Below are 132960 nucleotides of genomic sequence, written 5' to 3' on the forward strand. Positions count from 1 at the left end.
CAGAGCCTATGGTGTGCAAAGTGAAGTGGAGCTATGTAGCCTATGTCAGAGAGGAGTATCTGAAGTTGTGCAGCCAAGCTTTCGTTTCATCAAATCATGTTTCTGCTTTCGAGTGGAAAGCTCCGTTCTAGAAGGCAGGCACCACTTTTAAATTGAAGATGGACTAAAATCTATAAGTGTTAAATATATGCGGCAGTTACTCGGCCCCACAGACAATATATCTTTTTTGAGTGATAAATAGAAAATTTACAGAAGCAAAAAAGCGGCATTTTCCCACGGGTCAGAAAGTGCTGCAATGATTTTCGCTGGGTTTATCATTTCTTTTTTCGGACTTGGGATTGAGGTAGAGAAATGTTATCAGATTTAACTCTTAAACTTTAAAAGTTCTGTCATTGCTAAAGAAATTGGAGCTTATCCTTTGCTCCTTTCTAGGTGGTGACGTTAGAAAGTTGGCCTACGGCAAAAAAAAAATCAACTTTTGAACTAAGACAGATAGAATTTTTTTCAACGGCAATCGATTGCTCTTGATGAGTTGATCAAAATATGTCATCCATTTTTTATACAAAAATTCCTTTATGAGAAATAGAATGAGAAATTTCATGAGAAATTTCTTTTTTCGGACTTGGGATTGAGGTAGAGAAATGTTATCAGATTTAACTCTTAAACTTTAAAAGTTCTGTCATTGCTAAAGAAATTGGAGCTTATCCTTTGCTCCTTTCTAGGTGGTGACGTTAGAAAGTTGGCCTACGGCAAAAAAAAAAAATCAACTTTTGAACTAAGACAGATAGAATTTTTTTCAACGGCAATCGATTGCTCTTGATGAGTTGATCAAAATATGTCATCCATTTTTTATACAAAAATTCCTTCATGAGATATACTAGTTCGAAAGTTTCAAGGGGTTGACAACTTCAGTAGTGGCTATCATCCTTTCATTACAGAAAACCGAGTTGATTTTATTTCAAATTCAATTTAATTCAATTTATTTTCAGGATCTTTTCAAAAATTTCGACAAATCTATTTTCGAGTTAAAATTTTACTATTAAGACTAACAAAAATAGCAATAATCATTCCTAAACAGCCAGAATGGAATTTTTTTTTTTTACTGGACAGCTATGTTTCAAAGTTTGTTTTAAACCGTTGGTTTATTTAGTCTTTGGGGCCCCGTTAATGTTTCAAAGTGTAATCAAACATTTCGTGGTAACGAACTGTAGTAAGGAGCAATCCTGCTCAATAGTAACCGAAACTCTAAAAGACGGAATCAATCAAAAGTTACAAGTCTAAGAAAATTTGCCTTTTTTCAAAAAAAGGGGAAATGCCCTTCAAAAGTCATAAAATTTTAATGAAAATCACAAGATCAGATACAGCATATTAGAGAACCCTACTGCAGAAGTTTGAAGCTTCTATCTGCAAAATTGTGAATTTTGTATTTTTTTGCCTGAAGAAAGATCGCGGATGTGTGTTTATTTCTTTTTTTCTCTGGGGTGATAGTATCAATCCAGTAATCGTAGAATGTCGCAAGATGGCTCATTCTAAGGGTGCTTAAAGTTCTAGGGCCGTTATTGAGTGACAAAAAATTGTAGGGCAACTAAGCCCCCCTGTCACGCTCATTTTTTCCCAAAGTCACCGGATCAAAATTTTGAGCTGGCCATTGTGTTCAACATAGTCGATACATCTAATAGCTATGTCTTTGAAGACGATTTAATCCCTGTCCTTGGGGAAAGGGTTGCAAGTTATGAGCTTAGCCGATTGTTTCTATGCAGTGTTGGTTATTGGGAAGTATACTGACGTTTTCAGGAGGAATTTCTTCTGGTGGTAGTTGAACAAAAATTATTTCGTATATGAAAGGGGTTGTCCCTCCTCAACACCTCGCTTTTTACACTAAAGTTTTTTATTGTTTTAGAAAGTAGTGTTGTGAAAAAGAGTCAAACTTTAGCGTAAAGAGTGGAGCCGTGAGGAGGTAACAGCCCTTTCATATAGGAAATAATTTCTGTTCGTTTAGGTTTTAATGTTGCTCCTTACTTTTAGTTAAAAAGCATGTTTTTATTTAATTTCTGAACGTTTTTGAATTAATGCAGGTTTTGATTTAGGCTCACCGTAAATGAATAATTAAAAGAATTTGCAGATTAATTTTACTTTTTTGGCTAAATGGCTTTCTCAAAGTTTGATCGGACGATTTTGAGAAAAAAGGGGCGGGAGAGGTGGCCTAGTTGCCCTCCAGTTTTTTGTTACTTAAAAAGGTCACTATTACTTTAATTCTATTTACGAACGTTTTTATTAGTAATAATTATACGTAACTAACATATTAACTTACGTAACGAACTTCTATATTCGTATATTTTTATTACATATACAAGGGGGTTGGCTCCCTCGTCAATACCTCGCTTTTTATACTAAAGTTCGAATTTTGTTTCAATTATTTAAGAATGAAACCTGAATCACAAAGGCCGTTTAATTAGAATAAATAGCTCTTTTGAAATTACAAAAATACTTTCAAACAGTTCGTGGTAGCGAACTGTAGTAAGGAGCGACCCGGCTCAATAGTAACAGAATCTCTAAGAAACGGAATTTTAATACCATTAGTTAAATCAAATGAATTGCATTTTTATACTGATTTTAAATATATAAGTTTCATCAAGTTTAGTCTCACCCATCGAAAGTTACGAGCCTGAGAAAATTTGCCTTATTTTAATAAATAGGGGGAAACACCCCCTAAAGCCATTGGATGTTAACGAAAATCACACCATCAAATTCAGCGTATCAAAGGACCCTTCTGTATTGGTTTCAACCTCCTATCTACAAAAATATGGAATTTTGTAATTTTTGCCAGAAGACAGATCACGGATGCATGTTTATTTGTTTTTTATTTGTTTTTTTTCCCCAGGGGTAATCGTATCGGCCCAGTTGTCCTACAATGTCGCGAGAGGATTCATTCTATCGGAAATTAAAAGTTCCAGTTTCCTTTTTAAGAGACCAAAAAAGTTGGAGGGCACCAGGCCCCTCCCACGCTCATTTTTTACCAAAGTCACCGGATCAAAATTCTGCGATAGCCATTTTGTTCAGCATAGTCGGATAACCTGATAAATATGTCTTTCAGGACGACTCAATCCCCCACAGTCCCTGGGGGAGGGGCTGCAAGTTACAAGCTTTGACTGTTGTTTACATATAGAAATGGTTATTGGGAAGTGTACAGACGTTTTCAGGGAGACCTTTTCGTGTTGAAGGGGTGGGCAGGGGTTATGTGGGAGAATCTTTCTATGGAGGAATTTATCATGAGGGAAGAGAACTTCCACGAAGGGGCTGCAGTTACGTGGGAGAATCTTTCTGTGGAGGAATTTATCATGAGGGAAGAGAACTTCAATGAAGGGGCTGGAGGATTTTCTAGCATTATTTAAGAAAAACAATGAGAAAAAAAAATCAGCTGGAAGTAAGGAGCAGGATTTACACCTAAAAAGAACAGAGATTACTACATAAATAAGGGGGTTCATCTCCTCCACAATACTTCGCGCTGAATTGTAAGTAAGAGACGACCGGCTCAATGGTAACCGAAGCTCTAAAAAACGGAAAAATCCATGTTCCATGCGAATTTTCTGACTAAGTTGTGGAGATTATAGGTCGGGACTCCAGAAAATAAACCCTTATGCTGATTAAAATTTTTCGTGAATAATTTAAATATAAATATTTGAACAATGTAGATTTTTAATAAATAAAAACAATATAAATATAATTTTACAACAATATAAATTTGTATAGAAAACACACATTTTCTGGAAGTATTTTTATTTATAGGTATATATTAACATGCCATTTATGCTTTAAGTACGCTTCTTATAGCTACTGCCCTCGTAAAATAAGTTTATTTTGGTAATTTTGCCACATTCCGAGAAAACACAAATAGAAAACGACTTAGGAGTTTGAGCGATTTTTTTTTTTACACAGCAATAGATACAACTAGAAACAAACCTGTTTATTACTTCTTGTTCTTTTTTATATTGTGTTATTTCGGATAGGAAACTAGGGCAGTTGACTTGACTAGAGACAAATCAACCGAAGTTTTAACAAGATCCAAATGTCGACAGTTTGATGCTTTGTCTGTGGGGTGAAACTTTTGTCAGTCACTTAGCTCGAATCCTTTTGATACACCCTACGACTAATTTTGTCCGAATCCAAAACTGAGGTTCGCAACGTCCTGAAGTGACTACGTGAAAATATTTAGAAAGATACTAAAAGCCTAAAAGGCATTCTTGTGACTAGAAATTCTACAGAAATTCAACTAGTCCGTTTATAATTACATCCTCAAAATTTACTAAAAATCACTGAGAAATCTTCCCGAAAGCTAAAAGATAAAACTAGTGGCAAATTCCTAAGGATAGTAATTACATTTTCCTTAGCTAAAAGTTAAGAAAATACTAGAAAGCAGAGTTGCCGGTCTGAAATTAGCCCTACTAATTACACACTTACATTGAACAAACAAAGAATAGTCACATTTCAGCATGTGCGTACACTTTTTTGAGGGGATATGGGGGATACGGACACAAAATATACAAAATCTGAAAAATATAATGAATTCTACTGACAATTTCGAGATTTTATGGAGTAAGAGGCGGATCCAAAACCGTCTCCAAGCATGCATAGATACTGCCATTTTAACACAATTAATATACATTGTGTGATCATAAGTTTCAAAACAGCCTAATATGTGACATGACAATGGCAAAGTTCGGGCTTTATAGAGCACCACCAAAATATCCAATACATCATCCTCTCCATCACCCTAGTCAGACACCTCTACAAGAAAAGGGCTCCAATGTTGTAACCCCCTACAAACTTTTCACATTATTGAGATTGCTCCTATGACTTGGAGGTTTTGTTGGGTTTTGAAAAGCTACCTATCCCACACATTTGTTTTTTTCTAAAGGAATTGTTTTAGGTACCCATTTGACTGGCCGAGAGTCAAGCAAAAGGTTGCACGAAAAGTGGTGGTTATATCCCGCTTTCTAGGGCTTATAATATAAAGCCCTTGACAATGGCATAATATATAAGTTTTCAATCAATTTTCTACATATTATAAGGCAAAAACTTTGTTTTTACAGCATTTTCTTACATTTTTTGCAAACAGTCTAGGGCCATATCTGACCCTATTAGAAAGGGGATGAAAACTGTCAGAGTAGAAACCATTAATCTAGAAAGAGCAATGATTGAAGAATTAAATAGTAATACTCTTTCGTTATTATTGTGTTTTGTTCAGAAAAGAGGATTGACAAGAATATTATCTTGAATTCTAAGCCAAGAGTTATCAAAAAGCACACTCAAACCAAAATAAAGAAAAATATTTTTTTCCAAGGTTAAGAAAGGTGGTTATATTTGGAGTATTTCTGTTACTTAGCTAGTTAGAACAAGAACACACCATAAGATGTATCTTTTTAAGCTCTTCCCTAATATACTAATTACTTTTTTGCAAGTTCAATTTTGAGCCCTTACAGAGACCCTTAAAATGACACCTTGCTTGTAAAATATTTTATTCATGAAAGTGTATTACTTCACCTTGTCTCTACCCCTTGATGGATAAATGTAGAATCTACACAACTTTATACATAACCTATATAAAATTTATATATTTTATATATTTATACATTAACCTATATATTCAAATTTAAGCACTTTTTGACCTAATGCAACCTGACCTAACTGTAAATAATTTTGACACTGAGACAATGTAGTATTATTTTCTCAAAGACAACCAAGAAAACAAGAATGAACTAGTGTTATTTTGTCAAAACAACCAATTACTCATAATTTAACTGAAAATTTGTTATTTTTAAGAGCTCAAAAAGTGCTCAAAATTTGAATTTGCAATAGAAGCCATCACTATATTTGTAAAGGGCATCAAGTGATATGTTCACTTTATTGGTAAGTCAATTACATGAACTGTGATACATTTACCTGGTTAGGTTACCTTAGGTTGGGTTAGGTCAAAAAGTGCTTAAATTTGAATTTGTGACAGAAGCAATTATTATATTCATAAAAAGCATCAACTTGTATGTTCACTTTACTGGTAAGTCAGTTATATGAAATGTGATATAATTAAAATATCTAACTGCTTTGTGTATAAACATCCTAAATACAGCAAACCAGTGGGCTATTGAAAAACAGTTTAAGTGTACACAAAAATGTAAAATAGGGCAAAATTCTTGTTAATTGACTTCTTGCTATCTCAGAAATGGTTTAGGTTAGGAAAATGAAACTTTCAGGGATGAATCTACAGATTAAAGTATGTCCCAGGAAGGTATTTTGAAGCAACTATCTCCACTCCTTCTCCCTCTAGAGGGCCCTGACCTTTAAAAATATGTGTGCTATAAAAGTGAAACCTTGCAAAATAGATCTTCTGCTGAATTGAAGTATAACAAAATTGTTTTCAGCTTCATAACTTTGCTCAATTCCATTTTATAAGGTTTTAAAGATATGCAAATACATTGCCTAAATTTTGAAAAAAAAAACATTGATATGGCTCAGAATTCTACTCAAATAACAGGAATTGCATTTTCAGAACTAAAGGCAGAGAAAAAGTAACTAGTAACAGAAAATTAAGGTAAAATGTTGTTTTGTCAAAATTTTATTAGGTATCAACCTGTCATGTAGGCAAATTTCAGGGCCCTCTAGAGGGAGAAGGGGTGGAGGTGGGTACTTTAAAATACCTTCCTGGGGCATACTTTAGCCTGTAGACCCATCCCTGAAAGTTTCATTGTCCTAACCTAAACTTTTCCGAGATAGCAAGAAGTCAATTAACTAGAATTTTACCATAAAATAGTAAATGAGTTGGCTACTAATTGAGTTTATGTATATACAAGAAAGGAAATTAGAAAAGTAGGATTGTGGCTAATTAGAGACTGTGACTATTACATAGACTATATTATGTGACTAATTAGAAAATGTGACTAATTGGCTAATTCAGGCAGAAGTGTATATATAGGTGAGATCTAATAGCTAACTGGTAGGCTAATCTAAGCACAAGAAAGTTTAGAAAAATTATTGATAACTGACAAGTTGGCTATTTTAAACTTAAGTTTATAATAATTGCCTAGATATGAATAGCCAATTAATTAGATAATTTAATAGTGTATAGCCTATATAATTCTACAATTAGCTGAGTAGTTGGCTAATTCATGTTAATTCATGTAAAATTCTATATATATAATGATTGGCTAGGGTTTTTCTCTATATATAAACTATAGTATTTAATATTAGTTGTATGGTATAGCCTATATCTCTAACCTTTCTAAAAAAAAAGCCTTTTCTAGCAAAAACAAAATTCTTCCTTTCTTAGGCTATGAACTCTTTAAAACCCATTCATGGACAACCTGTTTTTGATACACAATAACTCAAAGATGTAAAATTTACAGAAACTTTCAACTCAGTTACCTTTTTTTATCAATGAGTCTTTTTTAGCCTTTTATCAGAAAGATAAAAAAGATAGAAGCGACACCTGGATATTTTTAATTAGAATGCAATGTAAGTGAAGCCATGTCTAGATCCGTGACTCGAAGCGTAGGGCTGAGGTCCCACCCGGTATGGCATTGAAATATTATAATGGGTCAAGTGCTTCTGTCTGATTGGATAGTAAGGTAAATTTACATTCTACAGCATAATTTAGCAAGGATGAAATTAGAAATATCAAGTGATGTATTCATTTTCATGCTAACTAGATTATTTTACAAACAAAAAATGTACCGATAGTAAGATGTTAATGAAGAAAACAAATCTGCTGAAGTATTTAAGCCAAAAACACCTTTAACATAACATCAGTTTCGATGTGACATCATTTTTTAGGTATTTCGGGTTCTTCTAAAAATTTCTGTACATGTGTTTTCAAAATAACCTTCTACTATAGCGACTAAGAAAAAATAAAATTATCATTACTAGATTAGCTACGAATGGTGAATTTTTCTCAATAGAGAGTTGTGTTGCGAGAGCAACACGTTGGTTTTGTCCCGTATTTTTTTTTTCCTATGCCGCCGATGTCGGCTTATTCTTGGAAACTGGTAAGGGTCTAACCTGTGCGGTTTTTACGGGAAGTGTGGACCTCAGGCCAGATTGATGAATATGGCATTACGTTTTGGAAAGCTCAACAGAACTCTTGCCTGGGGCCAAAAAGGATGGTCTTTGCTTGTCCACGAGCCAGAGCCTATGATGTGCAAAGTGAAGTGGAGCTATGCAGCCTATGTCAGAGAGGAGTATCTGAAGTTGTGCAGCCAAGCTTTCGTTTCATCAAACCATGTTTCTGCTTTCGAGTGGAAAGCTCCGTTTTAGCAGGCAGGCACCACTTTCAAATTGAAGATGGACTAAAATCTATAAGTGTTAAATATATGCGGCAGTTACTCGGCCCCACAGACAATATATCTTTTTTGAGTGATAAATAGAAAATTTACAGAAGCAAAAAAGCGGGATTTTCCCACGGGTCCGAAAGTGCTGCCATGATTTTCGCTGGGTTTATCATTTGTTTTTTCGGACTTGGGATTGAGGTAGAGAAATTTTATCAGATTTACCTCTTAAACTTTAAAAGTTCTTTCATTGCTAAAGAAATTGGAGCTTATCCTTTGCTCATTTCAGCATGTGCGTACACTTTTTTGAGGGGATATGGGGGATACGGACACAAAATATATAAAATATGAAAAATATAATGAATTCTACTGACAATTTCCAGATTTTATGGAGTAAGAGGCGGACCCAAAACCCTCTCCAAGCATGCATAGATACGGCCATTTTAACACAATTAATATACATTGTGTGATCATAAGTTTCAAAACAGCCCAATATGTGATATGACAATGGCAAAGTTCGGGCTTTATAGAGCACCACCAAAATATCTAATACATCATCCTCCCCATCACCCTAGTCAGGCACCTCTACAAAAAAAGGGCTCCAATGTTGTAACCCCCTACGAAATTTTCACATTATTGAGATTGCTCCTATGATTTGGAGGTTTCGTTGGGTTTTGAAAAGCTACCTATCCCACAGATTTGTTTTTTTCTAAAGGAATTGTTTTAGGTACCCATTTGACTGACCGAGAGTGAAGCAAAAGGCTGCACGAAAAGTGGGGGTTATATCCCGCTTTCTAGGGCTTATAATATAAGAAAGGTTGAGATGGCTAGGACACATCTTACAGATTGCCAAAGATTGTTCTTTTAGACTAACTATCTAGCGTCAAACGAAAAGTAGGTCGCTTCCGAATGAGGTGGGAAGAGGTCATAAGAAAGAATTAAGAGGACACTGGAATTTATTGGGAGCAAGTAAAGAGTGAGGCTTTGAAAAAGTTGGAATGGAGAAGGAGCGCATACAGCTTTGTTGGCATCAGGTAGATTGGAGATGCAGTTAGTTGTTAGTAGTAGAAGTAGAAAAGCAATCCATAAATACACACTACCAGTATACCAGAATCAGGTTGAACTTAATATAACAAGCCTTCCTGATAAAAAAAAGAAAAGACTTTATGGCCTTGCCCAAGTGGATCCTTATCCGCTGGTTGCATTTACAGAGAACATTCTGCACCAATATCAGCAGCTCAGTGGGCAAGCGATAGAGGCACAAAAACAAGGTCCTTTGCACCAGACTTTCAAAACTAGACATTATGGACACCAATAGTCAACTGCAGTTTACCAATAGTTGTACGATTGATCTCAACTCAGATCTTTTGATTTTTCCTGCTGACGAGAAGGAAACAAGTGAGGATTGAACGCTCAGGATAATCTTGGTAGTAAAATTTTATTTTGAAAACAAACTTAGAAAATTTTCAAAAAGAGCTAGAATTTCCCCAAAACTACATGAGTTTTACCACGACGTCATTATCAATAGTTTTTAGGCTTTTTTTGACGATGAATACGAAATTCGATGACGTTTTTTCTAAATCGGTACTGAAAACTAGAAAATATTTCAAGCTCAAATCGCTGCCGAAAAGTTACGTACATCTGATCCTTCACTTCAGAAGAACGAAGGGCAGATCTTGACGAGTGGGGTAGCCACCATCCTCCTTTATTTCAGCCTCTTATCGTTCGACCATGATGGCTAATTATCATCTAAACAACTTAATTTTTATGTCAAATGAATATATTGTAGGGTTTTATTCAGCGGCGTAATTTCGTCAAAATACTGGGGAGAAGGGGCATAGCTGGAGCCAATTTTCCTAATTCAAGTGAAAATGACACTAAAAACTGTAAAATGAGCCATAGTCTGTCAATATGTCAAAACACAGGTCAATCTTCAGCTTTTTTATCTTTCATTATCAAAATTTGAAGTCTCCATTTATGATAATTTTCACTAATATTTTCTCAATTTTAATAAATTATTTCTGAGACCACACTAATCATGACAGAACGATAAAAAACCGTAAATAAGAGAAAACAAGGATAAAGCAGCCAGTGAAAAAAACCCACACAGATTACAAAGCAAATATTTCGGTCAGCACCTTCGCTTCGCCGTCCTCAGTGCAGAATAATAATAATAATAAAAAGAAACAATAAAAATCAAAAGGTAATATAAAAAAACAAACCTTACAACAAGCACACAAACTAAAATAGGACGAACGACCTAACGATAAGTCACCCTTTCACCGGTACTTCGAGAGGGTCGTCCTATTTAAGTTTGTGTGTTTGTTTTAAAAATTTTTTTTATATTACCTTTGAATTTTTATTGGTGTTTTTTTTTTTTTCTGCACTGAGTACGGTCAAGCGGAGGTATTGACGAAAATTTGCATTGTAATCTGCTTTTTTTTTTCACTGTCTATTTTTATCATCGTCTTCCCTTCTTTACGTTTTTTTTATCGTTTTGTCTCGATTTTAATTTTTTTTTTTTTAGTTGACGGTATTACTGCTCGTTAGAAGCGGTAATATTCGTAATGGCGATCCGAGTTGAGCATTGGTATTGTTTCTGTTTTTCAAAAGAAGGAACATAATACATAATAAGGTCCATCTGCTTTTGTCGGACGTGTTTCTATTCTGTTTTATTTAAGTTCTTTTTTCCATTTTTTTTTTACCTTTTTGATTTTTTTTTTCTGAGCGCTTGCGTCCGTGCTATTGTCTAACAAATAAAGGTCAGCGAACTTTTGTACAGCTATTTAGTGGCGAAAGGTCTGGATATCTGAAGAAGAAAACAAAAATAAGAGAGCAAAGAAAAAAACAAGTCAAATAGGGTCTAGTGAAGAAATAACAACGAATAAACGATCCAGAAAGATTGAGCGTAAGCTTGAATTTGTTTTGTTGTGAATAAACTCAGGTGACTAGAAAAGGTTAGCCATCCCAGGTTTGAAGTGAGTTGAACGTAAAACCTTAAAACTACCTTAGCACTCCCCTCCGAATGTGTTTTATCAGGTGATCGATGCATGAACAGCTATCTATAAGAAAAAAAATATCAATTTATACAGGCAATTTATGCAGTTTTGACACTCTTTTTTAATATTTTCTACTAAAAAAAACATGAAAACACAAGTCATTCCAAAAATCGATTTTATATATTCTATTTGTACCTGTTCATGCATCAATCACTCGGAAAAACACACACACAAAAAAAATAAAGCTATTACTGCATAAAAACTTTGCTAGATTCAGCTATATCCAGATATCTGACACCAACGGACTCTCAAAGAAAACTGGTCTTTTGTTTACCTTGCATGAACCGAAAAGCTCAATATTAAACAATTGCACATTTTTCTTGTTTACTTGTATTATAGTAAAAGGCGTCACTATTGTTTTTCTATGTAAGGAAAGAACGGAAATATAGCACTAAAATTGTCGCATTCCGCTTTTCAAATGACTAAAACCGAGTGTCAGCATGTCGCGAACTGGTTGAATGAATTATGAGTTTTTAGTTTATTCGAAGCAGTTGTACTTTTGTATTCGAAAAAAAGTTTGTTCCTTTTATTTCATACTCTGTCGTTCAACATCTTGTGGTGGCAAAAACAAAAATTGTGCTGTGCCCATGTCCTTTAACAGGTCTTAGAAACACCTGTGCAGTCGGAGTCACATCGTATGCGAATATGGTCAATTAAATAAGAGATGGATTAGTGGAGTTACGATGGTTTCATGGGGGTTTCTTTACGCTAGCTTGGGAATTGCAGCGTATAATTTCGCCCCGTATAGATGAGAGGGTGCGACACATCCTAATGTAAGAGGAAGATAGCAAAACAAATCGTCCCCTGAGAGCGGTTTTGTCGTATCTGCAACTTTTTCGGGAAGTGGAGTTAAGACTGCCATCTAATGTGAAATTTTTTGCTCTATCCGATTCCGTCGACCACTGTAACTCAACTAGAAGTGCCTCAACTTTAAATTTCTCGTTTATCGTATCTCACATTTGCCATTTTGTTAAGAGCGGTTTTGTCATATCTCATATGGGAAAATTACATGGGCATTTTTGTCGAAACTCCGTCGACGTGCCCTTTTGAAGAAGAAACAATTTGGTAAAAGTTTCACAATGAGTCACAAACGGACATTATTAACATCTGCGCAATATTTACAGGAATCCAGTTTCTTATTTTTGTGGAATTGACTAATATTTTGTTCCAAGAATATAATATATTTTTTATCTTATATTATATATATTATATTATATAGAGTATAATTTAATATTATCAAATACCAGATTTATTATGACTCTTGTTGCGTATCAGTGGTGAGAATAAATCTTGACTATGATCGTATTTTGGTAGTGCTTCCTTGTAACGCAGCAGCCTGTCGGTAAATTTTTCGCAGTTGGTATTATTGACTTACAAATAAAGTGAACATACACTCGATGTCTTTTTTATGTTCTTAACGAATTTAATATTCGCTTCTATCGCAAATTCAAATTTAAGCACTTTTTTGACCTCAACTAATTAACCCAACCCAACTTAACTATAAATAATTTTGGCGCTGAGAAAACGTAGTATTATTTTTTCAAAAACGACCGAAAACGCATACTTTAATTGAAAAATTGGCGTCAAGGAAGAAGAAAATGGCATAAACGGCAAAATAAAATTTATTTATCCAACTTAATCGTTGAAAATTGGTGCTTGTAAATTATATAATATCAAAAAAATGCATTCATAATGAAACAGTAAGTTTCTCAAACAGTCTGTAACAGTAAGAAAATCAATGAGGTATACTGTTGCATTTGGTCCGAGTCTGAGGCTGGACGTGGAGCAAACGAAATAGCTAGAGGACTATTGACCATACTAGAAAAAATTCTTGATGCTCACCCTGATATCTGTCATTTAATTACTTGGTCGGACTCCTGCGCGTCCCAGAACCGAAACTCAATTATAAGCTTCGCCATCCAAGATGTTCTAAGAACATTTCCACGCTTAGAAAAAGTAGTTATGAAGTATTGTGAACCAGGTCATTCGACTATACAGAGGTTGATTCTATACATAGAACTATTGAGTGGGGGCTAAAACACCTTGATTTGTTTTCTCCGAGAGATCTGGTGAGGAAGTTACTGAAATTAAGAAAGACATGTCCTTTCAATTTCCAGCAAGTGACCCAGTCAAAGTTCTTTGACTTTCAAAAGCCAGCAAAGCTGTACAAGTGCTCTTTTGTACCGTATTCAAAGGTAAAACAACTTGAGTTCCGTCAGAATAACGCTAAGAGAGTTTGGTGCAAAACTTCCTTCTCTGGAGACTTGCAAATGGCTGCTATATCACAAGAATGTACTTAGGCTAAAATTGTCCCAACACTTCGGCTGTTCGTGTTGTTGAACGTCTTGTTTTGCCCAAACTTTGTGGCGAAAATATTGATCTACCTGGTGCGAAAATCGAAGATGTCAAGTATCTCCTGAAGTTCATCCCCAACCAAGACCAGAAGTATTTTGAAACCAAGATTGAACAGTACTACAAGGCCAAGGGGGATACTGAATGTTTGGAAGCCTCTCCATCTGCACGAGACCATGTCCAGAAAAGGATTCCGTTGAAACAAAACGACGGCCAGCAAAGAAACTCAACAAAAAATGAATGTTTCTGAGTTTTTTTTTAAATTTTTATACTTTTTCAAATAGTATTGCTGCATCAGAACTCGTTTGTCGTATCTTCATGGTGAAAAGAAAAGGCAGCCCAAAACATTTTGTCGTATCTAAGTTTACTGAAATTTAGGTAAGGTCGGATTGTATCTGTATTTCATTTCAAGTTTTGACAATGAAAACTTCACCTTTTCCATCTCATATTCAGGAGACCCTCCTAGTTATTTTTTCTCTTTTTTATGTATTTGCGAAGAAAATCGGTTATACCGTGTAAGTTCCAGCAAAGGTGAAAAAAGTCGTTTTTCTCGGAATTTCGAAAATTAGTTACGACAAAACCGCTCTGAGGGGACGAAATATCAGCCTTTTTTTCAAAAAAAAGGACAGAAAGCAGAAACCGGTCACTTGTTTCTGTTTTCTGTATTTCTGAAAAACACAAATAGAGCCGATGCTTAATCTGAGTAGCAGCAGTAGTCGTTTTCACCAGCTTTACCAGCTTCCATCCACTCATTACTCCCCCTTTGCCCGATCACCATGTGCACTTTTTATTCAACAGATTATTATGACAAAGAAAAGCTCGTGTTTTTTCTGAGGGGAGGGGGAAGATTCTACGCAGACAAGTCGCCATAGAACTGATATCTTTATGTTAAATTGGTTAGAAAGATGTGGGTAATTAATTATATGCATTCAATTTCTTTGTCCCCACAGTTACTTCCTAATATTGCTCAGACGCGTGCAAGAAGTGCCGTAGCAAAGTATCATACTACTTGACAATTTTCACATTTGTTCGTAGATTTTGTCTGAAAATTCCATTTTTACATATTAAAATACTTTTTGCTCAAAGAAAAGCTGTCAAAACACAAATTGTGCTGCTAAAGCGTCGGCGGTTTTTAGAATTTTGTCAAGTTCTGCTATGAGTCTTGTTCCTCTGTGACAGACTCTCAGTCGGTCCCCCTGTATAGTTTTTGCTACATCATAAGTAGTTTGATTGTATTTATATTTACCCATTTGTAAAAAGCCATCCAAAAGTTTGGCAAGACCTTCATCTTTCTTTCTTTTTTTTTATGATGAAATAAAACTGTTCAGAATTTGTATATTTAAGTAAAACTGTTGAATCTTGTTCAGAAAAGGATTTGTAATTTGCTATTGAAAAAAAAGGCAAACTAGGAAACATTGTTGTTTGTTGTTCATGTTAGGCAAACGGGATCATCAGGGACAATCATTTATTTGAAGATGATGGACGTGCTATAACAGTGAATCGTGTACGAAACTAATGAAAGATATGGTTTAAGCCAAAAACTGAAGCATGTTCTCTGTGCAAATTTTATTCTGGATTGGTTTGGGACTTTAGTAGTTTTTTTCATACCTGAGTGCTCATTAATTGTAATTCTTTTTCTCTTTTAGAAATATGTCTCTGTCATTGATGGTGTCTAAATTACATATTGAGACAGCTATAGAGTTTAGTACGTTAAGGAAGGCTTTAGCCGCTTATTTAGTTGACTTACTTTTTGGTCCTCCCAAAATTACTTTGTAAGAAAAATGCTTATTCTTTTTCTGAATCATATTTCAGTTTCTTCTTTTTTTTGGAACTTTCTTTCATTCTAAAATGATCCTAAGGTATTTTTTACTTAATATGGTTGAAAAAAGATGAGTCATTATTTTTATCTATTTAATTAGTTTCTAAATTACAAAATAAACTACAAAACTACAAAAGCCTTATTTTCCTGAATTCAATTAGAGATTTCAGTTCAATTAAACCCTCTACTAAAGTTCAGTTTTATTGCAAAATATTGTAGTTGTAAATGAACAGAAATCAAAGAATGTTGACCGGAAAGAATATTTTAATATTTACGATATATTAAGTACTAATATGGGTTTAATATATTTATCATAAAAAGAGCCATTTTTACTTGAAGTTAAAAAAAAAACAACAAAAAAACACTCAGGAGTCCTTAAAACTTCGGGACATCTACTTCCCTTGAATCCTCATCATAACAGCATTGACAGTTGGCATTCAATTCACTGCAAGAAAGAAAAATCTGCATAATTATTTAGTATCTTGAGTTGAAGGGATAAAAGCAAGAAGTAGGCAGAGAAAGGGAGTGAATGAGTGGGGAGAGAGGGAGAGAGAGAGAGAGAGAGAGAGAGAGAGAGAGAGAGAGAGAAAGAAAGAGAAAGATAGAGAGCGAGAGAGGGAGGAAGAGAGAGAGAGAGGGAGGGAGGGAGGGAGAAATTTTAAGTTGGAACTATGCTGTCCCATAACTGTACATATTAATAGCTGATGGGTTTTGCATGGCCCCAAAAAAATTAAATTTAATAGCAAAAAGGATAGTACAACTAGGGGAAGACTGGTCTAGGAATAGTTGTATTTCTTATTTTATATATTTTTTTACTTTTGCCTTTTCTAATCAGATAGTGCACAAAAAGAGGAGCCAATATATAAATCCTCTTGAAAATATTAGCAAAAAAGTAAGTGAAAAAAGTCGTTGAAAAACACAAAATTCGTGTCTGTCAGCACAGTTAATTCAAATATTTGGATAATATATAAAAAAGGAAAAAATGCAGCACTAGACTCTTAAGTCCGAACTGGCGGTACTGATCTCCTTTTCGTGGCCTTTGGCCAGGAAGTACAATGGGACGTTGGGGGCTAGTCATCCTATGCTTTCGCACACCCTTCCTGTTTACCTTCACCAGATAGCTCCAGGGACTCATTTAGAGCTGTGTCGACTCTAGCTGAGCTTACAGAGTCACGCCACTGACACCTGTTCTAAACCAAATAATCAGCTACGCCAGGACTCAAAACCCTGTACTAACGGACACACAACGATTTCAAGTTTAGCGTGCCAACCAAGCGACTAGGTTCTTTAAAATAATATCTTCAAATAGAACATTCTTGATAATTTTAGTAGAAAATACTTTATGAGAAAACAAAAACTTGGAAAAGAATCCGGACAATTACCTAAGAATATATCGTGACTGATTTTCGATTATTGTTGCATTAACACATTGTTACGCTGCATTTTTATATTGTACCTTAAAAGAACTAACACCAGATGAAGAATATTACCTGTGGTTAAAAAAAGAGAACAATGGGTCTAGCGTTTGCCCCCAGTATAATTAACTCCCCTCATTGGAACTTTAAAACTTGAAGCAGCTTGCTGTTGAATCTGATAGGCAAGAGGATGGATCTTGAAGCCATACAGCCTGGAAAAAAAGAGGGAAACAAAGTTAGCTTTATACATTATGAAGGGATTTTGAAATTTGGCAGAAATTGCTGAAAGTCAAAATAATAGAGGAATTAATAATAAAAAAGGATGCCAAAATCTAAACAGCTTAGCTTCTTGATATTACAACACACTTACGATTTAACAAGGATGTGCCCTTACAGGCTTTTCTACCCTCAGATAAATTGCAAAAAACCAACACACCAACCACATAATAGCTGATATCAATCCATCTAACAAAATGAAAATAGCAGTAATAGGAGAACAAGTAAATAAATAGGCAAAACAATGGATGGAAACAATTGCTTAGGAAAACACTGCTTTAAGAGTAAATTTGCGGTCATTGAAAAGCAGTTTCAATTAACAGAAGTAACTCCAACCTTTAACCAATAAAACCTAGATTGACAGACGGGTATATAAAACTAAATATATTTCAAACATCACCATTGGACGTCTATTTTAAAGCAATAAATAAATTGAATTATGATGTCAATTACGTCGTCAATAAAATAGGTTGGAATTCGTAATTGGTCATTGAAGAGCCGTCATCATTTTCATCACTATCTTTTTCCCCTAAGATTATAACTTTTGGTAATCCTACCTAATATTCTTCTAATATGTTTCTCCGACGCTTAATTCTAATGAAATATGCCTAAATATGATAGAAAAATAATACTTTAGAAAAATATGGGCTATACATTTGCACATTAGGGGGGGGGGATGAAGTATAGCGGGTCTGCACGCCTAATGTGTTAGGTACAATTATTCTGCATATTATGAAGTAAGAATTGTTTTCTAACTTTACAGTGTCCAAATACTTTATCCCCCCCCCCATAATGTGCAAATATGTAGCCCAAATTATATATTTTAAATCTATTCTGTCACTTCCCTTTGTCTTGTCTCACGCTAAGCTTAAAGAAACTAACGAAAAAAAAGTTGTATAATGGGTCAATCCAACTTTTTTTTTTAGAACTTAATAATTAATTATCCGTGGCAGAGATGAATATTTGGGTGGACATGAATGTCATATTTTAACGATAATCACCCCATACGAGATGAAGTGGAAAAATCTTTGAAAAAGACTGCAATCTGCTTAGTCGTGCCATCAAGTAAGACTACCTTATACTTTTTTAAAGTTTTTTACTTTTAAAAAAATAGTGTTAAGATAAAGAGTCGAACTTTACAAGAACGGGGTGTTGAGGAGGAAAAGCACCTTTCATATACGGAGTAATTTCTGTTCGTTTTAAGTTTTAATGTTTCTGGTTACTTTCAGTTAAAAAAAACTTTTTTTTTATTTATTTAATATTTAGCAAAGAACCTCCTTAGTTAAATTCAATACATTAGTCAATGAACAATAAACAGACATTGAAACACACATTGAAAACACAAACAGTTTTTCTTTTTAATTTAATATTTAGCAAAGAACCTCCTTGGTTAAATTCAAAACATTATTCAATAAACAATAAACACACATTGAAAACACAAAACTGTATATTTTTTTTAATCTCCTTGGTTAAATTCAAAACATTACTCAATAAACAACAAAAACACATTGAAAACACAAACTGTTTTTTTTATTTAATATTTAGCATAGAACCTCCTTGGTTAAATTCAAAACATTATTCAATAAACAATAAACACACATTGAAAACACAAAACTGTTTTTTTTTTAATATTTACCAAAGAACCTCCTTGGTTAAATTCAAAACATTACTCAATAAACAACAAACACACATTGAAAACACAAACTGTTTTTTATTTAATATTTAGCAACGAACCTCCTTGGTTAAATTCAAAACATTACTCAACAAACAATAAACACGCATTGAAAACACAAACTGTTTTTTTTATTTAATATTTAGCAAAGAACCTCCTTGGTTAAATTCAAAACATCACTCAACAAACTATAAATACACATTGAAAACACAAACTGTTTTTTTTTTATTTAATATTTAGCAAAGAACCTCCTTGGTTAAATTCAAAACATTACTCAACAAACAATAAACACACATTGAAAACACAAACTGTTTTTTTTTTTTATTTAATATTTAGCAAAGAACCTCCTTGGTTAAATTCAAAACATTACTCAAAAAACAATAAACACACATTGAAAACACAAACTGCTTTTTTATTATTTAATATTTAGCAAAGAACCTCCTTGGTTAAATTCAAAACATTACTCAATAAACAACAAACACACATTAAAACACACATTGAAAACACAAACTGTTTTTTATTTATTTAATATTTAGCAAAGAACCTCCTTGGTTAAATTCAAAACATTACTCAACAAACAATAAACACACATTGAAAACACAAAATATTTTTTTTTAGAACCTCCTTGGTTAAATTCAAAACATTACTCGATAAACAATAAAACACACATTACACAACTCGACTTTCAATAAAATTTCAATAAAAATTTTTAGCAATGAGTTGCTGCAGTTACAACAGTAATGTAATGTTAACAAGCTTTTGGGTGGACGAAAGCGAACGGTGCATACATTCGTTTTTTTCATCCAGCTTCACCACTACCATTGCAGTACTTATTTTCTTCTTTTTCCCCAGCCCCCACGTCTAGCATAGGATGCTCAATCTCACAGTTGAACCAAGCACTATTCTAACAGCCCCGTGTATTGTGCTTTTCAGTTGCATGCAATTTCAAACATTTGAAAATCAAATTTTTTGTGCTAAATTTTGATATGCGTGACTTGTCGAAATATTATGAACTATTGTTTATTAAATTGATTTGGTATTGGGTTCGCTTATTTATATTAATAAATAGCATAGATATCAGTGAGCCACATAAAGCAAAAGCAAAATTACAAGATAAGTCAAATTATTATTTAAGATTCTGTAATATTATATAGTGACATCCTATTCTTCAGTGATTCCATTTCTTTCCTATTTGTAGATGTACAGGGTGTATTCGTATCCACCTTTGACTGTTTTAAAACGGGAAAATCTAATCTTGAACTAAGAGCCTTAATCTAAGAGCCTCAAATATCAGGGAAACCAATTTGACCCGAGCAAACGTGGCGAAACAGGAAGTATAGTACATTTTTGCAATTTTCCATTTAACCAAGATCACCTATTTGCTTGACGATGAGGTTGTAAAGACGGTATATTTGCATAAATAATAATGTGGAACATATAAGAAAGTGTAATGGACCCCTCTTTTCTCCTTTTCTATATAAAAAACGAACATATTGATTAAAAAAAATATCCAACCTCCCCCCCCCCCCCCAACGATGCCACTGCTAGGTAGAGGTGAAAAGATGGAGATATGTACCTATGGAGGGGGTTAATCACGTGTAATGACACTACTTTAGGTGAGGGGGAGGGTCACACAGGTACAAGAAAGTGATTACGAATACAAGCCATTCAAGCTACTTTTGGCTACTTGAATTTTCATTCTAGGCATAAAATCCTTATTCTGACCACTAACATATAATTATTTCTTTATTTATACCATACATCAGAACTAATAAACAATTAGCCAGTGTCTCTAAGACAAGAGCTGATAGACGAAATCTGATGACATTGATGGAATGACCGCATTCAAAATATTTTCAATGATATCTCTTTTTCAGGCGAAAAGGAACGTTCCTTTTGCTGGCTTTATTAGTTCCTTTTACTAATGTGAGCAGCAAAAGCACTAGATTTCAGTGTATATTTCTATAGTCTATAGCCCTCCCTTTTCTTTTATATAAAACTATTACAATTTCTTATCTCTCTGAACAGCGAAAGTATACAAAGGTTTCCTAAATTGAACTTTTCCATGAGTAGTCATAGCTCAGCGGTAGTAGAGCCACTTACCTAGATAGCAAGAGGTCGTGCGTTCGACTCCTTACAGACGAAGAGCTTATAGCAAATTTTCTTTCATTATTTAATTGAGTAGACTAGGAGCCTGGATAGCAGAAAGACCATAATAGCAATTTTAAATTGACATAACTTTCTTGCTCCCGGAGTCTTTTCTTGGAAGAAGTCCTAGATTTAAATAAAACAAAAAAGAAACAAAAAAAAAAAAAAAAAAAAAAAAAAAAAAAAAAAAAAAAAACACACCCTTAGCAGCTTACCTTGGAACAAAGGAGTTGGTAGGTCTCTTAGGTCTGTACTCGGGATGCACCATAAAAAGCATATGAGGGAAACCAGTTCCAAAATAGGCACCATCAGTATGGTGATGGCGAGAGGATTTAGGATTGTAGACATCCATACACTTTGGACAATATAACTTCACCATTGCTTCACCAGGAACGTCAGATAGACCTAAAATAGAGACCTATTGAATATCAATTTTGAAACATATGCGAACATAGCAAACATAGTCTATTCTTTCAGGCACACACCAGGCTAGGACCTTCTAGAAGTAAGGATTTTCAAATTCGTGGATCCACGGGGTTATTTTTCAACCTTGTAATAAGACAGGCCAATAAATTTCCAAGTGGTTATATGAAATGAATTCCAGATATAATAAAATACAATTTACGTAAAAAATCATATTGAAACAAAAAGTAAATAAAATAGTTTGCTATTAAAAAGTATTTATACAAAACACACACACAAAATTATATAAACAAAAATAAAGTCTATTTTCGTACAAATATATTTTAAACCTAACTGGGAGCAAAACTGAATGGCCTAGACAGATTTTAATGAGCTTTACTTTTTATAGTCATTGCTTGACCTTTTTTTTTATGTAATAGATTTACCCTACAGTTACATTCTATTGAGCTGGGTTGGTCCGCTTTTGCTTCCTAATTTATAGATTGTTTTATTATACTTAATAATATATAAGCCAGTTACTGTTATATATTTTTTGTCTTTAATGCTTACTACATGCCTTAATGATTTTATGCTTACATAATATTAGTAGGACTACAAGTGGGCTAGAAGAATGCTTTTTAGAGATATCTAAAAACTACAGTGATATTGGGCTTTCCCCAAATGCTGGAGAATGTGATGTTTTGATTTTTGATGAATTAGATGCGACTAGATCAGATGATTCATCTATAGATCTGAAGGCTACAGAAGTAAAGCCGTGTGTTAAGTTGAATTATCATGGCCTTCCTATTGGAAAACATATGTAAAAAACTAGGCTATTGATGCTTGAAAGTATGGAAACTAAAATCCGTCGTGCATATAGTACAATTGTTAGTTCTCAATTTCATTTGAATAGAGCTCGTCTTGCGGAGATTAGAATAGTGTCGTCCTGCCACCTATTCAGTATTTAGTACCGTCTTACCCTATGTTTAGTGAATCTGACCATCTTAGGATGAATCGCGTTTTCTTCAAATTTGCTAAGTTTCTGTTGCGAGTTCCTCCGTGGACAGCTCGTTTTGAGCTTTATGCATTAATTATTTGTAGGTCCGAAAAAAAAAAAGCACAGTGGTTGAGAGAGAGAGAGAGAGAGAGAGAGAGAGAGAGAGAGAGAGAGAGAGAGAGAGAGAGAGAGAGAGAGAGAGAGAGAGAGAGAGAGAGAGAGAGAGAGGTTTATTTAAACAACATCGTAGCTAGCAGCTAATTTGCGTTGCTTCACTATGCTAAATAACAAACTAACACAAAAAAAAGAAGAAAATATCACTCGGCTTGCGTGGCGGTTCGTGCGTAGAAGTAGCTCTACTGTGAACAGTGCTGACATCTAAAAAAAGGGACGGTAGCAGCATCTAGTGGCTTCGTCAGAAGATTAAGTCACAAAGTTCGAAAAAGTAGATGGCGCCACCGTATACAGGGGTGAAGAAAGGTCAAATAAAGTATCTTTCCTGTACTTAATTTGCATATTGATGGCACAGAAAACTGTCAGGATAGTCATTGCTTTAACTGGTGACGCCATTGACGAACCAGCACACATATATTGGGCACTATTGAGCTAAACTTGGTAGATGGGCTCTGCAGCTGTGCTAGTGCAACAGCGCCATCTACCAATCTCATGAGCTGCTTCTTATGAGCTGCTTCAAATTTGAGTTTATTTTACTGATCCACACTTCTTCTAGTCTCTTCGTATACTCCACATAATTCAATATTTCTTGCAAAGAACCTTGAAAACCTGATACTAAAATTAGTAAATGAATATTAAAATGGCCAACACAGCAAATAGAAAGGTTAGTTAGGCATGACAAGACAAAATGTAGGCCCAGGAATACATATTCTAGCTAAACTAGTCATTATTATCTTCTTTTTTTTTGTAGTAGGGAAGGACATTTTTTAAGCACTTTTATTTCATGATTTTCAAATACATTATCTAGGTCGAAACTATTCTTAAATACGCTAATTTGCATCGGAACTTATTTATGCGAAAGCAATGCTTATTTGTTTGGTGTTGGGCCGAGTCGCTCCTTACATACAGTTCGTTACAAGAAGTGTTTGAAAACAAAAACCTACACTTGAATGAGGACATAACTGAAAAAAAAAAAAAAATCAATCTTGACTCTCTCACCACTCATCTTGAAGACGATTGAAATTAGTTTGATCTAACTTCCTTGATAATAAGACAAGATATACTTACCAGGGATTTTGGACCGAAATGCCAACAGTCCAACTTTAACCCTGTCGATCATCCTCATTACCAAGAAAACTTGGCAACTACGTATAATAAAAGACCTAACTAGAAAGAATGCCAATAGAATTTCACCTCAATAAAGTTTCACTTCGAGAACGGATAGATTGATGTAATTTCTTTGTGCAATATTTCATTTATCAATATTCTATTTATTTATTTATCAAAATTCTTGCCAGACATTTTTCACGTGTCTTACTGAGTTGATCTTGTTACTTTGGATTTTCTGCTTTACCTTATCTTAGCTCTGTCTACGCCACCAGAGAGCATCAACAGAGCCTTCATTCATCCCTCAAGTTTTTTGCAGTTACCAAGCCCTCCCGCGCAGCTCGGATATATAGGCATGAAGGCTACAAAGATCTGCCTGATAGATGTGCCGTACTTTGTTCCGGGATCTTCCCCTTAGACAGGTGCTTCGCAGATGACAGTAAAGAACAATATGTTGGCTTAAACCTCTTGTGTTAAAGCTAAAAGCTAAAGGTAGACATATTCTATTTTATTATAAACTTACCTTATGTCCAACATCACAAAAACGAGAAGAATTTCGACGATGATTCAAATATGTTATAAAATTTTATAAATCGAATTTTAGACATTTAATGGAACTTGTTTCTACATTGAATTAACCAAAACGACTTCAATAAATAAAATTTATACGTGCACGAGTATCAATAATTCAACTTTTAGCAAGACAGTACTAAAAAATTTACTGTTTTCAGACTGTCACAGCTCAAAGCTCTGCTAATACAGAATGGACAACTCAAGCCTCGATTATCTAATACTTCTAACTTTTTATTAAATACTTGATATCAGTATGACTGAGTTTCTAGGTTTTTTCCTTTGTTAAATTCGAGTCTTGGTGTCGCTGATTATTTCGTTTGGAACGAGAGTCACGGTCATGACTCTACTCAGCGGTGCAAGAGTCGATCAAGCTTTGAATAGGTACCAGGAGAAATCTGGGGGAAAAACATCGGAAGCATCGGATGATTTGCCCCCTAACCACACATTGCACTTCAGGCCGAGGCAGTGAGCCAGAAAATCAGTACCTGTACAATGCAGACCATTAGTCAGCATAAGAAAACGCTTTTTCTAAGTCTGAGTTTATACGACTTAGTGATTCTCAAAGATCAGGTTGATGCTGTTACAACCTTCAAGCAGCAAGTGATAGATTGCCAACGATCGTCCTTGTCAGTCAACCTTCTAAGGCCAAACGAAAAGCAGGTCTTCCCATAATGGGGCAGAAGGAGTTAGAGAGGAAAGATTTAAGGAAAATTGAAACTTCTTGTGAGGGTGTAAATAGGGGGGCTTTGAATAGACTGGATTGGAAGAGGAGCGTACGTAGCTGTGTTGGTCTCAGGAGGCTTGATGTTGCAATCAGTTGCTAGTGGTAGCAGTAAATGATTTACTCAAACGTACCCTCTTCAATTTGCCACTTTTTATCATTTGTCCCATTAGTGCAGTGATGAGGCGATATAATGGCTGGAATAGGCAATAAGAGTTATATTTTCTAACTCCTTTAAAAAGCTCTTGATCCTAACATTCCACCCTGGATAAATACGCCTTTTGTATGAATGACAAATCTATAGTTGGTCAAAAACAGTTGATCTATGGTCGGCTAATAATATTGAAGTATCAAAACGTAAACCTATCATAGAATAATATCTTACCAATTGGTAACATTGGCTGGTTCTCACAATAGACACGAGGACAATGTCCAAAGTCTCCAGCATGGTACTTTTCAATCATTTGTACAATTCCTCGATTTGTTAATATGTATCTAGCGTGAATCAAACCATACAGCATTTCAGCAGCTTGCTCAATAAGGTCTGATTGATTTGGATTATCTTCTAATTCATCATCTAAAAAAAGAAGAGAAAATGGGTAATTTCAATCCCTACAATTATTAAATATTTGTACGGAACTTGTAGAAACTTATTGTAAGGATTAAGCCCATAAGTATTATGTATATGTAACGAGGTGCGCGGCGGTAAATTTTAAGGAGGAGGGGGATAAAATCCCTAAAGATCTACTTGTCAGCACTGATTTTCCTGGGCACCATAAGAAAATGCAGAGGGGGGGGGGGTCATATATTTCCATTTTGTGCAAATGTTAAAAACAATTCTCTATTTGGCTCTTTCAAACTACTTATTTTAACAGAGCTTACTTCTTATTTTTATTTTATTTTACTTCTTATTTTTACAGAACTACTTCTTACGTCAGCATCTGTCATACCAAAATGTGGTATAAATTCAAATAAGGAATCAAAACTAAAAACGTATAAGGGAGAGAGATGGGAAGAATTGAGTTAAATAGACTCATCTCCCTACTAACCTAATAATTTGAAATTTTCCACGCAAGCGTATTTTTTTCATTTTCACCTCGCCCTTAAAAATTTTTATGCATACCTTTCTAATTAGGGATTTCAACATCCAAAAGCAAACTCCGTCAATTACTCACAGTTTAATTTAAGTAACTTCTTGTTTTGCTCAGAATTTCCCAAGACTGCTTATAACTCATACCAAACGCCTATTTCTGAGTCCTACGCTGGGCTGTGCATTGTGTTATGGGCTTATGGTATAATGTTACCCATTATTTATTTTATTTATTTATCATTACAAATAGCGGCAAGCATCAATGCTTACCACTATTTGATAATTAAATATCAAAAGCTTTTCAAACAGTTAATGGTTGGCCCCTGGAAGCTATTCAGGAGTTTGGATCTTCGGACCACAAGAATGGCTCGGGTATTCGGGTGTTTCGGCTCGGGCACTCGGCCCTAATAAATAGTTCCTTTATTGTTCAGTTATTCAGTCCTTGCTCTTTTAAGGCGACTCACACACACCATTAATCATACAAAAGACGTTGAATACTGCATTTTCCCGCAGATCATTTCAATATTCTCAACAAGATTGATTCTTATTTTTAACAAAGTTAATTTTGAGATAGAATGTCTTTAAAATTGGTTTATGCATGCTATTTTTATTCTATAGGAAATTTTATTGTTTTTTTTTCATTATTTTATTTTATATTTTTTTATTTCATTTTATTCTATTTTTATAGGAAAGCATTATAATAAAAGCAGTCAACTGTAGCAAACCACAAGCAAACCGTGTATGAAGCATAACAAAAAAAAAAAAAAAACTGTTGGCTGCAACAAACACAATGTCGGACAAATCAATTTTTGTGCATGCAGGTTGTCGAAAGGGCGTATCAGCAACGTTCCAGGATTGGTCAAGGACTCTAGGGTATTGAGATGAGACTTTCAGGGCATGTTGCAAAATGTCCATACAACTACTTCTACAACTCACACAACAACTACTATTGCTGGTACAGCTACTGCAACCATTCCTGCTACTACTGCAAACTTTCAGTGAATTTTGAAGAGGATAATGAAACAAATTAAAAACCGCTATGTCTATGCAGGTTACTAAAAGGGTATAACACAAATATATCTCAGGAAAGGCTTAAAATATTAAGTTGAAAAGTTCAGTGCATATTCATGTGGATGTTGAACCAGCAAAAAGGTGCTATATGCATACTACTGCCACAGCTACTGCTACTACTACCACCACTAATACTACTAATGCTCAGGTTATTAAGGAGAAATTTACAGAAAATGTTGTTTTTTTTTTTTAATTAAACTCAAACTCGCTATGCAAATGTAGGCTTTCAAAAGAAAGTATCACAAGAACAGTATCACAGAGTATTCAGTTAAAAATTCCAGTGCATGATGAGGTGTATGTTGTAGTAATAGTTCAAACACACTATTTGTTGACTACTACCACTACTAGTAGTGCTGCTACAGCTGTTAGTACTAACGTAACTAAGACAATTGGTATTAATGAAGAAATCTCAGGGACTGTTGGGCTAAATCAAAACACATTAGGCATGTGCAGATTATCAGCAAGACGCATCAGCTTTCAGGGCTACTACTATTACTACTTCTGTTCTTACAATTGATCTAAATCAAAATGGTGTAGGCGCATCAAGACTTACAATACAACGTAGATCAAATGTTATAGGAAACATATTTAGTTTTAGTTTACATAAAATCCCAAGGACGTATACTATTGAAAATTGTCCGAAATATAAATAACAAGCCAAAATATAGATTCGTATAGAACCAGCCACCGTCATCAACAGCTGACCAAGATTTTGTTTTTTCATTGTCCAGTTCGCTATATCGTTTTTGTGACGGATAGCCCATCTGAAACTGTTTAGAAATACCTTCTTGCAAATATAATTCTTTTTCGACTTCTTCTTTTTGCATTTCATCACGAATTTCAGCAATTGTTTTCGGTTTATCTCCTTCTCGGCGTGGCACCCATCGATTTTGCTTCATATCCAGAACGTCTATTAACATAAATCGAGTACGAATTGATAAATTTTCACTTTGGATCAATTTCTTCATTTCATCGAGATATACATCGAGATTTGGCAGCTTTATTTGCAGTATCTTTCCTGAAGTTTTAGCTAAAGCAACTGCTCTTTGGTATTTGGCATCATACTCTTCTTCATGGGTTTTACCAATTGTAGAAATCAATATGCAAAGGCATTCCAGCAGCTCCTCATCAGAAGATCTAAATGAATAACTTCGAAGACTTCCTTGTATGAGGAAGAATAACTTCCTTACACAAAAATGCATAGTCTTTATGGTCAACATCCGCAATTTAAATAGTTCACCAATAAATCTGATATTCCCAAACGTAACATATTTTGTTTGTGCCAGTCTTTCGTCAAATTCCATTCGCAATCCTTTCTTTTTTTCTTCTGTTTCGGCTTCCTGCTTAGACATAATTCCCTCTTTGTCCTTATTCGCCTTTTCAAAAGTCTGCTGACATTTGTTGAGAAGAAGATTTCGAAAACTGACTTATCCTGTTCCACTGAACGAGGGCACTTCCCTCTTCAAACATCATTTTACACACTTTAGCGTATTTGGGAGAATACATTGGCTCATTTACGGCCTTGTCAAAGAAGATTTGAATCATAACCCCGAGTCTTTCCTCTGTATCAACCTCCATAGCCAAAATGTCCTTAGAAATTTTGTCAAAATTATCAGGCGTCAATTTATTTAGTTAACTCATTATAGCTTTCTTTAGATCATTGGTCTTTTGTTCTTCAACACCAGTGGCTTTTTTCTTGGCAAAGGAGTCAGGTACCCAAGCATCTTCAAATTTTTTAATTGGAGCTTTCGACTGAGCAACTTCCGTATTTTCTCTCTTTTCTGCTACAGGCGAAGTAACAGTGACTCTTTATTCGGCAAAGGAGTCAGGCACCCAAGCGTTTTCAACCTTTGGAATTGAAGCTTTCGACTGGGCAACTTCAATATTGTGTCTCTTTTCTGCTTCAGGTGATGGAACAGTGACTCTTTTCTCGGCAAAGGAGTCAGGCACCCAAGCGTTTTCAACCTTTGGAATTGAAGCTTTCGACTGAGGAACTTCAATATTGTGTCTCTTTTCTGCTTCAGGCGATGGAACAGTGACTCTTTTCTCGGCGAAAGAGTCAGGTACCCAAGCGATTTCAACTTTTGGAATTGCAGGTTTCGACTGAGCAATTTCCAAAGTTTCTCCCTTTTCTTCATTTCCTGCTACAGGCGATAAAACAGTGACTCTTTTCTCGGCAAAGGATTCAGGTATCCAATCGAGCCGGAACTCTCGAATAATTCTTCCCTTTTCTGCTACAGGCGATGGATCTGTTTTTTTTTTTCTATAAAATCTAAAATAAGATATTATTTACAGTTGAATTCTCAGAACTTTTTCCAGTTTCAATCCAAAGAGTATAATTATTGCTAAAACACCATAAATATTTCTCATTTTGCATAATAACCTTAGAAATTTTCAACTGAGGTTATAAATTAGATAAGATTATTTCAGTTTAATCATTCTATAGTCTGAGAGTGATGAATTTTTCCTTACTTGTCTCTTCTCTCTACTTACATTGATATTTCTTAAAAGATCGACTAGCTTGCAGATTGGTTTCATAATTGTTGACTTCAACCAACATTTTCAAAAATAATTACACAAAGAAAAAACCTATGGCTTTTTCTGTGTGTAAGTATAGAAAATATAGAAAGTTCTATGGGTTTTCCTTAGTTGGAATAGTAAAAGACGAACCACAGAAAATCAGGCAGTGAGGTCAAACAAATATGACACCATGTCCCAGGGAAGCAACTTTTTAGAAGATTAACGAGACACATTTCTTCAAAGATAATTACAAACAAGAAAACGTCTATGCCTTGTTCTTAGTTAGAATCGTAAGAGACAAACCTCGGATAATCAGGCAGCTGTGTAGGTCAAACATGGCACCGTACCCCAGAAAAGCAATGTTTTAAAAGATACTTGCATTATATTGACTTTTAGTTACTATGTGGCGTGATTTCTTCTTTACTATGTTGCGGCTATCTCCACAACAATGATACCAATGGAACTTTCATAGCCCCGTTTACGATGAAGTATACCGATCCTTTATAAATTAAATAAAAAAACAAGGTTTTTTAACTGAAAGTAAGGAACGACATTAAAACTTAAAACGAACAGAAAATACTCCGTGTATGAAAGGGGCTGTTCCTTCCTCAACGTCCCGCTCTTTGCACTAAAGTTTGACTCTTTCTCTCAATTCTACTTTATAAAACAGTAAATAACTTTAGCATTTTAGTTAAAAACAGTTAAATAACTTTTTCAGCTACCGCTGCAACCACGGTATTTGTGTTTTAATATCTTGTTGAAAAATAAGCGTGAGTTGCATCATAATGCACAAAATGATTTATTTTAATAAATCAGTTACTATTGACTATAATTCGGCAAAACAATTCGTCAAAACTCACATAATTTTCGGGGAAACAGACGAAATGTAATTTTAATGCGTAAATCTGTGAACCCGAATTGGTTTTAACCTCAGGGTTTTAAGACTCAACGGGCTTCAACCTGGGTTGAATCAGAAAAGCCAAAATACGTTATTTGTTTGGAGGGAAAAACCACAGGATTGGAGCTCCTAGCTGAAAATGTTTTGTGCTGATAATAGATATGCTGATAGAAATGTCAAAATTGCCTTTAAAGTAAAAAGAAAAAAAAGGTTCAAATATAGTCTGATACTCTTTTACTTTGGCTTTATTATTAGATTAACTTCTTAATTTTAGCATCAAAAAGAGGCTTTATGTCGATTATTTTTAGGAAGATGGCAAAAATATGGCATGAAAAATCGATACTTGGTTTATTATCACATGAAATAAAGCTATGAAAACGTCTTTAAATAATGTTAGACATAAAAGACAGACAACTTATTTTTATATATATAGATTTTTATATATATAGATACAGTTTCTTCTTTAGTTTTTTTTTCTTTTTTAGTTTTTTTCTTTTTTTTAGTTTCTTCTTTTTATTGATTTTTTTTCTTCAATTTGTCAATGTTCATTCTAACATTGACACTTGGAAAAATCTTTACGTGCCAAGCATGCTAAAGCTCCAACAATTTATATTAAACCTCAAAATTTGGGGTATCTGTTTTAAGGTTTTCGAATTACTTTAATCTATTGTCAAACTATATTGAAATATTTGTGCAATTCCCAGTTTTTTTTTTAGTTTTTTAGCTTTTTTTTAAGTTTTTTTATCTTTTTTATTTTTTACGTTTTTTCTTTTTAGGTTTTTTCTTTTTTTAATTTTTTTAATTTTTAATTTTTTTTTAGTTTTTTCTTTTTAGTTTTTTTAAGTTTTTTACCATTTTTCTTTTTTCGAATTACTTTAATCTATTGTCAAAATATTTCGAAATATTTATGCAATTTCCAGTTTTTACATTCTAGTTTGTTTTCTTTTATATATATAGAAGATATAATCTGGCGTACGGACAGACAACTTATTTATATATATATATATATATATATATATATATATATATATATATATATAGATATATATTTAACTACGTAAAACTTGCGAATATGTAACATTCTTGGCTGTCCCATTGTCTGTGCATATAAATAGATTGTCAGGTTTACCGACTCTTGAACATGCAACATATAATTGTCCATGGGAAAAACAATCTGTATTCAGATCTATACCTCATTATTCTAATGATTGCCCTTGAGCTTTGTTGATGGTGATTGCTAATCAAACATTCCCTGTGTCCCCGTCGTCATTTATATATCCCCCTGTGCCCCCCGGCGTCCCCGTTTCTGTAATTTATCTTTGAGTGTCCTGGTCGTCATTTATATTCCCTGTGTCCCAGTCGTCATTTGTGTCCTGGTGCTTTGTTGATGGTGATTGCTAATCGAACATTCCTTGTGTCCCGGTAGCTTTCTCTTTGAGTGTCCCGGTCGTCATTTATATTCCCTACTAGCTGTTGGGGTGGCGCTTCGCGCCACACCAACACCTATTTGGTGGAGGCACTTCGCGCCCCCCCGCACACGTAAGTCGTTACGCGCCATATTAGTTACGCGCCATTGTAGTTGTGTCCCTGTGTCCCACCTGTGAATATAGATAGATATATCTATATATATTTTTAACTACGTAAAACTTGCGAATATACAACATTCTTTGCTGTCCCATTGTCTGTCCATATAAATAGATTGTCAGGTTTACCAACTCTTGAACATGCAACATAATAATTGTCTATGGGAAAACAATCCCTATTCAGATCTATACCGCATTTTTCTAACGATTGCACTTGAGCTTTGTTGATGGTGATTGCTAATCGAACATTCCCTGTGTCCCCGTCGTCATTTATATATCCCCCTGTGCCCCAGGCGTCCCCGTTGTAGTTGTGTCCCTGTGTCCTGGTCGTCATTTATATCCCCTGTGTCCCGGTCGTCATTTGTGTCAGGTATCCCAGTCTGTAATTTCTGTTTGAGTGTCCCGGTCGTCATTTATATTCCCTCTGTCCCGGTCGTCATTTGTGTCCCGGTCTGTAATTTCTCTTTTTTAGTTATTTTTTTAGTTTTTCTTTTTAGTTTTTTTGCCATTTTTCTTTTTCTTCTTTATTTTTCAGCGTCACTATGAAATACATATCGCCGAACCTTTGTTTTTTTAACTAAAATCCGATAGGCATTGATGACCTTATCCAAGTCAAAATCCCAAACCCAATCATCATCGCTATCATTTTCAGTTTTGATACGTTTTGACTCTCGCTGTCCAGGTGGATTTTCATCTAACTGCACGGTTTTGCGTTCTTTAGCCGCAAGCCTTTTGGCATTAACCCTTTGAGCAGATTCCTCGGCTGTTTGTTCTGCCATTGTAGGATTTATACTAAAATTTCTCTTTGAATTAACTATTTGAGCAGCTTCCTCGGCTGTTTCTTCTGTCATTTTAAGATCTATACTAAAAATTCCTCTTCATGTGCCAAGCTTGATAAAGCTAACAATTTATAATAAACCTCAAAATTTTAAGTATCTGTTTTAATACTTTAATCTATTGTCAAAATATTTCGAAATATTTATGCAATTCCCAGTTTTTACATTTTAGTTTGTTTTCTTTTTCTTCTTTATTTTTCAGACGTCATATGCAAACCCTCAACACAAAAATACATGACAATAAACAATCAAGAGAGATAAAACTCTAAAAAAGAAAACTTCAAACGAGACGACGTCGCCTGGCCGTCGTCTCGTTTGAAGTTTTCTTTTTTAGAGTTTTATCTCTCTTGATTGTTTATTGTCATGTCTGGCCAGTTCGGCTTAAGAACTTTCATTCGACAAAAATACATACAACTTATTTTTATATATATAGGAGATATAATCTGGCGTAACAGACAAAGTTTAACAGACATAACACACAGACAACTTATTTTTATATATATAGATGTCCCGGTCGTCATTTGTTTCCCGATGTCCCGGTCTGTAATTTCGTCAGTCGACAAACATGACGTCAGTCGACACACAAACATGACGTCACTCGACACACACACAGACAACTTATTTTTATATATATAGATGATGATGCGATATTTTGACAAGGGATTACAACAATTGAAAAACCTTAAAAGAGAAATCCAAAAGTTTCAAGCTTTGTACATATTACAGTTAAAAATTGGGGAAGCTTCAACAATCAAATATTTTTGAAAAGATTAGAATGAAAAAGACATTAAACTGCGTAAAAAGGAAGAAACTGGTTATTGCAAAAATATTTGTATATATTTTAACAAGGGGTTACAACTAAACTAAAAAAAAAACTTTTTTTAACGCAACCAGCTGTATAATGTCAGTAGGAAGGCCCAAAAACAAAAATCTGCAATTATTATAAATGATGATTTTCTATTTTGACAAGGGATTACAGTAATTCAAAATCTTTCAAGAAGAAAACCAAAAGTTTGAATCTTAGTAGAAATCGCTATTTGAAATCGGATTTGTTGTAATAAAAAGTAGAGCTGTGATAAAGAGCCAAACTTCAGCTTAAAGAGTGGGGCGTTGGGGAGGGGACAACCCCTTTCATATACGAAATAATTGTTGTTCGTTTTAAGTTTTAATGACACTCCTTACTTGCAGTTAAAAAAAAACTGTTTTTATGGCACTTGATATTAACCAAGTAACATATAGCAGTCGCAAATTCTGTCAGTCCCAGTTTTGCTACTTTAGGCAGTTCCAGGTAAGCTAGGACGATGAAGTTTGGCAGCGTATCAGGGACCGGACCAGATTAAATTAGAAATAGTCTTTCCCGATTTGACTATCTGGGGAGGGGGCGGGGGGCCTGTTAATTCGGAAAAAATAGAAAAAATGAAGTATCTTTAACTTACGAACGGCTGATCAGATCTTAATGAAATTTGATGTTTAGAAGGATATCATGTCTCAGAGCTCTTATTTTAAATCCTGACCGGATCTGGTGACATTGGGGGGGGGGGGTTGGGAGGGGGAAACCTAAAATCTTGGAACACTTGGAAAAATCTTGGAGAGGAGGGATCGGGATGAAACTTGGTGGGGAAAAAAATTTAAAATAATAAGTCCTAGATACATGATTGGCATAGCCGGAACGGATTCGCTCTCTTTGGAGTAGTTGGGGGAGGGGGGTTAATTCTGAAAAACTAGAAAAAATAAGGTATTTTTAACTTACGAACGGGTGATCGGATCTCAATGAAATTTGATATTTAGAAGGATATCGTGTCTCAAAGCTCTTATTTTAAATCCTGACCGGATCTGGTGATATTGTGGGGAGTTTGGGGGGGGGGACCTAAAATCATGGAAAACGCTTAAAGTGGAGGGATCAGGATGAAACTTGGTGGGGAAAATAATCGGAAGTCCTAGATACGTGATTGACGTAACCAGAACGGATCCGCTCTATTGGGGGGGGGGGAGGGTTAATTATGAAAAATTAGAAAAAATGACGAATTTTTAACTTACGAAGGATTGATCAGATCTTCATGAAACTTCATATTTAGAAGGACCTCGTAACTCAGATCTCTTATTTTGAATATCAATCAGATCCAGCGTCATTGGGGGGGGGGACCGGAAATCTTAGACAATACTTAATGCAGAGAGATCAGGATGAAACAGGATGGGAAGAATAAAAACAAGTCTAAGATACGTGACTGACATAACCGGACCGGATCCACTCTCTTTGGTGAAGTTGGGGGGGGGTGGAGGTAATTCGGAAAAATGAGGTATCTGTAACTCACGAACGAATGATCAGATCTTAATGAAATTTGATATTTAGAAGGATCTTGTGCAATAAAGCTATTATTTTAAATTCCGACCAGATCCTGTGACATTGGGGTGAGTTGGAGGGGGAAACCAGAATTCTTGGAAAATATGAAAATTGGGGTATTTTTATCTTACGAATAGGTGATCACATCTTAATGAAACTTGATATATAGAAGGATCTTATGTCTCAGATGCTCCATTTTCAACTGGAATTGGATCCGGTGACATAGGGGGTTGGAGGAGGGAAACAGAAATCTTGAAAAACGCTTAGAGTGGAGAGATCGGGATGAAACTCGATTGGAAGAATAAGTACAAGTTCTAGATACGTGATTGACATAATTCGAACGGATCCTTTCTCTTTGGAGGAGCTGAGGGGTGTTAATTTGGAAAAATTAAGGTATTTTTAACTTAAGAACGGGTGACCGGATCTTAGTGAAATTTGATTTTTAGAAGGAATTCATGTCTCAGCGCTCTTATTTCAAATCCCGACCAGATCTGTTGACATTAGGGGGAGTTGGAGGGGGAAATCGGAAATCTTGGAAAACGCTTAGAGTGCAGGAATCGGGATGAAGCTTGGTGGATATAATAAGCAAATGTCGTAGATACGTGATTGACGTAACCGTACTGGATTCGCTCTCTTTGGGGGAGTTGTGGGGAGGGATTCAGTGCTTTGGCGAGTTTGGTGCTTCTGGACGTGCTAGGACGATGAAAATTGTTAGGCGTGTCAGGGAGCTGCACAAATTAACTTGATAAAGTCGTTTTCCCAGATTCGACCATCAGGGGGGCTAAAGGGAGAGGAAAAATTAGAAAAAATGAGGTATTTATAACTTACGAGTGGGTGATCGGATCTTAATGAATTTTGATATTTAGAAGGACATCGTGACTCAGAGCTCTTATTTTAAATCCTGACCGGCATTAAGCCTCTTATTTTCCTTTTCAAATCAATCTATTGATTCATAGAATTTTGTTAGAGCTCATACCATATGATCTCTTGGCTCTTAGCTCTTCTTGCCTCGTCACAAGTGCCATATGAGCTCTTAGCTCTTGTTTTATTTAATTATGTATAAAAGTCAGGTTGGCCTCAGAGAATATATATATATATATATATATATATATATATATATTGAACAAAGGAAGTGAGACAAACAAGACAATAAAATCAAGCTAGAAATCGGAAATGACAAGAACAGTACGAAAAAACGACAATAAAATTGGCCATTTACTAAGAACCTATTGCAATATCAAGAATTCTTGTGCTGGTGAACCACCACACATTTTTTCTTACTCTCATCCTGCTTAAAGTTCTGATTTAATCACTTCTTATGCAATCCCCGAAGATTTAAAGTCGTTTGCACTTTGGCCTCGTCTCAAAAAACATGAATTAGAATGCTAAGTAGGCATAAAAGTTAACTATGAAATAAAAAATGAAATACAAACCTGGTTCTAAATCCAATATCATATCCAAGGCTTGCCTATAATGTGGAACTTGTTCATTTAATCCCGTTAAATTGAATTTATCCTGAATGTAGTCTTCATCCACCTAAACGACAAAGCAAAGTCAACACTTCATAGAGCAACAATTAAAAAAATAATAAAACCACCACAAAAAATTATATTAACATAAACACACAAATTTACACACATAAAAGAGACATGACTAGACTGGTGGAGAATTAGTCTACTGCGAGCAATGCTTTTATCTTGACACACCTTTTTTTGGTGCATCAAATCTAAACAGCCTATGTAACATAAGTGCGCTGGCAGCCACAGGGTCGAGGGAAGAATGAAAAAAATTAATAGATGCCTGTGGCACCTCTAGAGGGACAGTTTAGTCTACAGGTAGATTCATTGGTACTCTTCTTGAATGACATAAAACAGCGTTTTGACGTTAACCTTTGTATAGCAATGACATATTCATTAATATGTCACTGCTTTGCCCCTTTAGCCCATTCCCTGAAACTTTACGAAGCATATCAGAGCAGAAGAACGCGTACTCCCCTCATTCTCAAAAAGTTATTGATGCTTCCCCAGAAGAACTACTAAAATAAACCTGCTATAATGTAGAAGACCCATGTGTGACAAATGAGGAAACACCTCTTCTCAGCTCCATTCTGGTTAAAACGTATACTTTAAGCCATTTCCAAAGAAATCTGAATAATTCAAGCAGTTTTTTCATGATATTGTTCCAGCATAACCTAGAGGATCCAAGCGTCTCCTTTTATTTAGGGTATCCAATTACCTTTAAATGGCTCACAAAACTGAATTTGAATAATCCTTACTTCATGCCTATTTACTTAGTTCTGCTCTAGAATGGATGATAAACTATCTATCAACACGTGAATGATATCACTTTTATTCAATTCTTAAAAAGATTATGTAAGTTTTGCCTCTCGCTGAGACTATCTGTCTTGGCTTTGCTCCAATTAGTCAGGGCTTTCATTCATTACCTCCACCAAGTTGATTTTACTTCAAAAATAATTCTCTTTTATTCTTGGGGGTTATTTATCCACCCAAACGCATGCTCAATCCATTTATATATTACTAACCATCCCAAACAGAGGAAGGGGAGATTCACTTCTCCCAAATCACTCCAAAGGCAACTGAAAAATTATGGTCTAGATATGTGCTTTTTCTTTTTTGACCATAAAAATGTGTTCACAACTAGACTTTCCATACTCATGCTGCTTATTAATCTTATAATGTCTGCAAAATCTAAGCCAATTATTATTGTTATGTTCCAATCATTTAATCTAAATTCATAAACTACTCTAAGGTTTTATGCAAAAACAAATCTATAAAAATAATCCAGAGACTACATGGAATCAGCAAACATATTGATCAAGCCATGAGAAGAAAAGATGGATATTTTTTTGGAGGTGATCCGTGGTTCATTGCTTTTTATTGGTCATAAAAGTGAAACAAACTATTCACATATTTATATTTCTGTAAAATTAAAAATGGTGAGCATATAAAATAAATAACAAGAGCTAAGAGCTCATATGACACTTGTGACGAGGCCAGAAGAGCCAAGAGCTCATATGGTATGAGCTCTAACAAAATTCTATGAATCAATAGACTGATTTAAAAGGAGAATCAGAGGCTTAATGCTGGTCGGGATTTAAAATAAGAGCTCTGAGTCAAGATGTCCTTCTAAATATCAAAATTCATTAAGATCCGATCACCCACTCGCAAGTTATAAATACCTCATTATTTCTAATTTTTTCTCTCCCTTCAGCCCCCCAGATGGACTTTATCAAGTCAATTTGTGCAGCTCCTTGACACGCCTACCAATTTTCATAGTCCTAGCACGTCCAGAAGCACCAAACTCGCTAAACCACTGAACCCCACCCCCTAACTCCCCCAAAGAGAGCGAATCCAGTACGGTTACGTCAATCACGTATCTACGACATTTGCTTATTCTACCCACCAAGCTTCATCCCGACTCCTCCACTCAAAGCGTTTTCCAAAATTTTTAATTCCCCCCTCCAACTCCCCCCAATGTCAACAGGTCTGGTCGAGATTTCAAATAAGAGCTCTCAGACATGGGTTCCTTCTAAATATCAAGTTTCATTAAGATCCGGTCACCCATCCTCATGTTAAAAATACCTCTATTTTTTTTTCCAAATTAACACCCCCCAGCTCCTCCAAAGAGAACGGATCCGTTCCAATTATGTCAATCACGTATCTAGAACTTTTGCTTATTCTTTCCATCAAGTTTCATCCTGATATCTCCACTTTAAGCGTTTTCCAAGATTTCTGCTTCCCCTCTCCAACCCCCTATGTCCTGGATCCAATTCGACTCAAAAATTGAGCATCTGAGACATAAGACCCTTCTATATTTCAAGTTTCATTAAGAATTAATCACCTATACGTAAGATAAAGATACCCCAATTTTCACGTTTTCCAAGAATTCCGGTTTCTCCCTCCAACTCCCCCCGATGTCACAAGATCTGGTCGGAAGTAAGACCTCTAAAGCACAAGATCTTTCTAAATATCAAATTTCATTAAGATTTGATCACGTGTTCATAAGTTACAAATACCTAATTTTTTCTAATTTTACGAATTATCCCCCCCCCCCCAACTCCACCAAAGAGAGCGGATCCGATTATGTCAGTCACGTATCTTAAACTTGTTTTTATTCTTCCCACCCAGTTTCATCCAGATCTCTCCGCTTTAAGTATTTCCTAAGACTTCCGCCCCCCAACTGCCCCCCCCCCAATGACGCTGGATCCGGTAGGGATCCGATCACTTCTTCGTAAGTTAGAAATACGTCATTTTTTCTAATTTTTCAGAATTAACCCTCCCCCAACTCCCCAAATAGAGCGGATCCGTTCCGATTATGTCAATCACGTATCTAGGACTTCTGCTTATTTTCCCACTAAGTTTCATCCCGATCCCTCCATTCTAGGCGTTTTCCGAGATTTTAGGCCCCCCCCCCAATGTCACCAGATCCAGTCGAGATTCAAAATAAGAGCTTTGAGACACGATATCCTTCTTAAGGAAACAATAAAACAAATTGTCCCTCATTTTACTTCCTTAACTACGTCTATAAACTACTCAAAAAAGAATTTGGGTAATCATGAGCAAATAGAAGATGATTAGCAAAAATTGAGGGTATTTTCTTCAGACACTGATATGATAGTTTTAGAAAGTAAGACCAATAGTAAGGGATTCTTCAATCTTCGCTAAGGGAAATATGCTCACCATACCTGGTAATTTACCAAAGAAAAAATTCATATAACCTTTTTGTTTAGGGAGACAGTCAAATAAATTACCCCTCTTTTTTCTTTCTCTATCTATGTCTATAGACTGCAAAAAAAAAAAGAATTGGGACCAATGATGAGCAAATAAAAAAAAGCAGAATAAAAAGATAATCATTTTTCTAAGATTGATATGTTAGCTGTTCAAAATAGGAGTAAAAAGCAAGGGGTCCTTTCATCTTTGTGAAGGAAAATGTGCTCTCTTAACCTCTATAGCTGGTGATATATCCGAAAATACAAGCACTTGTATAACCTTCTTGCTTAAGGAGACAACAAAATAAATTGTCTCCCCTTCACACTTCCCTGCCAATGTTTATAAACTGATAAAAAAAAACAGTTGGGAAAATGAAAATCTTAAGTGTCATCAAGAAGAAATTAAGATAAGTATTTTTTCAGTGATTAAACTAAAACTTTTAGCGTAAATTATTTCTAAGAAAAAATCAAAAAGAAAAGAATACCTCACAAAAAAATTCATTTCCTCTCAAGCCACAAAACCAAGAAATCCATGATACTTCTTCAGAGCTACTCATCCTATGGAAGAAACAAAGATAAGAACAAGCTGAGTAGAACAAAACAAAAAAGCAAAACAAAATGTACAATGATTGTGTAGATATTTTCCATGCGCCCAAGTCAAGTAAAAAAAAAATTCAAAAGTCAGTGAGCATGAGAGAGGAGAGAGAGAATGATGGACAAAACATAGAACACTAACAAAGGACTTAGGTGTATGAACAGATATTTCATCAAGCACCACATTGTATTTTATAATCAAAATTGCCAAGCTGAACAATTTCAGGTACATTAAAAATTATAGTTTAATAACACAACTGTAACAGAAAAAAACTAATAAACTTCACATGTTTTTCCAGTAATATGCCACAAAACATAAACAAAGATATAACCATATACACAACCATTGCATCAGTCTTCATAAATGAACCTGATAATGGTCACATTTTCAACTGTAGAGTACAGCACCCAGAATTTTTATGAGCTATATTACAGTTACTGCATCTATGGTCAAAAACAACTCAAAGCCTAACCATCAACAAAATTCATCCTTGTCTGCTAAAAGAAGCTGCTTGCAAAATTGCCCCTGTCCTAGTAATACTTTCACATTCCCTTAACCATAGGCAAGTCTACTCCCAATGGAAACCAGCCTATATTGCACCTATTTTTAAAACGGAATAGATCCAAAGCAGAAAATTATAGACTTATCAGCCTTACATTTGTTGTTGCAAAAGACCTTGAAAGGATTGCTATCTATGCACTTCTTCAATACCTTGTTAATAATGAAATTATCTCCAACTCTCCCAACTTGTGTCAGTGGCGAAAACCTAGGAGTCACTATAGATAATCTTCTAAAGTTCCACAAAACTCTGCATACACTGTTTCCAAAGCAAATTTAAGCCTTGGACTTATTAAAAGAACACTTACTAACCAACCATGTAGAATGTTCTTTAAGCTATACAAGGCAATTGTGAGACCAGTTCTTGACTCTTGAACCTGTCTTGCTGGTCCCTTTTACAAAGGAGATATGCAGTAGATTGAAGGAGTACAAAGGAGGACCAGCAAGTGCATCTCTGGACTTTGGAAGAACCCATATAATGAAAAGGTGTCTAACATAAATTCCCATCTTTGATCTTCTGATGCAAGTGCAGTTACATGCTACTCACATATAAATTTGTTAAAAAACCCCAAAACAAGCTCTTTAGTCAGTTACCCAATGGACAAATATGAAGTCATTCTAAGAATCTTCATAAGCCCAGAGTTAACTGCAGAGACTTCTTTAGCTGAAGGTTTACCAATAATTGGAAATGTTTAAGCAAGGAGACAGTGTCTATAACATTAGCTGAAGGTCTTAAAAAGAGACTAAACAAAGAATGGAAAACAAAACCTTCAAGATATAACTGGAGCTGCCCATCATCTGTGTCTCATAAATAGTGATTAATATTTATGCATATACATAAGAGTTTGGCTAGGATGCAGATGCTGTTTGTCAGACCCAATCAACTTGCATACTGTATCAGAAATATATTTTGTTCTGTGGTGTGAACTTTAAACTATAGAAGATTGGTCCCATTGACCATACCTATATCTGGTCACTGCTACTGAGTGGGCTTAAATTGCACCTATCCTAGCATACTCTTAGTTGGAAGGCATGTCACAGCCGTATTTCTATTTTGTGTGTAAAGTGTTTTAATTACCATCTGAACAATGGAACTAAGCAGATCCAACATTAGACCTTATTACAGTAATTAAAATGTTCAAATTACCTCTATACAAGACTCTCCACCCACTTTACCAGGACAACTAATCCAAGAACCAATGTACATGACAACTATAAGTATAGAGAATGTTTTGAAAAGGTTTAAAAGACTGGATGTGAATGAAGCTGCTGGTCCAGATAACCTACAACCCAGACCATTAACAGAAGTAGCTGAACAAATTTGCTGAGGGGATTGATTATGGGGATTGACCAACTCCATGGGGTGGGGGTGGGGGAATGTAGGTGCAATAGACTTACTGGCACTGGGAATTTCTTCTGGATATTGGCACATTCATTTGCAATTCCTCTATACATGGATGGATTTCTTAACCAGTTGTGCGGGGTATTTGAGCTACTGGCATCAATTTTTGTCTGATAATTTATCAAAAGAAATCTTTATCTTTCATTTATTGTTGATAATCCACTCTCAGTAAGCATTAACTTAGTACTTGTTGATTTCCTAAGATCAAATATGAGACAGATTATATCATTTTGTGCTGCTTCAATTTTTTGCATCATGGTCTTTGTACAAGCACCATAAACAATGAGCTCATAATCAATATAGGGTCTTATATTTGATTTATAAAAATGAAGTAAAGTTTTCTCATTACAAACCCAGGGTGTGGATAGTAGTCTTTGTGTTATTCTTATTTTTCTATAGCATTTTTCATTGTGTTTGTGATGCGAATGCGGAAATTAAGTTTTTGTCCAAGCATTAAACCTAGGTAATTAATTTGATTGTCCTCTGGAATAATTATTCCACTTAGAGTTAGTCTTGCATTGACATTATTTCTTTTATGGTGGAATTGGATGATTTTCGACTGGTGGGTGCAATGGGTAAATCAGATTTTTTAGAATTATTTTTCAAATTGGAAGGGACTTTTGAAACTTTGAATGTGCATCTAGTAGTGTCTAAGATTCATTTAAACCTGAAATTTTGGAAGGGTAACTACCTCCCGGAAAGTTATGATGTTGGTAGACTCCAGGATGAAAATTTGAGAAAAAATTTCCAGGAACAGCTGAATACTAAACTTGAGAATTTAAAATTTGACAATGCGGAGGATGGATGAAATAATTTCAGAAAAACAATTTGTGAAGTTGCTGATGGTGTCTTAGGGAAGAGTGCTAAGACTGCAACTAGGAATATTAGTGAAAAAGCTTTAGGTTTAATAGAGAGTAGAAGGGGTTTGTATAAGAATCATCTGAGTGATAGGTCGAATGAAAACAAAAGGAATGTAAGGAAAGTGGAGAAAGCATTAAAATATGAACTAAGGAGATGTGAAGTGGAGGCCATGGATAAAATTGCTGAGGATCTGGAAGATGCGGCTAGACGGCATAATAGTAAAATATTATACTGGCATGTCAATAAAATGAAAGGGAGTAGCCAATCTGGACTAGTCTCAGTTAAAGATAGAAATGGGACCACAATTAGTGATAAGGAAAAAGTTAAAGAAAGATGGGTGGAACATTTTGAGAATGTGCTAAACCGAGATACAGTTGCAGGAAAAGATATAGATAAAAATAAAAAAGTTTGTGATACCTTGGATGTGAAGGAATATTTGTTTAGTGAGGAAGAATTAGTGACAGTACTAAAAGGATTAAAAAATAATAAGGCTCCAGGTGCTGATAGTATGATTAATGAGTTTCTTAAATATGGTGGCTCTGAGGTTAGGAATAAGCTACTGAAGATTATGAACATGATTTTTGAAAAAGGGGAAGTACCCAATGATTTTAGGAAAACCTTAATTAAACCACTGTATAAGAAAGGTGACAAGAGTGAGTGTCGTAATTATCGAGGAATTAGTCTGGTCTCTGTAGGTAGCAAATTACTGAGTAATATGATACTTTTTAGACTTAGAGATGCTGTAGACAAAGTTTTAAGGGAAGAACAATACGGTTTTAGAAAAAGTAGAGGATGTGTCGACCAAGTTTTCACTCTTAGGTTAATAATTGAGAAGTCCCTTTGTTGTCAAACACCTTTGGTCCTCAGTTTTATCGATTATGAGCAAGCTTTCGATTCTGTTGATAGAAGAGCGTTAACAAAGGTCTTATCATTATATGGTATACCAGAAAAATACATTAAAGTGATTTGTGCTATGTACAAGAATAATACTGCTGCGGTTAAGGTAGGAAATGAGGTTAGCAACTGGTTTTGTATTAAATCGGGAGTTAAGCAGGGTTGTGTTCTATCCCCCTTTATATGGATCATTTTGATGGACTTCGTCTTAAGGAGCACAGGAAAGGCAATTGGAGACCACGGAATCAAATGGGGAGGAAAAACGCTCCTGGAATTAGATTATGCTGATGATTTAAGCACATTAGATGAAAGTGTGAGCAAAATGAATGAAGTTTTAGAGGTTTTGCAAGTTCAGGGTGCTAAAATAGGCTTGAAAATTAATGCTAAGAAGAATAAGTCACTAAGGCTAGGAATAAGTGAAGATGAACAGGTGAAATTAGGTAACAAAAGATTGATCAAGTTGGGAGCTTCAGTTACCTTGGTAATATTATTAGTAAAGATGGTGGGAGCAGTGAAGATGTTAAAAGTAGAATAGCTAAGGCTCAGGGTGTTTTTTCACAGTTAAAAAAAGTTTGGAAGAATAGAAAGATAAGTCTGCAAACCAAGATTAGAATACTGGAAGCTACAGTGATGACAGTGGTCAAATATGGTTCTGAAGCATGGGTGCTCTGAAAAGCAGATGAAAATTTACTAGATGTTTTCCAGAAAAATTGCCTACGGATTGTTCTGGGTACCCGGCTGACTGACCGTATTTCAAACAGTAGGCTGTACGAAAAATGTGGTTCAAAAAAAGAAAGGTTGAGATGGCTGGGCCACATTCTATGGATGAAGGATGACAGATTACCAAAGATTGTCCTTTTTGGCCAACTGTCTGGGGCTACACGGAAAGCAGGTTGTCCTTGTCTGGGTTGGGAGGATGTCATAAATAAAAATTTAAAGGAAATGGGAACTTCCTGGGAGGGTGTAAAGAGGGAGGCTTTAAATAGATTAGGTTGGAGAAGGAGCGTGCGTAGCTGTGTTGGCCTCAGGTGGTTTGGTGCTGCAGTGAGTTATTATTATTATTAGTAGTAGTAGTAGTCTCTAAGGTGTTTCCAGTTGCCAATAATACCAGACCATCAGCACATTGCAGGTTGGTGTGTGGGAGGCTTGAGTCCCAGAGAGATAGGGAGAAGAGGAGGCAGCTCAGGACTACGCCCTGTGGAAGACCTATGGTTATTGTAGTTTTAGTTGAGGAGGCTGAAACTTCACAGACAATGAAACTTCGATTTTCTATGATAGATTTTATAAAGGATGACTAACTTTGGGGGTAATTCAAGACTTGCAAGTTAGGCTAAAAGGATCTGGTAGTTCACATTGTCAAATGCCCCATCAAAGTCAAGGAATGTAGCAACTGGGACATTATTTTTAGATAGGAATTCATTTATTGCATTTGTTAACAATATAAAAGCATACGTTGAGGAGTGGTGTTTCCTGAAACCAGTTTGAGTATGAGGTATCATATTATCCTTTTCAACAAACCAAAGAGTGAATGGTAAATCATTTTCTTCATTACTTTTCCCAGCACAGGAGTAATCATTATAGGCCTGTAAGACTCAGGGTCATATTTCAGTTTATTTTCCTTTAATATTTGTAGGAGGGATGAACATTTCCAAAACACTAGGAAATTTGGATACAGCCCATGCATGACTACAGCAATTTAGGAGTTTTTAATTATCATTATCATAATGGGTATTATTATATAATAGCTCATACTGGAGTGGGGTGGGAAATGTCTTTCCCACAGATGTGACTTATGAGCTTATGTATAATTGGATCACATGTTTCTCTGGAAAGACTATTTGCAAAATTATTCCAGTAATTATATCTAGACTGTTTTTTAGACATGTTCTCCTGATACCTTTTCTGTTCTCCATCTATTTTGGCACTCATTTGTCCCCCATACTTTAGGAGCGTGTTCAGGGATTGTTTTCCTGGGTGTGGTCTGGGGGATACCATGATTAGATTCATTTGTTAGTATGGATAACAAAACTTCAGCATGTGTGTCAGCTGTCAAAAATGAGATACATGATTCCTGGTTGATACTTATAATTTCACCATTAGGCATATTTTTGAAGATAGTCCAATTTGCTTTAGTGTTAATATATTTGGGGATATGTGGCAGAACTTTAGCTGATTCATTTATTGAAGAAACTATGCAAAGTGGTCTGTGCAAAGGTTATATAAATTCTATTCAAAATAATTATTGAAACAATTTGTAGGTGAATTGTGGAAAATCTGCCACTTTTTGGGTTAAAATGCGCATTTACATTTGGAAGGGTAGCAACCGCTAAATCAGTATTATTCATATCAAACTTTCAATAACCTTGCCAGCTTTTTTTGCTGGCTTATCCCCAACAAAAGGGTGTACACAAATAATAATGTTTTTTGCATGTTAAACCACTTGTATAACTGAAGAAATTCATGGCATCTGTAGTTTGGTCATTAGGGTTATAAAAGCTTATCATTTAAATTTTGGTATTATTCAGCCAAAGAGTAATTCCAATTGTATCAGTATTGTTTAAAAACTACAGAAAATTAATGCTACAAAACTTGATATTATTATTTATTATTAAAGCAACACCACCTCCTTTTCCCTCTGATGACCTATCCTTTCTCAGAATAGTATATCCTGGAAATTTTATTTGTTGGTTTACTGAAGGCAAGCATTATCAATGGGATTATTATTCATAAAATATACTAGTTCATTTAAATTATTTTCTGAAAATGATTGTACATTCCAATCAAATATTGAGATGTGCTGCTTTATAGCTTTAGTTTTCATATAATAGATATTGTGTCTCAATGTTTATCTTTGTTAAGAGTAAAGCAAGATCCTTTTTTGCTTTAATAAAGATGTGATTGGGTAGGTAGATGTTTGCCAATTCATTTATGATTTTTGCTTTCTGTGGCTGTTGTAGGTTCATGGACTGAACTAGATTAGAGTTTAATATATAAAGGCATATATTAGGTTTTAGTTTCTTTGGTTTTTCATCTTGTTTGTCATTAATTAGGGGCTTAATTTCTGGTAATGCTTCTGATTCATTTGTGTAATGCTTTCTGCTTGGAAGGGTGGCCACACAAACCTCTTATCAGTGGATGCAGAGGCTAGCTAGCTCAGTCTTGGTGATTCTCTTTGATAGAAATGTGATCTGGGGTGTTGTGGGGGGTGCTTGTTGCTTTGGGTAGATTAGAGTTGAGTGTTCTGTGAGTGAAAGTATTGTGTAGTTTCATAAAGAGTTTATTTTGGTGTGATTGGGCTACAATTGCTTCCAGGGCTGCAAATGGGTAAGGTATAGCTTTCTGTGTTGTTAATTGGAGTGTTAGTGCTTGTTTTTTTCTGTACAGGACACAGTGTTTTATTGGAAGAACCATGGGGGCCTTTGCAGTTTATACAAATAGGCTGGTCTTTTTACAATTTGTCATTCCTTTGGGATGGGAACTTTTACATTTACTGCAGGTTTGTAAGATTTCATTGCATTTGTTTGCTGTGTGTCCTAGTTTTAGAGAGTTTTGGCACTGGATTGGTTTTGGCTTGTGGGGTTTCATTTGTCCAAAGAGGAATGTCTGACCTAGGATATTATTTTTTCCTCTGAGTATGAATAAGAAAGACTTGCTTGGCTATTAGCATCTGGTTTGCCCAGTTGGGTGACATCTGCAACTAGGATTCAGTTACCAGTTCTGTCATCAAGCCCTTCTTTTAGCTTGTGAATAGGTGTTACTGGAAGGATGCTCTACACAGCTATTTTAATTGGGTTATGGTTTGGGGTCCATAGAGCAGACTTAATTGGGATGTTATGAAGGGTTTTAAGTTAAGTAGTATTTCTGCTGATTTAGACTCTCGGAGAACTATTAGCAAAGATACAATATGGTTAATGTTTAAAGGAAACATTGATTTTAGCAATTTGAAGATCAAAACCCTTATTAAAGTTATCTTATTTATCTCAAAGGGGGTATGAGGAAAATTTTTTAAATATATTCCAAGGTTTTATGAAGGGAGAGTCGGAGCAAGGGGAAAGGAATTATTTTCCATTGGGTGGATTTTTTTCCTTTTTTGGAGCTCTTAAAAAGGACCTCTTGAAAGTCATTTTCATCATGGATAGTGACAAACACCCCCCTCCCCCTCCACAATTGTTTTGTCCATTGAACTTGAATCATCATGTAAGCTTTGAGATAGAGAGCAATTGTCCATACCTGGAATTTGGAATGACCTTTTGTATCTTGTCATTATAAAATGGATCTTAAAGCACTCAACAGTACCCAAAGACAATCAACAAAGCTCATACAAGCTTTGTAAGACAAACCATATGAGGAACATATTGTGTCCCTCAGACTCCCTACCCCAGTCTATAGAAGAAAGAGAGGAGATACAATCACTACTCACAAACTACTTGAAAACAACCTTCAAGTCAAGTTTTCTCCTCATTTTTGCAAGTGTAACAAGATGCAACACAAAGAAGCTGCAAGTTTTCTGTTGTCATTAATGTGAGTACTGGCACTTCTTCTCTTTAAGCATTATCCCTCACTGGAACAGCCTCTCCAAAGCCACCATCCAGTCTCAAACCATAGATACATTTAAGAAAGGAGTTAATCTTGACTGGGCTAATGCAGAGTGTAGGCTAACCTGAGATGCCAAACCATATTCTTGTCACACCACCAGCAAGATGTTCTATGGAAGGCTCAATTTCAATGCTAAAAAGGAATAATTTGCTTTTTTTGGTCAGTTAGAGCTAGCCTCTGGGTACCAGGTAATTGTGGATTAACTCAACCCAGGCCTATGACTTTCTAGGTTACATGGAGTTAGGCTAGAGATACTCTTACCTCTGACAGTTCAGAGTGCAATTTTTTGACACCATAATTTTGGGTAATTTCTAAAATTGATTTTGGCAATTTTATAACTGGAAAGCTACAAACCATCCACCAGCACCTGGTCACTACAATGAAAATAACTTCAAACAGCAATTCAGGAGCTTCACAAGGAAAATCTTAGATTGCTCCAAGCTATAACTTAAGGTAATAACTGAAATGTAGCACTTAAAATGCGTAATTTTTTAATGTACACATAGATTCACATGTGGCCCTTTGCTTCACTCAAAAATGTGCTGTGCTTTTGCTTAATATTCTGCAGCATATTTCTAGGACATTGTGATTGCTAACATCTTTTATTTAAGATTAATGGGTGCATTTCACACAAAAAAGCACATAAACTAACTGATAAAAGAAAATTTCCCACAGTATTTTCAGTTTTTATAGATCATTTTGAAAATATACTTTGCTGGGTAGCTATAAATACTTAACATGGTTAGTAGAAGTGCTGCATACAATTGTTTTGTTGATGTACTTTAGCTTTTAAAATAGTGGAAAGTGATAGCACATTTTTACATTTTCATACCAAAACAATAGCTGCATTATAAAATTTTTTTGTAAAGACATTGGTAAAATATATTGAAATTAATAAAACTTAGTCCTTAATAAACTTAAGTTGTAAAGCATTAAATAAATATCTGACATCCATAGATAGGTCAATACTATGCAGACCCCAATAGCTTTAATTACACTATACATTTTTAATTTTTGTTGCCAATATAATCTTGCACTTTGTTATAGTAAATCCACATTTAACAGAAAAAAAGAAACTTTTAAACAAGATTAAAGAGCTAAATTGGGTCAATGTTGATATTACCTGAACAATTGTTTTGGGTCATGAAACTATTGTTAATAGATGCATTTTGACTTTTTGAACATCTTTTCTCTCTTGCAAAACTACTGCAAACTCACCATTATGGAGTTATTCCAGCCCAAATATTCTTGTATTTACACATATAAAATTGCAATCATTTCTGTTTTATTGATCAGATATTTGAAATTGCAAATCTCTAATAGTTTAGACACAAATTTGGGCTATATATTTGCACTTTAGGGGGGTGGGGATAAAACATAACATATATTAAATATGTAAACTAACCATTGTTGTATTTAATATATGCTATGCTTTACCCCCCCCCCCCCCTAATGTGCCAATATATAATAACTCCATTGTGGTGAATTTGCAGTAGTTTCACAAGAGAGAAAAGATGTTCAAAAAGTCAAAATGCATCTATTAATAATATTTTCAAGACCCAAAACAATTGTTCAGGTAATATCAACATTGACCCTAAGTTGAACCAAAAAGCTAAAACTACCAAAATGGTATTTTTCCAAGAGAGAAAAGATGTTCAAAAATTCAAAATGCATCTATTAATAATAGTTTCATGACCCAAAACAATTGTTCAGGTAATATCAACATTGACCCTAAGTTGAACAAAAATGCAAAATAGTAAAATAATTTTCCAAATAAATAAAAGAAACCTTAAAAAAAAGAAACTACAAAGAAATAGCTAAGTAAAACTCAAAATAAGCAGAAATTAAGATGAATAGGCCTGATGCCTCCCATGCCAAATAAAGACAACACACAATTTACACTTTACTGAAAACAATCCTCATTTTTTTTTTGAATATTTCTATTTCTTATAATATTAAACAAAATAATGTATGCAATAAACAATTAGTGCATGCCTCTCCTCTATAATAATCTATTCAGAGCCTCTTTCTTTATAATATCCCAGTAAGTTCTCATTGCCTCTTAATTGGCAAGTAGCCTACTTAATCAAAGATGGGTCTATCACAGATGGCCTATATTTAACCTAAGACAAGTGGTTTGAAGCAAACTAGGCATAGGCTAAATTAATTTAAATAAGCTAGGATTTAAGATTAACTTTTGTTAAACTTTCAATATAAAAAATCTGTTCATGGTTGTATTCACTAAATCCTAACTAGACCTAAGACAGTCCTCAACCTTAGTCAATCTTGACTAGGCTATCTATATTATGTCTAAAATTAATAATCTAATGGCCATGTTTGAGGAAGGTATTTTTGATATGAATTTGGAATTGGGAGGAGTAAGGCATAGTGAAGCTGTAGTCAAAATGTGTTCAGATTTGCATATTAAGGATTTTATGAAGTAAGAATTTAGTAATAGGCTATATATTATGTAGGTCTATTCCAAAAATTGTCCCTTCTCAACACTCCCAATAGACTCGTACCATATTGTTTATTCGGAATATTTGTCCAAAATTGAGCATTGATTCATTACTCTATGAACATTCAAGCTGGTCACTTAGCCTTAAGAAAATTTAGAATAATCAAGTGGCATAACAATACTTTTCTCTAGTAGTATAACAAGAATTTTCCAATGATTAGGTATTTGGGGGGCGCTACACTGTCCAAAAACTGGGATTTAAAAGCAATGTAGACTGAATGTAAATTACTTTTTTAATCTCACCCTAGCCTAGTGAGCCAAAATCAAACTCGGGCTTACCTTAAATTATTTGTATCCTATTCTTATTGGTTTGATCTCGTGTATTCCTTAGTCTATTTTTTTAAATCAGGGAAACCCTGACACAATCGAAAGCAATTTAAAAGGTTGCCACTTTCTAAGATCAAGGAATATTCAATAATGTGTTCTAAATAACTAAATAATAAATAAATGCATGCGGAAAACGTTAATTTTAAACTGCCATCTAGAAAAATGCTCAACGCCATCTAAAAAAATTTCTTATATTTCCTGGGTTGTCTTACTCAGCAGATAAAGTGCAATAGCCTTTTTCTGAATTTGGCTTAACACTCTCATCGCTTCAATTTGAGAACCTGATTTGAATTCTTTTAGAGTTTGTCACAGTGAGGCAGAAGTCTGTGTGAACCTCAATCCAATTCTGTCGTACGTCTGTTCCGCCAGGAACAAATCGTGTCGAGATTGACTTAGCAGTGGGAACCAGGGGTTAAAGGGAAGAAATTATATGTATATACGGCGAACATTTTACTCATTTGTGCAAAGTGGCAATGCTCTTTTTTACGATAGAAAAGGTTTCCGTCCCAATGCTGTTGTACCATTACAGAATTATATTGGTGGCTTGAAGTACAGATTAAAACTAAAAACTCACTTCGATTACTGTTCATTGATTAATTTATTTAACACCTGCTCCACAAAATACATTTACTTGTGTAGATAGACTACTGAATGATACGGATAGTTTTGTCTTTTTTTAAAGATACAATTCTTCAAGATATGCAAGAGTGATTATTCTAACCTGGATATGGAATTTAACCGTGACAATAATCTACTTTTCTCCTCAATCACATTGGTCTCACTTCGTCAGTTCAATTCGGGTTATTTTTGGTAAAACTATTCGAACATTTTGTTTATCTTGGTCTTCCGACTGGGTGTTCATAGGAGCGAGCTTGTTCGCTGCTGATTTTCCGCCTTGAAAGAAGTGCGATGTGTCTTTTTTTAATTTTTTTCAAAATAAAGCACTTAAACCGAATAATCAATGTAATATTGCATTGTTTGCAGTGCTGTGAATATTCCATTCACAGCACTGTTTTCAAGATTTTACACAAACAGATACATGTAAACTGTAATCGATATATATACCAAATTTATAAAATATTCGCTTCCTTTACCCCTATGCACCTAACACTCAACCTGGAAATAAAAACTAGCCAGCCCAGAAACACTTTTGTCAAAAATTATTTATAAAGATTCCCAAAAAAAAGTGTTTAGCCATGACAGCCCCTTTCTAGACAGTGATATTTAAAGTATTCAATATATGGCTGTTGTTAATTGTTTAAACATCTATCTTTATTATTTATTTTTATGAACGCTGTATCATTTTTGTTTTTGTTTTTTTTTTGTATTCCCTTTTTGTCAACTGTTTGTGTTGTTTGACAGGCTGGAAATACGTAAATAAATTTAAGTACAAAAATTATAAGAACTTGTTGCCTTAATTACTTCCAAAACGCTCCCAGGGTATTAGGGTTTCACGTAAGCTTCTTGAAATCTGTAAGCATTAAATTTCAAGCGCGATCTATCACGCTAAACTTAATTTTACATTTCTCTCCAGAAAATAAAAATTCGACACCCTTTGAAGATGATCAAGTCTTAATTTGTACACAACTGGGATTGGAAGAATTCCATTCAGAATCCACAAGTTGTTTTTTTTTTCTAGAAATGTTAATAGCAATCCTTACAATCTAGCATACAAGACACAGAGACAAATAGATAAATTTATTCATGTGCCAAAAGAATATAAAATAATTATTTTAAAAGAAAACCCCCTAAAGGCCTCAAGTGCCTCTGGCATAAAGAGTATTTTCATTGATTTATTCATCGACACTTCCTTGGACAACTGGCATCGATATTAACATCAACAGAACACCAAACATTTTGTCTAGACTGGAGAGAGAGAGAAAGAGAGAAAGAGAGAGAGAGAGAGAGAGAGAGAGAGAGAGAGAGAGAGAGAGAGAGAGAGAGAGAGAGAGAGAGAGAGAGAGAGAGAGAGAGAGAGAGAGAGAGAGAGAGAGAGAGAAAGAGAGAGACAGGGGAGAGGGAAGAAATATACAAATTATTGAAGCCATAAAGGAGGGAAAGAGAAGAAACAAAAAGAAAATAGAGCAATAAATAAAAATATCAGCAAAGGAGAAACAAAAAAGAAGAAATCAAACTGATACTAGGATTTTTTTTTCTTTTTTCATTTTCCTCAAAGGTGCCATACGAGTAACATATTCAAACCAGTTCAGGCAAATAATTCCCTGCAATATAAGTTAAGGGGTTGAAAACTAATCTTACAAACGGAGCGAGAAAGATTTGGACATTACTTTAGTGAAGAAGCTAGTAATTAGATGGACCTGATACACAAGACAGAAAATAACGCTGAAAATAAAGATAAACACGACCAGAGAAAAAATTTGGAATATAGGGCTTTTAGTAAAATAACTTTGGAGCTGAAAAAAGTGAGGATGCATATGAAAGAGCATATAGATATTCTAGATCTAGCCACGTATTAGATGCTGAACGATTACTGTCAGTCTTGATGTTCTGAAAGAAAAGAAAAAAAAATATCTGTTTAATCAGGCAATATGAGACACATAATTTAGCCAAAGAAAGAAACAGGATACTCAGAATCGAGCGAGGAAAGACACCTTCGGTATTCCTTAGAACATTCAATTCCTGCAAGTTTTCCTTGTATGAAAGCAATGCGCTGCTTAATAGATATATTTTTCATTAAGAAACTACCAAACATTTTGGCATACATCGTCATTCGGTCTACTAGTAGAACCATTTAATAGAAAAATTCTGGTAATTTTTGACGCGCTTGAGAAATCTTGTCGTTAAAGATTTGGTACCACGTTCAGAATACTGTGATCAACCCATATTAATAAAACAAGAATACATGTTATAAGAAGTATTTGCAAAATTGAAAAGCGTCTAAATTCGATCAATATTCAGCTTGATAAAGCCATATGGCACGTTTCTTTTCTTGATAAACCATTTTGATTTTTCCCTCTTAGCTACCCCATATTCCATGTTTTGAACTTTAGATATTCCAATCGTATGCATCTAGAACTGTTCTTTTTAAAAGTTTAAAGTTAACCAAATAAATTTATGTATATTGGAACCGAGTTCCAATCACCTACCATACAGATTACTCTAGTTACCTGAGTCTTTCAGAATTAAAGGTATTTGAACTTTTTTCAGCTGAACAAAAGAGATTTAGGTGTAAATACTCATTTTTAGGGGGGGTAGCAGATGCTTTTTTATCAGGAATTGAGGGTCTAAGATCAAGCTTCAAGTGCAAATTAGGAGGATGGAGGGAGATTATGAACAATTTTAACCCCTTCTCCCCTATGTGTGTTGGAGGGTTTGAGATGTAGGTATGTTTTTGGTTTTCATATTTAAAATGCATTAAACCCTGATCATAGATGCGTTGCTGTGCAACTCTTCCCTCTTCTTTTTATGCAAGGAGGAATATGAACTACATTGAAAGTCCTTTTACCTCTTTAGACTGGTCTGAAGAACAACACTGTAGGTTAATATAAACTGACCGTGGAAAATAGCACAGTGTTTGAACTATAATAGAGCAGTGGTTAAAATCAGAATAGGGTAGAATTATGGAGGCAAGTGCTTTTTGAACTTGAGAAACGAGTTCTGATGCTATTAGTTAACTTACACTCCCTCATTGTGTTGCGAGAGCAACACTTTGGTTTTGTCCCGTTTTTTTTTTCTATGCCGCCGATGTCGGCTTATTCGTGGAAACTGGTAAGTGTCTAACCTGTGTGGTTTTTACGGAAAGTGTGGATCTCAGGCCGGATTGATGAACATGACATTACATTTTGGAAAGCTCCGCAGAACTCTTGCCTGGGGCCAAAAAGGATGGTTTTTTTTGTCCACGAGCCAGAGCCTATGGCGTGCGAAGTGAAGTGGATTTGTATAGCCTATGTCAGAGAGGAGTATCTGAAGTTGTGCAGCCAAGCTTTCGTTTCAAACCATGTTTCTGCTTTCGAGCGGAAAGCTCCGTTCTAGCAGGCAAACAGACAGGCACCTCTTTCAAATTGAAGATGGACTAAAATCTATAAGTGTTAAATATAAGCGGCAGTTACCCGGTCCCACAGCCAATATATCTTCTTTGAGTGATAAATAGAAAAATTTACAGGAGCAAAAATGTGGCATTTTCCCACGGGCCCGAAAGTGCTGCCATCTATTGTTTCTACCTATTTCTGTTCGTGATTTCAGCTGAGTTTATCATTCGGTTTTTCAGACTTGGGATTGCGGCAGAGAAATGCTATCAGATGTGCCTAATAAACTTTAAAATTTCTCTCATTGCTAAAGAAATTGGAGCTTATCCTTTGCTCCTTTCTAAGTGGTGACGCTAGAAAGTTGGCTTACGGCAAAAAAAATCAACTTTTGAACTAAGACAGATAAAATTTTTTTCGACGGCAATCGATAGCTCTTGATGAGCTGATCAAAGTATATGACATCCATTTTTTGGTACAAAAATTCCTTCATGAGGTATACCAGTTTGAAAGTTTCTAGGGTTTGACAACTTCAGTAGTAAGGTACACACTGACACGAAATCTAGGCCGATACAAATTATGAGACATATAGAGGACTTGTAAGCAATAGTCTCGACAGTCCAGTGTATTTGGTGGTAAAACCAATTTGGTTCCAGTGCTAAGACATGTAGGGGACTTGTAAGTAATAATCTGATGTTAGGCTACAGTCAACTTCAGCGATGAGGGGTTTGCAACAATGCTAGTTGGTGTACCAATTTATTTGTTTCCGGTGAACTTGATGCCTATCACGGGAGAGGGACCTTTAAGTAAGAATCTGTTCACTTTGGGCTAGAAATTTGTGCGCATTGTATTTGATCTCTTTAAATCTTACAGAATTAAGTGTTTACGCAACGGGTACAAACGATAACGCAAAACAATGAGGTAGCTTCGTAATAATTAGTGTCACCTATGGTATTTTAATCCTGAAAAGTTACGGATAGCTTTATAATACCAGCTAGATTATGTACGATATTGTTCCAAGTTTTCATCCGTCACGATGTCTACGATAGAAAAGGATAAAGTTCAACTGGCTGCAAAGTCAATTTAGTGCCTTCTTTCGATATTATTTTGTAGTTGTTGTTTTTTCAACGATGAGGAATAGCCTTTAGTCATGTGATAACTGATTGCGTTCTTGTTTGAACATACCGTTTTAAAAACTTCGATAGACTGACAATTTCATCATTTAACCGATAGTGAAGAAACAAGCACAAACGAGAATGTAAGACAATGCGATAGTTTCGTAATAATTAATAGAATGTCATCAATGGTATTTTGATCCTGAAAAGTTAGGGATAGCTTTATAATACCAACTAGATCATATAAGATATTGTTCCGAGTTTTCATCCGAAAAGGATAAAGTTCAACTAGCTGCAAAGTCAATTTAGTCCCTTCTCTCGATACTATTTCGCTATGGTTTTTCCAGCGGTGAGGGATAGCCTTTGATCATGTGATTACTGATCGATAGCGAAGAAACAAAACCAAAGTGTTGCTCTCGCAACACTTTAGTCGGCAAAGCCGGACAAAGATTGCCGCAACACTTCACGTTGCCCGGGCAACGTAGGTCTAGTTTTTTTTTTAAACTTGGCCTGTCTTCTCAAAGAAATATCCCCCCCCCAAAAAAAAAAAATTGAATGATTTCCTGGCAAAAACACTTCCGCAAAAAAAGGGAATAAGACAAAATTAAAAAGATTCGAACTTGAACTTGAACTCAAGCTCGAACTTGAAGCTTGAGTAGAATGCAAAGTTGTGTCTTAAAATGTATTAAACCTTGAACGTAGATTGGAAGCATTACTGTGCAACTCTTCCTTCTTCTTCTTATGCAAGGAGGCGTTTGAACCGCATTGAAGGACCTTTTACCTCTTTAGATTGGCCTGAAGAACAACAGTGTAGGTTGTTATAAACTGACGGTGGAAAATAGTGCGGTGTTTGAACTATAACAGAGCAGTGGTTAAAATCAGAATGGGGTAGAATTATAGGAGCAAGTGCACTTTGGACCTCAGAAATTAGTTCTGATGCTCTTAGATGACTTACAGTCCATAATTCTTTTCGAGTTTTTAATTTGGCGTGTCATCTCCAAGAAAGCAACAGCAAAGAAACAGCTTACGAGAATCTATAAACAGGGCTGAAAAATAATTAATCCCCATTCATAAGGAAATTTAACTAATACCAAGATTAAGCTAGCGCTGATTTAAGCCAATAAGAAAATTCTATTAAAAACATGACTGAGTCAAATTAGCACTAGCTTAATCTCAGAATTAGTAGAATCTTATTATGAACGAGTCTTGAGCTGAACTTTGTTCTTCTTTGAATAATGACGCCTTTCTAGGTTGAGCAATATCTTACAAAACCTGAGAGAAAACTTGTCCAGTGTTTCTGAATTTAAATATTGAATCAGATTGTTGAGTTGGCAATTTTGTTGACAACACAATTGTGGTAACCAAGCTTATCTTTACAATCCCATAATGGGATTAATTTTTAAATTCGTCGTTCGACAGCTGCGCTCAGTGGCGTCACTGAGGTGTAAGGGGAATGTTGCCCCCTCCCTATTCATTTGGAAAAAAATTATTAAGTAGCTTTAAAACTGTTGCTCGTTTTAAGTGTCAAATTTGCTCTTTAGTTCGAGCAGATAATTTTTTCATAATATGTTCCACATTAATATTTTTCCCAATATACTGCCTCCGAAACCTCATCAAGTAAAATGTGAGCCTATTTATTTGCAAAATCGAAAAACGTTCTATACTTCCTGTTTTGCTACATTGTCTACGATCAATTTTTTCCTGATATTTAATGTGCCTTTACTTCCTAAAATCTATCAGTTCAAGATTAAATTCTCTTGTTTTAAAACTTCTAAAGTGGACAAGAATACACCCTCTATATCTGGAAATAGGAGAGCAATGAAATTATTGAAGAATAAGAAGGTAGATATACAGTGAATATAATTTCCTGAATGAAAAAGAAACCATTAAAAAAGAAAATAAGACTTGGTGCTTTTTATAATGACATTCGTAGTATCAAACAGTTCGTGGTAACGAACTGTAGTAAGGAGTGACCTGGCTCAATAGTAACCCAAACTCTAAAAACAGAATTTTGATACCAATAGTAACATCGAAAGAATCGCATTTCAATACTATTTTTAAATATACAAGTCTCATCAAGTTTAGTCTCACCCATCAAAAGTAACGAGCCTGAGAAAATTTGCCTTATTTTAGAAAACAGGGGGAGACACTCCTCCTCGCTCTTTACACTAAAGTTTTTTATTGTTTTAAAAAGTAGCGTTGTGAGAAAGAGTCAAACTTTAGCCTAAAGAGCGGGGCATTGAGGAGGGGACAACCTGTTTCATATACGGAATAATTTCTGTTCGTTTTTAGTTTTAATGTCGCTCCTTACTTTCAGTTAAAAAAATTTGTTTTTTTATATTTAATTTTAGCTAGATAGGTCATGGAATTCGGTGGAAGGGGTCCGCTCCAGGAATCATTTAATTGTTTTAAATTTTGTTTCCAGTATTGATACCCCCCTCCCACGGACTTATCCTCTAGAAAATTCAATCCTGGTGAAAATTTAACCCGGACAATTACCCTTAACAATTCCACGCATAAAATTGAGACGGAAAAGAGAAAGCAAGACATTTAAAAAGAACTTTGTGTAGGAATTCAAACAAATTCCCTCAATACGTTATTTCCCCTGACAAGTTCACCCCCTGGAAACTTCCCTCCCTATAGAAAATTCCCCCGTGGAAAAACCCCCAGCAAAAAATTCGCCCCCCCTCCACCTAAAAATGTAAACATACTTCACAATAACAAATACTATGTGTAAAAAAGGGCAAATTTTATGACTTATTCCTTTTCCTTGGGGCTGTGGGGCCACGTTATATCAAAGGCATAGTTATTGAGCCTTTCAACTATGACGAGCAAATGGCTATCTTAAAATCTTGATCGGATGACTTTAGGAAAAAGGGGCAGGGGAGCGGGCCAGGTTGCCCTCCAATCTTTTTGGTCACTTAAATAGTGAACTAGAAATTTTAATTTCCGTTCAAATGAGCCTTCTCACGATATTCTAGGACCGCTGGGTCGATTCGATCACCCCTAAAAAAATCACGCTTCTGTGATCTTTCTTCTGGCAAAAAATATAAAATTTCACAGTTTTGCAGATAGGAGCTTGAAACCACTGTAACAGGGTTGCCTGAGACACTGAATCTGATGGTGTGATTTTCATTGAGATTCTAATACTTTTAAGGGGTGTCTTCCTCTTATTTCGAAAATCAGGCAAATTTTCTCAGGCTCGTAGCCTTTAGTCGATAAGACGAAAATTAAAGAAACTTGCATATTTAAAATCAGCACAATAAGTCGATTCTTTTGATATATCTATTGGTATTAAAAATCTATTTTTAGAGTTTTGGTTACTATTGAGCCGTGTCGCTCCTTACTTACAGGTCGTTACCATGAACTGTTCGATAATAAAATTACTACTTTCACCTAAATCACTTTCTAAAACATTTTCTCTTTCACTTTCAGAAGATGTATTCACAAAATAATTTAAACATTTATTATTTAGACTTCCTTCCGACGAATTTAGGCTCTTGCTTAATAATGACAGCTTCCCTATCTTCTTCAAGATCAATAGGATCTGGCCGGAAAGGATCGTCACTCAAATCAAGCCCAATGTCATCGGAAAGCATTCGCATCCACTCATTCGTTTCGTCTGAAATGTAAAAAAGATTTAATCGGAATCAATGGTAAGTCTTTATTTCATCTCTTCAAACTTTAATTTTTTAAAGTAATAAGGCCAGTGAACATGGAATCTGATTCTTTGAATTGAGTATGTGGAAACTTACACAATCACTTACGCAACTATATCTTCAAAAATTAGGAAAAACTGGGAATTCGATTTTTAATGAAACAGACCTCCATCACCAGTAATACAGTTTTTAATGGGCTTATAATAACAAAAAAAGGGGGAAAAATCAGCAAAAATATATAGCACCAAACAGTTAAATAAGTACACCAATCAAAATTTTAGCCGTCTTTCGGAATCAACAAACTGTTGATGTTTGAATTTTTACGGACAAAAAAATCCGTCAATTTTAACTAATTAGTTTTGCTTATTTCTTTTTACGGTTTAACGTGGCAACACTAAGATAACTGTGGTACCAGCCTAAAAACTTTATAATTTGGAAACAAACAAAAGGAAAAAATCCTGAAAATCACAATTTTCAGGTATGAACAGACCTAAGATGGGTTTAGAGAACAAGAAAATCTTTTCATTTTGATGTCCATCATTTTATGGATTGAGGGAAATCAAATTCAATCTTTCATGTTCAGATTGACAACCAAAATAGTCCCTGCAATTCACAAGCCAAAATGCACAAGCTAATTCACAAGCTAAAATCAAACAACAGAAACTCAACTATTGCTGCAGATATCATCAGTCGACGCGGCAAGAGAGACTGCAGTGTATGATACATCAAAATTTAGACCCTTTTTATTTTGCAAGGAATAAATTCCTATTTTGGACGGTAGGGGTTGGACCCTACCTACAAGGAGGAGGAAAAATTCCTCAAAAGGAATGAGGAAATATTTTGAGGAAAAAATTCCTCAAAAAGTGACCGAAAAACCCAGGAAAACTTCAAGAAATATAATGAATATTACAAATTTGAGAGAAAAGACTCCCCCAGGGTCAGAAATGACGGTTGAAGGGTGATTATTTTCAGACCAAAGTATCGTACTACTGCATAGTTAAGCAAACATTCCTCAGTATTTTACAATATGTCACAACTTCATCCCTCTTATGCAAAATTAGACAAACATTCCTCAGTATTTCAATATATTTCACAACTTCATTTCTCTTTTACAGATTCGCCACCATGTGCACTCTCTGCAATACTCGTGTCTTGCTGCAGAATTAGGCAAATATTCCTCCTTATTTCACAATATTTCGCAACTTCATCTTTTTTATGCAGATTGGCCACCAAATGCATTCTCTGCGATATTTGAGTCTCACTGCAGAATTAAGCAAACATCCCTCAGTATTTTACAATATATCACAACTTCCCCCCCTCTTATACAGATTGGCTACCAAATGCATTCTCTACAATACTCGAGTCCTACTGCAGAATTAAGCAAACATCCCTCAGATGGGCCACCAAATGCATTCTCTGCAATACTCGAGTCTTACTGCAGAATTAGCAAACATCCCACAGTATTTCACAACTTCCCCCCTCTCATGCAGATGGGCCACCAAATGCATTCTCTGCGAAACTCGTGTCTTGCTGCAGAACTAGGCAAATATTCCTCCGTATTTCACAATATTTCACAACTTCATCCCTCTTATGCAGATTGGCCACCAAATGCATTCTCTGCGATATTCGAGTCTCACTGAAGAATTAAGCAAACATCCCTCAGTATTTTGCAATATTTTACAACTTCCCCCCTCTTATACAGATTGACTACCAAATGCATTCTCTGCAATACTGGAGTCTTACTGGGGAATTAAGCAAAAATCCCTCAGTATTTCACAACTTCCCCCCTCTTATGCAGATGGGCCACCAAATGCATTCTCTGCATTACTCGAGTCTTACTGCAGAATTAAGCAAACATCCCTCCGTATTTCACAACTTCCCCCTCTTATACAGATTGGCTACCAAATGCATTCTCTGCAATACTCGAGTCTTACTGCAGAATTAAGCAAACATCCCTCAGTATTTCCCTACTTCCCCCCTCTTATGCAGATGGGCCACCAAATGCATTCTCTGCAACACTCGAGTCTTACTGCAGAATTAAGCAAACATCCCTCAGTATTTCACGACTCCCCCCCTCTTATGCAGATGGGCCACCAAATGCATTCTCTGCGATACTCGTGTCTTGCTGCAGAATTAGGCAAATATTCCTCTGTATTTCACAATATTTCACAATTTCATCCCTCTTATGCAGATTGGCCACCAAATGCATTCTCTGCGATATTCGAGTCTCACTGCAGAATTAAGCAAACATCCCTCAGTATTTTACAATATTTCACAACTTCCTCCCTCTTATACAGATTGGCTACCAAATGCATTCTCTGCAATACTCGAGTCTTACTGCAGAATTAAGCAAACATCCCTCAGTATTTCCCAACTTCCCCCCTCTTATGCAGATGGGCCACCAAATGCATTCTCTGCAACACTCAAGTCTTACTGCAAAATTAAGCAAACATCCCTCAGTATTTCACAACTCCCTCCCCTCTCTTATGCAGATGGGCCACCAATTCTCTGCGATACTCTTGTCTTGCTGCAGAATTAGGCAAATATTCCTTCGTATTTCACAATATTTCACAACTTCATCCCTCTTATGCAGATTGGCCACCAAATGCATTCTCTGCGATATTCGAGTCTCACTGCAGAATTAAGCAAACATCCCTCAGTATTTTACAACTTCCCCCCTCTTATGCAGATGGGCCACCAAATGCATTCTCTGCAATACTCGAGTCTTACTGCAGAATTAAGCAAACATCCCTCAGTATTTCACTACATTTCACTACTTCACCCCTCTTATACAGATTGGCCACCTAATGCATTCTCTAAAATACTCGAGTCTTACTGCAGAATTAAGCAAACATCCCTCAGTATTTTACAACTTCCCCCCTCTTATGCAGATGGGCCACCAAATGCATTCTCTGCAATACTCGAGTCTTACTGCAGAATTAAGCAAACATCCCTCAGTATTTCACTACATTTCACTACTTCACCCCTCTTATACAGATTGGCCACCTAATGCATTCTCTAAAATACTCGAGTCTTACTGCAGAATTAAGCAAACATCCCTCAGTATTTCACAACTTCCCCCCTCTTATGCAGATGGGCCACCAAATACATTCTCTGCAATACTCGAGTCTTACTGGAGAATTAAGCAAACATCCCTCAGTATTTCACAACTTCCCCCCTCTTATGCAGATGGGCCACCAAATGCATTCTCTGCAATACTCGAGTCTTACTGCAGAATTAAGCAAACATCCCTCAGTATTTCACTACATTTCACTACTTCACCCCTCTTATACAGATTGGCCACCTAATGCATTCTCTAAAATACTCGAGTCTTACTGCAGAATTAAGCAAACATCCCTCAGTATTTCACAACTTCCCCCCTCTTATGCAGATGGGCCACCAAATGCATTCTCTGCAATACTCGAGTCTTACTGCAGAATTAAGCGAACATCCCTCGGTATTTCACTACATTTCACTACTTCACCCCTCTTATACAGATTGGCCACCTAATGCATTCTCTAAAATACTCGAGTCTTACTGCAGAATTAAGCAAACATCCCTCAGTATTTCACAACTTCCTCCCTCTTATGCAGATGGACCACCAAATGCATTCTCTGCAATACTCGAGTCTTACTGCAGAATTAAGCAAACATCCCTCAGTATTTCACTACTTCACCCTCTTATACAGATTGGCCACCTAATGCATTCTCTAAAATACTCGAGTCTTACTGCAGAATTAAGCAAACATCCCTCAGTATTTCACAACTTCCCCCCTCTTATGCAGATGGGCCACCAAATGCATTCTCTGCAATACTCGAGTCTTACTGCAGAATTAAGCGAACATCCCTCGGTATTTCACTACATTTCACTACTTCACCCCTCTTATACAGATTGGCCACCTAATGCATTCTCTAAAATACTCGAGTCTTACTGCAGAATTAAGCAAACATCCCTCAGTATTTCACAACTTCCTCCCTCTTATGCAGATGGACCACCAAATGCATTCTCTGCAATACTCGAGTCTTACTGCAGAATTAAGCAAACATCCCTCAGTATTTCACTACTTCACCCCTCTTATACAGATTGGCCACCTAATGCATTCTCTAAAATACTCGAGTCTTACTGCAGAATTAAGCAAACATCCCTCAGTATTTCACAACTTCCCCCCTCTTATGCAGATGGGCCACCAAATGCATTCTCTGCAATACTCGAGTCTTACTGCAGAATTAAGCGAACATCCCTCAGTATTTCACTATATTTCACTACTTCACCCCTCTTATACAGATTGACCACCTAATGCATTCTCTAAAATACTCGAGTCTTACTGCAGAATTAAGCAAACATCCCTCAGTATTTCACAACTTCCCCCCTCTTATGCAGATTGGCCACCAAATGCATTCTCTGCAATACTCGAGTCTTACTGCAGAATTAAGCGAACATCCCTCAGTATTTCACTATATTTCACTACTTCACCCCTCTTATACAGATTGACCACCTAATGCATTCTCTAAAATACTCGAGTCATACTGCAGAATTAAGCAAACATCCCTCAGTATTTCATAACTTCCCCCCTCTTATGCAGATGGGCCACCAAATGCACTCTCTGCAATACTCGAGTCTTACTGCAGAATTAAGCAAACATCCCTCAGTATTTCACTACATTTCACTACTTCACCCCTTTCATACAGATTGGCCACCAAATGTATTCTCTAAAATACTCGAGTCTTACTGTAGATTAAGCAAACATCCCTCAGTATTTCACAATATTCCACTACTTCACCCCCCTTTTACACATGGGCCACCAAATGCATTTTCTGCAATACTCGAGTCTTACTGCAGAATTGAAAAAACATCCCTCAATATTTCACAATAATTCACAGCTTGATCCCTCTTGTGTAGACTGATCACCAAACACATTCTCTGCAATACTCGAGGATGTATCAAACAGATTGTATTCGTTGATATTACCAATCAATGCAGCAACAGGGAATAAAATATATGGCGTAACGAAATAACAACCTTCTTAATTGAATTTTATGAATTTCATTTGGGACGATAGGAATTGCATCTACACCCAACTTAGACGAAGGCGTAGGGATGGGAGGGCGACGTCTTTAAGAAGTGAACAATGAACTCAAAGGAAAATCGTGAAAAATAATAACATTTAACAAGCCTAGCGGCAACGTCTGAAATTTCGCAATAGTCACAAAACTAGTAAGGTATTAGAAGCTATTTTCATATAAAAAATATTACTAGAAAACAAAAAAACTTAAATTTATTTTGATTCAATAGTTTTCTTTTAATTGATTTTATTTTATATTTTTTTTTTTGGTTTTTTGTTAGGAATTGGCTATGCTGGGGTAGCCTCCTTTTTCCCTTTCCTGCTCTAAGTTATAATGTTTGTGGTTTATCTTTTTTCTTTCCTTCTATTTTTATCTTATTGAATATAAAACATGATAACAGTTGTTTTCAATAGACAAAACATAAATAAGCAAAGAAAGCAAAGAAACTGAATGTAAATCAAACAGAGGGGGGTTTTTAATTGCTGTTGTATGAGTTTGAAAACAAAAAATTACATAAATAGTTGGTTAAAAAATAACAATTAAACCATTTTTAAGGTCTTCTTTGTTAATAAAGCAAAAATACACTTTTGCAATGTAAGAAAGTGTTTTCCCTTAATTTTTAGGACACTATTTTGTAACACAACAATCCCCATGGTGTAGCTTCAGGCCACTTTTCTAAGTGGTTTAAAGGCATAGACTATTTCAATTTCTGAGCTATTTTTAGTTTATTGATTTTTTTGTTTGATTTTAATTTAATTTTATCCATACAATGTTTTCATTTTTTGAATTACTTTTCTTTTTGATGCCACTACTTCTCGCAGTTTTTCTTGTTCTAGTTTCTCTGTCGTTTTTCTTAAACTTATTTTTACCCTAAAGATGGCTTTCGCAAATCGAAAGTCTTTTGACATTTCCACAAATTTAGAAAGTTGTGGAAATTTCCAGCTAATTTTTTGAGTGATTTTGTTTCCTTTTTTTTGTTGTTTTATTACTTGGTCTGTTCCGTCTCTGAGCTTATTTATAGAACCAATAGATTGAAACTAAAGAAAAATGGTAGACTGCAGAATAATTGAAAAAAAAAACGTACACAAAATCAAAACGGTTTGATTTTAAACACACAAAAATCAAAAGAACCTGTTTTATGACTTACTGTCTTCATTTGGCTTATAAAGTTTTGCAAAACTTCCTGATCTCAGAAGAAATTGTATTTTTATACTTTGAAAAATGTTTCTTAGATTTCAGCGGAAGGCACAAACAAATATTGGTCTCAAGACCAGGTCACGGCTTTCAGCGAACCTGAACGAAAGTGGATCGAATGCATGCACAAATATGCTCTTTTACAAGCATGTTATTTTAGAGATTGCCTATATTTTACCTTTACACACTAGCAAATCAAAAAGAATTTCTCAACTTATTCGATACATTTATTCTGTTTCGGGTGTTTTACTTCCACAAGATATGCTTGACTCAAAGTAATCTTTGTATTTTTTTCTTCCTTTCTTTCCTTCTTTTTGTCATCTTGTATTTTTTTTCACGCTGTTATAAATATTATATTAAGTCGAAGTTTCTTATTCAATTTGATTATGCTATTTCTGCCAATACGGCCATATTTAGGCTTTGAATACCTGTTATCTCATCTAAACCAGTAAACTACCAGTTTTTGACGACCATAAGCATCAAATTATGTAAACAAACAACTTAATTGGAACTTAATTGTGTAAACAAAAGAGCAGGAGCAACAATTTAGTGTAGGAAATGGGACAATTCCCTACTCCAGAAGGTAAAAAAAAAAAAAAAAGGTAAAGGATACAGCATTAGACTTTACAGTCCCTACCGGCGGTGCTGATCTCCGTTTCTTGGCCCTTCAGCCAGGAAGTGCAATGGGGGGTTGGGGGCCAACCATCCTGTGCTTTCGCACACCCTTCCTGTTTACCTTCCCCAGATTTCTCCAGGTACCCATTTAAAGCTGGGTCGACTCTGGCTAAGCTTACAGAGTCACGCCACTGACTCCCGTCCCAAACTGAACAATTGGGTACACTGGGATTCGAACCCGCGTCCTTGAAATAGAAAATTAATAAACAATGTTTTTTTTTTGGCATTTTCATCTAAAAACATCGAATCCCACCCCCGAACTTAGAATAACGCTTTTTGTATGATCCCTAAAAAAAATTGAAGGGTAATCTTTACCAAACTTTTTTATGATTTACCGAATCAGCACTCGGTTGGCCCCCAGGGTGTGCGAAAGCACAGGATGGTTAGCCCCCAACCCCCTATTGCACTTCCTGGCTGAAGGGCCATGAAACGGAGATCAGCACCGCCGGTTTTGACCTTAAGGGTCTAGTACCGTCTTACTTACTACTACTACTACACTATCGATTACCCTAAAATTCACCCTAGAATACCTACCGCAGATGTGTGCCATCCTTTGAAAGATACAGACAGGGGCGTATCTAGAGCTAAATTTGAAACTGAAATGAAACTGAAGTACTGCTTAAAATTAGTTAACAAATAATTGAAACCTATTTCAGAACAAAAATAATATACCTTCAGGTTCAAGGACTTTATCATTATTTCCACTGTCAGTTTTAGGTTTTTTTAGTCTCTCCAAAAACTTTTCTCTTTGTTCTTGTTGCTTCCGTTTCCTCTCAAGTTTAATACGATCTTCTTCACTCATACTAGCGCTCCCTTTGGAATTCAAATTACATTCCTTTTCAGGTTCAGTAAATTTTTCACAAGACTTTGATTCTTTAGAATTAGATGCCACAACAGGCGGGACAGTAGATGTCACTACAGGCGGGACAGCAAGAGAATCACTTCTTCGACTCGTTGAAGCTCTGCTGTTCATTCCAGATATGGTGGATTCTGAAAAACTTGGCCGCAGCATAGACCCATTTTTCACTTTTTCCTGTAAACCGTTCAGTTCTTTTTTTATGGTAATATTTGTCATTTCAGGATTCACTGGCTTCGGTTTATCACATTCATCATTTAAGAGTCCACTGCAATTGGAAACAAAATTATAAGGGAGGAAGCTTTCTAAGCTTGAAAGTTTGGCTTGAAACTCGAATCTTTTATCAATACTTGAATATCTAGCTTCATGGACGTCCTCTGAAACTTCGGCCATAATGTTAGTAGGTTCTGTATCTCTTTGCGGCATCATTTTCTTTGAAACCCATCGTAAATAGTTTCTATCGTTAAGGCAGTTTCCCATAGCATTGCCAAACATTTTCAGGGCACGCTTTAATCCATCTGTAGCCGCTTCCTGCAAAAGAGGCCAGAGATTGTATAATATAACATAATAACATAATATAATAACATAATATAATATATATAATATATATATAATATATAATATAATATAATATAATATATATAATATAATATATATTATAATATATATAATATATATAATATGTATAACATAATATAATATAACAAAAGATAAAGCTAAATTATTTCAGAGTAGAGATAAGCAATAAACCTAACAGTGTACCGCGTTACCAAGTAAAACTAAATAGTCGACTGTACAAACTAAAATATTTGCTAATCTTTTGCTTTTTTTCATAACTTCCACTTTAAATCAGGGTAAAAAAAGTATAGCTTCTCTTGCCACTTCCCACAGATAAATTTCTTCCAAGAAATATCCCCCCCCAAACAAAAAAAAACAACAAACAATGGTATCCCGCGTAAGCCACAGCACCGTTTCTGTTTCTGTCTAGACTGTTTCTGTTTTTCAAAAACAAAAACAGAAACGGGTTTTCTGCTTTTGTCGGACCAGCTCCTGTTCTGTCTTATATCTAACCTGTCTTTTTTCGTTTCTATTTTTTGTTTTACCTGTTTTCTGTTTTTTTCATTTTACTGAGCACTTGTGTTTGCACTATTGTTTCGCTGACAAAGGTCGGTGAACTGTTGCACTGCTATCTGGCAGTGAAAGGTCGGTCAAAGGTCGGCAGTGAATAACACAAAAATAAAAGAAACAAGTTAAGTGTTGTATTGAATTACAAGGAATAAACGATGCAGAGAGGTTAAGCGTAAGCTTGAATTTGCATTGTTTTGAATAAACTCAGGCGATCAGAAAAGTTTAGCTATCCTAGTCGACCCAGGTTCGAAGTGAGCTGAACCTAAAACCTAAAAACTCCCTTAAATAGTTCTTTCTACATTCATAAAACTACACAATATGGCAAAGATCATTTCTATTTAAAATTTTTTTTTATAAAGAATTTGATGAGTATTCCCCTAAGTCCCTATTTAAAAAAAATATTAAGATTTGTTTTCAGTCATTTGTTCAATTGATTGACGAACCACCTCTCTCATTACTAATGAGAGACAATTTTTCAAAAAGTATTGCGTGGCTGGGGTTATCACAAATATGGCTACTTAAAACAGAATTAAAGGATTTATTAGAACTATTAGAAATTAATGCTTTAAATATGTCTTCTTTATGCTGCTGTGGGCGTTTTTCTAAGTCCTGATGAGTTCTGTCAACATAGTCATTGCTAACGAGAGTTATTAGAAAGAACTATTTCTAATAGAAAGAGCTATTTTTGTAATTATGGCAGTTGCTGCCCGACCACTCTCCTCCAAAAATATGTATTATTCTAATTGATTGATGCATGAGCAGGTACTACAAGAAGATCAAAGATGATTTATTTAGGCATTTTTTTTTTCGATTTTAACACACTTTTTTGAATGTTTTCTACAAGCCTTGAGAATACAAAAGTCATTCCAAAAATCGATCTTCTATTTCCTATTTGTACCTGCTCATGCATCAATCACTCGGAAAAACAACAAATTTCGCCAATCATGTTGAAAATGTTCACAAAATAAAGGTGAAAATTTCTCAATTGCCCAACCCCAGGGGAACAAATAATTTAGCGAGGAATCCCAAAGTTGCTGTTTGTAATACAGAGAAAGACTCGCTTTTTGAAAACGAAAAACTGGAAGAACAGCACAAGATCCAAAGAAGTTCTGGCAATATCTCAAGGAAAGGAACTAGAAATATTCACTCTATGATGCTGCGCAACCGTCCAAATCAAGTGAAGTTGACAAAGCAGTGTGTCAGAGCAGTACATTTTGACAAGATACCTCTGTCTGTATTCAACAACGGTGGTATGCGCGGACTTCTTAAAACTTTGACTGATGGTCTGCTCCCTCCATTTGCTCATGTAATCAAGTGACACTGTCTTTCAAGTAAAGAAAAAGAAACATAAAGTTAAAGCAGATATATATAGGAAAGGTCATATACACGAAAGGCTACCTGGCAGTAACTGTGCACTACCCCAAGAAAATAGGTGGACAATGGGTCTACCAGAGTTGCATATTACACTTCAAGCGCTTGAAATTTAGACACACATATAAAAATATAGTGGCAGCTATCAGAGTGGCCCTGAAAAAATATGCAATTGAAGACAAAGTATTTTGTGTAGTATCTGACTCTGGTTTAAATGTTGTTAAATCCCGTTACCTTGGGGGATGGAATGGTCGTCATGGTCTCATCATTACCTTCACCTTTGTGTAACCAATGCTCTCAAATTCTAGAGAAAAATTGACGAAGAACAACTAGTTGAATGTGAATCTAATGACTGTAATGATGAAAGGGAAGAAGGCAGTACTAGAGAGCAAGAAATTGATGCAGCCGAAGATGACCTACCCGATGTCAAAGATCAGATAAAGTTGGATGAAGAAAGAGCGTGTGACGAGTAGGCCGAAAATACATCTGACTCTGGAGGCAGCAATAGAACAATAGTGCCAGCGTCAATAAATGCTACGCTGCAGAAGTTGGGTGAAACCCTGAAGTTTCTGTAAAGTTCAATTTCCAATATGACATATTTGAAGGGCTTTGCAAAAGCATAGGGCTGAGTAGTCATATGCCTCATGACATGAAAGTTCGCAGGCACAGTACACAAGTTCCTCCCCGTCAAAAACACAGAGAAAGTCTGCCCGTCAAAAATTTTATGACCTTAAAGTTCGAAAATCATTAAAATCAGAGAACTGAAACTGTCCAAGCAGGAATGGTTGATTCTTCAGAGCTCGTCTAGTTGTTTGTGCTGTTTTGAAAAGGCAACTATATTTCCAGCGTATCTACCTACACAACATCGAGCAAAGCACATACGCTGGTGAAGGGACTGGCAAGCCTCTTCGAGGCAAGATAGACGAACCAGCTTGAAAATTGTCCCAAAAATCAACTCTTAGTCCAATTGAAGAAGTACTTTTTTAATAATCTAGGTTCAAATCGGAGCTTTACCAATACGCAGCTTGCTTGGATCCAGTTATACTACAGCAGGTCGGAACATGGAAAACATATTTAAAGGCCATAAGGAAAGAGTTCCTGTCTATCTTATGGAGCGCTGACAAAAAGGCCAGTCAGTAACTAACTGTTTTTTCTATTAATTAGCTAGCTCTTATAAATAATGCCTTGTCAGCTAACAAGAAGCTCTAGTCTAACTCCAAGACATCCTTTGAAGATTGAGAATCTGGAACTCAATATTTACTTTCAAGTTGATCTAGAACAGAGCAAGAAGCTTGAAGCACCGTTAACTTAGATCTTGGAATAAAATAAGTAAAGGTAGGGGAGTTTGTAAAGAAGTGGAAAGAGGCTTATAGTACAAGTCAGTACAAAAGGTGGCTTTAGTGATTTATCAGTGTTCGTATTCAACGAATTTTAGACATCATAGATGCAGAAATAGCTGTAACCTAGTAAAGAGCGAATCTCGGACAATATTAACCAAAATAAACATTTGTGTTTATAAAATCATTCTATGCAAAAAAAAATTAACTGATACAGATTCAGGAATGCTAACTATTACCCAAGTCAAACTTCGATGCAAATATTGAGAACTAAACAAATTCCAATTATTTTCGAAAATAAAGGCCGAAACCTCTCTAAAATAGCGCTGGATCGAAATAAAAAGTACACCATTGAAATTACCATTGTCGAAAGCCCCTAACCGGAGGTTTACAGTCCCCAACCCAAGAACCAAAGGAGACCGTATTTTAGCATGGATAGCACTGACGTCTCTTCTTTTTCTTTTTTCCCCTTAACGCTAGCGGATCTCTGGATGGTCGTAGAGAGACGATTGAGGGTTCTTTCGAAAAATTTCGCTTACAGTTACTGCCCTTTTTGTAAATTGAGATCAATAGTACCAGTTTGAAGAGTTTTTGACCTTCTGCTGTGCCACTTACTGGACTTTTCGTTCTTTTGGTTAAATAATCCGTTTGACTTTTGGAGTTAAGAGTCACATCCCGAAGCTCACAGCAGGTGCTCTTGATCATCTCGTGGTCCCTGCCACGAATGTGGCAGGTATTTAGTGTGGCTCGCTACTTTGCTCGCAAGCAATGCGCGAGTACAACTGACAGAATTCTTGAAACAAGAAAGTTTCTAAGTGGAAGTTAAAAGCTTGAACTTGTTACTTGGGAAGAAGTTTGAAACTCAAAACTGTTCGGATAAAAAATGTATCGATCATAGTGCAAAAAAAAAGTTAGTAGTGAATCCTAGAACAGTTTGTTTTCCACTTTATTCGAAGCAGTTGTGCTTTCCTGTTTGAAAGATAAGTCTGTTTCTTTTATTTCATACTCTGTTGTTCAACGTCTTGAGGTGGTAAGAACGATATTAAGTTGTACCCAATAGGTTTTGGAATTTCCTGTTGAGTCGGGGTCATATCGCATGCGCATTTGGTCGATTGAATAGGGGATGGATTATTGAATTTGGGATAGTTCAGCTGTTAAAATAGCTGCTCTTTTTACAACAACGACTATTTTCTGTTTTTTCCAAAAAACAGGAAAAAAAGCAGAAACAGGTCACCTGGTTTTGACTGACTTGTTTCTGTTTCTGCATATTTTTTTTTTCGTTTTTGATCCCGTGTTACCGAGAAAAAATCATGAAGTTTATTATAATAGCCTACATAAAAATTTTAACTAGATTTAATTTTCCTTATAACCTTTATTTTACACCAGGGTAGAGAAAAAATAGCCACTATTGCCAAAACCGACTGGTATTTTTATGAAAATTCTAAAAAAACAATATTATGTACGCTGACTCAAGACTAAATGTTTCACAATCAACAATAAAAAGATAAGAAATACAAACAATTCCCCCAGCTCCTTAAAGTTTAAGATTACGTCCCAATAAAGTTAGACCAAGAAACTCAAGCTCAGATTCTAATAAATTAAAATTTAGCTAAACTTTGATACAGCTTGGTAGTCCCACAACGTCAGTGCTGTTAGTTGTTAAAACTATTTAATTAGTTTAGTTATTTAAATTAAGCTTAATTTAAAGCGCCAAAGATTCCTCTCTTACCTAGAGCCCTCTTAAACTATCAAAATTCTAATTAAAATTGTATGGCATTGATGTAGATGCATCTAAATTTTCTAAAGGTTTTGACATTGTGGCCAATGATGACAATTTTGGGGTGTAAAACTGAAGTGCCTAGAAGATTGTGTTTGCTGTTCCCATTTCACCACCGTAAAAATTTACTCATTTCTTAATTTGCCATAATTTATTTGCTTGTAAGATCGGAAGGGAGTGTGTTCCCCGTAGTTTTTACTGACGTGCGAGGGCATGAAGGAAGAGGCCGAGGGGGGGGGGGGGAATTACATCTAAAATAATCTGGGGCGTTTTCTTCTTTACTCAGTGTTCTTCAGTGTCGGTTTTTTAGTATTTCCAGTAGATTTGACCTTGGTAAAAAGCGATACTACTTTCTAATCAGCATTATCTCTAGTATTTCTACAGCCAAGCAGTATTACTTTATTTACTCGGATTTAATTATCTTCAGTGAATGGTTACAATATTTTATCTGTCAATCAAGACAGCTTTTAATGTATCCATTAACATCAGAATTTAAATTTCAGCTATTAAAAGCTCAAGTTTCAAAGTTACTTCAATAGTCAATGTCGTAAACAGGAATGGATACAGGAATTGGTTATAAGGGCAAACAATACCCCTCCCCCTCAGAAGGCCAAAAGGTACAACATTTACAGGGAGATGGGCCAAAAATAGCAAGGGAGAATCCAAGTTTTGTTGATGTCTTCTTTAAACATTAATTCGGTATTCACCGGTCGGTATTCACCGGGAAAAAATCCAGGGAATTGGAAAAATTTTGACAGATCAAGAAATTCATGCTATTAAAGTCTCAATTGGCAAGGTTTCAAAATATATTCAAACATTACCCGGTTCATTAAATTAGTTAAAAAAAGATGTTAAAATCCCTAATATTTAAACAATGTAACAAAGAGTAAAAATACCTCATTTTCAGCCCTAAAATTTCAAAATGTTTGTTTTTGTATGTTTTTTTTTTATCATTGAAAAATACCTTATTTTCGTATTTTCATTGAAAAAATTACTCCACCCCTAGATTTTTTAAAATACACTATCTTATACCAAGATACAATGTATATAAAATAGTCGTATTCTGTTAAATCATGATGTACCAAAAGCCTTGAAAAAAGTTCTGATAGATGCTGAAACTGTTCCACAAAATATTTGCTTAGATCATTTGCTAAAATATTACTGCTTAAATATTTGCTTAGAAATATTTGCATCTGAAATCCTGTCCCAAAAATATAAAAGAATTTCCAAAAAAAAAACAATATAAATATTGCCATCATAAATAATTGTACAAGACCAACCGTTTTCGCTTCCTCAAGAAACAAAGCTTTGGATTTCATTCATTTACAAAGGCCCTACTTTTGTATTTACCTTTGTATTTTCTTGGTATATATCCTCATTTAATTACACTACCTTTGTATCATTCGTTCGTATTTTCGTGGTATATTCCCTCCTTTAATTATACTACCATTGTATTATTCCTTTGTATTTTCGTGGTATATACAATCCTTTAATTATACCCGCACAGTAGCAAACAGTGTATTAAAATACAATGTATGTAAAAAATCATATTTTCTTTAGCCGTAATATGACAAACAAACAATACAATGTATGCAAAAAGTCATATTTTCTTTAGCCATAATTAAAATCTCAAAATCTTTAAAAAAATGTCCACAGATCTAGTGCTGAAATACTTCCATGAAATATTTACTTAGCTCACTTGTAAAATATATACTTCCAAAGAATTTGAAATCCTACTCCAGAAATATAAAAAAATTCCAATCAATGCATTAAGAATGCATTAAGAAACAGGACCAACCTTTCTTGCTTTCTCAAGAGACAAGGCTTTGGATTTCATTCCTTCACAAACACCATAGCCTACATCTTCATGGTACACACCATCCTTCAATTCTACCCGGACAGTAGCACTAACACCAACATAGTATTTACCATCCGAGAGATCAACAAAATCTGAAAAGAGATACAAAAGATATAGATAAAACACAAGATACTATTATTGTGTAGCAAAGGGCCTATCTAACATTTTAATAGATTTTCTGGGGCACGAAAATGAAGTTTTAAAGCTTTATGGGAACAGGTTTTCTTCAAGACTCGACAGAAAAATAATTTACAGAAAATGCTGAGAATAACTATATAACATGCCTCATCTGGTATATAGAACATAAGTACCCGGACATAAGTACCCGGAAGTCCGGACAGAGACAAAAGACATGGAATAGATAAAACATAAGATACTATTATTGTGTAGCAAAGGGCCTATCTAACATTTTAATAGATTTTCTGGGGCACGAAAATGAAGTTTTGAAGCTTTATGGGAACAGGTTTTCTTCAAGACTCGACAGAAAAATAATTTACAGAAAATGCTGAGAATAACTGTATAACATGCCTCATCTGGTATATAGAACATAAGTACCCGGACATAAGTACCCGGAAGTCCGGACAGAGACAAAAGACATGGAATAGATAAAACATAAGATACTATTATTGTGTAGCAAAGGGCCTATCTAGCATTTTAATAAATTTTCTGGAACACAAAAATGAAGTTTTAAAGCTTTTGCGGGAACAGGTTTTCTTCAAGATTTGACAAAAACAATAATTTCCAGAAAATGCTGAGAATAACTATATAACATGGTTCATTTGGTATGTAGTACATAAAATTACGTTATGCAATCTCTGAGCTAAAGGCTATTTATAAATACTTTATTATTTATTATTTTATTTATAAATACTTTAAATATTGTAATGGGAACGGACTCGCAAAAAGCATCTCATAACAAAAGCAAACACTTCCACAACAGTAAATTTACAGTTTTAGGGTACGTGAATAGGAGATAAAGTCATGAATCTATACTACCGTGGAATCAAGCTGAACTTAAAATAAATAGGCTAATACACATTTTCTGTCCAGCGTAAATCAGAAAGTTCGTGGTAACGATCAAACGTTCGTGGTAACGAACTGTAAGTAATGAGCGAACCGGTTCAATAGTAACAGAAACTAAAAAAAAAAACGGAATTTATATACCTATAGATACATCAAAAGAATCAAATTTTTATGCTGATTTCAAATATACAAGTTTCATCAAGTCTTACCCTTCAGAACTTACGAACCAGAGAAAAATTTGCCTTATTTTCGAAAAAAGGGGAAACACCCCCTAAAAGCAATAGAATCACACCATCAGATTCAGCGTGTTATAGAGCCTTATTGTAGAAGTTTCAAGCTCCTATCTGCAAAAATGTGAAATTTTGTATTTTTTGCCAGAAAAAAGATCACGGATGCGTGTTTTTTTTTCCCAGGGACGTATCGACCCAGCGGTGCTAGAATATCGCAAGAGGGCTCATTCAAACGGAAATTGAAAGTTCTAGTGCCCCTTTTTAAGTGATCAAGGAATTGAAAGGTAACTAGGACCCCTCCCACGCTTATTTTTCCCCAAAGTCAAGCAGACCAAAATTTTGAGAGAGCCATTTTGTTCAGTATAGTCAAAGAAAAAACCAATAACTATGTCTTTGAGGATGACTTAATCCCCCAGAGTCCTCGGGGGAAGCGCTGCAAGTTATGAACTTTACCCATTATTTACATATAGTGGTCATTGGGAAGCATACAGACGTTTTCCGGGGGAAATTTTCTGCTGAGTCAGACGAGGGGAGGGGGTCACATTGGAGGATCTTTCCATCTTGGAAGAGAATATTTCCATGAAAGAGGCGCCGGATTTCCCAGTATTATTTAAAAAACGATCAGAAAAAAAAACAAAAAAAAAAAAACAATTTTTCTCAACTGAAAGTGAGGAACAACATAAAAACTTACAACGGACAGAAATTATTACGTATATGAGGGGGCTCAACCCCTCGTCAATATCTCGCTCTTTACGTTAAAGTTTTTTTAGAGGTATTGACGAGGAGGCAAAGCCCTCATATAAGTAATAATTTCCGTTCGTTTTAAGTTTTAATGTTGCTCCTTACTTTCAGTTGAAAAAACTTGTTTTTTTTAAATTTAATTTCTTAGGATACAACTTTTGTTACTTCTCAAGCCAAAGAAAAAAGTAATTCAGCCTACTATAGCTTTTAAATACAGACACTAAATTTTAAGCCAAAACAGTATATCCCCCACCTCTTATGATCCAGTACAGCAACAAATGCAAATAGTGATTAAGATAGATGGAACCACTTTCCTCACTTTTTAACTCATTAAAAAAGAGATATACTCTTTCATTTAGAGCCTTTTCTATATACGTTTTCATTTAAAGCTATATTCCCTCATAATATTACAATATACTCTTATAACATAAGGGTATTATAATATACGGAAAAAAATTATCAAAGGTTCATAGCCACCAGCATGGTCGTATCCAGGGGGGGGGGGTAGGTAGGAGATTTGACCTACCCCTCGAAATGTCTGTCCGACTCGTAAAAACGTTACAAAATGAATATAAACAAGTTTCGTATGTGTTTTAAAATTTTTTGTAGCCCCTGAAAAAATCTTTTTGTACCCCCCCCCCCAAAAAAAAAGAAAGAAAATATCCCGAATACGGTCCAGACCACCAGTAGCAAAATTTGCTTCTTCAATAACCGGGCGATTCTTTTTATTAGTGGTATTGTCTATCTATATGCAACGTTTGGTTTATTTGTTGATTCCTTTGTTTTGTTGTGTTTTGTGATTTTTTCTTTTTGTTCTTTTGCTCCGTCATTATTTTTATTTATTCAACGGGTATTCAATAAATTCAATTCAAATCAATACCATTCTAATATTAAGGGTATTACATACCCTTACCGTTATATAGTTTATATATTCACTTTCAGTTAGAACACGAAGATGCATGATAAGATGGAAGAAAAAAATGATAAAAAAAAAAAAAAACAAACAACAACATTGCAACACCATACTTTCGCGATTCAAAACCCAGGATAGGATAAAACATTAAGTAAAACAGAGCCACTTTCTCTTTGAATGATTTTCCACACATTTTTTAATGGTCTCCGAAACTTTGAAACTTCGTCATAAGCTCAGATGAATAGACCGCTGTAATCAGCTCCGAATAAAAGAAATGACTTAAAATTTTAAAGAAAAAGCAGATAGTAATTGGTACCACCAATATTTTTATTTCTATATGTGTAATGTAGAAGTTAATTCTTCATACAAGATTTATGTACAAATTATGTTCATATGTTCATATATATTCATAAGATTTTGTTCAATATATTTCTAGGAAGCTGGTGTTGAAATTAAATCGAACATTTTCTCAATTCAGACATACGGCTAAGCTACTACAATCCACTCCATTTCAGAATTTCGCTGAATATTTTGGAAAAAGTATACATTAGAAAATGACTAAGATTGACTATGATTAGTGGGAAAACGAAATTCGAACCACACATTGAATTTAAAATCCCAACTACCTTTAACTCTCCTGCCTTACAGAAAATGAGTTTCATTTGTCATTTTCTGAAACGCCCTTAATGAAAACAAAGACTCGTTTTTTCCTGTTTGATTTAATTGCATGCGAATATTTTATATTCTTCTTGAAAAGGGGTGATTTGTTACAGAAAATGAGTTTCATTTCAGCACCGACATTTGTCGGTGCTGACAAATACTAAGACACAATTTATGCTAAAAGAATTACTAATAAGGATTGTTTTAATTCACTTAATACCTAATAAGAAACCACTTAAGCTATGAAACGATCAGTACAATCTCACAAATTCCTACGAAATCTCCTAGATAAAATCATTTTATCAATACAGTTCATTTTTAATAATTAGTTGCAGATTTGCGTGCAGATTTGCGTTTTTTCGCAAAAATAGTGGGAAAAAAATCGTGAAACAGCTTCAGTTTTCCACAAAACGCAGTATTATAGATAGATGCATTAGATATATTTATTCACACGAAAACCCTATCGGACCATGGTGGCACACAACAAACAAGCCAAAGAAAATACATCAGCAACACGTTTTTAATAATTAGTTGCAGATTTGCGTGCAGATTTGCGTTTTTTCGCAAAAATAGTGGGAAAAAAATCGTGAAACAGCTTCAGTTTTCCACAAAACGCAGTATTATAGATAGATGCATTAGATATATTTATTCACACGAAAACCCTATCGGACCATGGTGGCACACAACAAACAAGCCAAAGAAAATACATCAGCAACACGTAAACTGATAAAACACTAAAACTGATTATTCAAAAAAATATTTCACGATGCCTCATACCTAGTCGGACGAACCTTCCAATATTATTTATATCTAAATAACACTTTCTTTTCAAAATTTCAAAAATGCAATGTCTCCCCCAATCTCCCTACCAAATATTTCCAGTCACAATCCCCTCAATTCCTTACATTCCCCTTAAAAAGGACGCGAAGACTCATCCATCTCTCCCAACACAGGGCAACTGAAAGAACCATCCCTCAATCTAGCGTATATGGGATCTTATGCAAATTAGATTAAAAGCAGGAAAAATCATGCCATATACTATAAGTACCGCAATAACTAGAAAAAAACCCTTCTTAGACACAGGTCTTTTATAGTTCTTCAGAAAAGACTTCTAAGGTCATATTGATGCCATAACCTAAAAAAATATTTTACACTATAAAAAACAAACATAATTGTAGAACGTTTCAAGGCATAAAATACTGTATGCATTAATTTAGTACTAAAATCCCTTGTCACAATATCAGGCTTCCGATATTTGGACAGTCCTAAGATGAAACTAGGGTACCCAATTTACTTCTACTCAATGAGTTATTTGGGTTTTAATCTTTATCATTTTCGCGTAGCCTAGAATGCCATAAAATCCAACCAACTTTACACTACCAAATTACAATTTTTTGCTTTTAAAAAAGAGCATTATAGCCAAAAGCTATATATTTGGATAATACTTTACGAAACGAAGTGAATAAAAACCCAAGAACATCAAAAAAGATATATTTCCAACATTTCCTTTTCATCAAATTATTTACTCTAAGTTTGCTGTGCAATTTTTATTTTAATCTGTACATACTTTTTTTAGTTCTACAGAATTTGTAAACATGTCACAAACACTAATCTGTTCTTTGGTTTACAGTGTTAATTTTTAACCTACAGTAATAACCAGTTTATAAGCTAAAGGGTAAATTATAATATGAGAAACCAATTGTTTGTGACGTGACGCTGTGACTCCATCCATTAAAACCAAAGACTTCATTAGCCAACTGAATTAGCCTCCATGCCTCAACATAAGCCAATTTGGTTCCACCGGGACCCTGACGTTGACTGATCAGATCTGGTGCAAGTTTCTTTCTAAGAGTAGACTGAATGGTCTTGTGCTCACCCGTCTCATATTCAATCTGAAAATATTCAGCACGTTAAAATTGCATTATAAACCCAAAAGAATATATTCAACAGTATTTATATGCAAAATTCACTATAATTAAAATTTTAAAAACCACTACCGCTATTTCGGCAAACTTCTCTGCTTAGTGTACAAAATAAAGACCATTTTTTATGTTACAAATGTCAAGTAGTGAACCAACCATATTCCTCATCAAAAAGGCCGTACATTAATTCTGCAGCTCAGAAAAGCCACAAAAAAATGGCAACTGAGCACTTTTTTTCTATAGTCAATGTCAAGAAATCAACGGACCATATTCCTGAACAGAGAAGTGGTAGCTAACTTAAAAACAATCGAAAACAATGACCATCTAAGACGTATCTAAACTGAAAACTATAGTAAGTTTTATTATTTTTAACCATCGTAATAACACCACTTTTCCGCCAAATAAATTTGACCTGAATCCTCTCCAGTCAATACGAAAATATTTAAATTACTTAAATTCCCTAAATTTAAAAATATACTTAAAATGTTCACTATAGACACACGGGCCGATCCAGGGGTTGTTCTTTAGGCATGTATCCCCTGAAGCCCTTTAAAAATTGCACTAGAAATTAGATATAATTATGATAGAATTTTGACTTATTATTATTGTAGAGAAATCATCCCTGAAGGGAATTTTGTGGAACTTGTAAAATTTTGCATTGTTACTGGAGACGAGGATCTCTTCTCCTATCTTGACACCTGTAAAAAAAAAAAACAAAAAAACACCCATAATTAATAGGAATTTTTTTCTAATTCTTGATTTTGATTCTAATTTTTAATTTTAATTATCAACTTATTTTTATTTTATTGTTTTTTATTCCAATTTGTATGTTATCGATATGTACATTGATATCGGTATCTATTATATCGATATGTTCAACTCTATTTTGTTGCCGCAAGAAAATGAAACAAAGTTCCTCATTTCTCATTGCCAACATTGTGCGCAATGAACTGATTTCGGCCGATTGCTTCTCGATCTGTACCCGCAATGTATTTCACTCGCATTAATGAATTATTATGTGGAAAACTTCCAAAATATGTATCTGGATAAAGGCTTGAAAATGCAAAAAAAAAAAAAAAAAATGAAAAAGTGAGAAGGCCCAGTAACTATGGCTCTTGGGATGTCGACCCCCCCCCCCACACATATACACAACCCTCGGGGCAAGAAATACCTATAGTATTTGTTATTGAGAAAGGTGGGCATGTTTGACCTTTAGTTTCCAAAAAGACAAAGGGCATTCAAATCAACACTTCAGAGAAAATTAAGGGGGATTTTTGAGCTAAATCAAAGCATTCTGCGTGCTTACCATTTGTCAAAAGGGCGTAACTCAAGAATGACTGAGTGAATCAATTTGGAACTTAAAAGAAACGATAAAAGGGATAATCAATTAACCAAAAAGGAAATATTTGCATGCAACTATTACTGCTGCAACTACTGCTTATGCAGCGAGTACTACCAAGACTGAGGGTATTAAAGTGAAAATTTGAGGAAATGTTGAGGGGTAAGTTTAACTAAATCAAAACCTACTATATGCTTATAGACTGTCCAAAGGGCGTATCAGCAATATCTTTGGAACGGCTTACCGTATCGAACTGAAACTTTCAGGGCGTCATAAGAGGATGTTTAACTGTCCAAAATCCATGTTGCATATTATTAGCCCACTACTATTAATATTGCCGCTAATACTGTTGCTACTACTACTAATACAACACTACTAGTGCTCCTACATTTACTACTACTACACCTGCTATTATGATGCTAGTACTATAAAGACTAAGTGTGTGAATGGGAAAATTTGAGAAAATGTAGAGGGGAAATTTGAATTGAATCAAAATAATCTAAATGCATGCATATTGCCGGAAGGACGTATCTCAGAAATGGATTAGGGTATTTAGTTGGACACTTTCAACGAATGCTCAAACGAGAAGATCAATTGATCAAGAGGGAATATTTGCACGCTATTAATACTACTACTACTACTACTACTGCTTCTATAGTGAGTTTTACCAAGGCTTGGGATACTGAAGTGAAAATTTGAAAATATTTTGAGGGGGAAGTCGAACTACATCAGAAAATAGTATGTGCGTAGACATTGTCAAAAAGGCGTATCAGCAATATCTTTGGAGCTTTTTACCGTATCAAGCTGAAACTTACAGGGCATCATGAGTAGTATGTTCAACTGGCCAAGAGGCAACATTACATATTACTACTGTTACTGCTGCTCCTACTACTGCCACTACTACTGTGATACTAGTACTATTTAAAACTAAGGGTATGCAGGTGAAAATTTGGAAGAATATAGAGGGGAAACTTAAACTAAATTAAAACACTATGTATATGCAAATATTCAAAAGTGCATATCTCAGGAATGGATTAGAAAATTAAATTTGAAAATTCAGGGAATACATAAAGGGGAACATGAATTGACCAAAAGGCAATGTGTGCACGCTACTGCTAACACTACTGTCACTGTTACTTTTACTACAACTACTCCAACTATTACTTCTATTTCAATTACTACTAGGGTTAAGAGCATTAAGACAACAATTTCAGAAAGTGTTGAGGGGGAAGTCGAACATAATTAAAACTAGAATATACAGAGTATAAAAAGAACATGTCAGCAGTGTAATAGCAACGACTAATTATATTAAGTAGAAAGTTACTGCTGAAAGTACTGCTAGTACTAGTGTTATTACTGTTAACAGTAATAATTATATTACTGTTAACAGTCGGCCGTCCTGGCCGAGTGGATTGGTGCGCTGGATTCGGGATCCTTTGTCTGAGAGAACGCGGGTTCGAACCCCAGTATATCCAATTCTTCAGTTTGGGACGGGGGTCAGTGGCGTGACTCTGTAAGCTTAGCCAGAGTCGACCCAGCTCTAAATGGGTACCTGGAGAAATCTGGGGAAGGTAAACAGGAAGGGTGTGCGAAAGCAAAGGATGGCTGGGCCAAGAAACGAAAATCAGCACCGCCGGTAGGGACTGTAAAGTCTAATGCCGTATCCTTTACCTTTTACCTTTTTTTTTTGTTACTATTAATACCACTACTAGTCGTACAAGTAGTACTAATAATACTACTACTGTGACTACTATTACATCTATGCCTTAGGGTATGAAGGTGAAATTTTCAGGGAACATTGAGGAGGGAACTTGGACTGAATCAACTAGCACCTCTCTATGCAGTTCATCAAAAGGGCGTATTAGCAACATCTTAGGAACGGTTTAGTGTCTCAAGTTGAAACTTACAGGCCTTATTGTGGGGAATGTCGAACTAACCAAAAGCTGATATTTGCATCCTAATACTACTGCTTCTACAAAAACAACAACAATTACTACAATTACTGCTGCTGTAACTATTACTACTGGTACTGCTGCTACTAAAACTAACAGTTTTAAGGCTAAAAATTTAGGGAGTATTGGAACATTGCTAAACTAAATCAAAACACACTATGGGGCGTATAAATTGCCTAAAGGCATATCAGCAATGCTTTAATAACAGTTTATGGTATTCGGTTGAAACATTCAGCATGTGTTGAGGGGGATGTCAAAGAGAACCAAACGTGCAATGTCCATAGTGCTACTAACACTGCCATAATCCTTAGCTATCTCAAAATTTTTATCGGATTTCTTTGGGAAGAGTTTAGCTAAAAGGGCTGCGGGAGGGGAGTCTGGTAGCCCAGCACTTTCTTTTGATTCTTAAAAAAGACACTAGAGCTATTAATTTCCAATTGGCTGAACCCCCTCTTAAGTGTCTACGACAACTCTTTCAATACCAAGTTACAAGGAGAAAACTGGAAAAATAACTAAATAACTTTCTAACATAGAAAGATTGTAAATTCCATCATCTGCAAGTGCCATAGGGGACTAAAAATGGCACTTTTGTGCCATTTCTCAAGGGGTGGGGCTAGTGGGCTACCAAAACATCATAGACATATGCTTAATAGCTCATTATCTACATTATCTCATTATCTACATTTCTCATATCTACATTTCCTCCATAGATTCCACCATCTGCAAGTGCCAAACAGCACTACAGATGGCACTATTTGCGTCATGTCTCAGTGGAAACGCTGGAAAAAATAACTAAATAAAAAAATAACTTTCAATATCCTTACGCAAGCTAAGGATATTGAAGTGAAGCTTTGAAGGAATGTTTAGGCGGATGTTGAGCTAAATAAAAACGACCTATGAGCATCTAGATTGTCAAAAAGGTGCAACAGCAATATTTCAGGAATGCCTTACATTATTAAGTTTGATCCTTCAGGGTATGTTTTGGCAGATTTTAAACTAACCAGAAGGCAACATGTGCATACTAATACTGCTACTACTACTACGATCGCTGTAACAAATCACGCAAAGGGTATTAAGGTGAAACTTTAAGGGGGAGTTTCAATCAAACAAAAAAACAATATGCATACAGGTTTTCAAAAGGGCACATAAGCAATTCGATTGGAAATTAAAAGTTCCAGTGCCCTCTTTAATAGCCGCAAGTGATTGGAGGGCAAACAATCCTCCACCTAAGCCCATTAATTCTCCAAACACATCCAACCAAAATTTTAAGATTGCCATTTTGTTCAGCATCAATGGAAGGTAAAAAAACGTCCTTAGAGGTGTTGGGTTTGTAAATCCACCCCAGCTATACAATTTGCCCATTATGCTTTAAATCATAACCAGCATTGTGTTTATGCTGGTAGCCAATAAGACGTCTCAGCAATATCCTAAGATCGACGGAGGTTATGAAATTGAAATTTTCAGGGCCATTACTATTGGTACTTATGCCCTTACAACTAAACTAAGTAAAAAGAATGCAAGTCCATCAAGGTTGTGAAAAGAGCATAGATACAAGGTTTGGAAACGGTACTAAGTTTTACTTTTCAGGAAAAACTTGAAGAGGTATAAATCTAAATCAAACCATACTCTGTGTTTCCAGATTTTCAAAAGGGTGTATCTTATTAAAAATTGTTGAAAAGTTTTCTCCAACATATAAATAGCAAGCCAAACTATGGATTCTTATAGAAAAAAAAGAAAAGATTTAAAATAATCTTTTCTTTTCCCATAAAGAAGACAATATCAATAAAGAATGAGCAGAAATTAATTTGGAAAATTTTTCCCGCAAAATAAAGAAAAAGCAAGGAGCTACATTAAACCAAAAATGAGCAGAAATATAGTCAAATAATTTTTCAAGCGTAAAACTACCACAAATCAAAATCAATTAATAAATGAAACCTAAAACGACAGAAATTACAATAAATCAACAAGTAAAACTCAAATTGAGCAGAAATTAGCATGAGTAGGGCTGACGCCCCCGCGCCTTCTGAAGACCAGCCGGGGTGTAATCTGCTATGGAACAAAGGGTACACCCCGGCTGAAATTTAACGTCTTCAAAAATCTTTTTAAAACTAAGATATACCTGTATAATTCAAGCATCCACAGATACAGATCAGTACCTTTGCCTTTATGGAACTATTTGGCTCATTTTTCTTTATTCATTATTATTTTCATACGACTTCGGAAAATTGGCTCCAATTCTGTAACTAATTCAAGAGCAATAAGGCTTGAGTGTATTTAGTTATTTTTTTTGAGTGTTATTAGTTATTTTGAGTGTTATTAGTTATTTGAGTGTATTTAGTTATTTTTCCAGTTTCTCCTAGTAACTTGGTATTGAAAGAGCTGTCGTAGACACTTAATAGGGGGTTCAGCCAATTGGAAATTAATAGCTCTAGTGTCTTTTTTAAGAATCAAAAGAAAGTGCTGGGCTACCAGACTCCCCTCCCGCAGCCCTTTTAGCTAAACTCCTCCCAAAGAAATCCGATAAAAATTTTGAGATAGCTATCTTGTTCAAAATAGTTGAGGGTTGAATAACAATATCTCCAGGGATGACATGGTCCCCGCAGCTCTTGGGATAAGGACTCAAGTTAGCCAAATTGCATATTGCTTACATATATGTTTTGTTCTTAGAAAAGGGGAGTACGCTTGACCCTATGTCTAAAAAAATGCTGAAGGTATTAAGATAAAACCTTCAGGGCATGACGAGGAAGATTTCCCATTTAATTAAAAAACACTATCTGCATACAGGTTGTTGAAAGGGCGTATCAGCAATATTTCAGGAACGGCTTAGGGTATTAAGTTGAAAGTTTCAGGGCCTGTTGAGAAAGATGTTGAAATAACCAAAGGACACTAAGTGCATACTACTACTACTTCTATTGCTATTAATACGTTTTAATTTAAAAAAAATCAGTCTGTAGGGGCAGGGAAGCCTGGGCTGAGTCTTCGTGTTTTGGGAGGGCTATGCATGTCAAGATTTCGTCAGAAAAGTAACGCAGATGGCTTGAAAGGTTGTCACCTATGTCATTTATGCAGATAATGAAAAGTGTAGCTCCCAGGATACTACCCTAGGGTGCACCTGCGTTTATTAGATATTTGCAGAACGTGAGCCCGTCAAAAAGAATCCACCTTGAAAATACAGAAATAAAGCTCTCGATCACTTTTAACAAACGTCCGTGGACATGACACGCATACTATTTTTTTAGCAGGCCATGAATACCATACTCTGCGAAAAGCTTTGTTGATTTCAAATGACAATAGCCTGATGTCAAATGCACTTGCTAGAGGTTTAACCCACTCCTGGTGCTAGGCCACTAGGCAGCTCAGCGCTGTACAGTTCTGGCAGAAGTCATATTTGCGGTCACTTAAAACGCAATTTTACTTAAGTTAGTGATAAAGTGTATGATTGAAAACGCTTTCATAAACATTCTCAATGCAGGCGAGGAGGGAAATATGCCTATGAGGGTAGTATGGTCTATATGCACCCAAGCTCGTTGAGTCGCCATCTGTTTTAGGAATAGAAATGATATGGGCAGATTTTTATGTCTGCGGAAAGGTTCCAGAGTGAAAACACAACCAGAAAACTGAAGACCAAGGTCCAGCTAGTTCAGGACTGTAGGACTTAAACATAACGTTAGGTATGTTGTCAAGACCCATGGCTTTGGTCACGCAAAGACACTGCCGAATGCGAAGGGTCTTAGGAGTGGAATAGTTCGCACAATGAAGGACAGTATCAGTTTGATCAGGGAAATAGTGAGCTTCTTCACCGTCTTCTTCCAGATTTGAGAATTCATCAAAGGCCTTAGCAAGAGCTTCGGTCCTTGCCTGTGGATCTTGCATAATAGTCCTATCGTTCACTTTTAGGGAAGGAATTGAAATTCTCTTAGACAACAGAAAAGCCTCTTTGACAATTTTCCACCAGCTCTTAGCAGACGCCTTTTGAAACTTGATGGCTAATTTCTCCTTGTACTGAACCCAGGATTACACAATTGTGCAAATTGCGTCTTACATTACCGTATCTATGTTTATGAAGTAATACATTTCGGTAAATTATTGGCAGGATTTGGTAAAAAAATTAAATTTGAATAGTTAACAATATAAAATGCAAGCACAATTTAAGGACCTAAGCAGTCAAGAAGCGTCATTAATCCAATACATACAAATACAAAATACAAGCCATAGAAAAAAAAATCAACAATTTCTTCTTAAAATAAAGGAAAAGAAATTAAAAAACGTGAGTAGCTTTTATCATAAACAAACGAAATTTCCATAAAGCCGATTAAAACAAATAAAAGAAAAAACAACAACTTACTTTTCCAAATTTCTTGTCAAAAGGAAACATTTTTATTTCAGACTCACCAACAGCATGGCTAAGTTGGTCAGTTCGGACAAATCAGAATTCAGTCAATCTTTCAAAAGCCATCAAAAACTAAAAAGAAGATATTTGAAATATGTACCAGGGCCATGATTGAAGTCAGATAACTCATTTCAAAAGTAACAGCATTTTGAAAGATAGCTAGAGATCAGAAAAATATTCTCAAATATCAAATTTAAAATATGAATTTTCTCTTATGATTTTTTTTTTTTTTTTGTCTTCTGACCGGAATGTTGAAAAATATTCATGTGCCTGAATAAGTATGTTTGCAGGTGATTCTTGGACTAGTATGTATCATCCCTGGCATTTGAATGATGTTTGACCTTTTTGTAGAGTTTTCCTAGAAGAGGGCAGGGTCAAAACCGATCAATCGCATTTGGGGGCAATGTTTTCTAATTTAGGGGGAGAATCCCTTCAGACTAAACAAGAAATCAGGCTAGACGAACAACCTTATTACAGGAACAAACGACGCATCTCCATTAAACACTGACATTGATATTTGAAAAATTACTTTCAGATTTTGAAATTAAGGAAAATAAACAGATAATTGCAGCACCTCTGTAAATGAACAAAACAATGAGCTCTTCCATTACTTAGCTAAGCTTTTCAAGGCATCTTTATTTACTCTTTCCAAATCTTATTTAAAATCCCTAAAGGGACCCTTAAAATGACACATTGTTGCATATTATTTGCCAGTAAGAAATGGATACCAAAATACTGAAAACTGCTTTGGAACAATCATAAACACCTACATTCTTCATAATTACTAATCCATTGCTTTACTAAGACCCCTCACTATAAATACAACCCACTATAAATATTCACACTGTTTTCTAAGATATATGTGACTCTTTTGGTAAAATTCACAACAAGAAGCTTTTGCCTCTAATATCTTGAAAGTAGTTGAAAAGGAAAAGAAATTCGAGAAAAAAAAAATCCAGGGCCTTAATGATCCTTTTGGGAGCTATTTTGACATGCCTACCTTCTCTCTTTGCTCTTCAAAGGGCACTGACCTTTGATCACCTTTTACTATATTTGTATTATAAATTGAAAAATATATTTACTGCTCAAATGAGGTACAAGGAAAGTGGTATTGAGCCTTACATATTTCATTAAAACAAATTTTAAGATTTTAAGATCCATTTCTTAAATTAAGAAAAAAACTTTTACACGGCTTAAATTGGGCTTGAATAATTGGAATTGTATTTTCAAAAACTAAAAGCAAATAAAAAGAGACCAAAAAACCCAAAGTTAAGGTAAAACATTTTCTGTCAAGACTTGTGCTTGTATAGACCTATGATTTATGTAATCTTCTAAGCCCTAAAAATAAGGGAATGTAAGCACAGTATCTTAATAACACCCTCCCAGGGCATAGGTGTATTTTAGCAGTGGTGTAATTTTTCCAAGATCCTGGCGGAAAGGGGGAGGGCCAAAGTTGGAGCCAGTTTTCCCAAATCCAGTAAAAATGACACTGAAAAATGAGCCATATAGTAGGCTACCATGAAGGCAAAAATATACTAAAGAAAACTGCCTGGTTTCTATGGATACTTGAATTGTCCAGGGTCATCATAGCTTTGACAAGATTTTAACAGAAATTGAATTTCAGCTAGCAGGGAGGGGGGGGAACCAACTGACTTCAAGGGGGGAGTGGGGCTTGGAGGGGCAGTTGCCCCCTACCCCATAGCAAATCATGCCTCCATATTTTAGGCCCTAGATGCATTCCTGAATGTTCTATTGATGTGACACAGCTAGGCCTACTTTTGCAGATAGCAAGAGGTCACTCAGCAAGAGCTTTACAACTCCTTCTTCCTTCAGACTGACTGGTCTTTACAGCAAAATAAAAAAAAAGGAAAGATGGTAAATATATATTACTAATACAGGGATGAAGCAGACAGCTTTCTCTGTGCCATTTGATTTTTTTTACCTTAAACTGAACTTGCAAGGAATTAAATGATCCTGTAATTGTTGGTATCTAATAATTTTCCCACTTACAAATGCACCCCACCCCCTCCTCTGACAGCCCCAAATATAACCCTAATAATATATCTTTCTGTTGTTCCACATTGTTTTTTTTTCTAACTGGGATCTTTGATCTCTCGAAACCAGTAGACCAATATCTGATGGTAAAAAATTTCAGAAATGTCAGATATCAAACACTATTTAGAACAATTTATGAACACAGACAAAAATAAAAATTATTTTTGAATATAGACAAAATGAAAAATGAACACAATAATGTAATTGATAAAAGCATCCTGCATGCTATTAAGCAAAATTTCTTTGTGTAAGTGTTGTTTTTCTTCTTTACAAGCCCAGATATTAAGTCTATATAAAAGACAATCTAGAGGGGGGGAGGAGTATCTTTCTAAGTGAAATGATTATTATATCTGAAAAGAGCATAAAAACGCATAATGAACTGATGTTCTCCTTGTGTCAGTGATGAAATAATACATGTGTTTACTGAAAAGAGTGACAATATTGAAAAATAAAGGCTAGTTGGAAAAATAGGCTAAAGAAAACCATAAGTCTTTCTGGTGTTATGCCAATCAAAAATGTAGCAGCAGACACACAGTCCCAGATATCCTGCACAATAGTCAATCAGTTTCTGATCCTGAACTAAAAGTTGAAATTTTCAACCAATACTTCTCATCTGTTTTTTTCCTCCAATTCCACTATTGTTTATCCCACACCTTCTTTATAATATATATCACATAAGATGGAATAAACTCTGATTACTGGCACATTAGTTCTAAAGGAACTTACATCCCTCAAACTGATTAAATCTGCTGGTCCAGATGGCATTCACCCACATATTCTACAATAATGATGTACGGTATTGTGTCATCCTCTTTTGTTAAATCAAACTGACGAAAAGTCACCTTAAATTAACTTAAATTGCAGCTTGAAGCAATCAAAGGATTTCTCCTTGTAGAGCTCCAGAATTATGATCTGCGTTGTTTTCAAAGTTCTTTAGTGACCAGATGCAGCTGGATGATAAGTAGCATACCAGTTGAATTTACACTCTCTAGAGGACCACTCAGCATCCAGCCTTTGTTCGAAAGCATCAAAGGGTTCAGCAGTAACTGTTTCTTCATAAGTCTGTTCTAACTGTTGACAATTTGTGAGGAATAGAATAAAGTGATGGAGAAAGACTGGATATGATGGACTGCTTGACAAGTTTCAGGTGATAACCTCTAGTTCGGGAATGGGAACCAACAAGTGAGAATAATGCTGGGAGAGCATTAGCCTACACTAGCTTATAGGCTAGAATGGCACCCCCCTATTTTTCCTGTAAACAAGTGTAGGGTCAAATATTAAAAATTTGCTCCATATGTACAGTTCAAGGTATATGTTTAACCAAAATAAAGGGGGAGGGGATAAAACTGTATTGGAAATGAATTTTAGATTTGGATTCAGGATGATGTTCTATTTCAAAAGGTAGGTATGTGCTAAATTCTAGTGTAGGCATTTCTAATATATTGGAAAGTAGTTGGGTTAGCAGAACAAAACTCCAGGGAACACATCCAGAGTCCTAATGATCCTTTAAGAAGGAATTTTCAAGCACATACTTCTACTGCCTTTCCTCTAAAGGACAACGACCTTTGATAATCTTTGTGGTGTAAATATGAAACCTTGCAAAATAGACTTTCATGCCCAAATGCAAACAAAAAGCATTATGATTGTTATGCATTTGCTTAATCCTGATTAATAAGGCATTAAAGATCCTTAAAATTATTTTTTATGTATGGCAAAAACCCTTTGACACAACTTAAGATTCTATAGAAATGACAGTATTTTGGTTTTTGAAAGATAAACCACAGAATTACAGACCCATCAGCCTGACTTCTGTCCCATCAAAAGTCATGGAAGGCGTCTTAAATGATGCAATCGTTGCACATCTGGAAACTAACAGCCTGTTATACGATGGACAACATGGTTTCAGGAAGGGTCGCTCTGTGGAGACAAACCTAATTCAATCATATGACATAATCACCAAGATGATTGAGGAAGGCCTTCCAGTTGACGTACTCTTGCTGGACCAAGCCAAAGCTTTCGAGAAGGTAGTACACTCGTACCTGGAAAGGAAACTAGAGTTCTATCAACTCCACCAAGATGTAAGGGAATGGATTATCCAGTTTCTCAAGGATAGAATACAGAGGGTGATGATGTATGATGAGGAGGGGAATCAAATCATGTCAAACCCAACTCCAGTGCTCAGCGGAGTTCCGCAAGGAACTAAACTGGGACCTACCCTCTTCAACATGTTCATCAATGACTCAGCCCAGTCAGTGCAAAATGACCTTAAACTGTTTGCAGACGACTCGAAATTGTTTGGCCCAGTCGCAAACAACCAACAGTGCGCAGCTCTGCAGGCAGATCTGCACACCCTCAACAACTGGTCCTCTTCCTGGTCCCTCGAGTTTAATGCTGAAAAGTGCAAAGTCCTACATCTTGGCCCTAAGAACCCAGGAATGACATATACAATGACAGATCGTACTGGGAAGCTCATAACTTTGGAAACTGTCACCGAAGAAAGAGACCTTGGGGTCATTGTTGATGACAAAATGAAATTCCATAGTCACAGCAAATACCTAGCTGCAAAAGGCAACAGGTCCCTTGGCCTCATCAGACGTAATATCACCAGTAGATCTCCCAGGACAATCAGGAAGCTATATACAGGACTGGTCAGACCGCAACTTGAGTACAGAGTCTCTCTTGCCGTTCCCCACTATGTCGTGGACAAGAAGATCCTTGAGAGCGTTCAGCGGAGGGCTACAAAACTACCAACCAAATGTAAGAACCTCTCGTACCCTGAAAGCCTCAAGAAACTCAAGCTCCCAACCCTGACGTACAGGAGGAAACGCGGAGATGCAATCCTGACCCACAAGCTGCTGGAGAATGGTGTCACACCAGGGCTTTTTAATAAGTCGCTCTCTAGCCACACCCGGGGCCACACCAAGAAGCTCCAGCAACAAAGAAGCTCACGGAGAGAACGTTCCAACTTCTTCTCAACTCGTGCTGTTCCACTGTGGAATTCCCTTAGTGAAGAAACAGTTCAGTCCAAAACTGTTGACAACTTCAAAAAAGCAATTGACCGAGACTGGGCAGCGATGGAGTGGAAACTACACTGGGAGGCCAGTGGATCTACTCAACGGAACTAGACAACGCACTTCCACCTCCATCACTCAACCGGCGAATCTACAGGATGTTCACCCAACCTTATTCGCCGGACAGTGCGATTTAAGGTAATTTAAGGTAACACTTTTTTTTGTTAGAATTTGAATAGGCAACAGATCTTTTGTGTATAGAATCTTCTAAGCCCTAGATATAAAAAAGGGCAAATATTACAGCTTGACAACAACTTTCTAGGGCATTCTTTTAGCAATATAATCATATATTCACTTCATCATATATCATATATTCCATATATCATATATTCCATGTTCACTTCATCCATTTTAACTACTATCCAAGATAGTAAAAAGAATCTTCTAAACCCCTAGATATAAAAAGGGCAAATATTACAGCTTGGCAACACTTTTCCAGGGCATTCTTTTAGCAATATAATCATTTATTCCTAAAAGTTCACTTCACCTATTTTAACTACTATCTAAGATAGTAAAAAGCCCCTAAACAAGAACTTAAGGTAGGCTAGGCTACTATGCAATAGTTAGGTCTACTCAAAGGAAACACTATTAACACTGGCAAATTCTAGACTAGCTAATTTTTGCTAATACCTTAAATTGCATTTGCCAGCAAGATAAGGTGGTAGATCCTCCTGTAGGTTCTTGCTGGTGGTGAGTGATGTAATTATGTTGGCTTAGCTTCCCAGTCCAGCCTCCACTCAGCCCTCTCCCAGTCCCTGTCGACTCCAGCCTTGAAGGAGTGGGGAGTCTCAGCTTGGATGGTAGACGTGGATAGGCTATTCCAGAGGGGGACCACCCAAATGGAAAAGAAACCATGTCGTTCCCTTCTCTAACATCCAGGCAGGTGAAGCTTCAGACTGTGACCTCTTGAGTTGTTGGCCAGGGAGGGGGTGAAGATCTGGTTCAGGTGACCAGATTTGAAAATTTTGTATGCCATGATCATATCTCCTCTATATCTTTGATATGTGAAGGTTGAAAGTCTCAGAGACCTTAGCTGATCCTGGTAAGGGGCATTATTTAAGCCACGGACCAGTTTGGTTGCTCTCCTTTGAACACTTTCAATGACTCTTGTGTCCATTTTATTTTGGGGAAAGGCCAAAGTCAATCCAAACTCAAGGTGGGGACAGACAAGGGATTTATAAAGTTTTGTACCACAGATGACTTTCTGGTTAGAAAAGAGTGTTTAATGAGTCCAAGAGCTTGATTAGCCTTTGCAACCTGAGCCTGAGTGTGGCTGTGGAATTTTAAATCCTTGTCCACAATGACGCCTAAGTCTCTCTCCTCAGCAACTGCTTCCAACCAATTACACCCTATATGTTAGGGATGGTGGGGGTTGTTGTCCCCTATGTGTAGTACATTGCATTTAGTTGCATTGAATTGTAGGGCCCAAGTTGATGACCAGGAGGATAGCCTGTCAAGGTCCAGCTGAATGCAGGCTCTTTCTTCTTCAGTTTCAGCAGGCCCAGTGAGCTTACAGTTGTCAGCATATAATGTTAAAAGGTCGCATAGATAGGTTTTACAGTTGTTAATATATATGTTGAACAATGTTGGCCCAAGGATGGTTCCCTGTGGGATGCTGTTTATGACCAGGGAAGTGGAGGAGAAAACTGGATAGCCATTATCAGTGTAGATCATGACACATTGAGATCTTCCAGTTAGGAATGCTCCAATTCAATCAATCACATCTTCATGCACCTGGCAAGCTTCAAGCTCCAGCATCAGGTATGAGTGTTCAACTTTGTCAAAGGCTTTGGCTTGGTCAAGTAAGATAATGTTGACCAGTTTACCCATATCCAAAATTTTAGTTGCATGATCATACAACTGAATAAAGTTGATGTTGATTGACCTGTCCCTGCAAAATCCATGTTGTCTATTGCTAATAAGAGTATTTTCTTCTAAATAGTTTATTAGAGCATGGTTAACGATACCTTCCACAATCTTGCAAATGGCTGAGGTTAGGCTTATTGGTCAATAATTTCCCAGGTTATCCTTGTCACCTTTCTTAAAAATTATTATTTCGCATAATATTTGCTGTTCTCTAGTCATTTGGTACTGACGTTTTGGCCAGGGACATGTTGAATATTCTGGCAAGGGGGAGGGAAATGTGAGCAGCAGATTCTATCAAAAGCTGAGGGTGGAGGTTATCAGGTTCAGCAGCTTTGTTGGAGTTTAAACTTCTTAGTATTTTAAATACAACTTCTTGAGTAATTATTACAAGAGGCATTGGGTTATGTACTGTTACAGGAGGTATGGCTGGGAGTGTAATACCAGGTGGCTTAGAGGTGAAGGTTTGTGCAAAAGCTGGCATTCATGCAATCAGCATTTTCTTTTGGGTTGGTAGTACTGGAGCCATCTGATTTTTTTGGCTGTTGGTGCATTGATGGGAAGGGTTGTTGGCTGTAACATTATGCCATAATTTTTTGGGGTTTTTCTGAGTCATTAGCAATAGATTCTTCATGGTCTTGGGAAAAATTTTCTTGTCATGTTTCTCAGCTTGTTTTGGAGCATGGTGTATTTGATGTGATGGTTATCACATTTGCATTTTAAGTATTTATTCTATGCTCTATTTTTCTTTCTGATAATTTTCTTAATATTCCTGGGAAGGTATGGAAGAGTCTTTGGTTTATCTGACCAATAAACCTTTGTATGCTTCCTACATGCACCTAGTAAAATAGACTTAAGGCAATTCCAACTAGATTCAATGTCTGTCTTACCTGATAATTCCTCATCCCAATTTTTGTTAGCTAGTTCTTCATGGATCAAATGTAATTTGTAAAAGTTCTCTTAAGTTTACCATCACAACCATGGTTAATATTAATATTGTTCATTAATTTGTTTAATATTGTTCATTCACAAATGAAACCAAAATTAGGGTGAATGTTGTTCATTATGCATATGTGGTCACTTGCACCAATAGCTGGAAGGTAACAAGTGGAAGTAATCCTCTCAAGATCATTTGTAATAAGGAGGTCTTGTAATGATGGTTGTTGCAATTGTTTAAATCTAGTGAGCTGTGTTATTATCTGAGTTAGGAAGTTGTCATCAAGGGTTTGGGTGGTTGTGTAGGAGGGGTTATTAGGGGGTGAGTATCCAACACCTTCAAACCTTCTTTTTATCTTGGTAAGAAGGTAGGTTAGGAAGATGAAACTTTCAGGGATGGATCTACAGAATAAAGTATGTCTCTGGAAGTTATTTCAAGTACCTATCTCTAATTGTTCTCTCTCTAAGAGTAAGAAATCTATGATGACCCTTAAAATCTTTGTAGTTTATAAAAATGAAACCTTGCAAAATAGATCTTCTGTGTAAATGAAGTGCAAGAAAAGTATTTTTAGCTTCATACTTACACTCAATCCCAGTTTATGAGGTTTAAAAAAATGTAAATACACTTCCTAAATTTAGAAAGAACCCATTGATATGGCTTAAAATTCTACTCAAATAACAGGAATTGCATTTTCAAAACTAAAACCAGAGAAAAAGAATTTGAATTTAAGTTTTAATGTGGTTTTGTCAAAATTCAAATAGGCAGGTCCAATAGAATAGGGTAAAATTCTTGTTAATTGACTTCTTGCTATCTCAGAAAGGGCCTACAGCATTTACTTTTGAGCAGGACTAACCATAGACTAACACTTTATTTTATCCTATTTCTTAGATAGCCTATCTCAATAGTCTGTCAATCTAATATTCGGTCAAATTTTTCATATGCTGATTCTTTTCTCCCAGTCACTAATTCCCTTTTTCTTACTTTCTGCTAGGTAGCCTAAATCTGAAGAAAAGATTCATAGGCTAGTGTAAACTAAAGATTTGACCATTGGGGTAAAAGTGTTATAGAGTTTTCAGAATGTTATATGAGTGTTTCTGGGAAATAGGAATAATACAGTAATACTTACTAGTTTACTAGGAAATTCAGAATTTTCATGAGATTTTTGATCAACCCGCTATCTGTTATTTTAAATATTTAAGTTTTGAGTTGCCACAAACCAATATGCATTCTCCGTTTCGCTCCATGGAGCGAAATTAAATACCGACCAAAATTAATACCGACCGAAAGGTGGAAATGCTAATAAATAATGTAGTTTTTAGCTGGAGGCAGATAAAAATTAACCTTTAAAAATAATAAACCACTCAGCATTGTAAGATGCCAAAGGAAATGACTGCCCCGTGCCAGAGTTTGAAGCGCATTCAGTACTCTCAAAGATACGACTCAAACTTTATAATTATAACGTAAGTAATATGACGAGCTGTCAGATAAAAAGAAAAATACGAGGCTGGGAGACAATGGGAAATGTCCATTGCACCAGTGCAAAAGTAAAAAAGCAGAAACACTTAAAAAAATGAACAGAGATTAAGTCAAATTTTAACTGCAGACAGATCCATAACCTATACAACTAGTCTGGCCTTTTCATGAAGACAATCAATGCTCTAAGTTTTTACTGTAATGTAGACATCTGTATAATGGTACTTTAAAACATGGGACTGAATCAAGATGAAGAAAAGAAAGTCATAGGGTAGACCCAGAAAGTATGTGCTTCTTCTTATTTAAGATGGCCAGACTCTTGACAATCCTAACTATCAACGGACTAATATTGAATTTGTAAGACAAATTCGCATCAAAAAGGACCACAATAATTCCGACATAATATAACGAATTACAAATCTAAGGTGAGAACCTCTGCTTTAAAATATCACTAATATAAAAAAAATGTTTTGGCCCCAGGATCTACCTTTTTTGTGACTATAGATTCAAACTCAAAATCATTTAGACGGTTCTTGCCAATTCAATTCTTCCTATTCAAAAGATACAAATGGAACCAAAATTAGGGTGAATCTTAGCATTCCAAAGCATTCCGATTTTTTAGAAGAATGCCATGTGTTAAGGAGTCAAATATCTTTTTTAAATCCAAAAATGGATTAAATCAGTATATATGGGCGAATTAATGGAACTAAGGAGTAAAGTGCAGACCCAGTCAGTTGAATGAGCAGCTCAAAACCCAAATTTTAATTCACGAAGGAACTGTTTGGCATCAAGAAAGCTTTTAAGTCTTTGTAGCATGGCTTTTCCTGAGACTTCACAGAATACTAACAGAAGAGATCAGTCTATAATTTTTAGTTTCACTTCTGGGATCATTAAAAAAAAACTATTACTCATACACTTTTAAATGCTTCTAAGGAAATACCAAGATCAAAATAGGCTTGATAAGCTCAGTTAATGGTAAAAGAATTAATGAACATGATAGCCTTAGCATGAATTTCACCTCAGGCAAATGTGAAGGTACGGTCCAGGGAATAAACAATCTTATAAACTTAGACTTCATTGAAGGATCCTGTGCCATGATATAAAAGACAGGCCTCTATGAGGTTCATAATCTGGATCAGAAACTCTCGGAAAAAACACCTGCCAAAGTGATTTTCCCAAAAGCACACAGAAGCTAGCCGAAAGCTAGCCGAATTTGAAGCTTCTTTGCAGAATTCTAAATGGCCATTTATTGCTCCACTTTCAGTTAAAACTTATCTTAGAAATCTAGGTTTTGGAAATAAACAAGTAACAGTTTTCTGATGTTTCTTACGTCTTTCTCAAATACTTAAGAACTATTTAAAACAAAAACGTCATTTTCCCGGCAAATGATTAATTTAAATAGGTTTCTAGAATTTTTATATCAACCCTAGTGACAGACTTGGGCAGAAGTCTCCTTTTTCGAAAGATAGTTTTTTCTTCTAGCAGCTCTTGAGAAAACTGTAAGTTATACTAGGGATTAGAGATTCCGACTTTGATGTTTTTAAATTACTTGAAGATGAGAGGTTACTAGCTAAAAGATTTAGTGGCCATTCAAACGGGACTTGGTCGTAGTCGTAGTCGCGACTTTGACTACGACTCGGAAAAAACTTCCCGTTCACATGGGTCTCTGAGTCTCAGTCTCAGACGTAATAATAGTTCAATTTGGATCAGCTCACCAGCAACTAAGACTAGGTTTTAACCAATTGCCTTGATGATTCATAGCAAGAAATTTGACAGGAATCTATCAACGAATAAAACAAAATCATTTTATACAATTCTGAAATAGGGTTATGCCAGGTTTGCTTTTCAAGGCTTTGCTTGGCTTTGCTAGGCAAGAATCCCAAGTGGTATTTGAAAATGCAGCTAATAAAGGCCTGACTCTTACTTTGAAACAAGTCACCTCCCATGGATTTTGCTTTATTGAAGTATTCTTATAGTTTTTCTCTGTCTTATCCTGCAGATACCTTTTGTTCTCCACATACACAATAACTTCTTCAAGAAAATCAAACTCTTGTGCCTTTCCATATCTGTAGTATTTGCTCACCCTCCATTCCCGTTTAATTTCGATGTGATAATCTTCGATGCGATTGGTTGAAACCTAGGTTTAGTTGCTGGTGAGGTCATCCGAATAGAAATATTGTAACGGCGAGGACTAAGACTCTGAGACAAGTGTGAACAGAAATTTTTTGTCAACTCGTAGTCGTAGTAACGATTGCAACTACGACTGAGCCCCGTGTGAATGACCACTTAAAGTTTTCACTGAACGATGAGGTAAATGAAAGCACGTATTAAAATCGGAATCACAGTCAATCAGAATCCCAGGCCTGTTAAGTCAAATTTAATATAAAAAAATTTTCAACAAAATTAATTTTAAACAAAGCACCTTTTTTCAAAGAAAAATTAGATGTTTTTCTTTGGCAATGCAGTTCTATTACTCTATAGCAAAAACAAAAAAGTACGTGCAACTTTTTTTTAATAAAAGAGCGACGTGTATAACGTGGGCTCTATATTCGCACGTTGGGGTGGTTCGAGGGGGGGAGGTAAAATTAATGTGAAGCAATTTTAGAAATGATATAATTAAGTATTTTAATAGGTTCAAAATTTGTTTTCAGAATTTTATATTGCTTCTTTTTGACTGGGGCTAAACGTAGACCAATGGTTCCCATCCAATTTCGGGCCATGTCGTGAGCTAAAAATTTGTAGGCTAGGGTGGTTTGAACGGGGTGGGGGGTAAAAATAATATGAAGCAATTTTAGAAATGATATAAATAAGTATTTTAATACGTTCAAAATTTGTTTTCAGAATTTTATATTGCTTCTTTTTGACTGGGGCTAAGCGTACACTAATGGTTCCCATCAAATTTAGGGCCAAGCCCCAAGATAGGCATTTCTAAAATCCAGATACCCCGTGATAACGTTTAAAATTTTTTATTCAAGATTTAATGTGTATTCACCTGAAGGAAGCTTAAAATACCTTTAACTTGGCATGGAATGAAAATATATTCTGAATGCAACACTTTTTATACAGCATATAACGTCATTGCAAGGCTATTGTGAATCAAGCATCTTAAAAATCAATCATTAAATTTTGTTCGCACTTTGTATTGATTAGAATCTTTTAAAACTATGTATTGAAATAACTGTATTTGTTAATTAAACAAAACACAGTCAGGAATCATGCTTAAGCTAGATATGAGAAAACCGGTGTCATTGCCACAAAGACAAGTGACAGAACAGACAGGAAATATATAATTTTGACCTTATATTTGCACACAAGGGTTTGGGCAGGGGTAAATTATTCAGACAGCATGAAGTTAGAAAACAATTCTTACTTCATGATGTACAGAACAATTATAGCTACCACACCTTGAATTCAGACCCGCTTTACTTAACACCCTCCCCCCCCTGATGTGCAAACATATAGCCCAAATCAGTGCTGTCACTTACTTGAAGTACTTTTACTTGAAATACTACTTAAGTAAAATTTTCCATTATTTGTACTTGTGCTTAAGTAAAAACTCTAGGGTGTACTTATTACTTGATACTTAAGTAAGATCAAGAAATACTTATTACTTAAGATAGTTTTAATGTACTTGTTTTTCAAATACTTTACCTTTGACACGAAAATTTTGTGTGTGTGGGCTTTGGCAATGTACAAGAAAACATCACCTTTTGGATTTAGAGCAAACTCAGATATAGCTCCATGCCCTATTTTTGGATATGAAATAAGGTATTTGTTTTTGACGAAAAAATTATAGTATGATTAACACTTGGTTTAATTTTTGTTTAAAAGTTATATATCAAAGAAAATTGAAATTATTTCACAGTTCACTGGTCGACAGTGAGCTAAGATCCCTTGTTTTGTCCTAAATGTTGCATACTGTAGTCCATTTGGGCCTATATTTCTGACATTAGTGTTTAAGTTTTGTCATCTCGTCAACTGAACCAGATTTCTACCATTTCATCATCATTAGAACCATATTATTGGTAAAACTACTGAAGCTATGAATCTTTGCCCATCTAAATGTTGTCTGCAATCAACAAGTCTAGGGAATTCGAGCTGGATACAATGCAGTGGTATTTTGTCAATTCGTTCCAGCAAATTCACGAATCTGACTTCAAATTTGTCACTCCATTCGTAAGTTATAGGCCCTACTAAATTAAAGGAAAACACAACTTTCTTAAGACTTGAAACCCTCTCCCCCTCGCCCTATTTGAGATAGGATTTGTGACACCAGCACTTGATATGAGTCCTAATCGTAGGCATCTTTACTCTGGTTTTCATTCGGATCCGTTACTCCATTTGCAAGTTATACTAAATTAAACAGAAAACTTAAATTTTTCAGGAATTAAAAACCACTCCCCCTTGTTAAACTTGAGCTAGGGTCTTTATCTCAAAACTCGATATGTGTCATGGTCTTAGGCCTCTTTGGTTCAATTTTCACTCAGATCCATCACTCCAGTCGCAGGTTACTCTGAATTAAACGAAACTGTTTTTAGCAGGTAAAGCCCTCTCCCCCCTCTTTTATTTGAGCTAGGGTCTTCATCTTTCAACTTGATGTGTCTCATCATCCTTGGCCCAAAATCTGGCCATCAAAAGTTTCATCCAAATCCAACCAGCGTTCCTCCTCCTATACGTGATTACACGGAAGGACGGACAGACAGACAGACGGAAGGACGGATTTTGCAACGTCTTAGGTGGCCATCTTGGCTAATTGGATCCAAAAAAAGGAAAACAATGGCATATCATCATCCAGGTATCATCACCTATTTTGATAGTGGAAAATATCCATCAAGATAGGTTTTTGATATCTGTCTGTCTGTCCGCCCGTTAGTGCAATCGAGTATAGCGGGAGAACCGCCAGTCAGATTTGTATTGAAATTGAACTATTTGGATTAAAATTGAGCTTAATTAGGGTGATGGGGCTTTAAGTGTTAAAACGAATTCGAGTTTTTCATTTAATTCACTGTAACGTGCATATGGAGATGAATTTCGATGAAAACTCAATAAAGATGCCTGAGAGTATGATATGCATTGAGCTCTGGGATGGAGACCCAAGCTGAATTAAAAGTTGAGTTTTCCATTTAATTCAGTGTAGCTTGCGAGAGATTGATGGATCTCAGTGAAGATTGAACCAGAGGTGCCTAAGACCGTGACAGGCATCAAGTTTTGTGATGAAAACCCTAGCTCAAATAGAACGAGGGGGAGTGGGTTTTAAGTGCTGAAAAAAGTCAAGCTTTTGGTTTAATTTAGTACAACTTGTGAATGGAGCAACGGATCCAAATGAAAGCTAGAGCAAAGATGACTAGGATCAGGGCTTATATCGAGCTCTGATATCACAAGGCCTATCTAAAATAGGGCGAGGTGGAGGGGGTTTCAAGTTTTAAGAAAGTCGAGTTTTCCTTCAGTTTAGTAGGGCCTGTAACTACTTCCACCCATGGCTTGCCCAAAGCCGGGAAATAGTCCTTTTCCAAAATAAGTCATACTGAAGCCAACCTTCAACCAAATATTCCGTCCCCAGAGAAAAATTACTTTGTATGGTACTTGGTATTTACCAAGTGACATGCAGTGATCGCAAATTATGTTGGTCTGTCGGTTTGTCAGTCCCGGTCTTGCCAGTTCAGGCACTTCCAGATAAGCTAGGACGACGAAATTTGGCAAGCGTATCAGGGACCAGATCAGATTAAATTTGAAATAGTTGTTTCCCGATTCGACCATCTGGGGGTGGTGGAGTGGGAGGAAGGTTAATTTGGAAAAATTAGATCGGATCTTAATTAAATTTGATATTTAGAAGGATATCATGTCTCAGAGCTCTTACTTTAAATTCCGACCGGATCAGGTGACATTGGAGGGGGAAACCTAAAATCTTGGAAAATGCTTAGAGTGGAGGGATCGGGATGAAACTTAGCGGGAAAAATAAGCAAAAGTCCTAGATACGTGATTGACATATACAGAACGAATTCATTCTCTTTTGGGGAGTTGGGGGAGGGTTAATTCTGAAAAATCAGAAAAATGAGGTATTTTTAACTTATGAAGGAGTGATCGGATCTTGAATTTCATCGGATGAAATTTCATATTAGGAGGACCTCGTAACTTAGATCTCATGTTTTAAATCTCGACCGGATTCAGTGTAATTGGGGGGATTTAGGGGGGGGGGAATCTTGGAAAACGCTTAGAGTGGAGTGATCAGGATGAAACTTGGTAGGAAGAATAAACACAAGTCCTAGATACGTGATTGACACAACCGAAATGGATTCGCTGTCTTTGGGGGAGTTGGAGGGGGTGTTAATTCGGAAAAATTACGAAAATTGAGGTATTTTCAACTTAAGAGCGGGTGACCGTTCGTGAGTTATTTTTGAATTTGATATTAAGAAGGAACTCATGTCTCAAATCTCTTACTTCAAACCCCGACCAGTTCTGGTGACATTGAGGGAGAGTTGGAGGGGGGAACCGGAAATCTTGGAAAACGCTTAGAGTGGAGAGTTCGGGATGAAACATGGCGGGTAGAATAAGAAGATATCGTAGATACGTGATTGACGAAACCGAACTGGATCCACTCTCTTCGGGGTAGTTAGGGGAATCCAATGCTTTGGCGAGTTCGGTACTTCTGGACGTGCTAGGACAATAAAATTGGTGGGCATGTCAGGGACCTGCACAAATCGACTTGATAAAGTTGATTCCCCCCGATTTAACCATCTGAGGGGGGGGGGCTGAAGGAAGAGGAGAAATTAGAAAAATGAGGTATTTTTAACTTGCGAGTGGGTGATCGGATTTTAATGAATTTTGATAGTTAAAAGGACCTTGTGTCCCAGAGCTCTTATTTTAAATGCCAACAGGATTAACCCTCTGATTTTTCCTTTAAAATGAATCTATTGATTCTTATAATTTTGCTAGAGCTCATGCCATATGAGAGCTCGGCTCTTCCGACCTCGTCACAAGTGCCATATGAGCTCTTAGCTCTTGTTTTATTCCTTTTTTCTCAGAAGATTTTCGACTTAGTCTCATGCTTTTTGCTGCTTCATGGTGTGAAAATTGCTGCTAGAAATAGATAGGTTGCAACTGCTGCCGTATTGTCTTCTAGTATATTTAAATGTGTGCTTGCATCGTTCCTGCGTCCCCTTAAAAGTTCTGTTTCTTTCGGTAATATTGGTTTGTCTTCTGTTGCATATGCAGACGACGTTCTTCTTGTTGCCGAGACTCGCCGTGGATTGCTTTCCAATTTTACTATATTAACCAATGAACTATCTAAGATTGGACTGTCAGTTAATGCGTCTCTTCTTTAGTTAGTTGACTTGGTCTGTGTTTCGGTCCAACACTTTCCACTGCCTTTTCATCCCTAGTGAATCAAGCCGTGAAAAACCTACACGTCGCTTACGGTAAATTACGGCTTATTTCAGATATTGCAAATTCCTCCTCCGGCTTCCTAGATGGCACCAAAACAGAAAAATAATTGTTCGATTTGGTTTAATAGATATGCCTTCTTGGATTCGGTCTTCCATTGATGATTTATGTAAAAAGACTATCTACTTTATTCACGTTTATGACCCCCTGCAGCCTTTTTTCCATATTGATACTGGTTAATTAGTCCATGTTGTCTTTTGTTAGTTTTAATTTTTTTTTCTTGCTGTTCGTCGTTTTTGTGTATTTATAATATTCCGTACTTTGTGTTTTTTTTTATACTTTTACGTATAATAAAGTTCATTCATTGATCATTCATTCATTCTGCAGTTTGACCAGCCGTATGGAATGCGTCTGAATCAGCGGGCTTTCTGCAGGCCCGTGATTTTATAATATACGTTTGTAAGAATTTGGAAAGTACTTATTACTTGATATTTAAGTAAAAAAACAATGAGTACTTAATACTTGATACTTATGTAAAAATTCGGAGTACTTGTTGCAGCACTGGCCCAAATTGTATATTTCACATCCATTCTGTCACTTGTCTTTGTCTTTGTCTAAGAGACCGGTATTTTCAGATCTAACTTAAGCGTAATTCATGAGTGTGTTTCGCTTAATTTACACGTAACAGAATAAATTCAACATCTATAATTTTAATGCAATCAAGTCCTGATGTCACTGATTATTTGGTTTGGAATAAGGACCAATGGTGTGACTCTGTAAGCTCAGCCAGAGTCAACCCTTCTCTAAATGCGTACTTAGAGAAATCCAGGGGGAAAACACGGAATGTGTTGTATGACTTGCCTCCAACTAGGCATTACACTCTCGGCTGAAGGCAGTGAATCAAGAAATCGATACCTGCGGAACACCGGCCATGGGTCAGCAGATGAAAAAGAGTTTAAATGTTTAAGTTTCTCTACGAGAATTCTTCCGATTTTTTACTGTATCATAGCGCAGAAATCAAAGCTTATATAGTCTTAGGCATTGCTTTATGAGACAAAATGGCATCTAGCAATTTTTTACGTAATCAAAGAAATTCAATGAAGTTCAAATTAAAGAAGGAAATTTCCTCCATTGAGAACTTGTCGTGCAGACCCCCCCCCCCACCTGTTGAAAAATCCTTGAGACTCTCTGCTGAAAATCCCCCCAGGCAATTTATCTGGACAACAAGTCATTTTTGGAAAAACAAATAAAGCTTAATCGCGCCGTACATATTGAAAATGCTTTCGGCACCCTCTCCTCCACTCACTCCCTTCAGCTTTATTTACAACACGAACAGCTGCAGTGACAAATTACATGATAATCAAGTGAATATCAAAAGTTTTGTTTTCATTTTACACACCAGGGGTATTCACTATGCACATTCAGAATTTTCAGTTATTTATTATATACTTTGGTGTAACATCTCTTAAGATTTGTTATAATTTGTACTAAAGATTTCAATAACATTAAAAATGTTCAAAATAAAAGATTTAATGAATTCAAAACAATTTTGTATTTTGATTTTTTTCGAAATTTTTTATTTAAAGATATATAGATAGTTTAGAGATTTTTTTTTTAATTTGAAGAAAGAAAAATATTCCCAACCAATAAATCTGAATTTGGAGAGCTTTGAGATAGAGGTTTGGTTATAACTGACATTTCTTAATCAGAGCTCTGAAATATTTGCTTGTCACTAGCCTTGATTGTTGACAGACAGAAATGAAAAAATTACCTCATCAAGATACAAGTGTTATGTAATTCCAACCATTTCTTACGAATTTGAAAAAAATCGACGGAATTGAAATTATTAGACAGCGTATTAAAGTTAAATACATTTGAAGATGGTCAATACTTTCATCAGGAATCAGCTACCATAACAATGAGGAGGAGGTATTTAGCGTCGGGGTATATTCAATATCGGAACAGATATTGAATATCGAAAATTATTATTGGAAATTGCCTGTAATTTTTAGCTCGTTCCTTCATCTATTAGTGAACGTCTAGCAGAAAAGTTACAACATACAAAATTGTACACTTGCATGGGTCATATGAGGTTAACACATGCTTGGTATTTTTCATAAGTTTATCCGATGCCTACATGATGGTGAGACTGCCAACCTTATTGATTATGTTATTGTAAACCAAAAAAATACGAGATATTTGGGTAAATAGAACAGGTTCTATTGATTTAAAAAAAGATCACCATCTAGTAGTGTCTAGGGCTAATCTAAAAATGAAATTTAGGAAGGGTCAAAAAATATGACATTCACTCCAGGGTGAGAAATGGAAAATAAAACTTTCCAGGAATAGTTCACAATGTAGAAGATTTATTTAATAATTTTAGGGAATAGCTTGTGAAATCGTTGATGATGTCTTAGGGATTCCTCAACCTTTCAAAGTGCCCGGGTTTCAGAGCCCTTCTTGATCGTATTGACCTTCTCGACCGCATCAACTACGATTTTTACCCAAAGACGACCAATTTGCTTTAGATTGAAAATAATGAGGTAATCAATCAATTTAAAAGTATCAAAAATCTATTTATTGAGCATCCTAGTTGCAACAGAAGTAATATCACAATCGCACGTTGTCCCTAAATTGACAAATATTTGAAACGACAAACATAATTATTATACATACTAATTTTAAACTTTCGCTAAGTTGATTTTCCTGATGATTCATAAAATCTTGTGTTTTTTGCAAGAAAAATGATCATAGGGGTTCATTGGATTGAGAAATAGCCGTGAAGGAGGTTTTTCTTAAGGAAAGATTTCTTATTGGGTAGGGGGATTGCTTCATGGGAGAGATTCTATGGCCTTAAACATTCGGAAAAAATCAAAAAAGTAATACCTTTTTAGCAGTGGTTCTTAGAGAATTGGAAAAAATGTCAAGCTTTTTATTTACGGCATGAGTAGAAATTTAACAGAATTAATTCTGATTATGAATGATTCGATGATATTGAGTAATGATGATTAGAATAATAGACTAAATTGATGATTTAGTCAATAAGGAATTTAAAAGGTAGGACAGAACTTGGTGACACCGTAAAGTTTTGTGAGCTGTTGATATAGCTTTCCCCCCCCCTCCGTCACAGAACTGGCTTCCTCCCCTAGACAAGATGCTGATTACACTTTTGGTTTGTTTGTCGTTAAATTCATTTGAACAAAAGAATGACACATTAGAAAATGCATGTAAATTATATAATATGATATCTACATTCTATACGTTGTTATTAAATTGGAAAATAAAGGCAGGACTTTAGCACAGAGAAGTAATCAGTTATCAAACCAGATTGTGTTTGCAAAAATATGATGCTATACAATTTTTTGTCAAAATATTCATAAATCAGAAATAAAAATCGCTTACACTGTGTTAGGAATATAAACTTTAAAACCTATATTTTGGAATAAGTTCAATGAATTACATTTTGGATATAAAGATGCTTGGCTTTAAGGCCAGGTTTCATTGGAGATAGAAACAACCGTGGAGGCGGGTTTTCTTAAGGAAAGAATTTTTATTGGTTGGAGGAATGCTTCACGGCAGAGATTCTATGGCATTACACAGTCGGAAAAAAAAAAAAAAAAAAAAAAAAAAAAAAAAAAAAAAAAAAAAATTCAGCAGTGGTTCTTAAAGAATTGAGAAAAATGTCAATCTTTTTATTTACGTCAGGAGTAGAAATGCGACAGAATAAAAGACAAACAAGTAACAATCATCCATAACATCTTGGAAAGATTTAGCTGTAATCCAAAAAGAATAATGCTGTAGTTAACTGATGATTAAGCCAGTAAGCAATTTAAAAGGTAGGACAGAAGTAGGTGACACCGTAAAGTTTTGTGAACTGTTGATATAACTTAACCCTCCACCCTCCGTTAGAGAACTAGCTTCCCCCTCCTAGACAAGATGCTGCTTACACCCTTGTTTTTTCTTCGTTAAATTCATTTGAACAAAATGCATGTATATTATATAGTGCGGGATCTACTAAATTTATCAGCATTAGAAAAAAATATACTAATTAAACGATCCCCGTGTTTCAGGAGATGTCCTTCAGGAATTAATACAAAAAGTCATATAGGCCTAAAAATTATTAATATGCCTAATTATTTTCATATAGGACAATGGAATAATTTCTGTTTCTGTTAAAATTTGCTCCTTACTTTCATTTGAAAGACTTGTTTTTTTATTTCATTTTAATCGTTCTTCAAATAATATCAAGAAATTTGCTTCTCCCCTCCATTTGAATTCCCCCTCCCCCTAATGGAATTCCCTCCTTAGAAAATTTCTTCCGTGTAAACTCCACCCGACAATTTCATCCCTTCTGATATTATATTCAGAAAACTTCTTGCGGAGAATTCTTCCTTGAAACTTCTCTTTAGTCTATCTCATTAAAAAGAAAGGCTTGTTTTTCACTTAATTTCTAATTGTGTTGCGAGAGCAACACTTTGGTTTTGTCACGTTTTTTTTTTAGCACCCTGATTTCAGCTTATTCCTAGAAAGTGGTAAGGGTCTAACCTCTGCGATTATTACGGGAAGTTTGGACCTAAGAATGGATTGATGAACATTACTTTGCATTTTGCAAAGCTTCGTAGAACCCTTGCCTGGGATCAAAAACGATGGTTTTTTGCTTGTCCTTGAGCCAGAGCCTATAGTGTGTGAAGTAAAGTGGAGTTTTATAGCCAATGTCAGAGAGAACTATCTGAAGTTATAAGTTTTAAATATATGCAGCAGTTACCCGGCACCACAGCCAATATATCTTCTTTGAGTGATAAATAGAAAATTTTACAGAAACAAAAAAGTGGCATTTCCCACGGGTCTGAAAGTGCTGCCGTCTATTGTTTCTACCCATTTCTGTTCGTGATTTCAACTGAGTTTATCATACGGTTTTTCGCACTTGGGATTGCAGTAGAGAAATGGTATAAGATGTGCCTCTTAAACTTTAATAGTTCTCTCATTGCTAAAGAAATTAGAATTTATCCTTTGCTCCTTTCTAAGTGATGACGTTAGAAACTTGGCGTACGGCAAAATAGTCAACTTTTGAAATAAGACAGACGGATTTTTTTCGACGGCAGCCGATAGCTCTTGATGAGCTGATCAAAGTATATGTTATCTATTTTTTGGTTGAAAAATTCCTTCATGAGATGTACCAGTTTGAAAGTTTAAAGGGGTTGACAACTTCAGTAGTAAGGTACACACTGAAACCAAAATAGGCCGGTACCAATTTTGAGACATATAGGGGAGTTTTAAGCAACAGTCGGCTGTTAGCTCATACTCATCTTCGGCGATGAGGAGTTCACAATTTTTTCTAGTTGGTGTACCTATTATTTTTTTTTCGGTGTATTTGATGGTAAGACCAATTTGGTTCCAGTGGTAAGACATGTAGGGGACTTGTTTATTTTAAGATCCTTACAGATTAACAGCTTCAGCGTTTAATCGAAGCGAGGAAACAAAACCAAAGTGTTGCTCACGTAACGCTTTTCTCGGTGAAGCCTAACAAGCTGTACCGCAACACCTCACTTTGCCCATGCAACGTAGATCTAGTTGCTCTTCAAATCATACCAAAAATCCCTCGTCTGTTGAAAATTATCTTGGAAATTCTTCCCTCCAAATAAAAATTTTTGTCCGCAGAAAATTCTCCCATTGAGAGTATCTTCCGTGAAAAATCATTCCCACAGAAAGATCCTTTAGACCATTTCAATCTCTTTGAAAATTTTTCTCGGCAAATTTCCCCGAAACTTCTCCACATGTAAAATTTAACTGGCAAAGAGAAAGTAAGTCAAATAAAAAGAATTGTTTTATAGGAATTCTGGAAAATTCCGCCGTGTAAAGTTTGCCCTGTAAAGTTCTTCCCTAGAAACTCTTTCCCCAAGGAAAATTGTCCCCGTGGAAAATCCCCCCACCGAAAACTCCCCCATCCCAAAAAAATTTCGTTGTTCTTCCCAATAACAGAAACTGCATGTAAAAATAGGTAAACTTCATAGCCTAGAGCCCTCTCCCAAGGGGCTATGGTGGTTTTGTCATCTCCAGAGGTATGCTTATTTGACCTTTCAACTATGCTCATCAAAAAAGCCATCTAAAATGTAACGCCGGATGACATTAGGGAAAAACAGGTGCTGGAGAGGAAGGGGGGCTGGAGAGTTGCCCTGCAATCTTTTTAGTCACTTAAAAAAGCCACTTGATCTTTTAATTTCTCTCTGAACCAGCCTCTTTCGATCTTCAAGGCCGACCATCTAAGGCCAAACGAAAAGCAGCTTGTCTCCAAATATGATGGAAGGATTTCGTAAGAAAATATCTAAAGGAATTAGGTACTTCTTTAGAAAGTGCGAAGAGGGAGGCTTTTAGCAGAATGGGATGGAGGGGGAGGAGTTTGCATAGAAATAATGAACCAAGGTGGCTTGGTGTTGCACTGAGTTGTTAGTAATAGTAATAGAAGTAGTCGAGGACACTGACATTGGATAGCCTTTCTGTTATAAACTTGAAACCTTGCCGAATACTTCTACTGCTCAAACGAGGCATAATAAAGGTCTATTGAGGCTCAGAATATTGCTCAGTCTCAATCCAAAAGATTTTAAAGATTTTCGAATACAATTGTTAAATTTTGGAAAAACCCTTGATAGGCCATGGCTTAAAACTCCATTGAAATAATAGGAATCATGTTTTAAATCTAAACCCATATACTAATGAAAGAGATTAGAAACTCAAGATTACTGGAGAGAGGGGGTGCTGGAGAATTGCCCTGCAATCTTTTTAGTCACTTAAAAAAGCCACTTGAGCTTTTAATTTCTCTTTAAACCAGCCTCTTTTGATCTTCAACGCCGACCTTCTGAGGCCAAACGAAAAGCAGGTTGTCTCCAACTATGATGGAAGGATTTCGTAAGAAAATATCTAAAGGAATTAGGTACTTCTTTAGAAAGTTCGAAGAGGGAGGCTTTTAGCAGAATGGGATGGAGGGGGGAGGGGTGCATAGAAACGTTGACCCAAGGTGGCTTGGTGTTGCACTGAGTTGTTAGTAGTAGTAACAGCAGTAGAAGACACTGACATTGGATAGTCTTTCTGTCATAAACTTGAAACCTTGCCATATACTTCTACTGCTCAGAAGAGCTATAATAAAGGTCTAAAGAGCTATAATAAAGCTATAATAAAGGTTTGAGCCTTGGAATATTGCTCATTCTCAATCCACAAGATTTTAAAGATTTTTGAATCCAATTGTTAGATTTTGGAAAAACCCTTGATAGGCCAAGGCTTAAAGCTCCATTGAAATGATAAGAATTATATTTTCAAATCTAAACCCAATACCCAATGAAAGAGAGATTAAAAACTCGAGATTGAAGTAAAAAAATTGGCAGTATTGAGCTGGGTTCTATGTCCTAGAAATCAGAAAAGGGTTGACACAGCGGAGTGGCAATTCCCTCAAAGGGCACATTTTTGGCCCTGGTTTCACTCACCTAATTCAACTACTTTGCAACATAACAAGAAGCTTCTGAACTAGAATATTACCCAGTGGAGTTAATAGGATGATATTTACATAATTCAAATTCTATGACTCCTATGAGTCTGTAGCTCCCCTGTCCTGGAGTTTGAGGAGAATTTTTAATAACATAGTCTTACCCATACCACATAGATGAGTTCATACTTTCATAGCCTGTTTCACAATCTTTTAATTCTTCTGATGTGAATAAACCTTCTAATTCTAGTCATATAGGACAAGCGAACTTAGCCTTCTGGAAAAATTTCCGGATGTCCATGGTATGTAAAACACTGTGAAACTTGTTAAAGGCTTATATATTTCTTCATTTTTTTTCAATAAATTTATCTGAAATACTGAAAATGGATTGAAATTTGAAAACAGGTGATACTGAATTTCAGAATCTCCTTGTGATTATTAATTGATATCAAAACCCGATTTTATAGAGTTTTGGTTGCTATTGAGCCGGGTCGCTCCTTACTACAGTTCGTTACCACGAACTGTTTGAAAATAGTATTATCATTACGAGACGCTTTAAAATTTGTTTCAGCTATGGGTGTCTTTTTAAGTGAGAGAGAAGAATTTTTTTACGCGATGTATTTTACGCATAAATTCATAATAATATCCAGCCTCAGGTTAGCCAAAAACCAAAGTATTTAGTGTAAATTGGGCTGAGAAGTCGTAAAATCTAGTTGACGTCTGGTAGGGAAGTTATGATATCTAGTGTAAGTTAGGCTGAAAACACTCAAGATGTTGTTACGTGCACCTGGGTCTTATGCAATACTTTAGTACAACTGTAATGATATACACCTGTTTGTTAATCTTGCATGACATGTTAGATATCAAGGTTCCTTTGTCAAGTTGGCCAGCCTCTTTAATAAGGAATGATTACTTATTTCGAGAGATATGCAATCTTGCATGAATTGGTAAATTTATAGGGAACGACCTAATCTCGCATGGCTTGTCCCTTCAAGGGTCCATGGAGAATCCCCGCTTGTCACTGAGCATGGCAAACACGCGGGTGTTCTGTAATGACGGCGCACACGTGGGCGTTCTGTGATGGCAGTGCACACGTGGTTTTACGCAATGACAATGTACACGTTACTGTTACGTAATGACAACGCACATGAGAGATGCTAAGTAATGACTAAGCACACCTGGGATGCTACGTAATACTTTAAGAGATTTCATTTGCTGTCAAAACGTTTTTCCAGGGAACCTTTATAACCTAAAGATTTTTGTCCACTTTAGGATTCGAAAGTGATTTCCTCCAATAGTACTGTGAGCTAGACACCTGGACCAAGAAAGCGTTCGTAATCCTTTGATTCAGGGAATACTTACAAATGGAAAAGTTTCAAAAAATCTATGGATTGCATGTTTTCTATTTCTGGAATAATTGACATACGAGGGAAAAACCAATTACTGGAAATTGTTTACATTTCACCTGCACCTGCTTTTTACAATTTTATTAAATTAAATCTAGGTATTAGCAAAAGCCTTAATATTAAATGCCTCAAATATTATGCTTTATGCAGCAGAAGTCTCATTACTTACAATAGTAATGATAAGAAAAATGTCAACTTCACAATACGTTCTCTCGCTAGTAAATAAATCACGCTAACGAAGATAAAAGAGCCACTTTTCCTAGACAGGCTAAAAGAGGTATTGAATCAGTAAGAAGTTATATAGCATTGATTTTAGACATTTTATTGCGTAAATGATTAGACATTGAAGATTCATCCTGGAACAAGAAATCTAAAAGACACAGGCTTTTAGTACATAAGAATTTTACCGATAAAAAACACTATACAGTCATTAAATGGCATAAAAAAGTTGTTAAAACTAAACAAACAGAAAAACAAAACACCAAAAAAGCTGATATAGGATGAAATATAAGCAAAAAAGCCTAAATTGAAGAAACATTGGGACCCTAGTGACTGATTTCAGGTGAGATGGGACTGTTATTACAGGTAAATTTAAGGCATGTTGAAGATTTATTTCTGAGATGTTCTAATGAAAATGCCTCGTTTCTTTTAGACAAACTATTTATTCCTTGTTGACAAGCACACATTTGAATAATAATCTTCTTCGTATTTGACAAAATCTCGTTAGAGTTGAACTTAAGCAATAATCAAACATGTTTTTGAGAGCTTTTAATGAAAATGCCCCGTTTTTTTAACTGGGCCTTAGATTTAACTCCTCAATCGAAAAAATTCTTTTAACCCCTACTACCTCAAATTTAACCCGTAGAGCATGATGTCCCCCATGACAATTCACGCAACCGTGGAAAACTTTGGGTGGAACACGAATCCTCTGTCATCCTCATCATTCCAAAGACTTTTTCCAGATATTTCTTTCATAAAAATATGCTTTAAATCCAATGGCTCGTGTTTTAGCAATCTACCTCCAACATGGTAACCCTCCTTGGCAATTCACACCACCAATGCAAACAGTGGATGTCACAGAGCACTTTCTGGCACCCTCACCATTCTTAAGGCATTTTCGGACATTTTAGTGATAAAAATCACTCTTTAAATTTATCGGTTTGCGTTTCTTTAAGCCACCCCCTCGTATTACACCATGTCAATTCACGCCACCAGGGCACACTATGGCTGGTATTCCTCTAACACATATGCCTGGCGAATGGCACCCTCTGGCGGATATTATCAGACATAAGACATTTGTCAGGCTTTTTCCGGCAAAAATATCCGTTTACACTAGATCGTTCATTTAAACTTAAAGAAAAATCCACAATATCGTTTCTTCACATGATTTCTGGCAATTGACACCAGCGTGGCACAAAGTACCCTCTGGCGTACATTATCACACCTAAGGCGTTTTAAACCTTTTTCCCAAAATAAGTTAATAAACTAAATATGACTATGTTTTTATTTGAACCACGAGAAATTGCCATTTCACCGTTAGATTGCGATGTTCCTTGGCATTTGAAACCCCCTTCTCCGTATTTCTAGTGATTTTGCAAAAAATTCTCCTTTATTGTTACAAAGACATAGAATTTAATATATTTTCATAATTAAGCCTTTCCCTTATTCCCACAACATTTAGAACCCCAGACCAAACCATAAACATCAAGACCACGCCGTAGAAATCAAGGCAAACTCATTGAAATAATGACCAAACTGTAAAACTCAAGGGCCATCAATCAAGTCCAATATAGAGAAATCATAATCAGTGCATAGAAATACAAATGAATTCATAAAAATCAGGGCCAGTCATAGAAATTCAGGGAAACCATAGAAATCAAGACCAATCCAAAGTAGCCAAGTTATCAATATGTAGAAATATAGATCAACCCTTAGAAATCATAACCAGTATATCAAACAGTTCGTGGTAACGAACTGTAGTAAGGAGCGACCCGGCTCAATAGTAAACGAAACTCTAAAAAATGGAACTTCGATGCTAAAAGATATATCAAAAGAATCGAATTTTTATGCTGATTTCAAATATATAAGTTTTATCAAATTTAGTCATTGTCATCAAAAGTTACGAGCCTGAGAAAATTTGCCTTATTTTGGAAAATAGGGGGAAACACCCCCTAAAAGTCATAGAATCTTAACGAAAATCACACCGTCGCATTCAGTGTATCAGAGGACGCCCAAATAAAATTTCAAGGTCCAATCTACAAAAATATGGAATTTCATATTTTTTGCCAGAAGACAGATCACGGGTGCGTGTTTATTTGTTTGTTTGTTTTTTTTTTGTTTTTTTTCCCCAGGGATCATCGTATCGACCAAGTGGTCCTAGAGTGTCGCAAGAGGGCTCATTCTAACGGAAATGAAAAGTTCTAATGCCCTTTTTAAGTGACCAAAAAAATGGAGGGCACCTGGGCCCCCTCCCACACTCATTTTTGCCAAAAGTCAACTGATCAAAATTTTGAGATAGTCATTTTGTTCCGCATAGTCGAAAACCATAACAACTATGTCTTTGGGGATGACTTACTCCCCCAAAGTCCCTGGGGGAAGGGCTGCAAGTTACAAACTTTGACCAATGTTTACATACAGTAATGGTTATTGGGAAGTGTACCAACGTTTTCAGGGGGATTTTTTTGGTTTGGGTGTGGGGTTGAGGAGAGGGGGCTATGTGGGAGGATCTTTCCTTGGAGGAATATTTCATGGGGGAAGAGAAATTCAATGAAAAGGGCACATGATTTTCTAGCATTACTATTAAAAAACAACAACAATGAAAATATAAACATGAAAAAGTTTTTCAATTGAAAGTAAGGAGTAGCATTAAAACTTAAAAGTAACAGAGATTATTACGCATATGAGGGGTTCTAAAAATACTTTAGCACAAAGAACGAGGTATTTAAGAGGAGATAAATACTTCGCTCTTTATGCTAAAGTATTTTTAGTAATTTCAACTATTTATCTACGGCCTTTCTGATTCAGGGGTCATTCTTATAAGTATTGGGACACAACTTAAGATTTAGTGTGAAGAGCGAGATATTAACGAGGGGACAAACCCCCTCATATATATAATCAAAAATATACGAATTTAAAAGTTTGCTACGTAATTTAATTCTTAAGTTACGTATATTTTTTACTAATAAAAACGTTCGTTAAAAATTAAAAGTTCTAGTTGCCTTTATAAGTAACCAAAAAATTGGAGGGCAACTAGGCCTCCTTCCCCACCCCTTATTTCTCAAAATCGTCTGATCAAAACTAAGAGCAAGCCATTTAGCCAAAAAAGAATTAATATGCAAATTTCATTTTAATAATGTATGTACGGAGAGCCAAAATCAAACATGCATTAATTCAAAAACATTCAGAAATTAAATAAAAAATCTAGTTTTTTTTTAACTGAAAGCAAGGAGCGAAATTAAAACTTAAAACGAACAGAAATTACTCCGTATATGAAATGGGTTGCCCTCTCCGCAATCCCTCGCTCTTTACGCTAAAATTTGACTCTTTTCCACAATTCTACTTTTTAAGACAATTAAAAACTTTAGCGTAAAGAGCGACGGATTGTGGAGAGGACAACCCATTTCATATATGGAGTAATTTCTGTTCGTTTTAAGTTTTAATGTCGCTCCTTACTTTCAGTTAAAAAAACTAGTTTTTTTTATTTAATAGAAATAAAGGCCAAACTGTAAAAATCATAACCAGTGCATAGGAATCCAGACCAAACCGCAAAAACCAAGACCAAACTTTGAAAATCAAGGTCAAACTCTGCAATCAAGACCAATCCAAAAAAATCAAGAACAACATCTAAATATCAAGATCATCACATACAAATCAAGACCAGGCTCTTGACTACTATTACTAGTGCTACTAACAACTCAATGCATCACAAAGCCACCGGAGGCCAACACAGCTACGCACGCTTCTCCTCCATCCCAATATATTCAGTGCCTGCCTCTTTACGACCTCCCAGGAAGTTCCCATTTCCTTTAAATATTTCTTTGTGACATCCTCCCACCCCAGACTTGGACGAACCTCTATCCGCTTAGCCCTAGACAGTTGGCTGAAAAGGACAGTTTTCGGCAATCTGTCATCCTCCATCTGTGGAACGTGCCCTAGCCAGCTCAATATTACCTTCACTATACCCCTAGAAAGCGGGATTGAATTGTGTTTTTCGCATAGCCTACTGTTTGAAAGACGGTCAGTCAGCCTGGTACTCAGAGCAATAAGAAGGCGATTTCTCTCGAAAACGTCTAGTAAATCTTCATCGGCTTTTTGGAGCACCCATACTTAAGAGCCATATGTATGTATTGTATATATTTATTTCAAAAAAGGTCATAGAAAAAAAGTAAACATACAAAACGCAAAAAACAGAACATAAATATGACACAACCTATAAGAAAAACACAAATAAATTAAAAAGAAAAAACGTACTTATATATGAATCTTCATGAAATTATTTATAAAGACAAACATCTTTCACGATATTCACTCCTTTTTCAATATACTTGCCAGATTCCATAATGTCGTTTTAACTATTGATCCTACTGGGACTGGATTAATACTATAACCCCTAAACTTCCTCTCCCTTTCCCTAATAATCGAACCTCTCCTTAAGTTCAAAATCTATTTTATTTCTTCACATTTCAACCCCAACTAAAATAAACTTCTTCCCCCACGTGTCCTTCACCTTACTATCCAAACTCAGGGATCCCGAGACCTCCTTCCGAGCCTGCCACTGCTGTATCTCTTGCTCGTGTAATCTTTCTTTTACCTTATCAACCACTATTTCGGAATTTCTTAATTTCCTTCGGCCACCCTACCTCTATCTTATCCTCCAACAAAGTAAAGTACGCTCCTTTTGCTAGCCTATTTTTACTTCTCAGAATTTTTATCCAAAACGTCACCACTCTTATTAAACTATCTTTTCTTAACCTACTTAGTCCCAAAACCCCTCCAGTACAACACTGTGACTATATTTATGGAACCGAAAAATGGAATTAAAATAATTTCTTTGCATTTTCTCCAACTTCTCACTTTCTCTAAGACCGCACAGCTCATATCCGTAATTCATAACTGGCAGAAGTTTAGTCCAATAAATATTAATGCATTGCTAAATCCCTAATCTTTCCAACCTCACTTTTTAAAATTAAATTCATACACATATATCTTTTTGTATTCTATGCTTAACCTTCTGTGCATACTTACTATTTCAAAAAACTTAACCCCTAAACACACGAATTCTTTTTCAATCTCTACAAAATCACCTTTATATCTAAATTGATAATCTTTTCTTAATTTTACCAATTTCCTAAAAACTGCAAACACCGTTTTCTTCTTACTTAATTCTAATCCTTTCATATCCAAATATTCCTCCATTATATTTAATAATGTTTGTATATCTTTGGCCGATCGTGTTTTAAAAGCAGTATCATCAGCAAACAAAAACATACATATTTTTGAAACACTTATCAGTACTTCCAGAGCACTTTTCTCCTGGAAGAAATCAACTATATCATTAATGTACACGTTGAAAAAACTGGTAACAGTGGGCATCCCTGTTTTAAACCTATTCGTGTCAGAATTATACCGGATACCTTACCTAGTTCTAACAACTAGGCCTACCGAACTATATATTACAACAATTAATCTAAAAAAAATTACAGGCAGTCCTATCTCCAAAAGGCGCTTAACTAGAATAGCTCTTATAATTTTCCAAAGCCTCTTTTACGTCCAGAAACGCTACAGAAATCCTACCCCCTCTTTTCATGATTCCTTTTTTAACTATACTATGAAAAACAAAAGCCTGCTCTATTGTACTCACAACTTTCCTTCCCTGCTCTTTGCTGTTTTTTTCCAATCCAAATTCAATTCTTTGCTGTTTCCTTTTTTAAAATAATAGTACAGCTATAGACGTTGTCCACTCTATTGGCCAGCTGCACAATAAAATATTTGGCTGAAAACAACAGTTAAAACTGGTATGCATACTTCTTTTGTCTTTTTCTATACTCATTGTGGAATTCCGTCTCGACCTGCAGCTTTTTTTAGCTGATTTTTATTGCCTCCCATATCTCCTGTTCTAAAATCGTTACTACCAATTTCGTATCTCATTCTCTAAGGGGTTCAAAAGGTACAATATCTGGTAAAATGTTTTAGAGATCTTCTTCTATTTGGCTTCCATTTACCGATTTTGCCTTGAGGTGCTGTTCCCACTGTTCAGGTTCCAAAGAGCATGTGTTGCGTGCCTCTCCCTTTACCAACCTATGTACAGCTTTCGAGAATTGATTTCTATCTTCAATATTTGACATTTGAGGTAGTGGTCCATATTAGACCACTGTCATCACTTAGTCTTCTATTATTCTAATCTTATCTTGATTTTTAGATGTTGCACTTGATTTCTTCGGATTGGTCTTGATTTTAAAGGTTAAATTCGATTATAGAGGTCGGTGCCATCTACCAGGCATTGAGTGTCAGGGATGCAGAGCAGCCATAGTTTGCAATGGTGACGTTAATTGACATGGTACACAACTAGGGGGTGGCTTGAGAAAACACGAATCGATGGATTTAAATCATGATTTTTATCATGGAATTATCTTAAAAATCCTTAAAAAAGATGATGGTGCCTTGTGACATCCATATTTTGTTACGGTGGCGTGAATTGCCATAGGGGACATACCGTTATGCAGCTTAAAGTTAAGATGGGAGGTATTAAAAAGCGGGACTGAAATCTAAGACCCAGTCAAAGAAATGGGGCATTTTCATTAAAAACTCTCAAAAATATTTCTTATTGTGGCTTAAATTTACCTCTAACGAGATTTTTTGAAATATTAAGAAGAATGTTTTTCAAATGTGTGCTTGTCAACCAGGAATGTATAGTCTTGGCTCAAAGAAATGAGGCATTTTTATGAAAACCTTTCAGTATTATTTCTTAATATGGTTTGAAGTTATCTCTAATAACAACCATTCCCCCTCCCCCAGGAATTAGTTGCGAAGATCCAAGCCTTTTTTTAATTCAAGCTTTTTTGCTTATATTTTTGTCCTACAACAGCTTTTTCACGTTTTGTTTTTCTGTTTGTTGAGTTTTAACTGCTTTTTCTATCATTTCATGATTTATAATTTTTTTTTATTAATTAAACTTGTGTTTACAAAAAATATGTTTCTTATAGTTTCTTGTTCTAGGATTAACCTTCAATACGTAATCATTTAAGTAATGAAATATCTAAAACCAACTATATAACATCTCACTGATTCCATACCTAAATAAACATGTCTAGAAAAGTGTCCCTTTTTTCCTCGCTAGTGTGTTTCATTTACTAGCGAGAAAACATATTGTCAATTTGACATTTTTTCTTATTATTGCTATTGTAAGTAAGGAGACTTCTGTTGCATAAAGCGTCATACTTAAGACCCATTCAAAACTGTAACAAGCAGGTGCACGTCAAATGTAATCAATTTCCAGTTTTTTTTATTTTCTACCCCGCATGTCAATTATTTTAGACACAGGAATTACGTGATCAATAGATTTTTCAAAATGTTTCTATTAGAAAGTTTTCCCAGAATCAAAATATTAGGAAGGCTTTCTTGGTCCAGGTATTTAGTAAACAGTACCGTTGGGGGAAATTTCTTTTGAATCCTAAAGCGGACTAAATCTTTGGATTACAAAGGCCCCTTGAGAAGACAACAGCTTGAAAGAAAATGAAATTTTTTAAAATATTACGTAAAATCCCACGTGTGCAAGTTCATTAAGTAACATCCCACGTGTACAACGTCATTACGTAACAACCCAGATATGCGCTGTCATTAAGTAACAATCATGTTTTCAATGCTATACCTCATACCCACTGTGCGCTGCCATTACATAAAACCCACGTTTGCGTCGTCATTGCGCAATACCCACGCGTGTACCGTGCTCAGTTACAAGTGGGATTTCCCCACGGGCCCCTGAAGAAGCAAGTCATGCGAGATAACGTCATTCCTAATAAATCTATCAAGTCACGCAAGATTGCGTCACGCTCAACATAAGTAAACATTCCTGATTATGTAGGCTCACCCGTTTGACTAGTGGACCTTGAGATTTAACATGTCATGCAAGATTATTAAACAGGTGTACTATACCATTAGAGGTACACTAAAGCATTGCAAAAGACCCAGGCACATGTAACAACATCTTGAGGGGATAGTGGCTCCAATAGTAAACCCCCTATAGGCCCGCTCAAAGTGCCTATGAGGATAGTACTGATATTTGGTGTAAATGCAAGGTTGTGGGGAGGTGGGATGGAAAGGGAAAGAAAGCACTGAAATATGAAATGGTGGAGACCATGGATAAAAATTCGGAAGATCTAGATGATTCAGCCAGATGCTATAATAGCAAAATGTTGTACCGGCATGCTAATAAGTTAAGAGTGAATATTCAATCTGGACTTTTCTCAATTAGAGATCGGAACACGGCTTCAATTAATGATAATAAATAAGTTAAAGAGTGACGAGCAGAACATTTTGAGAATCTTTGAAACCACGATAGAGTTAAACCACTATAGGAAAAGGTATAGAAAAGAAAAAAGAAGTTTGTTGCATTTTGGATGAAAAGGAAGACTGATTTTGTTAGGAGGATTTTGCTTTTTTTTTTAGCTTTTCTTAATTTTTGTTGCACTAATGGTTAGTGTAGGAAAAATAATGTTGAAACTCTTTTATTCTTCAGATTTATGCAGCGAGTCTTCGGACTGCGATCCAAATGGATCGTGCAAATACAACAATATTGAAGGTCGATATGTCTGTCAATGTGACATAGGATATCGTGGGAACGGAATTTTTTGTGAGGGGAACAACGAAATTTCAGATCTTTCATTTTTAGGCAAGTATTAATTTAATTCTTTCAAAGTACTAATAACCAAATAAAAACAATAAAATTTTCAAACGACAAAAAAAAAAAAACACAAAATGAACATATATGAACATATATATATATATATATATATATATATATATATATATATGTAATGAAAAAAGAAATCACCAATGCAACAGCACAAACACGTAAAAAAAAGAGAGAAGGAGAAAAGGAATAAGAAAAAAAGGAGAAAAGGAATAGGAAAAAGGAGAAAAGGATAAAGAAGGAGTAATTAATATAGATGAGTACTTGAATGAGGCCTTAACCCTCACCGCGTTATTCTTTAGTTTTAAGTCATGAAATGTCAAATCAGCAATTTCAACTGAATTAAGTAAATTTCGGCGCCAATTCGATATAATGAAGCCCCAGATGCTGAAAGTGTGATAAATGAGTTTCTTTTTTAATATGGTTGTTATGAACTCAAGAGATAAGTTGCCGAAGGTTATTAATATGGTATAAAAAAGGGAAAGTACCTAGCGATTTTAAAAAAAAACTCTAATTAAGATAAGATTTATTCATCGTGAAATACTCATACAATGCTGGTAATTATACAGGCTTTAGCTTGGTTTCGGTAGAAAGGGAATTATTTAGCATGAAGATACTTTATACTTAGAATGCTGTAGATATCAAGTAGACTATCAAGAGTAGAACAGTGTGGTATTAAAAAGGGGAGAGGATGCGTCGGCCAAATTTTCACTCTTCGATCACTTGGTTTAATGATGGAAACCAATTTATTGGTTTTATCCTAGCATCAATGTCGTAAATTGATGAACGGGCTTCTTCCTCGATTCTTTGCTCCCTTAGAATTAAAAAAAAAGCTTTTGAGAGTCACTTTTATTGAACAATATCTAAGAGCTCATATAATACTTTTGACGAAGCCAGAAGAGCTAAGAGCCAAGAGCTCATATGGTATGAGCTCTAGAAACATTCTAAGAATCATAGATTGATTTAAAAGGAAAATCAGAGACTTAATGTCAACGGGATTTAAAATAAGAGCTCCGAGTCACGATGTCCTTCTAAATATCAAAATTTATTAAGATCCAATCATCCACTCCTAGCGCCACCCCAACACCTAGTTGGTGGGGGCGCTTTGCGCCCCCCCCCAAGCCCCCCCGCGCGCGTAAGTCGTAACTCTTGAACATGCAACATATAATGGTTCATGGGAAAACAATCCGTATTCAGATCTATACCTCATGATTCTAATGATTGCCCTTGAGCTTTGTTGATGGTGATTGCTAATCGACCATTCCCTGTGTCGCTGTCATCATTTATATATCCCCCTGTGCCCCCTGGCGTCCCTGTTGTAGTTGTGTCCCTGTGTCCCGGTCGTCATTTATATTCCCTGTGTCCCGGTCGTCACTTGTGTCCCGGTGTCCCAGTCTGTGATTTCTCTTTGAGTGTCCCGGGCGTCATTTACATTCCTTGTGTCCCGGTTTCCCGGTCGTCATTTGTGTCCCGGTGTCCCGGTCTGTATATACATTCGTTTTTGAATTGGTCTTTTTTTAAGTTTTTAGTTTTTTACCTTTTTTTTAGTTTTTTTAGTTATACCTCATGATTCTAATGATTGCCCTTGAGCTTTGTTGATGGTGATTGCTAATCGAACATTCTCTGTGTCCCCGTCGTCATTTATATATCCCCCTGTGCCCCCCAGCGTCCCCGTTGTAGTTGTATCCCTGTGTCCCGGTCGTCATTTATATTCCCTGTGTCCTGGTTGTCATTTGTGTCCCGGTGTCCCGGTCTGTATATACATTCGTTTTGAAATGGTATATGATGAAATAAATTTTTGTATTTTTCCCCTTTTTTCTTTTTAGTTTTTTTTTATTTTTTTTATTTTTTTTAGTTTTGTCTTTCTCCTTTATTTTTCCTTTTTTTCCTTTTTTTTATTTATTTTTTCTTTTTTAGTTTTTTTTAGTTTTTTAGCTTTTTTAGTTTTTTTTCTTTTTAGTTTTTTTGTAGTTTTTACCTTTTTTTTAATTTTTTAGTTTTTTTTTACTTATGTCCTGGTCGTCATTTATACTCCCTGTGTCCCGGTCGTCATTTGTGTCCCGGTGCTTTGTTGATGATGATTGCTAATCGAACATTCTTTGTGTCCCGGTCGCTTTCTCTTTGAGTGTCCCGGTCGTCATTTATATTCCCTATGTGCCGGTGTCCCGGTCGTCATTTGTGTCCCGATGTCCAAGTCTGTAATTTCGTCTGTCGAAAACATGACGTCAGTCGACACAGAAACATGACGTCACCTGACAGACAGACACACAGACAGACAACTTATTTTTATATATATATAGATTCATTAAGATCTGATCACCCCACTCGTAAGTTATAAATACATTATTTTTTTCTAATTTTTCCTCTCCCTTTAGCCCCCAGATGGTCGAATCTAGAAAAATGACTTTATCAAGTCAATTTTTGCAGCTCCCTAACACGCCTACCAATTTCATCGGCCTAGCACGTCCAGAAGCGCCAAACTCTCCAAACCACTGAACCCCTCCCCCCAACTCCCCCAAAGAGAGCGAATCCAGTATGGGTACGTTAATCACTTATCTACGACATTTGCTTATTCTATCCACCAAGCTTCATCCCGATTCCTCCACTTTAAGCGTTTTCCAAGATTTCCGATTTCCCCCTCCAACTCCCCCCATTGTCAATAGATCTGGTTGGGATTTGAAATAAGAGCTCCGAGACATAAATTCCTTCTAAATATCAAATTTCATTAAGATCTAATCACCCGTTCGTAAGTTAAAAATACTTCATTTTTCCGAATTACCCCCCCCCCCCACCCAACTCCACCAAAGATAGCGGATCCGGTCCGGTTATGTCAGTTACGTATCTTAGACTTGTTTTTATTCTTCCCATCCAGTTTTATCCTGATATCTCCGCTTTAAGTATTTTCTAAGATTTCTGGTCCCCGTCCCAATGACGCAGGATCCGGTTGAGATTTAAAGTAAGAGATCTGAGTTAAGAGGTTCTTCTAAAAATGAAGTTTCATGAAGATCCGATAACTTCTTCGTAAGTTAAAAATAAGCCATTTTTTCTAACTTTTCAGAATTAACCTCCCCCCCCAATTCCCCCAAATAGAGCCTATCCGTTCCAATTTTCCAAGCTTTGAGACATGATATCCTTCTAAACATCAAATTTCAGTGAGATCCGATCACCCGTTCGTAAGTTGAAAATACCGCGTTTTTTCTAATTTTTCAAAATCAACCCTCCCCCCAACTACCCCAGAGAGAGCGGATCCGTTCCAGTTATGTCAATCACGTATCTAGGACTTGTGCTTATTTTTCCCACCAAGTTTAATCCCGATCCCTCCCCTCTAAGTGTTTTACAGGATTTTAGATTTCCCCCTCCCAACCCTCCTCCCCCCAATGTTGCCAGATCCGGTTGTGATTTGAAATTAGATATCTGAGACACGATATCCTTCCAAACATCAAATTTCATTAAGATCTGATCAACCCTTCCTAAGTTAAAAATACTTCATTTCTTCTATTTTTCCGATTTAACCGGCCCCCACTCCCCTCAGATGGTCAGATCGGGAAAAAGACTATTTCTAATTTAATCTGGTCCGGTCCCTGAAACGCCTGCCAAATTTCATCGTCCTAGCTTACCTGGAAGTGCCTAAAGTAGCAAAATCGGGACAGACAGACAGACAGACCGACAGACCGACAGAATTTGCGATTACTACATGTCACTTGGTTAATATCAAGGGCCATAAAAACCTTTTTGTGAAAAACTTTATTGAAAAATATTTTATATAAAAAATTATATATTAATTCGTAAATTCAGCGAGAAAATTGAAACTACAAATTTTCCCCCGCCCTAGAACTTGAAGGGGACATTTTGATTTCATTCCCTCTATATTTTTGCAATTTAACCCCCCTTTACCTAAACACCACGTGCTAAAGCCTTTAGTTTTTGTACTTAAGTTTTGAGAAGATGAATACTGTAAGCATTTAACTTATAACCGACCCAAATTTGTTAATATTATGTATTCGAGAACATTTCATAAATAATTATAATAGTTTGTTAAGGGCTTAGGAATTTCACTTATTAAGACAATTTTTCAAACACGATAAGAGTTTGAAAATTATTTTTTTTTTACTTTAGCGCTTATAAATTCTCTATCAATCCCAAAAATTCATTATTTACAATAACAAAAATTCAAACAATCTTTGAATATCAGTAGTGACTTGAAATAAAGTTACTCTGCACTCGGGTCCCAGCTAATAATAAAAGACCTTCCTCCCATGTTACAGCTTATAGGTCCTTATAAAATTATTCCTACACTAAATTCGAGAAAGAGTTATTCTTTAAAATTAGTATGTTATCACATTATCTTAGTCCCTTCCAGTTTACCTCCTCCCTAGCCTAATGCCTTGATATAATCTTAGGTCATAAGCGAAATTTTGTTGTTTTTTATTTGGCATTATGAACAGCGGCTAGTGAGAATTATGCAGACTAAAAAAAGGTAGAAACTGTAAAAATGAGTTGATTTTCATTGGAAGAAAAGGCTATATCCAGGTATCAATGGCGCAAATTGGAGGGCCGGATATCCTCCCGTCGATTTTTGGTCTCTTTAGATATTGAAAGAACTATAGTTTTGAAGGACACTTGTCCTAAAAAAAATACTTGTGTATATTCAATGAGAAAATTAAAACGGCAAATTCCTCCCTAGAACTTAAATGGTAAAGGTTGTATCTTCTCATTATATTTTTGTGATATGAATCCCTTCCACCTAGACACCCCAGACTAAGATAATGCATGGAAAAACGTTTTAATAATACAAATTATAATTTTTTATCATAGATAGCGCAATAGTGTTGACTAGCTGAAGAGCGGTGTGAGCACAATGAGTTGTTCATCTCTTCAAGTGATTGTATTATCTGACCCAAAGCACTTCGTCCAGAAGAAGTTGTTATAAGGCCTTCGAATCGAAAGGGACTCATTCGATTGAAAACTAGAAATTCTATTCGCCTTTTTAGGAGTCAAAAGTGATTAGAAGCCAATCCTCTCCCCCCTTCTCCCACGCCCATCATTTATTCAAACTTCAAATTTTAATTTAGAGATTGCTGTTTTGTTCAACTTAGCTGAAAGGTCCAATAATTACATCTTCAGGGATGACAACCCCTCCATAGCCCTTAGGGCAAGGGCTATAAGTTATAATAGTTGCTTATGATTAAAATATAAAGTTTTCAAGGATGGAGTGGTTGTATAAAATTCAAACGGGATTCAATCGATAGGGTATCATAATTTCAGAGATCATAAGTTCAGAGAGTCAAAGTGATCGGAGGAAACTAGCTCCTCCGGGTCCTCTGTTCCCCAAATGTAGATTGTCAAAATGGTCACAAAGTAATATCTCAAAAATGGCTTACATCATTAAGTTAGAACTTTTGGGGTACATTGTGGCATATTTTGAGCTAGCCAGGAGACACTATGGGTATAATTTTGATACTACTTCTACAGTTACTTTAGCTAATGACACTAATGGTATTGAGGTGAAACACTTAGGGAAATTTTAGGGGAGTTGCAATGAAACGAAAAGCCTATACGCAAGTAGATTATCAAAAGGGCATGTAAGCAATTTTGCTAATTTTGTTCGGTATAGTTGAGCGTTGCAGTAGCTATATCTCTTGGGATATTGGGTATATCAACCCTCCATAGTCATCCACTTGGGCTCATTGTGCTTTAGGACTAAACATTGCTTTAAAATTGAATCAAAAGACACCGTGTGTACGGCAGTTGCCAATAAGACAGCTAAGCAGTATCTTAAGAAAGACTAAGGGTATCAAGCTGAAACTTGCAGGGCAACTGCTCTTACTACTTCAGCTCTTATAATAAAACTAAATCAAAAGAGTGTAAGCCTATCCAGGTTGTCAAAGAGCATAGATAAATTTTTGGGAATTATATTCAGTTTTATTTTTCAGATCAACTAGAGGAGTCGTAAAACTAAATTAAATTAAACAGTACTATTTGTGTAAAGATTTTCAAAAGGGTAAGGGTGTATGTTGTTAAAAATACTTGAAAAAATTTTCCTCAGTATACAAATAGCAAGCCAAACTATCAATGCTTACAGGAAAATTGAAAGAATATAAAATATTATTTTATTTTCACATAGTAAAGACCATGTTAATTAAAAATCAACAGGAATTGGTTTAAAATCTTTTTCCGTAAAATAAGTGTTACAAAGAAAAGTAAAGTTTTCCATTGAACCAAAACTGAGCAGAAATAAAATCAAATAATCTACCAAGCTTTAAACTACCACAAATCACCATTAAATTATAATCGAAATTCAAGACGAACAGAAATTAACAGCAGAAAATGATGTTTTGAGTCAATCTCAAAACAAGTAGAAATTAACATGAGTAGAGCTGAAAATTCCCATGCCTTCTCAAGCCATAATTTGTACTCTTCTGAAAAAAGTCTTTAAAGAATGAATATCAGCATACATATATTAAACTGACAAAGCATATGCATTTTTTTTTTTTTAGAAAATTGTAAATGTGCAAACTAAAAATTGTGTGTCAGATATTTCAAATTCATATTTACATATGGAATTTTTGGTTGCATAAGAACATAACTAAGGGTGAACCAACAGTCTTTTTATTGGGGGGGGGAGAGGGTTGCATATCCGGATAGTGAAGGGACATAGGCTGTATACAAACTTTTTCTCTAAATTATTCGGGGGGCAACTGCCCTTCTAAATTACGCCCCTGAACATATCTAATATCCTGAATAAGAAAAATATGTTGACTAAGGCAGAAGCTAGGTCTGATTCGAAGGCTTTGAAATATTGTACTGCAAAATTACCCCCCCCCCCCCAAAAAAAAAAAAAAAAAATTAGATCTTTTTACGGTATATTAATCAAATTATTATTTCACTTTTATTATTACGTCCATCCATTTGCTGCTCTCCATTTTTGCCTTTTTTTTTTTTTTTACCTAGAATTATGAATTTAATTTAAGTTTTGCTCAGGGTAAAGTTTAGTTCTTTGCTTTCTTTTTTTGAATTTCTTTCTTTTTCGCATTTCTTTCTTTTTGCTTTTTGTTTTTGTATTTTGTAGCGTAGTACTCTACACGTAATAATACTCTGAATTCAGATAAAACTAATTGTCATACACAGATGAGTAGGGGACAATATTCAAGCTAATATATATTTTCCTGTTCCTTTGTAAACCATCATAGTCGCATTACAAGTGCCATATGGACTAAAAACAAGAGCTAAGAGCTCATATGGCACTTGTGACGAGGCAAAAAGAGCTAAGAGCCGAGAGCTCATATGGTATGAGCTCTCACAAAATTCTAAAAATCAATAGATTGATTTAAAAGGAAAACAAGAGGCTTAATGCCGGTCGGGATTGAAAATAAGAGCTCTGAGTCACGATGTCCTTCTAAATATCAAAATTCATTAAGATTCGGTCACCAACTCGTAAGTTATAAATGCCTCATTTTTTGTAATTTTTCCTCTCCCTTTAGCCCCCCAGATGGTCGAGTCTGGGAAAACGACTTTATCAAGTCAATTTGTATAGCTCCCTGTCACACCTACCAATTTTCATCGTCCTAGAACGTCCAGAAGCACCAAACTCTCCAAAGCACTGAACCCTCCCCCCAACTTCCCCAAAGAGAGTGAATCCAGTACGGTTACGTCAATCACTTATCTAAGACATTTGCTTATTCTATCCACCAAGCTTCATCCCGATTCCTCCACTCTAAGCGTTTTCTAAGATTTCTGATTTCCCCCTCCAACTCTCCCCAATGTCAACAAATCTGGCTGGGATTTGAAATAAGAGCTCTGAGACAAGAATTCCTTCTAAATATCAAATTTCATTAAGATCCGGTCATCCGTTCTTAAGTTAAAATACCTCAATTTTTCTAATTTTTCCAAATTAACCACCCCAGCTCTTCCAAAGAGAACGGATACGCTCCAATTTTGTCAATCACGTATCTAGAACTTGTGCTTATTTTTCCCATTAAGTTTAATCCAGATCTATCCACTCTAAGCGTCTTCCAAGATTTCTGTCTCCCTCCTCCAAACCCCTATGTCCCCGAATCTAATTCGAGTCGAAAATGGAGCATCTGAGATATAAGATCCTTCTATATATCAAGTTTCATTAAGATCCGACCACCTATTCGTAGCCTAAGATAAAAATACCCCAATTTTCAAGTTTTCCAAGAATCCCGGTTTCCCCCTCCAACTCCCCCACATGTCACAGGATCTGGTGGGAATTTAAAAGAAGAGCTTTAACGCACAAGATCCTTCTAATTATCAAATTTCATTAAGATCTGATCACCCATTCGTAAGTTACAAATACCTCATTTTACCGAATTACTCTCCCTCAACTCCACCAAAGAGAGCCGATCCGGTCTGGTTATGTCAGTCACGTATCTTAGACTAGTTTTTATTCTTCCCATCCAGTTTTATCCTGATCTCTCCGCTTTAAGTATTTTCTAATATTCCCCCCTCTCCCAACTGCCCCCCCTCCAATGACGCTGGATCCGATTGAGATTTAAAATAAGAGATCTGAGTTACGAGGTCCTTTTAAATATGAAGTTTCATGAAGATCCGATCAGTCCTTCGTAAGTTAAAAATACATCAATTTTCTAACTTTTTCAGAACTAAACCTCCCCCCCCCCAATAGAGCGGATCCGTTCCAATTATGACAATCACGTATCTAAGACTTATGATAATTTTTCCCACCAAGTTTCACCGCGATGCCTCCACTCTAAGCGTTTTCCATGATTTTAGGTCCCCCAAACTCCCCCCAATATCACCAGATCCGGTCAGGATTTAAAATAAGAACTTTGAGACACGATATCCTTCTAAATATCAAATTTAATTGAGATCTGATCATCGGTTCGTAAGTTAAAAATACCTCATTTTTCTAATTTTTCAGATTTAACCCTCCCCCCCAACTACCCAAAAGAGAGTGGATCCTTTCCAGTTATGTAAATCATGTATCTAGGACTTGTGCTTATTTTTCCCATCAAGTTTCATCCCGATCTCTCCACTCCAAGTATTTTCCAAGATTTTAGGTTTTCCCCTCCCAACTCCCCCCAAATGGCACCAGATCCGGTCGGGATTTAAAATAAGAGCTCTGAGACAGGATATCCTTCCAAACATCAAATTTCGCTAAGATCTGATCAAGTGTTCATTAGTTAAATAAGTTAAAAAATCTAATATGAACAGAAAAGTGGTTAAGTCTATAGTTAAAAGGCATTTTAGAATGAAGTTAATAATAAAATTTTAGAATTTTAAATTCTAAAATTTAATTAAAAATTTCTAAATTCTAAAATTCTAATAAAAATTTAGAAGAAAATTTTAGTTTTAACATTTAAAGTTTTAACGTTATTAG

General features: G+C 35.7%; 2 protein-coding genes and 1 pseudogene across 2 annotated transcripts; all 3 read right to left on the reverse strand.

Annotated features, from left to right (window-relative positions):
* Window positions 1–15791: 15791 nt before the first annotated feature.
* Window positions 15792–51998, reverse strand: LOC136036168 (casein kinase II subunit beta). The gene is made up of 7 exons (XM_065718236.1): window positions 51802–51998; window positions 40584–40656; window positions 36803–36905; window positions 25416–25607; window positions 21272–21461; window positions 17036–17172; window positions 15792–15990 (listed from the first exon to the last, which is right to left on the reverse strand). The coding sequence occupies exons 2-6, from the start codon at window positions 40653–40655 to the stop codon at window positions 17064–17066; spliced, it is 666 nt and encodes a 221-aa protein (XP_065574308.1). The 5' UTR covers window position 40656; window positions 51802–51998; the 3' UTR covers window positions 15792–15990; window positions 17036–17063.
* LOC136036174 (eukaryotic translation initiation factor 4 gamma 1-like) lies at window positions 27687–28903 on the reverse strand (annotated as a pseudogene).
* Window positions 51999–60363: 8365 nt separating the features above from the next.
* Window positions 60364–98201, reverse strand: LOC136036182 (uncharacterized). Its single transcript, XM_065718259.1, has 6 exons — window positions 98088–98201; window positions 88991–89107; window positions 81129–81324; window positions 75806–75957; window positions 68211–68925; window positions 60364–60569 (listed from the first exon to the last, which is right to left on the reverse strand). The coding sequence occupies exons 2-6, from the start codon at window positions 89018–89020 to the stop codon at window positions 60415–60417; spliced, it is 1248 nt and encodes a 415-aa protein (XP_065574331.1). The 5' UTR covers window positions 89021–89107; window positions 98088–98201; the 3' UTR covers window positions 60364–60414.
* Window positions 98202–132960: the final 34759 nt, after the last annotated feature.

Source organism: Artemia franciscana, chromosome 2, assembly GCF_032884065.1.
Source record: "Artemia franciscana chromosome 2, ASM3288406v1, whole genome shotgun sequence".
In the NCBI taxonomy this organism is placed as follows: Eukaryota; Metazoa; Arthropoda; class Branchiopoda; order Anostraca; family Artemiidae; genus Artemia; species Artemia franciscana.

Excerpts from the sequence above, each read along its gene's own strand:
- LOC136036182 (XM_065718259.1), bottom strand. The coding sequence starts at position 89,020 with ATGTTTCCTTTTGACAAGAAATTTGGAAAA. Across the intron at positions 68,926-75,805 it reads CTCTTGAGAAAGCAAGAAAG|GAAGCGGCTACAGATGGATT; the intron begins GTTGGTCCTGTT and ends CCTCTTTTGCAG. Across the intron at positions 60,570-68,210 it reads TAAAGTCCTTGAACCTGAAG|ACGAAACGAATGAGTGGATG; the intron begins GTATATTATTTT and ends TTTACATTTCAG.
- LOC136036168 (XM_065718236.1), bottom strand. The coding sequence starts at position 40,655 with ATGAGTAGCTCTGAAGAAGTATCATGGATTTCTTGGTTTTGTGGCTTG. Across the intron at positions 36,906-40,583 it reads GAAATGAATTTTTTTGTGAG|GTGGATGAAGACTACATTCA; the intron begins GTATTCTTTTCT and ends TTTGTCGTTTAG. Across the intron at positions 17,173-21,271 it reads ACCAACTCCTTTGTTCCAAG|GCTGTATGGCTTCAAGATCC; the intron begins GTAAGCTGCTAA and ends CTTTTTTTCCAG.